Source organism: Elaeis guineensis, chromosome 4 (assembly GCF_000442705.2).
Source record: "Elaeis guineensis isolate ETL-2024a chromosome 4, EG11, whole genome shotgun sequence".
Taxonomy (NCBI): domain Eukaryota; kingdom Viridiplantae; phylum Streptophyta; class Magnoliopsida; order Arecales; family Arecaceae; genus Elaeis; species Elaeis guineensis.
The window spans coordinates 137,107,125-137,251,303 of NC_025996.2; the positions used below are offsets into that span (position 1 = coordinate 137,107,125).

At 37.1% G+C, this 144,179-nt stretch overlaps 4 protein-coding genes across 6 annotated transcripts; 2 read left to right on the forward strand and 2 right to left on the reverse strand.

The window, feature by feature from the left end:
- Window positions 1-40,491: 40,491 nt before the first annotated feature.
- Window positions 40,492-44,873, reverse strand: LOC105042596 (transcription factor EAT1-like). Its single transcript, XM_010919886.2, has 6 exons — window positions 44,711-44,873; window positions 44,354-44,483; window positions 42,805-42,815; window positions 41,692-42,704; window positions 40,724-41,143; window positions 40,492-40,593 (listed from the first exon to the last, which is right to left on the reverse strand). The coding sequence occupies exons 1-6, from the start codon at window positions 44,871-44,873 to the stop codon at window positions 40,492-40,494; spliced, it is 1,839 nt and encodes a 612-aa protein (XP_010918188.2).
- Window positions 44,874-58,591: 13,718 nt separating this feature from the next.
- LOC105042542 (WEB family protein At5g55860) lies at window positions 58,592-70,195 on the forward strand. 2 transcript variants are annotated; one of them, XM_073256868.1, is made up of 4 exons: window positions 58,602-58,847; window positions 61,984-62,134; window positions 66,940-67,135; window positions 68,283-70,195. In XM_073256868.1, the coding sequence occupies exons 3-4, from the start codon at window positions 66,965-66,967 to the stop codon at window positions 70,059-70,061; spliced, it is 1,950 nt and encodes a 649-aa protein (XP_073112969.1). In that variant the 5' UTR covers window positions 58,602-58,847; window positions 61,984-62,134; window positions 66,940-66,964; the 3' UTR covers window positions 70,062-70,195. The 2 variants fall into 2 exon arrangements, with proteins under 2 accessions (XP_010918107.1, XP_073112969.1); XM_010919805.4 differs by lacking the exon at window positions 61,984-62,134 and having other exon boundaries at window positions 58,592-58,847.
- An 885-nt stretch (window positions 70,196-71,080) lies between these two features.
- On the reverse strand, window positions 71,081-103,652 carry LOC105042541 (cyclin-dependent kinase E-1). The gene is made up of 16 exons (XM_010919803.4): window positions 103,295-103,652; window positions 101,944-102,054; window positions 90,725-90,828; window positions 90,507-90,549; window positions 90,321-90,419; window positions 87,124-87,193; window positions 86,899-86,993; window positions 86,716-86,749; window positions 86,552-86,636; window positions 86,380-86,457; window positions 81,367-81,414; window positions 74,523-74,555; window positions 74,230-74,338; window positions 72,601-72,816; window positions 72,453-72,522; window positions 71,081-71,468 (listed from the first exon to the last, which is right to left on the reverse strand). The coding sequence occupies exons 1-15, from the start codon at window positions 103,493-103,495 to the stop codon at window positions 72,454-72,456; spliced, it is 1,395 nt and encodes a 464-aa protein (XP_010918105.1). The 5' UTR covers window positions 103,496-103,652; the 3' UTR covers window positions 71,081-71,468; window position 72,453.
- A 3,420-nt stretch (window positions 103,653-107,072) lies between these two features.
- LOC105042540 (cell division cycle 20.2, cofactor of APC complex) lies at window positions 107,073-112,238 on the forward strand. Of its 2 annotated transcripts, none has more exons than XM_073256869.1 (7): window positions 107,073-107,548; window positions 108,298-108,579; window positions 108,687-108,956; window positions 109,484-110,074; window positions 110,182-110,442; window positions 110,556-110,588; window positions 112,182-112,238. In XM_073256869.1, the coding sequence occupies exons 1-5, from the start codon at window positions 107,408-107,410 to the stop codon at window positions 110,323-110,325; spliced, it is 1,428 nt and encodes a 475-aa protein (XP_073112970.1). In that variant the 5' UTR covers window positions 107,073-107,407; the 3' UTR covers window positions 110,326-110,442; window positions 110,556-110,588; window positions 112,182-112,238. The 2 variants fall into 2 exon arrangements, with proteins under 2 accessions (XP_073112970.1, XP_010918104.1); XM_010919802.4 differs by lacking the exon at window positions 112,182-112,238 and adding an exon at window positions 111,071-111,322.
- The last annotated feature ends 31,941 nt before the right edge of the window (window positions 112,239-144,179 follow it).

Here is a 144,179-nt window from a genome sequence, read left to right on the forward strand (position 1 = left end):
TACTTAATCTACAAGATCTGAGCACAATAACTTTCGGCTGCAATATATTCAGTCTCGACCGTAGACAATGCTATCGAATTTTACTTCTTGCTAAATCAAGAGATTAAGTTAACTCCAAAGAATTGGCAAGTTTCACTAGTACTTTTTCTATCTAATCTACATCCAGCAAAATTAACATCTGAATATCCTATCAAGTCAATTAATGAGTCCTTAGAATATCATAGTCCTAGAGTTTGTGTACCATTTAAGTATCTCAAGATTTTTTTAACTGCATTCAAGTGTGATTCTTTTGGATTTGATTGAAAGCGAGCACAAAGATAAATACTAAATATAATATCTAGTCTACTAGCAGTTAAATACAATAAAGAACCAATCATGCCTCTATAAAATTTTAAGTCTACATTTTTACCTCCTTCATCCTTGTCAAGCTTACATGATGGACTCATGGGTGTACCAATTACTTTGGAGTTCTCTATTTCAAATCTTTTGAGTAGTTCTCTTGTGTACTTGCTTTGGGTGATGGAGATTCCTTCCTTTGTTTGTTTGATTTGAAATCCGAGGAAGAATGTAAGTTCTCCCATCATGCTCATCTCGAACTCTCCCTGCATGAGCTTAGCAAAATCTTGACAAAGAGTTTCATTAGTAGACCCAAAAATAATGTCATCAACATATATTTATATAACTAATATATTATTTTGATATCTTTTAATGAAAAGGGTTGTGTCTATATTTTCTCTTGAAAAATCATTATTAAGCAGAAATTTGCTTAACCTTTCATACCAAGCCCTAGGTGCTTGTTTTAAATCATATAATGCTTTGTTTAATTTAAAAATATGATTAAGAAAAGCATAATTTTCAAAACTTGAAAGTTGTTCTACATAAACTTCTTCAGCAATATATCCATTTAGAAAAGCACTTTTGATATCTATTTAGAATAACTTAAAATTCATAAAGCAAGCATATGCAAGTAGAAGTCTAATTGCTTCTAATCTAGCAACAGGTGCAAATGTCTCATCAAAATCAATTTCTTCTTCTTGATTATAACCTTTTGTAACTAATCTCGCTTTATTTCTTATTACATTTCCATGTTCATCTAATTTATTCTTATATACCCATTTTATGCTAATTATTGAATAATTTTTAGGTCTTGAAACTAAAGTCCATACATTATTTCTTTCAAATTAATTAAGTTCTTCTTGCATTGTATTTATCTAATTATAATCTTTTTCAGCTTCATCTATAGTTTTAGGTTCAAGATGAGAGACAAAAGCAAAATGATTGAATGCATCTCTAAGTGAAGAGCGTGTTCTTATACTATGTGTAGGATCACCAATGATTAGTTCCTTGGGGTGATTGTGATCATACCTTCATTCTTTGGGTAGATCATTTGTACCTAGAGATTGTTCTTGTTGTTCTTCACCTTCCTCATCCTGTTTGTCTTCATGTTCTTCATCATCTTGAATGGTTGAGTCTTTTAGAGTGATATTCTTCATCCCTTCTATAAGAGGATCTGCATCATCAATACCTTCATTCTTTTTTGAAGAAAAATCATTAGTTTTATCAAAAATAACATGTATTAACTCCTCTACTATTAAAGTTTTTTTGTTGAAAACTCTAAAAGCTTTGCTAGAAGAGGTGTAACCAAGAAAAATCGCTTCATCGGATTTTGCATCAAATTTTTCTAATCTTTCTTTACCATTGTTCAAAACAAAATATCAACAACCAAAAACATGAAAATATGCAATGTTTGATTTTCTTTCTTTCCAAAGCTCATAAGGAGTTTTCTTTAAAATTGATCTAATTAAAGCATGATTTAATATGTAACATGCCGTATTAATTGCTTCCACTCAAAAATATCTTGGAAGGTTGCTTTCACATAGCATGGTACAGGCCATTTCTTCAAGAGTTCTATTTTTTCTTTCTACTATCCCATTTTGTTGGGGTGTCTTAGGTGCTGAAAAGTTATGGTCAATACCTTTTTCATCACAAAACTTTTCAAAATCTTGATTTTCAAATTCGGTTCCATGATCACTTCGAATATTTTGAATTGAAAAATCTTTTTTATTTGTGACTTTTCGATAAAATTTTGAGAAAACATGAAAAATTTCATCCTTATGTACTAAGAAGAAGACCCATGTAAAATGAGAGAAATCATCAATAATCATAAAACCATATCATTTTTCACCTAGACTAGTAGTTCTAGTGGGTCCAAATAAATTTATGTGCAATAGTTCTAATGGCCTAGAAGTTGAAACAATATTTGAATGAGACTTGTGTTTGTTTACCCATTTGGTATGCATCATAAATTTTATCCTTTTTAAAATTCAATTTGGATAAGCCAATAACCAATTTCTTTTTAATAAGTTTTGAGAGTGAATGCATGCTAATATATGCAAGCCTACGATGCCAAAGCCAACTAGTCTCATTAATCTTGGCATTCAAGGCTACTAGGTATTGTATGTTTATTTTGAAAAGATCATTCAAATCGACCATATAAATATTACCATGACTATATCCAACAAATTTAATGCCTTCATTAATAGGACTAGTTACAATGCAAACTGAAGATTCAAAAATGACTTTGTATCCTTTATCACAAAATTGACTGATGCTTAATAAATTATGTTTTAAACCATCTACTGATAAAATATTTTTAATATATTTAGAGAGAGTGATACCAATGTTACCTATACCGATGATCTTTCCTTTGTCATTGTCTTCAAAGGTGATCATCTCTCCATTTTTAGAATCAAGTGTGATAAATTGGGATTCATCACCAGTCATGTGTCTTGAGCACCCGCTATCAAGATACCATCTCCAGTTGGCTCCTTGGGATGCAAGACATGCCTATACTCAAGAATCAAGTTTTGATTTTAAGTACCCAAGTTTTCTTGGGTCCTTTTTGGTTAGTCATAATGGTTCCTTTTGGAACCCATATTTTCTTTACATTGAAATTTTTAAATTTGTTAGAAAAATATGAATAAGATTTGTGTCCTATTCTACCACATTTAAAGTAAGTTATATTTGAAAACTTGTTGTATGATAAGTTTACAAAGATATTTTTTAGAAATTTTTATTTCTTTAAAGGGTTATATCCAAGATCGGCTTTATCATAAATGACCTTTTGATTGTCAAGTATCATGTGAAGTTTATTTAAACTTAAAGTAAACTTTTCAACCATTGATTTAAACTTGACAATCTCATTTTTTAAGTTCAGATTTTCTTGAGACTGGATTGATTTTTCATTTAAAATACTCTCATTTTCTTTTAGTAAAGATTGATTCTTTGATTTTAATTCTTTGTTTTTTATCCCTAGCTTCTTTAGTTCATCAATTAGGTCATAAAATACTTCATGAAGTTCTTCAAAAGTAAAGTCAATAGGAGTTTCAGTATTTACCTCATTTTCATGTGCCATAAAGTACAACTTAGCTTGTTCATTTGAGTCTTCTTCTTCAGAACTTAACTCATCACTTCCGCTCTATGTAGCCATCATGGCCTTCTTCTTGTACTTCTTGAGACTCTTCTTCAGTTGTAGGTATTCAGACTTAAAGTATCCCGATTTCTTGCATTCATAACAAATAAGGGGTTGCTCTTTATCCTTCTCTTTGCTATGTTTCCCTTTTGTAGGTGGTCTCTTTCTCATTCTTTATTTTCTTTTCTTCAAAAACTTCTTAAATCTTCTAGTAATGAGGGCCATTTCTTCATCCTACTCTTCATTTTCTGTATCATCAGATTCTTCATCAGGTTGAACAGTGAATTTGAGGGTGATTATCCTCTTCTTTTTAACATCTTCTTCTTGGTATTGTTTCATGCTTAGCTCATGTGTCATCAGCAATCCTAGAAGCTCATCTAAGGGTAGGATATTCAAATCTTTAGCTTTTTGGATTGCGATCACTTTGGTCTCCCAAGTCCTTGGTAAAGATCTAAAAATCTTTTTCACGAGATCACTGTTAGAATAAGACTTACCAAAATTTTTTAGATCATTAATAATATCAGTAAAATGAGTAAACATTTTAGTTATTGATTCATCATGCTCTATTTTAAAAAGTTCATATTTATGCACAAGCATGTTAATTTTTAATTATTTTACTTGATTAGTTCCTTCATGAGTTACTTCTAATCTATCCCATATTTTCTTAGCTGATATGCATATTGAACTATGATTGAATTCATTAGCATTTAGAGCACAATACAAAATATTCATGGCTTTAGCATTTAGTTGAGTCATTTTTTTATCAACTTCATCCCATTCTTTTTAGGATTTGGTTGATTCCACACCATCAATTATTCTAGTAGGTGTGTGTGGTCCATTTACTATGATACTCTACATATCATAGTCAAGTGCTTGAATAAAGATTTTCATCCGAACTTTTCAATAGGTATAGTTTGACCCATTGAAAAGTGAAGGTCGGTTGGTGGACTGCCCCTCGACTAGTGAAGCACCAACTTAAGTTGCCATAGATCTTTAGCTCTTTGATGGTTAAATCAAAGTAGGACTAGAGCACCAAGCTCTGATACTACTTGTTGTCCAGCTATGCAACCCAAGAGGGAGGTGAATTAGATTTTTAAAAATTTAAAAATTAACTTACAACTATGAGGATTATTAAATAATGAGCAGGATAAATGTGGAGAGTGAAATTTATGCAAGGTATAAAAGTTGGATGCAAGAATGCAAGAAGATAAGAAAATTTAAAAGGAGAGCAAGTAAGCACAACATAAACAAAAAGATTTATAGTGGTTCGGTGCCAACCTTGCACCTACATCCACTCTTCAAGCTCTTACTTAGAAATTCAAATCTACTAAATCGTATTCAATCCGAATACAACATTGGAACCTCCGACTCTAGCTATTCCAAGCTAGAACACTTATTTCTCAGGTACAAGCCAATCCAATACAATCTGATTCAAGGTTCAGATCAATCTTTCCATATTTTGAAATCCTTCCAAAATAAAATATCAACTCAAAATAGAGTATAGCAGTTAATCACACAGAAATACAGATGTAGCTCTTTTAATGAGCAAATAAAGCTTTAAATACACTTTACACAATGAGAAGGAAGCTCTTTTAATTTTCTTCAAGGTGGTTGAAGATTTGAATGAGCTCTTGAGGGGTTGGTGAACTTGAAATAAAAGCTTCTTTAACTTCAAGAGGACTCTTGCTTAGAGTTAAAATGAATGCTTGAAGAATCTTTTCAAAAACCTTGTTGATTCTCCCCTTTAAGTGCTTTTTATAACTTCAAATAATGGTGGAGAGAAATCTGAACTGAAATAGAGCCGTTAGAGCACATTAAATGGGTATTAAATGCAGCCAAAATGAGCTGAAAACTAGCCGTTATAGAATTTTTCCATCACAGGGGTCGACTCATGCTCATGAGTCGACTCATAGGGTCGACTTTTGTGGCACAGAATAGAAAATGACTATTCTGTAATTTTGACCTACACAGCAGCAGAGATCGACTCATAGGGTCGACTCATGCTCAGGGGTCGACTCATGGGGTCAACTCACAGAGTGTGCCAGCCAAAAAATTCAGCGTGCCATTCAGTCCCTTTTGTCATGAGTTGACTCATGGGGTCGACTCAAATATATAAACATAATTTTTTTTCAAAATATATATTCAAAAATATTAAAATTACCTCTAATAGATTATAAATCTTATGTTCTTGCTCTTGAGACTTTCGAATCAGAATTTGGTAAAATTATGAATTTACTCTTGAAATATAATAAATCTTTTTTCAAGCCAAAATCATTAGTAACCTTCTCAAATGCTTTGTAATCATCAAAATCAATTCAAGGAGCAACAGTATGTATACCTTATGAGACACAAATCTGAAGCTTTTAAAAAGTTTAAAGAATTCAGATATGAAGTAGAAAAATAAATTAAAAAATTTCTTAAGATTTTTTTATCAGATCGAGAAGGAGAATATCTAAATAAAAAATTTTAAAATTATCTTAAAAAAAATGATATAGTCTCATAATGGACTCTTCTTAGTACACTTCAACTTAACAGGATATCAGAAAGGAAGAATAGGACTCTATTAGATATGATCGATCCGATGATGAGCTTCATCGATTTATCTTTATTTCTTTGGAGATATGCTTTACTTTCTACAATCTACTGATTAAATAGAGTTTTCTCTAAATTTGTTCCTGTAATACTGTATGAGATGTGGCATGGTAAGAAATCAAATCTTGATCATCTTAAGATTTGGAGATGTCTAGCTCATATAAAGAGATAATAGGCTGACAAGTTAGAAGTTCAATCTACGAGAGCTCATTTTATAGGATATCCTAAAGAGTTGTAAGGATATTATTTTTACTTCCTAAAATATCATAATGTGATGGTGAGTCATCATACCATATTTTTGAAAAAATAATTTATCCAAGATGGAGATAATAGGAGGTAAATTAAGCTTGAAGAAAAAGTCTCTAAAGGACAATGAGCTATAAATCCTACAGAATCCATTAATGCTGAGTCAGTAAATATAGTACCTCTTCTATCTTGTAGATCTAGTAAGAACTTCTGTCCTTTTGAAAAATACATAGGTATGATCATAGAGGACACAGAGAAAATATTCCTCATAGAAGATAGAAAATATGGAGATGATCCTAAAACCTATAACGATGCGATGTCAGACATCGACTCGAAGAAATGGATGAATGCTATGAAGTCAGAAATTGATTCAATACACTCCAACCAAGTATAAATCTTAATAAATCCGTCAGAGGGTATAGTACCTATTGGATGCACATGGATCCATAAAACAAAAATAGGTATAGATGAAAATGTAGAGACCTATAAGCTAAGCACGTGGTGAAGGTTATAGTCAACGTAAAAGCGTCGACTATCAGGATACTTTTTCATCTGTAGCCATGCTGAAATCCATCCGTACATTACTTACAATTATAACTTATTATGATTATAAGATATGACAAATGGATATGAAAACTATATTTTTGAATAGATATCTTAAGGAAGATATCTATATGGAGCAGCCTTTAGGTTTTACTTTCGGTGATGAAAATTACAGTCTGCGAGCTGTATACATCCATATATGGACTGAAGTAAGCATCTCAAAATTGGAACACTCACTTCAATGATGTAATTAAATCATTTGATTTTATCAAAAATGAGGAACCTTATGTTTACAAGAAGATCAGTAGGAGTGCTATTATATTTCCTGTACTGTATGTAGATGGCATCTTTCTTATTGAAAATGATATTTTCATGCTAACTTCAGTCAAAAGATGATTGTCCAAGAAATTTTTCATAAAAGATCTAGAAGAGGCATCCAATATTCTCGAAATAAAGATCTATAGAGATAGATTTAAAAAAATACTTGATCTTTCATAGAAAATATACATAAAAGAAGTACTAAAGAGATTCAGCATAAAAAACTAAAAAAGAAGGTTATTATCCCTTAGACATGATATTTATCTCTCCAAAAAATATGTCCCAACACATCTGAGGAGATATAGCGCATGAGCAAGATCTCTTATGCTTTGACTATAGGGAGCTTCATATATGTCATGTTATATACACGATCTGATATAGTCCTTACTGTGAGTGTTACGAGCAGATATCAATCGAATCTGGACGAACAATACTGGATAGCTGTGAAGAACATCCTTAAGTACTTGAAAAAAATTAAGAATTTATTCTTAATCTTTAGAGGATGATCTAAGTTGTGGGATGAAGGATACACTAACTCAGACTTTATATTTCATGCTGATGATAGAAGGTCTACATCAGGATTTATATTTTTATGCAATGATGGTTCGACAAGTTAGAAGAGTTCTAACCATTGATCATTGCAGACTCTACTATCGAAGTTTAGTATATTGCTGCTTCAGAAATTGCAAAGAAAGCCTTTTGATACAAGAAATTCATTGCAAAATTGGATGTTATGTCATCAGATGCCATCACATTAACTGTAACAACAATGGCACTATAGCCCTTGCTAACGAGCTAAAGTCTCATTAGAAGTCCAAATATATTGAGTGGCAATTTTACATCATATGCAACTATCTCAAGGAAAAATATGTCGAGATGTCGAGAATAGACTCCACAGACAATATGATGGATCCACTGACTAAGCCACTTAGCTAGCAGAAGACTAAAGCCCATCTCGAGAAGATAGGACTTAAGTTTATGGCGAATGGGCTTTAGTGCAAGTGGAAGATTGTTAGATGTATATCCTAGAAGTCAATCTGACTGACACATTACAATCTTTCTAAGACATAAATTTATACTTGACTTATTTATTTATTAATAAATTAGATATTTTATATCTATTCGTATGTTATGTGTCATTGAATCGTCCAAGAAATTAATAAGATGATGACATATATTCTTAAGAGTTGAGAATTTGAAGCATGTGTCATTGATGGTTAATTTCTAAATTACATCCAATCGATGGATCATCATGGAGATAGTGATTGATCCAATAAGATTGGTACATGGATCACTTCTTTTTGGATAGATGAGTCTTGAGTCTATAATGTAAAGACACTAGGATAAGAATGTAAGTGGTTGTTAGAGAACAACGGCACTGAGCGTGATCAATACGAAAAGTCACTTGAATATTTATTCACTCATCAGTAACTTTTTCGATGCTGTAGTTGTATAAGTGATTCTTTGACCTACGATACCTCAGCTATTCATAGTGAAATTGCTGTAGTTTGACTATATATACACTTAATCTTTTAGCTATTTGAATCCTTACGATGTATATTGACTATAGTAGATTTACTGTAGGAGTAGGGTGCATGTCTAGATGAAATCTATTAATCTTAGTAGTTAATAAGTAGACCTATATGATTTATGAACCTGAGTTCTTAAGACCGTGACCATGGTGATGTAATTAATAAAAAAAAATTTCATAAAATCTCATGATTTGAACTTAAGCTGATTAAATCTTACATACGATAGATGATGGGATTTGATGAATTTTTCATAACCTCTATCTTATCAAGACTCACGATAGAAGAATTGAATCACACATTAACTATACTTAGAGATTCATTCTCTTCCATTCTGCTAGATTGTCACTACATACTACTAGATATCACTGATGGATGTGAGATTAATAAGAATGGTATTGAAGGTTAATAATTCTCATTAAGTGAATTGAAAGTATTTCAATCTATTAAAAAGAGTTTCAATGATACTATTAATAGAGATCACAGTATATCTTACTACTAGACAGAATAAAACTTATGGGGTCACACATAAAAAGAGATTTGACTTTATCGAATAATTGATTCATATTTTTTGAATCACAGTTGGATCCAATTATCAATATGATTGATTATTGGATTAATTTGTAAAAGTTACAATAGAGGCCTTACGAAGAGTTAGTAAATTAGAGGAGTACTTAATTACAATTGTTGCTATATAATTTGATTTGATCAAATTAGATCGAATTAAATTAGATTTAATTTGATTGGACTTGAGTCAAATTGGATTTGACCTAATTAGATTCAAATTAGATTTAAATTGGATTAAAATTCTAGAGTCTGATTGGACTGGGACTTTTTTACCTCATCCATGCCTAAGAGAGAAAGGATGCGCAACCATGTGAAAGTGAGAGGAGAGAAAGTGGGATGCATTCAAGTGTTGGACGCGTACCCCCTGGGAGTATCTCTCCACTCTCTCTTATCCATCTATCCTTATCTAGTTTTTAAAGTTTGAATTTGATTCAAACTTGAAAACCAAACCTAGATTAAGCTGATTTGATAAGGTGATGTGAGGTATTAAAAAGGAAAGTTTTTCTCACGTGAGAGAGAGGTGGTTAAAGAGAATTCATGGATGCAAAAGAAGGGAGAAAATCCTTCTATGCCTCCCTTTTCTACGCCCCCTTTTTCTTGACACCACAAAGAGAAAGAAGAGTCTTCTTCCTCTTCTCTTTTCTTCCTCCTTTCTTGCATGAAGATGTTCATGCATCTTCTCTGCCCTCTTCATCCTTTTATTTTCTTCTTTGGATCTCTTACAAAGAAAAAGGATGAAAAAAAGAAGATAGATTCAACTGCAAAAGGAGAGAAGCCTGTAAAGAAAGCTAGCACCCCAATGGTTTCAAAATCTCCTAATCGAAATCAGTCCCATGTGAATATCTATAGAGGTTGGATGTGTGTGCAACTTCTATGGATCTCGAAGACATCCACATTTTCAGATCGTGGTGAAGAACTACTCGTGCTAAGGTACAAGATCAAATCTTTCATTTATATTTTTAGATCTAAATCTCATCTCTTATATGAAGATCCTATTAGATATTTTTGAAGATATTTTATGCATACCTAATACCTCTATAATTAAAATTATTTTAATATGAATTATTTTCACTATATTTTTTATTTAAAATCTGTATGCATGAAAAATGCTGTCTAACACCATCATCCAAAACACTATCATAAAGTTGATCTTAAAGAAACCAACTTAAGGGCTCTCAAATGAAATGAATCATCTTAGAAAGCACAGAAACTGCTATATGGGACATCCAATTTTTGCTAACTGTCAAAGACCACCAAGTGGCATGGATGAATTTCTTAGCCTATGCCTAAGCTGTTATAATAATGGTGATAGGACCCTGATCTACTCCCTTAAATATGCAACTATTCCTGAAAAACCAAATATGATAGATAATGCAATCGATGATGATCAACTTGCCAATACTAGCTCTATCTTGAGACCTCTCTTTAAGATGATTCGGTAGAGCATTAAGAAAGTGCAAATGATGCCAAGATTTGTCATAATCTACCAAGACCAAAATAAGCACTCATATAGTGCAAGATGACATGGCTAACTATCTCCTCACTCTCTAGATAGAAGTGACAATGGGAGGGGATGTGCATTTCTTGGTGGTGCAAAACTGACCAACTAAGGAGACCCTCTTATGCTACTTTCCAAAGTAGGAAGCTACTTTAGGATGAATGCCCACTTCCAAATCAAAGCAATATCTTTAAGGACTAGGGGAGTGGGCCATAACAATTTCTATACCTCCTTGGCTCTGACTTTTGACCAAATCAAGTTTTTCCACCCCAATTTATCCAGGCATACTGACATAGGAATAATATTGAGAGAATTATTCCAATCAAGGCTTCCCAAATACCTTAGATGTGAAGTTATAATTCCATTTCCTTTGTCCTTCTACTAAGAGGTTCATCGCCACCAAATCCTTGAGCATGCTAACATCAATGTTGTGGGTATCCAAGATAGAGGAAGAGTTGAGAGCCAGGGGTCATGGAGAATATCAAGGGATCTATCATCTCCAACCCTTCATCTAATGTAAGTAGCCACCTTGGGGATGAATGGATTCATTGCTCTCCAAATGGAGAAGTTACTTGGAGGAACCAAAATCTCACTGCTAGTCCATCCTCCATAGTTTCATCTTATCAAAGCACATCAACTATCACAAGGCTCCAATAGAAATTGAGTAACATATTTTGCAAGACAAACCTCCTTACGGGTAGCAACGCTGGAATGCCAAGATCATCACACTATATTGGTTGGTGGATAGTTTCCCATAAGACCAAGTAAACTTTCCTTGAATCATTGGTTGAACCCCAAAGGTAACTTCTCTTCAAGATTTCAAATTTAAATATGATTTAGGAATCACAAAGTTCATCATGATATAACTTGGGATGGCACATAGTACTATTTTAACAAAGGTTATTCTCCTCATCATATATAGAGATCTATATTTCCACCCTTCAAGTTTTTCTTGTGTAATTTGTATTAAGAAATTACAATTCTAAGTGCCCACCCTTTTCTTGATAATTGAAACACCTAAATAGTGTCATATTTTAGTAGCTTTCAATGGAGCCCTCTAATCTATGATTTTATTACTAGTTTGATCTTTGGACTAAATTTAACCATGAACTCTGTCGATTGACCCCTTGTCTAGCTATTCAAAAATAATCCAAAATAACTCTCTTAAAGATTGCTGCATTGCCCACCATGGCATGCCTAAGAAGCAAACAATCATATATGAATAGATGGTGTGATAGTGATAATACTGACTGGCTAGACTAATGTGGAGTTAATGCTCAACTGCATTCCACCTCCTGAAGTATACACAAATAATGAATATATATGGTGACAATGGGCAACCTACCAAATCTCAATCTTGGATTGGAAGAAATCCATAGAGGTGCCATTCACCTACAAGGTGAAGGAGGGCCTTGTGATATTTTCTTGAACCTAGCTAATCCACCTCCCATGAAAGCCGAATTACCTCTAAGAATAGAGAACAAAATCCCATCTCACCTGATCATATGCTTGCTCCATATCTGTTTTGATAACCATGAGGCTCTTGTAGGTAAGAGCCCTTATTAATGGATTGTACACAAATTTCTAAGCAAGAAGGATATTGTTAGAGATGCTTTTATCCTTAATGAAGGCTCCTTGCTCCAAGCTAATCAAGTGACCCATGTCAACTTCATTCTAGCAACCATGGTTTTAGTGACTAGCTTGTACAACGTGGTACATAGGCTAATTGGTCTGAAAAATGCCAACTCCATAGAGTTTGATCTTTTAGGGAGTAAAGCAATGAAAGTCTCTTCAAAACTTTAGGCTTTGAATTTGTGGAGAAGAACTATCCCACAACAAGGCACATCTCCTTTTGAATAATAAACTAGTACTAGTTGAAGATGAAGGATGAAAAACCATCTAGAACTGGAGCCTTATCACTCATCATTATCTTCAAAGCTTCCACTATTTCTTCATCCATCATAGATCTCATTAAGATTTCATTCTCTAAGATTGAGATCTATTAGTGAAGTAGGGGATGATGATTTTTGAACCCATGCCAACATGATCTATCCCTCTTGCTTTGAAAAACCAAAGGGGCTCACTTCTGATCACTTGTTGGTCCTCGATCAAATTTCTATTACTCATTGTCAATATACTAACTTGGTTCCTTTACCTCCTCATAATGGTCAATAGGGAAAAAAAACTTGAAGTTACCATCCCCCTCCCGAAGCCAGGTGACTTTGGATTTCTGCCTCCAAAAGACCTTCTGTTGCTAAAAAATGGAGTGATACTCAGCAAGGTTTATTCACAACAAATTGACTCCTATGTTGAGAGCTCCTTTTGCTCAACTTTCTATTAAAGTTGAGAAATGATAGCCTTCAGCTTCTCGATGCACAAAAGATGTACATAAACTTGATTTCAATATTTTAATCTCTGGTTGGCAAGTTCGAGCTTTTGAGTCATTTATATATTGCATTCCATCTAATCGGCATGTTCAATACACCTTGCACTACATCCCAAGATTGTAGATAAGCTAACCAAATTTTTTCTAATGGAATAAAGGATGACAATAATAGGAGCACAAGTATGAATCAAAATAGAATAATGATTAAATAATATGCAACACAAATGATATACCTGATAGTCTAGAAATTTCTATGGCCCATCATTCATAGAAAAAACTTTAGCAATCTACTCTAATATTCTCATGGTGGTATGGTGATCAATACACCAAGTGTATCGAATGCCAATAAATCTAAAACCATGCAACCCATTGGATGCAGTGAGTTCTTTAAATACTATGATAGCAATTTTCATAGTATAATCTTCACCCCATGCTTTTCAATCTACCAATCCATACAATTAAAATTACGTACTATTAGTGAAGAAATACCTACTTGAATAGCTGTTGTAGCTTCCTATCATAAAGTTCTTCTATAATGATATTCAGTGTCAGCTTATACCACTGCAAGTACCCAAGGATTTTGATTTGATTTAGAGATGATTGTCAGGATCTCTTATTCAAAGCTATTGAAACATCCACCTTAGCAAACTCCAATACTATATCATAATTATCATGTCAGATAGGCCTTAGATTCTATATATTGGAAATGTCAATCTCTTATCAATCAGTTGTGATGAGCATGCTCAAGACTCCGCCCATACAATTTGGTTTTCAAAGAGCACATGCATTTTGGTTTGGCTAGAAATGATCACATATTCCAAGGTAATGTTTATATCCCAAAATAATTCTTAGAAGAGTATCTAGCAAAGCCAAGAGTATATTAATGCAGCTTCTCCAGAGCTAGAGAAAACTATAGCTCATATATGGTAGGTTTTGTAATCCCACAAATGACTTATTTCACTTGAAATACCCCCTAGTTTTCTTAAGATCAACTTTAATGGCAACATTCAAAATAATGGAGATTCTGGTGAAGCAAGCTGCATCATTAGAAATGCAAGCAGTATGTTAATTGTAGTAGGTGATGTTAGATTATTTGACACTACTATTCCCATATGGTAGAATTGTATGTTGTATGATAAGATTTGTCATATACTACAAAAATTCTGAAAGCCTCTCATATCATACTTGAGAGAGACTCTTAGACGATTATTTGATGGTTATTTGGTAAGAGACTATTGCCCATCCTTTGATGTAGAATTTTTATAGAATGGCAATGACTCTATAGTTCTATAAAGTCACATAAATCTATAGAGAAACTAATAATGCTGCAAACTATATGATGACATATATAACCAATCACACTATAACTATTTTGTAAATGGTCGTGACAAATATTTCTTCTGAATTATTAATTATTTTATTTTTTAATTCCTATGAATGTTCTTGTTCTAGATCGATTTAATAGATCTAGTTTATTAAAAAAAAGAGCACATATATATGTGGATCATGAATTTGCACTAATCTTGACATATATAGGGCTAGTGAGGGCTTACCAAGCCTCTTAACATTCCATAGAAGAAGTCTTTTACAAAGGATTGATAAGAGTTGAATTCATATTTAGATACTTAGCCAAATTGAGAAATAGGCACCTACCCTATGGCTTTCCCCTAGCTTTGGAGATAACCACAGCTTACTCATGGATGTTGCACTTACGTGGCTGATTTGCAAGATCTCTTGATTGTTAGATATTAACCTTCTCTAAGAATGATAATGGCACTCTGAGATCACCTCCTTGGGTCTAAGAATGATGATGGCACTCTAAGAATGATCCTGATTTGTCTCTTTTCTAATTAGTTTGATTTTTCTTTTAGGACTTGATCTAGCGATCTATTGTATCATTTAGATGGTTCCCTTGGCTTTATCGAGTTCCTCTGATTGAGTGCTAAGGGCCCCAATGTCATCTTTAGGATCCAAATAAGTCAGGCCCTATCAATGGTTGAGATCACCCCTTTTGATGATAAAATGTTGTTCACTAGGCCGAGGAGACAAATGTTAGGCTTCAACTTACTACCAAGTAGGCCATCTTGGATCAACTTCAGTCTATATAAGCCAGTTTTAGGCTCCAAAATATTGATAGGCTCAGCTTTAAGTTGCTCTTTGAGAGGACATTTATTAGTACCAAATGATACAACAAAGAAAGATTTGAACATCCTTAGGTATAATTTATCACTTGTTTACTATTTTATGTATTTCCACTAAAATCATGGTACATATGATTATATTTTCATATGGTATTACAGTTAGACTAATCCCCTTTTCTAGTAAATATGAAATACTAAAATTAATCCCAACTAGACTATATGGAGGAAGAAGAATAAAAGGGTTTTCATCAAGAGGGCAAGAGACTTGCCATTGGCTATATGTTGGGAAATATGGAGAAAGCGAAATGACCGTTTATTTCTTAAAGGAAAGGAAATGGTCTACTCTATCTTATAAAAAATTCTCCAATCATTTCAAAATTGGGGCCATCTATATTCTTAGAGGACTCACAGTGACCACCATAACTTATAGGAAAGAATAAAAATATTGACAGCATCTGGTTTCTCCTAACTATGCTCTTGCTCTTGTTCCATTCTTATTTCTTGTATCTATCCTTTTTCATCTTCTTGATTTTTATTTTTGTACTTTACTTGTGAAAATAAAATGGGAGTAGCTTTCTACTAACTTTTATTTCCATCAAAATATAAAATTAACCCTAATAATTTTTTTTGCTAGAAAAAAGAGTGATCATCTTTTGGAGCGAAGTTGACATTTTTTTTGGTGAATGTGAATGAGTAAAAGGAACATATAGGAGAACAAACAAAAAAATAAAGGCTGATAACAAAATAAAGAGAATCAAGGAGGCCAAAAATGAGGCAAACTATGAGCATCAACCATAAGAAGCATCGCCAACTCATAGTAGATCAGATCCGCTTGAGAAATGAAGGTGTTACTAATGCCAGCCAACTAGTCTACTATAGGTTACCTTCCTTGAGAATGTGCTAGATTAAAAATTGGGAGAAGCATGATATAAGAATAGAGATTTTTCAGACCAATGGACAATCAAAGATAATGGAGGATCATATAGCAAGCCAGTGAATCATGCTTGGAGAATCTCCCTCAAGAATGATATTTCGCCTAACAAAATTGACCAGTGCCACCTTCAAGGCTTCTTAACCAACCTCAAGTCTCAGTAAATAGAATGGAGATAAAAGAAAAGGACCGCACACCAGCATACAAGAGTCTACCAAGATGATCATGAACAATAAACCCAACATATGAATTGCACTTTCCATCAACCCATCAAAATTAACCTTCAACCAACCATGGGGTGGGGGCATCCGAGACACCAACACAGGTAATTGAGAAAAAGAGCTATTGGAGTTATGGATGTCCTAGGGCATAGGTTGGAAACAAGCATCATTGAATTGATCGGCCATTTGGAGAGAAGCAGAGACAATTTCATTGACAACCAAAGATTGCAATTGATTGATACAGAAGTTTTGAGTATACTATAAATACTATCCACAATAAGCCATTGTGGTCTTATAAAGCTTATTCTAGAGTTATAGAGAACTTGAAGAAAGCTTTTTATCAAAGAATAAAGACTATTCCAGCCTATAGCTATGCAAAACTTGGCTTAAGGTATCCATCTCAATACAGCAATAACATAATATGTGATTGATATCTTCAATTGCATCACAATTATCACAAAATATCTGACCAAAAGGGAGCACGCCTCACCGATTAAGGATTAATTTATAGGAGAGTACTTTTCAAACAACTTTTCATCGAAAGATCTTCATTTGAGGAGCTATGAAGAGGTTCAGAAAGTACTGAAATTCGCATGATCATTGACAAAATAGATATCATGAGATAGCAACAATTAATAGATCTGGTTAACTTTTACCTTAGTGACACTAGATTTAGACCAAATGTATGAATCATTTTCTATCAGTTTAAGAAGTAGTAATGATAGGATGGTGTTCCCCAACTCAGTTAAAATATTTAGCCAAAGTGTCAAGCTTCCAGCTTCCAGGTTCATGTAAAAAGAAGAAACTCTATTATCATCAGCCAATATACTAGAATTAAACATAGTGAGAAGTAGCCACAAGGGGGTGTTCGATATCCAAGCATCATTGAGAATACTTATCTTTGAACCATCAATGGCCTGCCATTGAGAAGCATTCTGAACAACCCATGCAGAATCACAAAGGTGCTGCCAAATGCAAGAGGATGTCCTTAGAGGTTTATAATTATACCATTTACCTAGGAAGTTGTATTTATGAATAACCACTTGAGACCACAAGGATATAGAACTTAAGACAATATTTACAGCCAACATTCCCATAAATGTAGTGTGCATCACTCGAAGGTCTTGAATGCCCAAACCACCCATATGCTTTGATTGACAAATTTTATCCCAAGATAGAAGGTATATGCAATGTCAGCAATTTTATGACTCCAAAAAAATGCTTTGAAATATTTTTGAACTTTGTCTAGCAAACTCAAGGGAGTGACGCAGTGGGATAAGAGAGAGAGAAATCGAAGCAAGAACTGATTGAAGGAGAATGATGTGTCCAGCTTGAGATAAAAATTTTTACTTCCATCTTGCCATTCTAAAGGTGACCTTTTCAATGACAAAGTTATAATCAGAAGAATCAATCTCTTGCCACTTAGAGAGACACCCAAGTATTTAAACAAACCTCATAGTTGCCTGAATTTGCAAAAAATTTGTAATAAATCCATGAATATTTCTATCAATAGTTGATTGAAGATAATATGAGATTTTTGAATATTCACACACCATCCAAATTGCAAACAAAATATGCTCATGACATCATGCAATACTCTGGCATTCTATATAGTTGCTTTTACAATCAGAATCAAATCATCGACCAACATAATATGAGAAATATAAGGGCCCTCAACTATAGGTGTATAAGCTTGTAACCGACCCTTTTGGATAGTTTGATGAAACATCTAAGTTAGCTTCTTAGAGACCAAAACAAAAAGGAATGGGGAAAGCAAACAACCCTACTTAAGCCCCCCAAAAGAATAGAACCAAGATGAAGGAGCGTTATTGACCATAATTGCAAACTTTGGTTCAAGAATGCAGGCGACAATACAAGCAATAAAGGTTGAATGAAAATTGAAAATCTGAAGAACAGAGAGAAGATAATCCCAATTGACTTTGTCATATGCCCATTGCATATCTATCTTTGCCAACATGAGAGCCTTTCGTCTTATAGCTTGCTTTAGAGAATGGAGTATTTCCTATACAAGCAAGACATTATTGAAAATCTGTCTCCCAAACATGAAAGCACCTTGTTTCGAGAATACTAAATTAGGCATGAACTGCTTCATCCAACTAACCAACAATTTTGCCACAATCTTACAAATCACATTGTAAAGACTTATGGGTCTATATTCATGAAGCTGAAGAGGATTGGATTTCTTGGGTAGTAGTATAATGAATATCAACTTTTATTCTTTCAACATTGAATGAGAGTCTAGAACCTCCATAACTACCACCATACATCGTTGCTCATTATATTCCAAAATCACTTGAAGAAAAGAATCGAGAAGCCATGGGACTTGATGTTGGAATCGAGGCTTTCAAGCACATCCTTCAGCTGATCGAAGCAATCAACTACCTATCATTATCATCTGATAATTGAGAAAAAGTAGCCGGTGGAGAAAAGTTGTGATTGTCGAGGATAGAGTTCCATTTAAAAGAAAAGTAGTCATGGAAGCACTCCTTGATCTCCTTATCCTGGCTGATACTTTGAGCTTGAAGATTCTATCCGGATTCTATTTTATCTACACTGCAAAATGGTGCTCTTATGAAAAAAATTATATTCTTATCTTCGTCATGCAACCAATAGACCTGAGATTTCTATTTCTATAAAACTTCTTGTTGTCAAAGAACTCTTTCATGTTCAAAAAGCTTTCTTAAAAGCATATCATGCCAAACTTCAAATAAACCTCCAGATGAAACGACTTCAAACTAAAGAGCACTAATCTCCTCTTCTAAGGATTTAGCCTTCTTGAACAATTTTCCCATGGAGACTCTATTTTAGTTTAGAAGTGAGCGCTTGGTAGCCTTGAGCAATTGATTGATTCTAGTAGCTGGTGAAACTATTTGGTGACCTTACTAAGCATGACAAACTACCTTAGTTTCCTCAGCACAAGATAACCAAAATCTTTCGAAGCAACAAGGTGATGGTTTTCTATTGATATTCGATGAGACCTCAATAAAGAAAAGATAGTGATCAGAGCCGATCTTTGGAAGATATGAACTTTAGCCTCAAAAAATTGAGTTGACCAACCACTAGAGCTTAATACTCTATCCTTAAGCTCCCAAACTCTTGCCTTTCCTTCCTGATTATTAAACTATATATAAGAAATCCTTGTTTAGCCTAAATTCATCAAAGAATTATTGCTCACAAAGCTATGAAATTCTAAAACATCCTAACTGTGTCTGAAATTCTTACCACTTTTCTTTGCAAACAGACAGAGAATAATATTAAAATCCCCAAGGAGTAGAGTAGGCGAGCCCAGAGAAATCATCCTAGTAACAAGATCCTAGATAGTCTGCCATTGGATACCATTTTTGCTTGCATAGATCATGCCAAGGATCCAAGGATTGGCATTATCTAGAGTGACCACCCCGAAAGCAATCTTCACAGTAATGAAGTCAATACCACTTAAAATTTTCTTCCATATGATAAATAACCCATCAAAAAGGCCATCGATAGGGATAATGAGGATGTTTCATGCAAGACCAACCTCCCGTCTTAGTCGATCATAGGACTAGCCGGACAACCTCATTTCTAAAATATGAAAGATATTTTGATCTTTTTCTCTGATCAATTTTCTAAAGTTATCATAAAAGAAAGATTTGGCTGCCCCCCCCCATAGTTCTAAGTTATGATTCTTATGAGCAAGAGGATAGGCTAAGTAGAGCATGATACCATTGACGAAGCCGATGAACTCATCAGAGCTGCATCTATCTGGACATGATCAGAGGCCATTCTCACTACTAGTAGAGGGTTCGTCACTGGTTTGACCACCTTTTGGGTGATGTTGGACAAAGTCGGTGCTGGAGTGATCATCAACTTCAAATGCTCAAATGTTGAATAAAGAATGTCCTCAATTGCTCCAATAGGATTTGGCACACTTAGCGGAGGGGATATACAATCAGGTGGAGAGGGATCATAGTTACTTGAAAGTAATGATGACTGAGTATAGCCATGAACATCCTCCATAAGTAGTCCGACATCACTAATAAGTGGCCAATGCTTGACAATGAGTTGGGCTTAGAGGACCTAATCTCCAACCCCATTGGCGAACAATGATTATCAACCAACTTCGCTACACTCAATCACCCGGAGGACTTTTGGTTCTAGTTGAATTGGCGATGGGGTGTGACTAAGATTGTTGGAGCATTGTGGTGAGTGCTTACAACTATCCTTCTTGACCTCCATCACACTATTGGTCACTCCCTTTATTGGTTGGGTCATTTCTTCAATGTTATCTAGGACCACATGTCTCAAAGTTTCATATTGCAAAGTCACTAGCCAAAAACCCATAGTCATCCTAAAATGGAATGTGCCCAGGTATCTTTCTCTGAGTGGACTTCCAAGTAATCATCTTCCAGTCATCAAAAGAATTAATGAGAGGCAAATTTTTACTATGATTATTGCTGTTTTCAGTACCAGAGGTCTGGGCAATAGCAGTAATGGAGCCGTATCCATCTTCCTCCCACCCTCCATGATCGAAACCCAGTTCACCACCATCCAAGAATCAAACAAGCATCATCCTTCTCTATGGATGATGTCTGTGTCCTCTCTGATAATGTATGAGTAGCAATTCTCAGTATGATCAATTCTTCCATAGAGATGGCATAGAGTAGAGATATTATCATACTAGAACTGTTGCCAATACTGCCTTCCCTAAGCAATAGTATCTACATCTAGTCATAATGACTGAGATAAATCGAACTACACAGAAGCTTTTGCGTAGCCACCACGAACCACCTCCTCTATCCAAGTGTCAATAAGCAGAGGCGTCTCGATAGAGGAAGCGATCTTCAATACATTTTATGCTCCAAGAGCTCCACCGATAAGTTAGAAAAATTTATCCATATGGCCACATGATTGATCATATCCTTATTTGGTTGAAAACTTGGCACCATTTTTTAATAGCTAAGATTTGACTAGCGATAACTCAAGGATCATTGGCTAAGATCTAGTCCTGTTCAACCTCACCAGAGAACTAGAACATCAGGTGTCCACTAAAAGAAATAATTTAGAAATCCTTCACTGACTTTCCAATCATAAGATATACTGGTGCCAAGAAACTTTCCAATCAAACAACAACTCCACCATTCATAGGCACTATTGTATTCATCATCGAAGAAGATGACAACCTCTGAGAACTTCACTTGAAGTCCGACTGTCTCCTGATCTAAAACCTTTAAAGGCTCCCATCGATCCCATCTCCTATCTCATAATACTTGAGCCCACGAGGGTTTGCTATACAAAGCCCCACTTTCACTTGATGTCCTCACTCTCCATGCATAGTCTCCATAATCACCTCATCCACCATTGAAGGACTAGCGTGACTCGACAGTCGATGCTGGCCATCAGCACCACTCGCACTAAGGTAAGGACAAGGAGGCCCTTAAGTTCCCTCCCCATGCAAAATCTCCATTTTCTTTTTGGAGGATAAGGCATGTGTTTAGGTGAAGTTGATATTTTCAAGAAAGATTAGTCAACCTCAGGTATGATTTGTCTCCAATTCTCTTCATCCCTAATCAAATTTCTAGTTGGACTAAAAGGGCTACTATGTTTAGTAGTGGAATCTACATCTTTAGACAGGATTGGTTGACGTCTAATAAGATTGCCTATTTTAATACTTAAGTGATCGCTTTTATAAACATCACAAGAAAACAAGATGTGCATACACATTAGACAATAAATTAAAAAAGTTCAAATAAATGGGGTTAAGAGAGGTAGATACATGGATTAGATAAATCATTTTTTTTACAATTAAACTTTGACAAGAGTCCAATGAATTGGGGATGTGGATAAGAGATGGATAGAGATTTATTTTAAAGAAATAGAGCTCAATTGGGTTGGGATGTCTAGAAAATTATGATGGGAGTTAAAAGTGAAGGAATAAATAGAGGCGCACATGGATTATATATCTAACTTTTAATGAAAAGAAGATATTTTAGTAACAAAATTTAATAAACTTAATTAAAATTTAAGTAACAAAATTTAATACACATGGATTATTTCTCATAGATATATGTGAAGTGAGGAAGATATTTTAGGAACAAAATTTAATGGATTTAATCAAACATAGTACATTACTCTAATACAACATCAATGGAGATCTTAGAATTCTAAACTATATTTTTAAAATGTTAATTCTCTTCTGATAATAGTCATCTTCTCTGAAGAGCACCTTAGGATTTCCAACGGGACTAGACCCTAATAATAATAAAAAATTTAATTCAAAATATTCTTTCTAGATGATTTTGCTTGTCTACCTTTTGGACATGCAAAATACCTTCCACATAATGCTTAGGCAACCTCTATTTTCAAAATTATACAAAAACAAGAACCTAGTAATATTTTGAAGATGCTGGACCCTCTCTAATTTTTTGACAATAGTTATCTCTTCTTTAAGAGCACATTAGAAATGGGGCCTAAAGCTAACATGTATAAGAAAATATTTTAATGTCAAGATATCATTGTAGAAGATTTTGCCTAAACCTTATTTTCAAAGCCATAAAACCTATAAATCTATATTATATTAAAAAATAATAATTATGAATTTGGAGTCTATCGCTTCTAATCCCATCTATCAATTTTCTACTAAAAGTACCCTTCCACTTTCCTAACTACATAATTAATTCCTATTTAAATAATTTTGACTAGTGAGAAAAAAAAATCCAAAGTTTTGCTATAAAATAAAGAAAAATAGGATTCTAATCCTTGTTGTTTAGGGAAAAGAGCCTCTGGCATCCTTTGTTCCTCTTAATTCATACCTAGATTGATACTAATCTCTCTATAAGGGTGAGAATCCAAAGAAAAAAGAATACAAAATCATACTTTGTTCTCTTAACAATTTATATACTTCAATTTAAAATATTATATTATTTTTTTGAAAGTGCATTGCAAGTGTTTGTTTGTTACTCTGTTCAAATATCATAATATATTAGGAAAGAAAATACAATTAAAAGTGTCAAGTATATTAGGAACAAATAGAATATCATAATGTTAGGAAATATAAGGCCTCAAATATCTAGATACATTAGGAAGAGAGATGTAATTAAATATGGAAAACTTCACTCATTGGTCTTTGTTTTTATTATTACTTTATATTTGCAAAATTAGCATTTTATGTCAAGTATATTAGGAACAAAAAGAATGTCATAATGTTAGGAACTATAAGGCCTCAAATACCTAGATACATTAGGAAGAGAGATGTGATTAAATATGGAAAACTTCACAACTAGGTCTTTGTTTTTGTTATCACTTTATGTTCGCAAAATTAGCATTTTATGGCTAGTATCTACCCATAGATTCATTTTTTCACATAATTAAGCTTGTTCTATACATGATTTTTGAATACTTTCTACAAGCCATGACTCTATACCTAATGGCCATAAGAATCAAGAACTAAGTATAAAACCCTTGGTTACTAGGGTAAAAAAATGAAATCAATATTTAACTCTCCAATAACATGATAAGATGGAATATATAGTTAGATATTACAATATATTAAGAAACAAGATGCAATCAAATGTTAGAAGTCAATTTCTTATTAGTATCATTTTTTTGTTTTATATTTAGATTTACTTAGTTCTCACTAAATGGCCATAAAATTGATATTTTTTTATCTTTTTATGGTGATATCATAATTGAGATTAACTATAACTTGTCACTATCATTGGTCCAAAAAGCCTGTTGTATCTAAAAAAGAAAAGCCTTTATGTTGGTAAAAAGGTTTATATATGGTGGTTTTAATTTTATGTTGCAGTTCAGTTAGAAAGGTGTATGAGTTCTTTCTAGAAAATAGCATTCCCTCTAACAAATTATTGAAGATATCAAGTTTCTCCTTGTGGACAGGACTAGAACTATTTCTAACGAAAAGCTTAAATTCATCTCGCCAGTTGTGTAGTTGATACTAAGGTCATGTTTGAATGGAGAGAATTGGGGCCTAGATAGAATAGGAATGAGTCACTTCTATTTCAGCCATTTGATTAGGAAGTATCATTTTCATTCCAATTTTAGAAGAAATGAGAATGCCTCGATGCCCTAAAAGTCAATCCAGACTATCTTATGGCATTCAATTTTTATTTTGATTCTAATTTCGATTCCAATCATGAATCAAACATGTTAGAAAAAATATGATCATTCTGATTTTGATTCCAATCCATCCTGATTTCAATTTCAATTTTGAATCCAATCATGAACCAAATGCACCATGAATGTAATATATAGTTGGTGTTTTCTTTTCTAATACATTGAACTATCATATATTTATATATTTTTTGATGAAGCAAGTTGGGATTCAGTTTCTATCAAAAAGGAAAAGAAAGAAGTGAAAAATGATCTTCAAAAGTTTCTGTCAATTAAGTATCTCTGTGGATGTCGTACATCGAAAATTATCTTTGGATAACCTAAAGTCTTAGCTACCAACTTTTAAGGAGTATTTGATTCATGACTAGAATCGAAATCAGAATGGAATGAAAATAAAATTCAAATGGCCATATCTCCCAAAGTATTTGGTTCATGACCATAATTGGAATCAGAATCAAAATGGAGAATTGAATCATTAGGAGAGAGTCAGGATTAGAGTTCAAAGAGATTTGGCCATTCTCATTCTATCTCAAAATCAGAATCGCAATCGGAATGAGACTCTCTTCAATCGAACGATTGGAATGGAAGTCACCCATTTCTATTTCTGTTCTCATTCCAGGCCCCAAGTCCTCCCAAGCAAACACCTCTTAAAATCTATAAAAATTCTAGTGAGAAAAACATTAAGGCATCTTGTTTTCATAATAAGCAATCTACTTCCACAAGCATTATTTATCTAGAGTTCAAATTTATCTTTCAAATTTCAAAGAGGTTATAATCCTGGAACAGCTCACTTAGCTGGGGAAAAATGGAAGCTTTGAAGTGAAGTTTTTATGACTAAGATTATTTTACTTTTTCATCCATCAAGATTAATATTTTTTTTGGTATAAAGTGATATTATTGTTGCCTCACCAAAATGAGTAAGGTTAAGTTTTTTTTTTTTTTTGAGTAGCTGCATGCCCTATGGAGACAAGTAAAAGGAAAAGCCAGTCATGATATAAAAATACAATACACCAAAGCATAATTCACTCACTTTATAGAAATTATTTACATTTGAAAGGTTATTAAGAAAGGTGGTTGTTTAGGATAGAAGTAACAATCATGAAAATATAAGTCAATTTGTATCGCACCTCAAACCTATCGCCTGGGTTGCCCATGCAAAATGGCTACATACTTCCTAAAAAAAAACCCTAGAGAATAAGCAAAACTTGAAAATCCATTGCAACCTCAATATCTATGAACACTTATGATCTCAATTCATAATAAAATATTTTATATTAACAATCAAAAAATTCATACAATTTATAAATCAATCATCCGATCGATACAAATGATGCTTTATTTATTCAAATCTTTCATCTATGATCTCAGTCATACTCATACACGAGCATCCTGTAACTTTGAAAAAAGATAAAAAATAAGGGATGTGAGCTTTACAACCTAAAAAGAATCCACACACCCTAATACTATTATAATAATATGACTTGAAAATAGTAAACCATAAAATCTTATATCAAATATCTAGTACCACTCAACACCAATATATGCCAAAATATGCATCATTTTCTATTAAATATTTATCATATTTGAAAGTGATATATCACATATATCATTAAGTAAAATTTTTTACTTAATTATGGTATCATATGTGTTATCATCCATATCTCATTAATTGGATCAATCAATAGTTATCTTTAGATTTTGGACTAACCATGATCATGCTTAAACTTGTGACTAGCAAAGTCAATTATCACATTTCTGTTGATGAAAGGACTATCTACAATACCATATTCCTACCCATGGTGGGTTGTCCATAATGCTATATTCCTATCCATGGTAGGCTATCCACAATGCCATATTCCTACTTATGGTGAGGTAGCTATATTGTGATGTTCTTGCCTATGGCAGGCTATCCATAGTTTACTATAGCTAGTCCAAATACCTTTTTGTTAACCATCAATTTATTAAATCCTATTCATACCAAGTCAATAAAATATGATATCATTCCATTTAAGATTTCAAGCAGCCAATGTCATATATCAAAATATTTGAAAAATCATAAAAATTTGATACAAACGTATAATACATAACATATAAGTAGTCATACCGGCAATCACTTATACATAAAAATCAGCTATGAAAAATTAAAATCATGTAGTATATAAATAAATATATATACAACTACTCATACCAATGACTCTTACCTCTATCAGTGACCAACTCAAATGCAGCACTAATCATACATACGTAATATATCCAATTAAAAATCAATATAAACCAACATGTCCTTAATCAATCATTAGCAATAATAATGAACCAATCATTTCTAAGTTCCTAATTGACATCCAAATTATTTTTATCCTTAATTTATTGATCCTACCTAATACCAAAATAATTAATAAATAAAAATTAAGGATTTATCTTGATTTAAAGATCAAAGCACAAATCACTTGGCTCAACATATTCCAATCAAGTTGATGTATTTCCGTACAAAATCAGTGCTAACCATCAAAGGAGATGAGCATAAGAAGAAGGATGAAAGTAGCTAGGTAATGGTGCATAGTGGCCCTAATCAATCAAAATGATTTAATCAAATTCATCAAATTAAGAAACAAGTATCCAATCAATATAAGGGTAACAAATCAGAAATTATTGATGATAGGTCTATAGATAACCAATGAAAGCCAACTTGAAAAAGGACAAAACAGGCGGTCACCCATAATACAGATCCTGAACCCCTCAGTAGGGTCAACCTAGCAACTTTCAGACTCTCCATTGGATCCATAAATCATGTAGAGAGAGAAACAAATAGAGGAGAGAGAAAGGGAGAAAAGAAAGAAGGAAGAGAAAAAATTATGGAAACTGGGAAGGTGCTCGTGGTTGATCAAGATAGAGGTAACCCCAAAAGTTAGTGATACGTAGTAGTGGCGTGTGCCCGAGATCATATCTTTAGCAATGGTAGGAGGGTTGGCCAAACCTCAGATTTAGCAACCATGAAGAGAAGAAGAAGAAGAAAAATCAAAACAAGTGATATCTATTACGATAAAAATCTAATGATCCCTCAATGAGATCTCGATCAGTGATGATGGCACGATGGACCATAAGGTCAGGCAAGGTGATGGCATGGTAGCATGGCTCTGGTGAAGTGTCAAAAAATATAGAGGAGGTCAATTGAGAGAGAATCGGGCTTTATAGATGATGGAGGCTATGGTTTCCCAGCCTCCGACTCAAATAAGGGAAGGAAAGATATTTTCTTCCTTCCCATTATTTGTTGGGCTCATTTCTATAATGGGTTGAGCCAAACAAGCTAGATCTCACATTCTCCACCCCCTCCCTCCCTCAAAAAAAAAATTATCCTCAAAATTAACTTTCGAAAGACTTCAAACTTTAAAAATACTTAATTCCTCATGTCATTCTTAAGTGCTCAAATAATCTTCCTCTCAAGCTCCACAAGATCTTGACATAAAAAATTATTCAGCATCTCAAGATTTGATCTTTTCTATCCACAATATATATCTAATTTTCTCAATCTCTTTCAAAAGAACACTAACATCTGAACCTTGGATTGAAATACAATAATTCCTTGCCCATAAGATTAATTGCTTTTGATTAATTTTGCACAGAATTTATAACCGATCCAATCTACTCTTCACAAAAAATAAAGGCTTGAGCATCAGATGCTCTTCTTGCTCTACAACTATTTTCCTTCTCTGTACTTCCTTCATGATTTAACTATTAGACTTTTATCCTAGAAAAACTCAAGCTCCTTCAAGCAGATGGAGTAATAATGTTAGAGCTAGAAGGAGATCTATGCAAAAACATTCCAAGCATGTGCCCAACTAAATAATTATCAATCAATTTACCCTAAACTTAAGATATCCACAGTATTCCCTTGCACTATCTATAATAGGAGAATCTACTAGTGGAAATTGTATGGCTACATCTAGATTAGCCAAAGAATCAATGGCATTCAACTTTCCTTTGTTGATAAAAATGCCTTTACTACTGGGAAAGCTAAATCAAGTTTTCTATCATAGCACCTTCTGAATCAAAAAATTAATATTTCTAACCATTTTCAAAATGACCTAGCCCACCATGCTCCTATTGTGCACTCAGATCTAAAGTCACCCAAAAATTTTCTACATTTACTAAATGGGCTTTTTGACCAAAATACCACTTTGCATTGGAACTAAGAAAATCCAAAATTTCAAAATTTTAAGTAGAACTATATCAAACCTTTAAGTCTTCTTGTCCTCAATTTTTCTTAAGCATATTCATTATGATTAATCCTTAAGCCTATTGCTAGCTTGAAGTTATTGCATAAGCTCTGCCACTATCTTCTAAAATCCAATAAATCTAGAACTAATTTGAAGTCAATCCAGGATTTACTCAACAATCAATTAAACCATTTCCAAACTAACTTTTTCTTTTAAAAAAAATAAATCCAAACTCTAATAAATTAGAAGACCTCAAGTCAATACCTTTACTTAATTATTTCTCATAAAGTTTTCTTCACCATGATCCTTAGCATAGTAAATAAACTCACCTGAAATCTTGTCCTTTATATATTAAGCTCATACAAATCTTCCATAACTAATTTTTTTATTCAATTCAACAGCAATAGCAAGATAACCTAAATCCACTCATAAACCCAAACTTTGACTTGGATCTTAAAACTTCTAATGATTTCCAACAAACATAACTAAAATCAAGTAATCCAATCCAAAAATGGTAATTTAAATCATTAAAGATTTCATCAAGACACATATCTAATATCTAATTAATAAAATCTAATCTATCAATAGAACAAAATATATTTTTTTCTTCTATTTGTAAGTTTCATACCAAATCCACTTATAGCTTCAACCCCTAAAGAAAACTCTACTCTGATATTATGACTCTTTTTTTGGCCACACTCTAAATAACTTCTTGCTATAAACCCCAAATCTATAACCAAATAATCAATAACAAGCTAAAGCACTATCATGTTTGCACCCACATCAAATTGGGGATTTCAATCACTTCAATAACAATTGAGTAAGTACATATAGTACCATACAATCTACTAATATGACACTATACTCTATAGTCAGAGTCTCTTGCGCTCATTTTATGTCAACCTTATAATTAAGATCAAAGATAAAAATTATGCAACCCTTTGCACTTATTATATGCCAAACCTTATGCATAAACTTGTACCAAAATACCCACTAATCTTAAACATAAGCTTTGAATCTATATCTATTACTTCTATCATCTCTCTACTGATCATAACCTTAAGCTCTAATACCACTCTATCATACCTTGAACCTGTCACTTGGATCAGCCATGCAACATGGCCACATACTCTATAGGGCAAGCCAGGCCCTAAAGGATATGTATAGCCTGAAAATCTATTACAACCTCAATATCCATAAACACAAATGATCTCAATCCATAACAAAATATTTTATATTAACAAATAAAAAATTATATAATTTATAAATTAAAAAAAATTGTATAACTTACAAAACTCAATCATCCGATCAATCCCAATGATACTCTATTTATTCAATCCTTTCACCCATGATCCAAATCATAGCCAAGTATGCACATCTTATAACTCTAAAAAGAGAAAGGAAAGAAGGGATAAAAGATTTATAACCTAGTAAAAATCTCCACACACTTATATCAATATAATAATATGATTTGAAAATTACAAATAAACAATATTAGAGTAAAAACATAAATAATAAAATCTTATATCAAACATCTAGTATAGCTCAACACCAATATATGCAAAAACATGCATTATTTTCTATCAATATCCATCTTATTCAAAAGTGATATACCATATATATCATTAAGTAAAATCTTTTGACTTAGTTGTGGTTTCATATGTCTTATCATCCATATCTCATTAATCGAATCAATTAGCAGTTATCTTTAGGTTTTGGACTAATCATAGTTATGCTCCAACTCATAACGATGGTGCTATCATGGTATCATGTTCCTAACAATGATGGGCTATCCATATCTACAAGGTCATATTTCTATCTATAGCGGGCTATCTATATTGCCATGATCCCCCGATGGCAGGTTATCCACAGTTTAATATGGCTAGTCCAAATACCTTTTTATTAACTTTCAATTTCTTAAATCTTATTCATGTCAAGTAAATATAATATGACATCATATTTCTTTCAAGATTTCAAGTAGTCAGCATCATATTTCAAAATATCTGAATATCACAATATTTGATAGAAGCAGATAATATAGAAAATATTAGTCATACTGATAATCACATATACGTAAAAATCAATCAGAAGAAACCAAAATCATACAATGCATAAATAAACATATATACAAGTGACTGTATCCAAGCACTCTTATCTCTATCAATGACCAACTTAAATGCAATAATACAAATCTATACCTAACATGTCCAATTAAAAATCAATATACAATCGACTTGTTGTTGATCAGTCACTAGCAATAATAATCAACTGATCATTATTAAGTTCCTAAATCAGAATTTCAACATCCAAATTATTTTTATCCTTAATTTCTCCATCCTACCTGATACTAGACTGATTAAATAAAAAAAATAAAAATTTACCTAGATTTGAAAATCAAAGTACAAATCCCTTAGCTCAATGGATTCTTGTCTAATTGATGCACTTCCATACAAAATCAATGCTGACCATCAAAAGAGATTGTCATAAGAGGAAGGATGAAACTAGTTAAATATCGATGCCTACCTATCCTAACTAATCTAAAAGTGTAATCAAATTTATCAAATTCAGAAATAAGTGTCTAATCAATATAAGGATAACAAGTCAGAGGTTATTGATGATGGGTCCATAGATAGATAGTGAAAGCCAAAATGGAGGTCAATAAGATAGGTGGTCACCCACTATTTTGATCTGGAACCCCTCATTCAAATTAGGGTCTCTTGAACCCTCCATTATGGGGAGGGGGGAGAGAGAGAGAGAGAGAGAGGAATAGAATGAAAGAAAAGAAAGAAGAGAAAAAAACATGCATGGGAACAAGGAAGGAGCTTGTGGTTGATCAAGATGGAGGTAGCCCTAGTGGTCGATGATAATGGCAGCATTTGCCTGAGATCTATTCTCAAGCGACTGTGAAGTGAAGAAGAACAAGAAAAAGAAAAATAAGGATGTCCATTGTGGCAAAAATCCAATGATAAATCTTGATTGACGATGATGGACTGATGGAAGACAGGTCAAGGAAGGTGATCATGCGGTACCAAGGCTCCAGTGAAGTATCGAAAAGGAATGGCACAAAGAAGAGATCAGCAGTAGGGCATGAGAAATTTTTTTATTTTTACCTTCTCGGGCACATCGATCAACTGAGAGAATCGGGCTTTATAGGTGATGGAGGCCAAAGTTTCATAAAGTGGAGAAAGAGCTGGACTCATCAGACTCAATTAGGGAAAGAGAAGATATTTCTTTCCTCTCTATTATTTCTTTGGCCAATTTCTATGATGGATAGGGCCAAACCAACTGGGTCCCATAATTTGTATTGTTAGTATAATCGCATTATAGGAAAATAATTTGGAGGCACTATCCAAGCTTTTGATAGAATAGACAAAGTTCTGAGATTTTTAAGTGATTTTACTTGCATAATAAAGGAGAAGTTTTCTTTATGGTGTATCCTATGTTTGCATAAGTTGCGAAGAATCTAACTAGGATACAAACATAGAGACCATCCCTAAAAATCATAGCTCTTATTGTGTATATAATTTTGTTTGACACACTAAAAATATGATTACAGGTTGGTAAAATAACCTGCATTGATGTGAAAGATATGGGTCTCATCCCACCATCAGTCCAATATAAGACTAGACTTTCAACCATCCTAATTGTCAAGAAAAAAAATATCGCACTCCAACTCCAGCACCCGGATCAGCCACATGACAATCCCACACTCCTCAGGATAAGGCCCTAAAGAATATGTAAGTTTTTAAAATTTATTACAACCTCAAGATCTGATAAACACTATTGATCTCAATTAATAATAAATATTTTATATTAACAAATATTAAATCTTGTATAATTTACAAAATTCTCATTTGACTGATACTGAGGATGCTCTATCTACTCAATCTTTTTAACAGATGATTTCAACCATTGTCAAATATCCTATAACTCTGAAAAGAGAAATAAAGGAGAGGGTTGTGAGTTTTACAGTCCAGTAAGAATTTTCACAAGCCAACATCAAAATAATAATAATAAATGAGAAACTAATAATAATTATTACTCATATAAATTTCATGCTATAAGATATCATGATTGTAAAACATGCATAACAAATACATCTTTTTTGTGTAATAATTCACATCAAACACTTATATCAAATAATGTTATATCGGATCCAATAATATTTATGTTATATCGGATCTAATAATATTTAAGGTGCTTGGCTTTGGACTACTACAACCATATTTCAGGCCCGTAGCGGGCATCAATACAGTGGTTATTCTTGTAGACTATCACAATCATATGTTTAGCCTATGATAGTGTATCAATAGTAGTTAGCTAGGGGACTACAAGTGCTCCACTCTGACTACTACAACCATATTTTTAATTCATGGTGGGGCACTACTAAAGTGGCTAGTCTAAAGAACCATAAATACTCAATGCTAAACTACCACAACCATATTTTCAGTCTATGATGGGGCACCAACACAGTATCTAGTCCAAAGGACTATACCACAACCACATTTCTGACCCATGATGGGGCATAATATAATAGGTAGCCTAAAGCACCACAACCCATCATTCAGTCACACAACTCAAATTTATGATTGTTAAAGAATTATAATTCTATACCACTCTTACAAAATTCGATGTATACAAACACCAAGTTCATCCAAACCAAGATCAATAATGTACGATATATAAGTTCATACATAGCCATATATATATTTAACAAATAAGTATATATCGTACATCTATCAAAAATCACATTTAGCAAAATCACTGATGCATAAAATAGTTTTTTATATAAGTAGATGATCGATATCTGAGAATTCTTATCTTTATTGATGATAAATTCTAGAACAAACTTTATCAGTCCATGATTATCATGTCCAATTAATGATATAATCTCAACACATCCTTGATCAATCATTAGCATAATAAATAATAAATTGTTATTAGATTTTTATTTTCAATACTCTAATATCTGAAATATTCTAAATCTCAAATTTCTCAATCTTATCTAATACATGACTAATTAATAAATAAATATTTGAAGATTTATCTTGATTTAGGGATCAGAGTGTAAATCATTTGCTCAACATCTTTTTGATTAGGTGACCACACTTGTCCACAAAATCAAAATCGGATATAAAAGAGATGTATATATGTAAAGGAACAAGACTAATAGGGTGACAATACTCTAGATCTGAATCGGTTAGAATGGTGCAACATAATTCATTGGATCAAAAAATTGATAACCCATCTAGGTAAGGATATAGTAGATCAGGGGTTATCAAATGTAGGATTTAACATAGTCAACAATGATCGAGATGAAGACTAGCACGATCGGTGCTCACATCAATGCCAATTTAGAACCTTCCAATAAAATCAACCCATAAACCACAAAGGCATTAGAGATTCTCCATTGGCCAACTAAAATACATAGAGAGAGAAAATTAGAGTGAGAGAAAATTAGAGAAAAAAATATTGAGGAGAGAGAAAGAGAAGAGAGAAGAGCCCTCTTTTTCTTTCCCAAAACAGAGGATGTCCCCTTCTCCCTCTCTTCTTCCAAGATGACAGCAAGAAGGCAGGAGCCGGCAACCTATGGTGGTGTCAGGCATAACATGTAGTGGTGATGCAGGCGATGGCAGCAGTGATAGGCCGGTAAAGAGAGGATGAGAAGAAGAATAAGATCAAGTAAAAAATAGGGAATGATTACAATAAACTCACATAAATCATGTTCAAACCTCTAACCGATGGCTATAATTCGACATACAACCTTAAGGGACTTTGGGAGATAGTGAAGTTCGATCAAAATCGATGGCCAATGGTAGTAACCCAAGGAAAAGAATCAAAACGGGACAACCTTATTTTAAACACTATTTCAGTGACCCGCTAGCTCCAATCAAAGTGGAATGATGGCCATAAGACTAGAAAGAGAGGGGATCTAGGGCTTATATCATTTACCTACATCCAGCAAAAGCTAACATGGTGATCCAATGACCTTTCCCATGAAATTCGATGAAAAAACTAGAAAAAGTGCTAGAAAATCAATGGCAATTTCTTGAGGAATCAGTGATGAAATTCAAACAAAAGGAAGAGTCATTTTATATACGAGGTCCTAAGGCTTTTGCTTGGTCTTTGGGTTGCCCTAGGACTCTCGTTTCCATTGGAGTAGGGAAAGAAGGAGACTCCTAACCGGAGTCTTCTTCCCCTATAAGCATGGCACATGCGAGCTGGGTATTACAGAAAATATGATGACTGATTTCTCATGTCCATTTTACTTATGAACTTGCTGATTGAGAAATGGGCCCTGTTTGTTTGTCCTTAAATATTCTCATACAAAAATATATATTTCGCTTTACAAAAAATATGAGTGTGTTTGGTTACACTTTTTGATTTTTGATTTTTATTTTCTAAAAAGTATTTTTTATTTTTTTTATTTTTGCTACAGAGCAAAAGTAAAAAAGCAAAAAGTTTGTTTGGTAACTAGTTGCTTTAGCTGATTACCTAACTTTTAAAAAAAATTATCTAGCTTAAAAAAAAAAAAAGAGTGACTGATTAACTACATACATCTTTGCTGAATATTGCTTTGGCTATTACTATATTCTGCATTCCCACCGACTTTCTGAACCACCACTTAGACGTTGTCGACAGCTGAACCAAACTCCTCCTCCTGTGCCAGTTCCACTCCCAGCTGCCTTCCCTCCAATCCCCGCCAATGCATGAGCTGCATCCCAAGAGAGAACCCATGCTTGAATCCAAATCTGAGCTCCATCTCATCCACCTTGGATCTCTCTCTGGTCATCTCCCAGCGCTACCACTCCTCCATCACCAGTGTGAAATTAGGACTAGAGTTTCCCAACAAATGGGTGTTGAGCTCCCATGGGTTGTCCCGGAGCGAGAAGATAGTAAGATTCCGAACGATGATTGAATCCTTTAAGTCATTAAGAAAGCCGAGTTCCTTCCACATTCAAAAGATGGCGCAGAGGGAAAGGGATTAAAAGGGGGACATGGAGAAGAGGTGAGAGACGCGATCCACAATGGTGGGGGCGGCGGCAGAGGACTCCTGGAGGGCGATCTGAGCGATGGAGGGGGCAAGGCGGACGACTGTCTTGGAGGAGGAGGGGTTGTAGTGGAGGGAGAAGACATTGGATTTTTCACTTATTTTTTTAAAGCAAAAGTAAATTTAAAAAAATAAAAAAATTTTGCTTTCCATAAAAAGCAATTATTTTTGCTTTTTTTTATTTTTACTATTTACTTTTTGTGGTGTTACCAAATATTGCTTTTTGATTTTTGCTTTCTAAAAATCAAAAGGCAAAAAAAATATTTTTTTTTGTGGTTAACCAAATGCATCCTATGAGTTTTGAGTAATGATTTCTTTCTGTTGGGTGGATGTCTGGCCAGGACACCACCTCTTAAGATCCTTTCAGTACCACACGATGCAGCAGGAAGAAAGAAAAAATAAAACAAAAGAAAAAACAATCAAAATACGTGGATCAGCCACAAAAGGGCTCGCCTCCACGGGGCATGCAAACTTCACTATGAAAAAAAAAATTTCACAAGAGGAGACCTCACCCTCAACCCTTGTACATCCAATTCTCTCTCACCTGAAGTTTCCCTCACAAAAGCTCTCTCTCTCTTGGAGACCCCCCTGAACCCCTGAAGAGCCTAGCGACCGCTGTCTAGGAGCCTCCTGCTCCTTCTCTCACAGCGCTCTCGCCTCTCTCTCTTCTCGGTGCGAGAAAACCAACCCTCTACCTCTCTGTTTCGTCACAGGAGCCTTTTATAGACCTTAATCACAACTTAGATCATGATTAGGACTCCTTAATCAACCCAAATCACGTCCCAGACCGTCGGATCAAGACCGGGAGCCACCCATGCCGTCGGATCGCACTCCGATCCATGGAATAGTACCGTGGACCACGAGAAACACGTGGAAAACACCCATGCGGTCCACAGGCCCCGCCGTGGACCGCCCGGTCCACGGTGGACCGGGGCAAAGGGGCCACAGGCCTGGGTCGCGCATTCTGCGCGGGGGTTGCGCGTCCCACGCGCCGCCGCCTGCGGCCGCGCCGCTGCCGCCCGCCACCGGTCACCGACGATCCTCCACCGCCTCGATTCTCATGCCGACTTCAAAAGCTCGTATCTCCTCCATTCGAGCTCCGTTTCAGGTGATCTTGGTCTCGTTGGACTCCATTTTTCACCACAAACCTCGTTGTGGGCTCAATGTGGGCTGAATCTTGAGGTGTCAAATTCTAACAATCTCCACCTCGACTCGATATTCGGCCTCCTCCAAACTCCGAGAGCTTCTGAATCTCCTCGGCCCCATACCCTGGGGCAATCTCCTGCTGATCATGGATGGGCAAATATGGGAGTTGAGCCAGGCTGCTCGATCCCATCTCCATCGTATGCTGTGCTCCTTCTGACCTGAGACCTGCTCGAGGCATCATCCTGCGGTAATAGGAATCTCACCTTGCGACGTCGCCTCTCATCCTCCCGAGTCTCCTGTCTCGTGCCCGATCCACCTCCTGGAGCTCCACCTCGCTCTGGGCTCCACCTGGCTCCCGAAGCTCCACCTCGCACTGGGCTCTCTGCAAGGTAATAATATCCTCTGCTCCCCTTCTTCCCCTCTAGCACAATCCTATCACCGCGTAGCACCCTCAGGATTCCTCCACCAGCTACCGTCCTGTAGCCTCTCGAATCCAGTCTGCTAAGTGAGATAAGATTCTGCCTGAAATCGGGTATGTATCGGATCTCCCCCAATCTCCTCACTGCACCATCATGTGTCCTCCAACTGACCGTCCCAATGCCTCTGATTGCACAGCTCAATCCATCCGGCAGATATACAGTGCCCTCACTGTTCTCCAGGGAGTCAAACTGCTCCTCTCTGCAACACACATGATAGGGGCATGCAGAATCTAATATCCACTGCTGGGAAGAAGTAGATACCTCATCAGATATCTCCAGGACATCTCCATCTGAATCGCTACCGACCGTCGCTACAGCAGCCACCGTCCGATTTTTCAGTTGTGGGCAATCTCTGGCTAGATGCCCCAACTCCTCACACCGGTAACATCTGGTTTTGCTCAAGTCCCTCCTTGACTTAGACCGCCCTCGTTACGATCTCCTGTCGCTCCGTCTACCACCTCCTGCACCTCCAAAAGCCACCAAAGCTGAGCTACCACCACCTGAGCTCGAAGCTGGGTTCTCCCTCCTGAGAACCTCGTTCTGGAGTATCGCCGCGGTGACCTCGTCCATCTTAATAGTGCTCTTCCCCACTAGAAGAGCAGTCACCAAGAACTCGTACGAAGGGGGAAGCGACGCCAGCAAAACCAGCGCCCTGATCTTCTCCTCAACGTTCTCGCCAACGCTGAGAAGGTCGGTGAGGATCTTCTGGAAGTGGCTCAGATGCTCCTGCACGCTCTGTCTCTCAATCATCCACAGTTGGTAAAACTGCCTCCAGAGGAAAAGAGTGTTGGTGAGAGACTTCACCATGTACAACTCCTCGAGCTTCGACCACAGCACCGTCGGAGAAGTCTCGCTCAGCACATGGATCACCACCTCATCCGTCAGGTACATGCGGATGGTACTCACCACCTGCATCTGTAGCCGTTTTCAATCCCGCACCTCCATGGTGGTCGGCTTCTCATCACACAAGAGAGCATCGATCAACTCCTGTTGGATGAGCACGTCCTTCACCCTTGCCTGCCACAAGGAGAAATTGCTCTTACCATCGAACTTGTTGATCTCCATCTTGATTGTTCCTGTCTTCTCCATCTTCAGTCTTGCTCACCACCACTGCAATCTGCATCCTTGTACCGTCTTGCTCTGATACCACTTGTTGGGTGGATGTCTGGCCAGGACACCACCTCCCAAGATCCTTTTAGTACCATGCGATGCAGCAGGAAGAAAGAAGAAACAAAACGAAAGAAAAAATAATCAAAATACGTGGATCAGCCACAAAAGGGCTCGCCTCCACGGGGCATGCAAACTTCACTATGAAAAAGAAAATTTTACAAGAGGAGACCTCACCCTCAACCCTTGTACACCCAATTCTCTCTCACCTGAAGTTCTCCTCACAAAAGCTCTCTCTCTCTTGGAGACCCCTCTGAACCCCTGAAGAGCCTGACGACCGCTATCCAGGAGCCTCCTGCTCCTTCTCTCACAGCGCTCTCGCCTCTCTCTCTCTTCTCGGATTCATACGGCACGAGAAAACCAACCCTCTGCCTCTCTGTTTCGTCACAGAACCTTTTATAGACCTTAATCACAACTTAGATCATGATTAGGACTCCTTAATCAACCCAAATAATGTCCCAGACCATCGGATCAAGATCGGGAGGCACCCATGCCGTCGGATCGTGCTCCGGTCCATGAAATAGTGCCGTGGACCGCGAGAAACGCGTGGGAAACGCCCACGCGGTCCACAGGCCCCGCCGTGGACCGCCCGATCCACGGTGGACCGGGGCAAAGGGGCCGCGGGCCTGGGTCGCGGGTCCCGCGCGGGCCTGGGTCGAGCGTCCCGCGCGCCGCCGCCTGCGGCCGCGCCCCTGCCGCCCGCCACCGGTCACCGGCGGTCCTCCGCCGCCTCGATTCTCGTGCCGACTTCAAAAGCTCGTATCTCCGCCATCCGAGCTCCGTTTCAAGTGATCTTGGTCTCGTTGGACTCCGTTTTTCGCCGCGAACCTCGCTGTGGGCTCAATGTGAGTTGAATCTCGAGGTATCAAATCCTAACACTTTCTGATGTAAACCTTTTGGTTCAGCTTTAGATAACCGTTGCTCTATTTCTTCTTTCCACATAAAATTGGAAAGGGCTCTTGCCCAATTCTTTTCAAAAAAAAAAAAAAAAAAAGCCTTTCCGGATCTTCTAAACTCCAAACGAGGACTAGCATATGTGATCATTCTTTCGTAAGGAACATGCATGCTTTTTGACTTAATTGAACATATATTCACTTAATAATAATGTAGATACTACTTCCTAGAAATTAGAATAGAGTACACAAGCTGTATCAGAGAACAAAGACAACGCTATTCATTTATACGTATATTGTGACATTAGCTTTAACTCATCATGATAGAATAAAATAGAACAAATCACTGGTAATGAGGAAATATCTGGCCAGCGATGGGAAGGATCTTTTAGCAACCTAGTCATTACTGTGTCTACAGATTTACCTATTCATCCATCACCATTGGTTTTTCTTAAAATCCTCACACATAAGGAGAAAGCTTCATCTGACCCAACACTTCCGTTGTCAGATTAAAAACACAGGCTCAAACTTGAATTAAAAGTTCAAACCTATGTTAAGTATTTTTTTTAAGCTAAATTTAATTGTTGATCATTTTCTATTTCAACACGTTTGAATGCATGCGTACCCCATGTGGCAAAAGGCAAAATCATTTGATCCCAATCCCACAAAATATGTACTTCAACTCTGTTTTCTTTTTTGTCATGAACTAAATAATCCCAATACATAATTAATATTGGAAGTCTCAATTACTGAAGGTTATATTATTTGTGATGAAAATAGTTGGTACTATGGGATCTTAGAATAGAAAGAAAAACATGATTGGGTAGCCATTGACATGACTCTAGCTCATAACTACCTTATGGATGGACTTTTGTCCTCCACTGAGCTATCATGCCCATTCATTCTCAAAGGCAACAAAGAAGGAGATCCACAGAAGAACCTTGCTTCAAAGCCACATCTCACTTAATCCCTAAAAGCTAGCAGGGAATGTTAGGGCCGGTTGCTGTCTATCCACTACTTCAAGGACCTTCTTGGCTATTGCACCAGCATACGCTGAAGAGCCTTCACAAATCTACATAGCAAATGGAGAAAAAAATTTAGCTCACAAATGTGCATCGACTTCGCAAGGGCTTTGATATGGCTGAGCATGAAAATTATCATGATCTTGCTTCCTTAAGAAGGGAAAAGAAAATGTTTATGACCTTTGTATTGAATAAGAAGCTGTAGTGATCTCCTATGTTTCCACCAGAAGCATGGATTAGTTCAAGCTGAAGCTCATCAAAGACTTTTGCAATGTAGAGCAAGCAATTGGCCTTCTTCTTTTGAATTAGCTTAATGTACACCTCATCATCAATGATGCGAACATCGACAGTACTCTCCTTGGACCTTCTCTGAAGCCATGAACTCCTTAAGGCCCCATTGAATGGGTGATCATTATCGACTCTAAGAGGCCTCATCGAGGAACTCTCCATGTCGGCGGTGCCCTCATCTTCCATTGTCATCATCTTTATCCTCTCCCTCCCATGTCTCTTCTTCCCCACCAGTAGTTTCAGCTCCTCAATTGTCCGTAGGAGCTCCTTGATGTACTCGATCGCATCTCCCACAATGGATGCTCTGTCAGACTATAAACGGAGGCGCAAGTGATAATTCAACTACTTAAATAACATGCAAGACCATAAAGACAAGGAGTTTATATTATCAACATCAACATTATTGAATAGATATCAAAGAAGCATGATTGTCTAGTTTAAATATGAGTTTATTTTTGTCTGAATTAATACCTGTGGATGCTTGGTAGGAGTGTGGGGGGCAATTTAATTTGGAGTAATATTAGAAAAGGCATTAGAGGATATCTTACTGTGTTTTTATTTGCCTATTAGCTTGCCTTGCAAGGACAACACATCAAAACCATCATAGATTGTATTAAAATTTCTAGCTAAATTCAATAAAGTCAGTAGCAAGAGTGGGATGCATGCGCCTCTTTCACTTGCCAGACTTCCAAATAGAATATAAATCCTCACAAACAAAGAAAAGATTGATGGTGCACTGGATTTCTCCATAGGTTGAGATGAGTGCTAATAAGAGAACAAAATTAGAACTCGGTAGGAAACCAATAAATGCATGCACACACACCCATAGAGAAATAGAGAGAGAGAGAGACTGCTTGTACCTTGGTAGGGTTTGGAACAAGTGACCTGAGAGCCTTGTACTTCTCGTTCAACTGCTCCCTTCTTTGCCTCTCAGTAGCAAAATTGGGTTTCACCTCTCCTTTACCCAACCCTCCCATCTCCCTCCTATAATCCAACACTGTGCTATCAAACTGCCTACCATCCATCTCTTGAAAAACATGCCCTCCACCTATTCCTCCTCCAACTCCTACCATTGCCTCTCCCTCATCTACCCCACAGAATAGCCCATAATTTTGTGGCAGTGAATGAAACAAGTCTTTCAGCAAGTGAGGTTGAGGGGCTGGGTACCCCAAATGTAGAGATGAGTCATAAAGCATTGGCCCATTGTCGGGTACAGCAGCCCCGGGGAGCTCACTGTAAACATCCAATGGAATGTTTCTCGGCTTCAGGCTTGGGTTGCTGAAGGAAATGGAGGTGGTCGGTGGAAACATCGGAGCTATAGTTGGCAATTTTAAAAGGTTGAGGAGGTCAGGGGCAACCATGTGTGATGAAGGATCGGGGTATGGCGTGTCATCATAGCTTTGGAGATTTTGCTGCACTGCAGTATGCTGTTGCTGGCCTTCATAGTTTTGTTGGTGGTGGATGGTGGAGTCTTGGATGTCTTGCATGGTTGAGTCCCAAATATTGGTGCCTCCCATTGGTGGTGCGTCTTGGATCATATGGCTGTGGAGCTCTTGCTCGAGGTCGAAGCCAAGCTGGTGTTGAAGGTGGTCGAGACCCATAACCATGGCTGCCTCATCTGAGGGGAGGTTGTTGGGGTTGGAGAGGTCCTCAAGAGAGAAGGTGGAGATTCTAATGTTGTCTTCTAGGCCACTGTTGTTGTTGGTGGTGGTGTTGTTGCTGTTATCGTATGTGGGAGCTAGGGATGGGCTAGGAACCAAAGTTGCTGGCAAAGGATTTGGATCATAGGGTGGATCAAGGTAGCCATTCTCATCGAACATCTTTGCTAGCTTTATGGGAACAAGATCTCCTTTTGGGTTCAATAAGTCTTTATCTGCATCAGTTAAAAACAGACTGAAATAGTAGCCAAACGACGATCTTAGGATGCACAATAGAACAAACATAAAAACAAGGTTCTAAAGATGTTAACGTACATTTCACAAACCTGTATGACAAAACCAAGATGCTAAGAAAGGCAAATAAACACAGAAACATGACACAAGTATTGGATGGCTCCATGGGAAAGGAGAAGGAAGAATGGTTTAAAATAAGATGAAGGAGATGGTGATGTTGGCCTTTCCTTCTTATATTGCTTCCTGGATAGGCCCTGAAAGAAAGGGGACAGTGGGTGTTCAGAGCAAGCAATCTCACAATCTCATTTGCCGTATAAAAGTTGTTAATGGTTTATGGGATGAACAGGATTCCTGATAGTGGTTTTGTTTCGTTTGATCCCACAAAACTCTCTTATATCTTCTCTCTTCTTTTCTTTCATCATTGCTCTAAAAGAAAGGTGGACTGCTCAACCACCCAGATTTCATATATTAATCACCAAATTACCAAACAATTTACATTGCCCCTTAATGACCAAAATATCCTCAACCAAGTTTTAAACACTTGATATTTCTGACATATGTAAAGTTTTAAACCCTTGATATTTTTGAGATATATACATACGTACATATATGTATGTATGTATGTATGTAGGGAGAAAGATTTAAGATAACTACTAGTCAGCCAAGAAAAATTATCCACTTTAAAAATATGCTGCTTACCGTACCCAGAAAAAGAAGTGGTGCTAGATATATGTATAAATGTAGGTCAAAGGCAATTAGATGCTGCAAACCGTAACTTTCATCAAACAAAACAAGTACCACTTAAATATTAGTCCATGATCTACATGGCTGCAGTTAGCTCATGCAATGCAGCGTAAATTTGTTACCTACATATATATATATATATATATATATATATATATATATATATATATATATATATATATATATATATATATATATATATATATATATATATATATATATATATGTATGTATATTGTGCCAAGGTTTTAAACTTTGCTGAATAAGCATGATCAAAATAAGAATTAGGCAAAAATTAGTATGATTTAATGTTGGGAACCATGAATGGTTTCAGATAACATTCCAGCATTCTAAAAACAACAAAAAAATTATAATAAAAGGAAATAACATCATGTTACCATTGTCAATTTATTATTTTTGTATAGCAGTGGCTTCTACTTTATTGTTACTTTGTGCGGCAACTCTTTGAGGTTGGCTTTGTTTTATTTCAAATTTAGAGGGTACTATGATAATTTTGTCACAAATTATAATTATTGTTCCACATATATTACCAATGGAGTTTGCCACCCTGGTGGAGCCCACAAATATCGATCATGTGCATGCAAATGGATAACTCAAACTAACCTCATGAGGTAGTTTCTATGCCATGGTATAGGTATTGAGAATTACGATTAACAAATAAGGGGGGTAATTAGTAGCCACTTAGACTTGTTTTGTATAATTAGCAGGCTATCATGCAAAGCAGATGAGAGGGAAAAATTATTTAAGCTCTAGGTCGCCTTCAATAATGCCAATACTAAAACTTTATTAATACAAATTCCAATCTCATTCATTTGCCATTTAATCGTCGGTCAAAGCGAGGGAATATCACATGGTAATTACCAACCACACAGAAAAACACTCCAAACCCACACTCTTTTTACTCGGCATCTTTGCTGTTGTTCCTCCCATGGGAAGTTGGGAAACGCAGCCCATGCCTCTCTCCTTACTCTCCTCATAACCATTAATGTATATATCTAACATTGACAAAGAACTAAAATAATGTATAACCATCAACTACCTCCTAAGAAAAAGCAAACCAAGCTTCATAAGTAAAAGATAAGAATACTTAATTCAGAAGAGAGATTAAACTCAGAAATGCATTGATCTTAGAATAGTGAGAAAGCATGACGTATACGGATATGTACAATATTGTGTTGTTAGTTGCTAATTGGTTGCTATATCGATACGTGTAAAGTTATACCATCTTGCTGGCTCATGATTTCATAACCTTGCAATCTGGTCACAGAGAGATTCTGATTGTTGTGTTTCCTAAATGATGCCTTTTGGCTAGAGTACAGGTTGGCCTGTTTGGCTTGCTTCATGCTAGAAGGCCAAGCAACCAATGTTGTTGGGAGACCATGCATTTGTCCTCTTTCTGAGAATAATGCTATGTAACATCTTTCTACAAGCCCTATCAAGCCTTATTTTCAATTCAGACAACAAAAGCCCTCATGCTTAGAAGTTCCAGCCTCTTTGGTGCCTTATTTTCTGACAGCATTATTGAAAAGAATTGGGGTATGAGATAGAAATTTTGGGGTGAAAAAAGGCCGAGTCCAAAATTTTAAAAAATAATAATAATTTCAAGATTTAAGATGCCTTGTTCTACTCAATACCCTAATAGCAGTAGGGAAAAAATCTCTATTTTATAATTTTTCATAAAATTATCCCTGGCCAATAGATGAGTACATCATTGTTATGTTTAGCAGTTTAAAGGCTTTGTAGATTTTGTATTATCCTTTTACACACACACACACACACATATATATATTGTCATATAGTATTGTAAAAGGCCTTTTAATATAGTATTATGATGCTTCTTAATGAAGGTGTAATCATGACCTTTTAGATGAAAGATGTCCTAGGCTCTACAAATGTGCTCAAAGCCACAACCCACATTTCTTGTAAGTTGAGACATGTTGGAGAAGGACTGCTTTATTAATGTGCAATGGACTTTGCTTACGGGCAAACATAGTGAATGATTTGTAGGAGGCAAGGTAGTTGTGTCTCTTGCTTGTCCCTTTTGTCTTAATTTTTCCATTATTATGATAATGCCAAGTAGTTTCGTTGCTAACATGGCGATTTCATTAACCACATAATGATCTCCTTTGATTGACAGTTACTAGTAGTGATTTTCATACAATAAAATGGTTGAGTGATTGGAACTTGCAAAACAAACTAATTACTACCTAGTATCATGTGTTTGTTCTCTATAAGGCATTTGATGAAAGTGCATGCACATTAAAATGTACACTTATGAGGGCTAAAGGTCAAAGCAGTTATGCATACCTAGCTACCTTGCTAATAGGCCTCTTAGTTGCATTAATCAAGAGCAAATGCAGGAGTTTGTTTAAAGTTTTATACACATTAGCGACCCTTTCCCTAAGAGATTAAGCTTTTGGGTCAATTAGTTAATAAATATGGTACCAGAGCTAAGCTAATGTTATTATGTTTGTTGTTTTGACTTATTTCAATTCAGTCGTTATGATCCCTTTAGTGCAACGTCAAATCAGTTGAATAGATGTAGTGCAAGTGCATTCATGGATCAAAACAAGAGTGACTTGACTTTCAAGGTGTAGGTGGGGGGAACGACTGATGGATGAAACAAAGAAAAGGGAGAAGAATTACAAAAAAGATGCTATTTTTGTTGACTAGCAAACAAGCATGAGTCAGGCAATACGAAAGCAATAGTCGATGTTGGGTCATTACGAAGGATCCCCAGAAAATAATTTGATTCACATCCTATCTCCCTTTAGAAAAGAGATCCTCACCTGCCAAAGGTTCTTCTCTCTCTGCAAATGGTGATTCCATTGCATGTGAGTTCAGTAGGCAAAGAGCAAAGAATCTTTTTCCATGAAGGTCTTCTTATCTTATTCCTCATTAAAAATTAGACATTCATTAAGCATCAATAAAGAACCCATAAAAAATGTGTCACACCTCGAATCCATCACCTGCTTGAACGAAAATCTAGGAGTAAGCATGCAAGATCAACAAAAATTTTAACAGCCGAAGACAATGGATTAAGCATACATCTTTGAGATCACATCACAATAATCAGATCTATCATGTCGTTAAGATCAAGATCTATGAATAAATAAATAAATGATGATCTGATCATCATCTTAGGATGGGTAGAAATTTATCGCGGTCCGATGATCGTGGATATCAGATTCCTTGAATAGCTACACATGCGTCCGACCTCTACAGATATCCACAGGAAAGATCCAAGACGCTCCTCTTGTCTTTCTTCTTCAAGAAATCAACATGCACATGAGCTCTTGATCAGCCCTCAGATCTGGATCTACTCCTAATTCATATGTGCGAAAGAGAGAGAGAGCACCTTTTTCTCTTGGTGTGAGATGGGACACCCAACTAGTCTTGGGCATGGAGATGGAGGGGACGCCCAATCAGCCTTGGGCATGGAGATGGGTAGGATGCCCAACACTTGAGCATGAGAGAGAGAGAGGGCGTGGAGGCTATGGAGAGGGGGCACAGGGCTAGGGTTCTATTTCTTAAGGTTTTGAGATCTCATCTCAAGGGTTTATATAGAACCATAAGACTTCTATTTGGCTTAGAACTTTGACCAAGTCAAAACCCATACCAATAAGGACTTTGGACTCCCCCTTTCTCTCTCTATCTCTTTTAGCGAAAAAAATCAAATGGGACGAGTGCCCCATCTACTCTCCTTTTTCATGCAAAATCAGATGGGGTGTGCACCCCATCTGTTTCTTCCCTTCCTTATCTTGTTGCACAAGATAGGGTGCGCCAACATTTGGTGCCCCTTTGACCCAATCTAGATGGGCATGAGCCCTATTGTTCCACACCAAATCAAAATGAGGAGCCCAACTCTTAGTGCCTCTCTTTCATGCTTTTGACTTGGTCCAATCCTCATCCAATAGAAATTTTAAGTCTCAAAAGGATTTGGATTTAACCATATGCTAGTATGATATTCCTAAATCCAATAGGATTTCATAAATCCTAATTCAATTAAGACTGTGTGAACATAATTACACAATCCTGGATCAATTTTCTTTATGTGTGATCCCATAGGTTCAATTCTATCTGATAGTGAGATATATAGCGATCTTTATCAATAATATCATTGAAACTCCTTTCAATGGATTGGAATACTTCTAATTCAGCCAATTAAGAATTATTGATCATCCAAATAATTCTTGATTAGTCCTATAATCTACTATAACCTAGCAGTATGTAGTGACAATCCAGTAGAACTGAATGGATGAACCTCTAGATGCAGTTACTGTGTGATTCGAATATTCTATTATGAGTTTCAATGAGATGGAGATTATGAATAACTTGTCAAATCCCACATCTATTACATGTAAGATTCAATCGACTTGAGTTTATTTGTGAAATTTTATAAAAACTCCTTTCCATCATCCATACTGCCATGGCCATGGACTTTCAAACTTAGTATCATGATCCACAAAAGATTTTTTCTTATTTATCAAAATCGATAGATCCCATCTAGGCACACACTCTGTTCCTACAATAAACCTACTGCAACCAATATATTTTTAAAATTTTGTATGACTAGAAGATCGAGTTATAGTACAGTCAAACTACAGCAACCTTATTATGAATAGCTGAGACATCATAAGACAAAGAACCATTCACACTGCTACAGCATCAAGTATGTCACTGACAAGAAGATAGATATCTAAGTGACTACTCGTATTGGTCATGCTCGGTATTCTTGTTCTCTAACAACTACCTGTGCTCTCATTCCATTATCTCCACATTGTAGACTCGAGACTCATCTACCCTAATCATTGGATGATTTATAGACACATTACACAATATGAATGAAAAATAATCCAATTTTATTTCATTAATAGGTCAAAATTATAAATTATGTCCTTAGAAAGTTTTACATGTATCGACCTAATTGACTTCAGGTACACATCTAATAATGATTCGATCACATAACACAGCCGCATGACCCCTAGAACATTATCTTAGAGATCATGCAAGATTTACAAAATATATAAATCTTCAACAATATCAAAATTTATTAAAAATAATAAATGACTAAATATATCAACTAAATAAATTCATCATAATCAAATAAATTTATTTAATTATAATTATTCAAATATTCATCGATATCAGAAATTAAACTAACTAATGAACTAATAACTTTGGTACTCGTACTTCACATCCAACCTAACCAATGTTATGCATTTTGAGACTCTAAAAGGAAGAAAGAATCAGAAGGTGTGAGTTTTACAATCTAGAAAGAATTCCATCACACTTACAGTAATATAATAATACAATTCAAAATAATGAGTGAGTAATATCAAAGAGAAATCATAAGTCATAAAATCTCATGTCAAGCATCTAATATAACTCAAGTTATATAAACATGGATTACAAATCATGTATTATCACAAATCCATCATAAATATTACTAGTAGGTTCATATGACTTATCATTTATATTTTATTAATATATTTCAAATCAATAATTATTTTTAAATTTTGGGCTAACTACGGTCATGCTTTGACTTCTGACTGACAAGTCATAATAATGCTTCAATCCATTGTAGCAAACCATAATATCCATACTTCAACCCATGGAGACAAACCATCATACCGCACTTTGGTCCGCAGGGGCAAACCAAAATATCTGCATTTCAACTCATGATGACAAACCAATGTGTCTTGATTCAGCCCATGATAGACAATCCAGGATATCACGGTTCAGTCTATGATCGGCAATCCAAATTATGGTTGGTCCAAATCCTCTTGTACAATCAATACATGATTCAATAATTTGTATTATATTTTTTACTCAATTCCAAAACATCATATATCATATTCTTAATAATCAAAATAGTCAACATATGTTACACCTACAATAAAGAATCATATATCCAATATCAAGTAAAAAATCATCATGTATGATATAAAATATATATACAGATGATCATGTAAAGAGATCCTTACTTCTATCGATCTCAGATTCGATCACAATAATCCATTTGCTTAATCTACGAACTTGAGGTCAAGATATTCTGCTTGACACTTTTTTGTGATGACAGTTGTACATTTACATAATCAAGGTTGAACATAAAAATCATATACGATTAAGAACAGAAAAATCATGAAAAAATATCTGAATATTATAAGTCTAGTACATATTCTAGGATCAATCAGTTGACGTAGGTTTATCTAAATATTTAGACTCTCCACTAGTCTATAGAATTTCTAGAGAAAGAAATCATGAAGAGAGAGAAAGAGTTAAAGGAGAGAGAAAAGAGAAGAAATTATCTTTTTTCCCTTTTTCTTTCCCTTTTTCTTTTTCTTTTTCTCCTCTCTCTCTCTTTTTCACATTTTCTTCTTTTTTTTCATGATAGCAAGGGATGAGGGGATCTTAGGCCAATCATCTTCCATAGCCAAAGCTCTGACAGTAGCGACCACAATGACTCTAACAATGATGGCTTCGGTTCTTGATATCCAAATCATAGCCATGTCCGATGATGGCAATCAGTTTAGTGGGAGGAAAGAAAAGGAAGAAACAAAAAAGATTTGGCCTACCACAAAATCTAGTGACAGATGATTCAATCCAGCAGTCAAAGGCTTTCTAGGGTTTAGGAAAGAAGAGGTGAAGAGGAATAGGAGATCGATTATCTCAACTCTAGTGATGAATTAGCGGTGACTTGCCTGGTATGCTCAACAGAAAAATACAATAAATCCCAAGATTTTATTGATGATTTGACTCAAAAATTAGGACAATGCTTAGAGGAGAGGGAAGAAAATTTATAGATAGGAGTCCTAGGGTCCTCACATGGAGTTCAATTTGCTCTAGAACTCCCTTTCCGATGTAATCCGGGATGAGGAGTCTGATCTAGAGTCTTCCTCCCTACCACATGCATCACACATGAATAGCCCAAAAGGGCCCATCTAGTCCAAGTTATTCCAGGTTCCAAGCCAATCAAGTGGGCCGGCCCTAGTTCCTTATGGATTAGGTTATTACAAAATGAAATTGTGATTGAATCAAGATTTTTTTTTTATGACATACAATAACAAAAGTAACTCTATCAAAGAGAAGGGTGCTGTATCATATTGTGATACCCCAATCCAAAATATAGCATGGATCTTAAAGCAATTTTTTTAAAAAAAAGAGAGCCAGCATGTGCAACGCACGTACTGGAATTACCACGAAAAGCTGGGAACCTAGAATCACTGTGGGAGCTAAAGAAAATATATGAGAAATCCCAAAGAAGTCCTCCTTTGATTGAAACTCTTAATCAACTCGAAAGTCAAGTGTAAATTGAATCTAAAACCTCCCCTTAGAGGTCTATTTAAAGGCATCAACCCCTTGATTCCTTCTCATCGAAAAATCACCAAAATTCGTTGCTATTTTTCCTTCTCTTTCTCTTGGTTGCTAGCAGTTTAGTTTTGATTTGGCCATTAGAAATTGGACTAATTTCCATCAAAGATCAAGTAAAACTCTCCAAAGATCTTCCCCTCAATTTTCTGTGTGTCCTAAACTTGAATTTTTGCTGATTTTTATGCCAGAAATCTCTTGAAATCTTGATTTACCAACTTTCCCTACTTTTCATGTCTTAATAATGATTTTCTAATTCAATTTGCTGTCGTCAATCGTCAGACTTGGATCATTGATCACCGTCATGGCCTGCCCCTCTGACCACGAGCGTCGTCGGCTTGGAGGAGGACCTCCTAGCTTTGGGAATAAGGGGAAGAAGAGTTCTCCTATTCCACTAAGAAGAGAGGAAGAAAAAGAGGATGCACGTCCTCTATTTCGAAAGGAAAAAAAATAAAAAAAAAGAAAGAGAGAAGAAAGAGAATTTCTCTCTCTTCCCTCTCTAAGCTTGAATCCCTACTTTTTCTCTCTAAAAAATTTTACTTTCTCTCTCTACTTTCTCTCTATGAATTTTCTCTCTTTAGAAATATTTTCTTTCTATAAAATTATCTATTTAAGATTTATCGAGTAAAGGACTCTCTTTCAATAATTTTGATTTGATCTTAGCAAAAAGAGTCCTAATCTATGGTCATCGGGCAGCATACTAGTACCTATCTTGGTCAAATCCGGATATCACTAGATTCAATTATCTGTGATTTTTACTAAGTTATTTATATATTAACCATGATTTTGTTAAATCATCTTGATTAGATCAATCGAGTTGTCAGACAATACGGCATGATTAGTCATGTTCGATCTTGTTAATTTCTCTCTCCTTTGATATTCTCTCTCTGCATGATTTATGAACCTAGTAAATCGACCTATTAATTTTGAATTTAAGTTAATTCTAATAAGAAATTTTAAACCTCTCTATCAGTCAGACAACATGGCCATATCATCCAAGTCTTTGTTGAGCATCATGAGATCTGATCTTTGTTAATCTCTTGTTACTCTCTATTACATCATTATATTTTAAGTGATCCTAATTAGATGAAGCCATCCTAGTCGTTCCCTAGCTAGGTTTTTTCACTCTCTTGATCCTTTGGGTTCTTTAGGATTTCTTATCGAAGGGCTTCTAAAAAATTGACTAATTAATAAAATTTTAATGGTTTTGAATTGGCTTGTCGTTTGAAGTCGGATTTTGAGGCATGACAAAGTAAGTAACCTAACACTTTAAGTGTGCTTTCGAAGTGCTTTCGAATGATCTTTGAAAAATTATAAGTAGTTATTTAATTTGATTTATACTCTCTATTTTCAATTTAATAAATAGGTCGATCATGTGTTATTTTATTATTGAAAATAATTTATTTTGAACATGTGATCTACTTTAAGAAATGGATTTAGAAAACTTGATTAGGATCTGTCAACTATGTTCTCAGTATGGCTATGATGTGGCTCCATCAATGAAGATTATACGTTGGATCTGTCGACTTGTGATCTAAAAAACTAATTTCGACATCGAACCACCGGTTATTTGAATAGTGATATTTGTTATTTAACATTTTGTACAACGTGTTTCTATTATCAAATCCATGCCACTGGGTTATGTGGCCATTGATTGATATTAAGTTCGGTATCAGTATATAAAAATAATTATTTTTAAAAAAATATATATTATTTGAGATTTGCTTTTTTCAATCAATATTTATTGATTTATTTACTCAGCATGCTTAGACTCCATTTTGATGTGTTATATTGCTTACTAAGCTAGTGTAGCTCATATATATTTTTTTTTCAGATCATGAATCATGATTACTTAAGACTTAGGAAAGTGTGCTAGATCAATTAGAGCTATTTGTGTTATTCAGATTTCTAACTCAGTTTAGTTTAGCTTAATACAATTTAGTTTGGATATATATATATTATAATTTATTAGGATTGGCAAAATATGACCCGACCTATCAATCCGATCCGTATTCGACCTGTCATAAACAAGTTTGGCTTTAGATTAAATAAATTTGGATCATAAATAGATCGACCCATTTAATCTGTTTAATATTTAGATCAAATTTGAATTTTAGATATATGATCAGTTTAACCCATTTAATATTCAGATCGGGTTGAGTCAGATAACCCATTAAACTTATTTATGACTTATTTAACCTATTTAAAACCTGCTAAATATATTTTTGACCCATTTAATCCAATCTGTTTAATATGTTTAAGATTTGTTTAACTTATTTAAAATCTACTTAATCTATTTCTGACCTATTTAACCCAACCTGTTTAACATGTTTAACCCGTTTAACTTGTTTAATCTAATTTGATATGTTTAATGAATTGGTTAAATGGGTCGAATTAGGTAACCTATTTAATAAATAGATTAGGTTCAGTTTTGAATTTTTGAACTATTTAATAAATAAGTCAGATTTGGATTGACAATTTTTTGACCTGACCTACGTTAACTCGACCCGTAATCAACCCAATTGCCAACCCTATGATTTATGCTACATAAAAATATTTACTATGGAAATGATTTAATTAGTTTTTATTAAATTGATTTTTAAGGATTAAAGAATTGTTATTATTATTATTTTTAAATTTTTATGTTTTGATCTGTAGTCTTGCATGCTTGTAGGGCAGATCTGTAGTCTTGCATGCTTGTAGGGTCTGCCTTACAAGCATGCGGCGTCTATCGCATACTCGATTCAAGGCTTGACACATATTATCTTGATTTATATATGAAGTTGTAGAGCTATATTTTGTGTAACCTTTTTTAGTATTAAGTTTGGAACATATTTTTTCTTCAAATAACTTTAGAACATATTTATGTTGAACATTAACAAAGTTTCAAAACAATCAATATTTTCTAGAAAGAGTTTAATTCAATTCATTTATGCTAAACCTAGTCATCAATCTTGTACAACTAAACCTAAAATAAACCAACTGCAAGAAGAGTTTGTTTTTCTTTATTGAATAGTAAAGGTACCTAACAACTCTGTACACCAAATTGTTATTGCTATATAGATTATTTAGTGCATTTGATATTTCCTGCAACATGTGCAGCGTAATATTTTGTTATCATGATGTTTGAGCATCCATCAATGAAATACTACTTCCTCTTAATTGGTAGGAGTGATAAAAGATGACAATAAAATTCTCCATCCCAACTGATTAGTAGACGATCATTTGTTCTACACTTTTTTCTCATAATTAGTAATTTAATCATGGCTATGCTCTTGACACTTTGATTGGTAAGGTCAAAATTATACATCATAAAAAATCCTTCTAAAACATGCCTGATGGTATTTCAACACACAATAACATCATTGTTATTGGGTGTAGGTCAATCAAATTGATCCAAACTTGACGTTTATATCAAGCATAGGTTTTACATTAGAACCTGAGCTTCAAGTGGATCAATCAAACCCAAAAGGAACCTAACTTGATCTACAAGATCTTTTCAATTTGGATCCAACCTAAACTTAGACTTGATATGAAATCAAAACCAATTGGACTCTAAGTAATTGGCTGAACATCGGCCCAAATGATAGACTTGAAGCCAATTTGGGTTTGGTCTAGTTCAAATTGGTCTTAGACCTAATCCAATCCACTAGCACCATATCAATAGTACACTTCTACCTCATGAAATGTCATTGTTTGATCTGATCAGGGAGAAAGATATAATTCCCTCAACCTATTCACCTCGAATCTTTTAAGAAAATTTGGCTAAAATAGTCAAGGCCCTTTTTTTAGTTGATCCATAACAAACTGAGATATATAACCTCTATTCATACTACTAGATAGCAATTTGGTTTGAATTCCTCTTCTAGTTCAAACGGCACAGCTTTTCTGAAATAAATAAGATTAATAAAAATAAATACAAAAAAATAAAAATCTCACAAGAGGTAGATGTCAATTTCTATATTGATTTTGCCTGCAAATGATCCATCTAATTCTTCCTAGATTGAGAGGTATAATCAATCAAAATATTTTCTAAAAAGAAAGATTTGATTTGACTGACCTCTTTTGAGGTCCAAATGATGAAATTTGATATTAATTACATGCAGTATGATATCTTTTAGAGGAATGTGCTATATCATAGAGCTTGAAAAATTATCCAATTAAAAAAAATCATCTCAATTTGGCCTTTTATGGCCAAACTAGAGTCTAAAAATTTAATATATGATTTGGCTTTTCAATGTAGCAAATCACACTCTTAAACTTTATTCAATCCTTCTGATAGTAGCTAAAAGGGTCCATATTAAGTTTGATTATCCTCCTGTATCACCGTTCCACAAAAACTTTAAAGTTTTGTATATCTAACACATTATAAATCGCTTCTAGCTCTCTAAATTGTAGATATTAGGTGTTGTCATAGAAGGCTATGCAATTGAAGCATTTATAAAATTCTTCCAACTACTAATGCAAATGAGCATAGCCAAACCAAGGACTAAGCTGCTTGGGCTTAGCTCGATTTATAAACAACTTTCTCGAGCTTGGCTTGAAAGCAAGTTATGTGGAACACGGCTCAAGTAAGCTTTGAGACGACTTTAGTGTAGCAAAGCTAAGAATCTTTACTATATTTGGCCAAGACCATTGTTCAAGCTTGCCTCGTTTATGAGATAAGCTCTAAAACATGGTTTATAAGCTTGGATCGTTTCCTAGTTGAGCCAAGCTCAAATGAGCCAACAACGAATTGAGCCCAAGCTACTCTTGAGCAGCTCAATTTGGTTGTACCCCACTTTAGAGGCCTTAAATTATTCCAATCATTTGGTTTTCTTGGCAGAGTGGGTATTGGTTTGGGTTGTTTGACTTCATTGCATGGATGTTTATTCGAAAATCCTTAAGACATTTAGCTTTGTAATGGTGGTGATAGCTTTGTGTCCTCTTGCTAGTTTTGAATGTTTGAGGCAAAGTGGCCTTGGAAAACATGAAAAGGGCATAAATAGTCAAGAGAGAGAAAAATCATATGTAAAATGATCATGTGACCTAAAATGTTGTTCTAGCCCTTGTACATCATTACTATGTTTTTATAACTTGATGCTTCAAGTCTAAAATAGTTTTGCCCCTTATTTTATTATTATATGGAAATTTTTAGTTTTTATTGCTCTTAATTGTCACCTTGCATTTTGCACAAGCCTAACTTAACCTAGCATATTTTATTTTTTTTTAAAAAAAAAGATTACCTATGCATGTGAAATTAGCTTGAATCCAAATATGTCTAGCAACTACTAATTTGTACTGTCCTTCAAGCCCAAGACTATCTGAAGTAGTTATATTTTTTAATTTTTTTAATTAGAATGAAATAAACTACTCCCCATTTTCTATCTTGCAAAATCGAACCGGCGCCTTGCCTAAAGGGGTATGGGTGGCACAATCTAAACAAAAGTTTGGAAATTCAAAATAGATAAGATTTCTCATTATTGGGCTGGATTTTATAAACTTGGTTTGATTAAATTATAATTAGTTTATAGATTAATTCAAGATGTTTCTAGTCAGCCAACCTAATTATGAGCATATTTATATTTGAGTGTAATTATCAATAATGTTAGGATGATCGTTGATAAGATATTACGGTAATATACGATGGTCATTAATTGAGGCTTGGCCTAGTGGTCGCACCCTCTTGCTTAACAATCTGAGATTTTAGGTTCTAACTTTTGATATATAATTTTAAAAAAAAAATTGGAGCAAGATAATTATAGTACAAGTGGGTTGGGTGTTAGTGTAGTATCTTATTGGTATAAAACTAATCAACAACTATCTCTGTTGGCTGACGAAAGAGATCACAAGTGTTCTCAATTAATAGAAGTATTGTTTCTTAAGCATTTTTCTCCCAAATAATTTGATCATGACCAACTTGGGTTTGTTTACCTCACTATTAGTTTTGGATGTTTAAGGTAACACAGTCTGGGAAAATATAAAGAAGGCACAAGCAATGGGAGGATAGGGTGGTTGTTGAAACATGTCAAGTTCATGACCGTCCAACTAGACTCGAGCTTTGCTCATCTGTTCAAAATCTGGAGTAAAGAGAAAAACTATAAGAGAAGTTATCATGAAGTTCAAAATCTTTAGCCTCTGTGAAGCAATTAGGATGTTTTCATGACTTGATGCTTAAAATCTAAAATAGTTTTGCCCCATTTTTTTTCATTGTTCTCGTGGAAATTTCTAAGGTTTATAGTTCTTAACTCTCACCTAGAAGCTTGTTCAAACCAAAATTAATCAGTAAATATATTTTTTTTTTAAAATTATCATTTAGGCATGTCTACTTCCATGTAACCTAGGCAGAGTTAGCTTGAATTCAAATGGGACCAAAAAATTCTAACTTTTAGCGGTCATGGAGCTCAAGATTACCCAAAATAATAAAGTTTTATTTTTCTTTTCCTTTTAATAAACTCTACTTCTCGCTGTCCACCCTATACCCACCAACCAAGTCCAAAGAATGGGTCCAGGACATATTAAGCAGCTTATTATAGAACTGAAGCTTAGTATAAGTGTGAGTCAAAATGAAAGTTGATGCTTGCAATGTCAAACCTGCCCCTTGCCTAAGGTGGCAAAAAATGGTGCAACTACAAAATCAAACTCTTACCACTTGCCTGAAGTGGCAAGGAATGGTACAACATAAACCGAAGTTTGGCAATCTAAAATAGTTAATTTCAATTTGAGGTTTCTATTATTTGGTTGGATTTTATAAACTTAGTTTGGACAAATTATGATTAGTTGACAACTTGATTTAAGTTTTTCTTTTCTTTTCTTTTCTTTTCTTTTCTTTTTCTTTTTTTATAGCTTGATCCAACCTATGACCATATCTTTTTGAGTGCAGTTGTCAGCATGCTAGGTTCACCATTGATGAGGTGCTAGAACAATAAATGATAGTTATCAACTAAGGTTTGGCACCTCTCTACTTCACAATCAGAGAGTGTTTTGGATTTAATTCTTCAATAGTGCATCTTCGAAAATTTAGAGCTAGATAATAATAATGCATCTGGATTCCCTTTTTTTTCTGTAAAAAAAAAAAATATGTGATAACTTACAGCAGTAGGAATTACATCAATTACTGGGTGCATAATGGTATGGACATGGCTTTCAATGGCTAGTTTGTTTTAATGCACTCTAGCTACCACATACAGCCTGACATGGTGGTTCATATGCCTAGCATAAGTCTAAAACTGCTACCATGTAGTAAATGCCAATGTGGGCTCTGTGTCCTCAAATTCCTTTCTATTTGACTCCATTAGCAATTAGCACATTTGGCATCTTATGTGACAGGTGTACTATTTTATTGTTATAGTGTACTATCTTGTTGGTATAAAACATATCAACATCTATCCATCTTATTGACCAGAGATACCACAGGTGTCCTTGATTAATGGAATTGTTGTTCCTTAAACATTTTTCCTTCCTAAAAATTTAATCATGACCATCTACCTCCTCTTGACCTAGACTTGATCCATGCATGGGTCCAATTTAAATAAACTTACCCCTATGGCCAACTTTGGCTATGTCTGGTTCAAACCAGACTTGGATCCAACCTAACCCACCTGCATCCCTTTTCAATCACGTGCATCATCAAAAAATTATTTACGCTGACATTAATTAAACCAAAGCTAATTTAAGATTGTAGTATTTTTAATAAACAAGATTAATTTTGAATCTCCTCCCCGGTTTGGGTAAAAATACCGTCACCACTCCCCGAGCCGGACGGTTTACCTCTCCTCCACCTTTTCTTTTTCCCCATTCTCTCTCGCTCTCCCCACTTTGCCATCGCTTTCGGTCCTTCCCCCTGTCGCCGACGATCGCCGGCGCCGACTTCTCCTCTCGTTTTCTCCTCACCGCTGCTCGATCCCGTCTACGATCGTTCGATCCCGTCTCCGATCCCTCTAAGGCTGTCCTTTCCGCTTCTCGAGCTCTTCCTCTTGCCGGCGCCGGCGCTTTCTCGTCTCTCCGAGGTTTGATCTCTTCTTCCCTTCGATTTTTTTGTCTCTCAGGTCTAGTCTCACCCCTTGACCGGAACCCTAACCCTAATTTACTTCTTTCTTGGTCGTCGTCCTCTCAGAGCCCGCTTTATCTCGTATTCTGTGTTCTCTTTTCTGTATCTATATATATATATTTAATTGCTGGTTGTTTATGTTAACGGATATAGGTGATTGTTGATTTTTAAATCATGGCGAGTATGCTAGATATGCAAGCTACTGAGTTTGTTGGTTGTGACTGTTTAAATGATCTGTGGATGTTTAATTTGTCATGGAAGCGTCTCATGCATGCAATCTTTTGATTTTTTTGATGGATGATCATTCGAGGAAGTTAGAAAAATTATTCTTTTTTAGTTGGGTCATTTGTGCTGTGTATGTGGCATTCGTTAAATGTTCGGTCTAATTTAGATGCTAATTGCTTGTGCTAATTGTGTATCGAATGGAATATTCGCTATGCCTATTAGTTGTAGTTCTTTCATTGTTGGAGCTATTTGTGTTTTTTTAAATTGGCTTTGCTCGTTGCTTATATGCTTTTTGTATTATTTGTCTTATATTTGCTGTTGATATTGATAAAATCCTCCATTTTTTCTGTCAAATTTTTGTTTCGATTAACTGATTGTTAATCATTAACTGCTTAGGCTATTGTTGCCATGTATTCTATAACTATCTTATTCTTGTTATCAAGGTTTTAAATCCCGTGGGACACAGATGTCCCGGTTTCTCCTTGGAACAGGTTGCCCCATTGTCCCATCCTGTCTCGTTCCGATAATAATTCCGGTCATGCACCCTGATGAATATCCTCTATTGTTCTCCCCTTCTTCTTTCCGTTCTTTCTTTCGTTTTTTGTTTTTTTTTCCTTTCTTCCTTTTTTTTTCTTTCTTTCTTTTCCTCTACCTTCCTTTCTTTCCTTTCCTTTTTCTTGCTTTTTCTCCTCCTTTCTTTTCTTTTTTCTTATTTTCTTCTTTCCTTTCATTTTTCCTTTTCTTCATCTTTCCTTGCTTTCCTCTTTCTTCTTCTCTCCTTATGTGGATGGGTTTTGGAGTCCCGAGCCCATCTCGGTGCCGTTTTCTCATAGGAACGAGACAAGATGGCTAGAATGCCCCTGTCCCATAGGGATGTAAAACCTTGCTTCTTATATCTTTGTTTGTTCATGATGGTCTTTAATGTAACTCAGATGTTTTAGAGCTCTGTGACTATGGTACACATAGATATACTTATTAGTCAGTTTTTTTAAAAAAAACAATGATGGTTTCTATGCTCAATGATGTCATGACACCTAGGATAAACTATTCCTTTTGAAACTTTTTGCATTACTGTGGTATGGATCATTGGTTTATGTTTTCAGGAATTAACTGTTATATGCAGTTTTGCATGTGTCAATAAAGTAATGGACTTGGTAACATTGAAATATTATCATAATTGTGTACATAGAATCAGGTGCATGATGCACTAGTTCTTTCCGATGCATCGGACAGATGCTTTATCGATAGGAGCGTGTAACATATGGAATATGTGGTCTTAATTCTAATTTATTAGTTGAAGGCTATGCTAATAATATGTAATATTATAGTCCAAGAAAGTCTTGTTGAGTCAATGTTTAGCTGTTATCTGGGTGTTTGATTTTACCTTGAGGAGTTTACCAATGATAGTCTTGTAAAAACAATGATTTGTTCAACTATAAAGATTCTTTTTTGTACAAGGAGGTGGAATATGCTTTTGGGGCTTTGAAGAATCGTTACATGCAGAGCCATTATCTCACTTTTGTGACATAAATTTATTGGCAGAGATACGTCTAACATATGCTGAGGTTTCAAGAGAACAAGAAAAACTAAGATGCAATATGGAAGAAGAAAAAAAGAGAACTGGAGTCAACCAATAAGAAAAGCAACATATTAAAGATCACCTACATTTTATGAAACTCATCACTCTACATAGATCTATGCTTAAATATGCCAAAACAGACAGAAACTGATGCTCTATAATACCAAAAAGGATCCACTTTTAACAAATTTGACTCAGGTAAGAACAAATATGGAACCTAAAACTTCATGGTCACCTATTTTTTTATACATTCGCAACTTGAGACCTTTAACTTTCAGTATAAGAGTCAGTGTCGTAGAGATTGTTGGCCAACTAGGACTTGGCCTTGCAAGGTGCCATAGGGCATTAAATGCTCCTGTAGATGAGCAAGACCAGAAGTGGCTGTCATTGAATTTGTGCGGAAGACACAAACTTCATGCTTGAGCTCCTCATTCAGGCTGCTAACAAACCAACTAGCATAGAAGTCTTCGGTCAAACCTGTAGTGCCGTTGGCAGGTTATTCAAAGCGAGCTTGACACTCGACTGATTGGGATGGGCCTTGGTGTAGCATCATTTTCTCTCCCATAAAATCTTAGTACATGGTTGTAGTCTACACTATTGTTGCATCAGAAGCTCGAGGCATATATTTTGCCTTAAGGTGTTGGATATCATTGTGTATGTCAGCCAAATTATTGAGCAGATAATCATATCAAGCATCACTCTCTTGCGCTAGACTCTTGAGATCTTGTGAAGAAGTTGCCAGCATGAGGATTGAAGGCTTTGATACCGATTGATATGATCCTGTCATATCTAAAAGTAATAAAAATATGAAAAAGGACAAAAGGGAAGAACATGAATCACTTCGAGGGGACTGGGATGTTGCAAAGGCCGCTTTAAGGGTGCTTAGCCTACATTAAAACATGATTTCTCTTCATTGGTAGTTCATGCCATAGGGCTTACATATTCATAGGCTAATGTGCCTTGACTAATGATCTTGATTGGTAGGTCATGCATCTAAATTACTTGGGGGTGTATCTTAATTTTCCTTAATTTTTGCATTTTCTATGTTCATTAATTTTTTAATCATAATTAATGATATTTTTTTAGATGATTACTGAAATTTGTATGTGTGTGTGTGTGTGTATTTTATAAAGTTGCCTACACTTGTTCCGTCGTTTATATAGTTAACATATTTTTCTAATTCTTCTACAAATTTGATAATCTTACAAAAATAGAACATATATTAAAAAAATAAAATTTTACAAATATTTGATTTAGACTATAACATATCACAATTCGCAATTTCATGCAGAACAAAAAATTATGATAACTACCTTTGGATATGGAAGATGGAAGATGGAGCAACTCTCCTTCCCTCCCACACCCCCCCCCCTCTCTCTCTCTCTTGTATTTTGGCTGCAACGGTGGTGGGCTGATGCTTATAATGCATCAATAGAAGACATGTGAGACTTGATTCTATTTAAACTCAATTATGCATCCTCGACTTTGTTTTTTCTTTCCTCAACAGTAGGAATCTCACTAGAACAACCATTGAATCAATTGGCCTCAATCATCGCAAAGCCAGGCAACCAAGTGATGATGCTCATGACTCATCCAAATAGCCTAAAGAAAAGGTGGGACTAGGACCATAATGAATGGTCTCAGTCTCAATCACTGCCATGGCCCATCCAAATGGTCTCAAGAGTGGAAATAATAAAAAATAGAGTGGAATGACCTCAAATTGATAAGCCATGCGAGAACCACAATAACTAGAGAGAGGGAGGGAAGGGGAAATTAATAAAAAAAAGAGTGGAATGGCCTGAACTTGCTGAACCTGGTGTGAACCATAATAACTAAGGGGGGAGAGAGGGAGGAGAGGTTGCCTGAACATCTCAAACAAAAAAGAAAAAGACAAGGTGTAGCTGAACCAAAGCCTTCCTCCCTCTCTCTGGCAATTGAGGGGTTTAGTGCCTGAGCATCAGTGGGAAAAAAAGAAAAGGAGGAGGTGGGGCTGAACCCCGCCCTCCCTCCTCTGTCCCCATGATCGAGTGACTAAGCACCTTAGCCGTCATATTAAACAAAAAAAGAGAGAGAAAGAAGAGGTGTAGCTGAACTGAAGCCTTTCTCCCCTCTCAGAGATCAATTGGAGGCTTCCTCCCTCCTCGCAATTGAGTGAAGTCCTTCCCTGCGACCTTGTCCTTGAATCATGTCATGTCCCAGCTAGGATGGTCATATCGGTGCGTGTCCTGGCCGGGATGAAGGTGGGACAATCAGGACAGCGAATGGATGTGCATTTCGGGGTCTCGCACCCATCTCAGGTGCCATCATATCACTGGAAGTAGTCGGGATGGCCGGGATGGCCAACTGTTCTGCTAGGACTTCAACCCTTGGCTGTAATTACATCTGCAAAATGATGCAAGTTATTGGTCACTGCAAACTTGTCCAGATAACTTACCTCTTAGCCTTTTGATAACATGATGGAAGAATTTATAGGTGGTGACAACTCACTTTGAACTTCAGTTGCTTCTTGTGTCGTATTATTGGGTTATCTGAGTAATGCCATATATTCTGGTAGACATTGTCACAAATCACGAGTCAGGTTTATATGCTGATTTTACACTTCTATCTGTCCAAGTTTGTTTATCTGTATTCTCAAAGTGTAGATAGCTAAAAAAATTACTTTTGAAATGCAGGGAGATATGATACTGAAGTTGCTGATTGGGATTTCCATCGATACTTTTAACTTGTTTTTTAATTGTTATTTCTCAAGCTGATGACAATTTCATCTTGCCGATATGGCATATCTTGATGTACTTTCTTCTAGGAGTACTTTAATGCTCTGGAACAGTTGTTTCATGTCCATATCTTGATGCGAGGTGTCACTTGTTTGTCTTACATCATGAGTAATATCACAAACTATACGATATCTTGACACTGCAACATTTGATTGTTTTTAAAATAGAACACTGCATATCTTGATGTACTTTCTTCTAGGAGTACTTTAATGCTCTGGAACAGTTGTTTCATGTCCATATCTTGATGCGAGGTGTCACTTGTTTGTCTTACATCATGAGTAATATCACAAACTATACGATATCTTGACACTGCAACATTTGATTGTTTTTAAAATAGAACATTCCTATTGGACCATTGTCAAGTGAGTGCCTGTTTGGTATCATTGTTATTTTTGCATTTCTGATTCTCATCAAATCAGCCAAGTAGCACATGGGGATTGACATTGAAAATAGCATTTGCACAAAACTTCTGCTATTCCTTGCTCTTGTATTAACTCTTTTTGAAAGCAATAAATATTTGCTACCAAAGGCTCTAAAGATTTTACGAATAATTTGGAAAAAAAACTAAAAAGGTTTCATCATAAATGATTTTCAGTCTAATTCATTTTTCTTCTTATATTTTTAAAAATGAAACAGAAAACAATAACAATACCAAAAGGGCCCTTAGAAAATGCTATTGCTTTTTGGATGCTTGATGCTTATGGATGTTGTTTACTTTAGTCACATTTTTTCATCGTTCAAGTTACAGTTCATAATGACTCATCTGGTTCTTTAGAATTAACTGGTTCATTTAGTTAAACTTAGTGAAATCTGTTCTTTGCCAGATTTTTTTTCCCCATATTTACTAGTTTAGGATGTTCAATCTTCAAAAGCTAATAAGAAAGTAATGAAGTAAAAAGAGTGAAATATAAGTTTGCTAGAAGAAGGATCTAAAATACTTAATTTGTTGCTTCCTATGATGCAAGGACACATATAGGATACGGGTACAACGCATCAATGAATATATATGTATGTTATGTATTATATGTATCATATTATAGATCATACATCATATATACTGTATCTATTATTATATGTATTAATCATTTCCATATGCACATGCATTTATGTCTATATACCTATATTTATATATGTAAATATGTATGTATGTATTTTATACTTACGTGTATACAAACATACACAAATGCATTTAAGTGTATATGAAAAAGCATCCATAATATACATAATATCTGATATTATATAATATGTATTTTATATTACATATAATATATATTTTTATATTACATATAATATATATATTATATATTGTGTATGTATTACATATATTATGTACGTTGTATTTTATATGTTACATGTATTAAATATTATATGTTGTATGTTGCATATATATATATATATATATATATATATATATATATATATATATGTTTGTTTTTGTGTGTGTGTGTGTGTGTGTTATATCTATGTAATACTAATACAAGAAAAAATATAATAAGAAATGCAGTCATTTGTAAAAAGGTGGAGATACTACCAATTGAAGCCAAATTGAGAGGATGACTTGGTGAGGACATGTACAACATAGGTCGAAGGATGCACAAGTATGAAGGAGTAATTTGATACATGGAGAAGGAAAGAGGGGTAAAGGTAGATCAAAAATCATATGGGATGGAGTAGTAAAAAAAGGCTTGATATCGCTCCATCTTTCAAAAAGTGTAGTCCTAAATAGAGCAGAATGGAGGAAAAGGATTCATGTAGTCAACCCTAACTAGTGTAAGGCTGAGTTAAGTTGAGTATATATTATATTTGTATATTATTATATATTAAACTTATACATATAAACACATGCGTATGTGTTTATGTACCTATATGTTTGGATGTAAATATGTATGTGTGTATGTATTTTATACTTACATGCATACGAGCACACATGCAAATACATATGTATGTATAACAAAGCATTCACAAAGCATAGCAAGCTATCGAAATAATGTAATCCATATTTTGCATGGTCACATTAACTTTTACAAGCTCAGGTAGTGATTGTTCCATAGACAATAATCACACTTTACATTGTAATATTAATATCAATAGAATGCAAAATTGACCTTCCTCATTCTTGAAGGTATTAGGAAAGTATCCAAAGTATATCTCCTAAATACTTGGCTTTTTATAAAAAAAAAAAAAGGAAAATAGGATGCTTAGCACAAATATCGGACATGTGTCCGACAAGTATCATTATCCAATATGGATACAATATGAACAGTACATTTGATTTGAAGTATCCATGCTTCCTAGATTGCCTGTAGTTTCATTTCAGGTCTATGTTTCTATTTTAGCTTGTACTAGGAGAATGGAGAACTTGTGACTTATGTTGTGTGGTTATTAATGTCATGAGGTCAGGTTTGATTATTGCTCTTTGAGAGTTTTACATCCTATGGCTGAGATGTATGATATTCCAATGGTGATATCAAGATACCCATCTTTATTGAGTTTGACACGTTAAATAGAATATAAGTTTGGAAAGGCATTTTGGCATGGGATGCAAGAGAACTTGTTTCAAAGTACTTTGACATGAGATTTATGGTACGATGGTATTGGTCTATCCGGACATGAATGTTCCAACACAGTGGAAGATAGTGAATATAGTTTTTTTAAAACCAACATAACAGGACCATGCGAGCGGCACTTACCGTTTTGGCAGAAAACCGGCATAGGTGCACAATGTGTCACTGTTTGTCAATACCTAGTACCATTCCACTTTTTCAAATACTGGTATGCTCTCCATTACTCGTTTTTTAAAGCTTGGTAAGATTAGTTGCAATGTTTTGAATCGTGAGATATTGGATGGTTTTATAATTTAATTTTCTAAGAAGCAACCACTAAGTTGCATATTTACTTGGTATGGCAAATTTGAGCAGGTATATTCTCAATTTTTTTTTAAAAGAAAATTGTTGTTACCTTTATGCTTTCATTTTCAAACTGAACTTTATGGATCTAATACTATTGCTAACCATTGAAAATAGTCTGTTGCGTTAGAGGCATTATATAGTGTCATTAGTTGTTACTTTAACTTTTGTAACCTAAATGATAGTTGACTTAGTTTGGGCTACAATGTGAATACACCATTGTTTGCTTGAGATGCTAATTTGTCACAGGTACTGCTAGTTTATGGTTCTACATGGATTGAAAATCTTAGTCATTAACCTGTAATAATTATCCATGGAAAAAAATGTTGTGCACTGCTGCTGTATATAATATTTTGTCATAAAAATTTTTGTTTAATGACTACATATATCAGGAAGTGCTTTAGTTACTTATTTCTGTAGTGTACTCGTCTATTAGGTTTGGAGCATTCTAGCTTTGTTTTTTTTTTTTTAATTTTATTTTTTGGTGATGGATTTTAAATCACTTATCATTTCCTTGAGTTGCATCAGCTCAGAAATTCCATTTCCTCTGATTCAATTTTTTTGCAGGCTGGCATAGCATAAGAAGGGAAACATGGGAGTGAAAGCTCGTCAAAATGTTACTGATTCACCCAAAGCAGAGGTGGGAGAGATAGACACAAGGGCGCCTTTTGAATCTGTCAAAGCTGCTGTCAGCTTGTTTGGTGAGGGAGCATTTTCAGCTGATAGAGCAACTGTGAGAAAGCCAAAGCCTTCCTCAGCAGAGGTATCTCTACAATTTGCCTTTCTTGAGAAAGTGACATAGATCCAAGTGTATGCATATTGCAGCTGTCAAATTGTTATTATTGAGCAGTCCTGAAAGCCAGATAACTTCTGACTTTTAAATAATAGAATGTAGCTTTCTGATGAATCTTTAGAAAAGAAAAGAAAGATGTAGCAGTAGTTCTCGAGTGATAAGAGAGCACTTCTACAACTTGCAAAAACAAACCACTGTGGATTATATACCCAAGCTACAACAGGACATAATGAGGCCTTTTGACTTCAGTTGCATTGTGCTTTAGCTGTTTCTATCTTATGACTGGAGGAAGAGCTGCAAAGTATAACTTCCTTTACTGTGGCAATTGGGGTGCCATCATGAAAATAATGTGTCTATCAACTGTTTTGTTGAACTACCTTGGCTTTCCAAAAATCACATAGCACTCTACAAAAAAATTCCAGTAAGGTGTGTTTATTTCTACATAAGTTTTCAAGTGTTTGACTTCTCAGAACTTGATTCTGCTGTTTGCTTGGAGGAAGTTGGTGCAAAAGGACATGAAAGTCTTGTGGGTATTAAAGTTATTATTCACTTTTATTTATATCTTTTAGATATTAGCTGAAATGGCCCACTTGGGTAGGAAGTGTTAGCAGCATGGCCCTGAAGTAATATTAAATGCCTGGTTCACTGGACAAAACTCAAGTTCTTCCCAGGCTGAACTCAAGCTGGGCATTTTTGCTTAACTGAGAAACTGGACTTCACATCATGGAGTCACTTAATGCTGAAACAAACACCTGGAACTGCAAACTTCTGGATGAAATGCAGTTTGGACCTTCATCTACAGAGAAACAAACACATCCATGATAAATTATTAAAAATTTTCAGAATATAATATTTCTTAGAGCCAGCGGGGGAATTTTTGTTTCTATTTGCTTGAAATTTAAGCCCTGTATTTATATATCACTGAATGCTTTACGAGTTGTTTTGCATAGTTTAAGATCCTCAAGTTAGCTGAATGGTATGGGTTTTTTACTCCTGAATTTATTTCATTGATCCAAACACCTGCACATCCATTATACGTACTTAGATTACTCATTGCATAAAATCATCGTCCAAACTTTTATTTTATTTATCTATTTACTTATTTCTCTTGTAATAGAGAGCATTGGCAAAGGAGACGCAACTACACCTGGCCCAAAAGGAGCTAAACAAGTATAAGGAACAACTAAAAAATGCTGAGACAACTAGGGTCCAAGCACTAGCTGAGTTAGAGGGGGCTAAAAAAACTGTCGAGGAACTAACCCACAAACTCAATACCATAAATGAGTCCAAGGAGTTGGCACTAAAAGCAACGGAAGCTGCTAAGAGTCAAACGAAAGAACTTGAAGATGAGAGTTCTGGGGACAGTACTGGAAAGGACAGTGCCTGGAAACAGGAATTGGACAGTGCAAGGGAACAGTATGCAGTTGCCATCACAGAGCTTGATGCAGCAAAGCAGGAACTTAGAAGGATCAAGAAGGATTTTGAGTCATCCATGGAAGCCAAACTCAGAGCCCACCATCAGGAAGTGGAGGCCAAGCAGTTTTTTGATGTCAACACAGAGAAGGCTGCTCAACTCTCCAAGGAGATTGCAGATGCACAGGAGTCACTCATGCATGTTAAGCTTGCTACAGAGCAAGCCCAGCAGGAGGAATGGAAGATACATTCTGAGAAAGATGCTGCGCGACAGTCTTACAAACAAGCACTAAACGATGCTGAAAAGAAATTGTCTTCCCTAAAAAAGGAGTTTGATCCTGAACTTCATAAGAAGCTTGAGGTGAAGCTGGCAGAGACAACTGCTGAGATTGGAGCCATCCAGAAGGAAATGGAAGATGCCCGTGCTTCAGATTTAGAGTCTCTGATGACTGTAAGGACAGAGCTTGATGGTGCAAAGGAGGTGTTGCAAAAAATTGCTGAAGAAGAAAGTTCCCTTAAGACCTTGGTGGAATCCCTGAAGCTGGAGTTGGATGCAGTGAAGAAAGAGCATGATGAGCTCAAAGAGAAGGATGCAGAGACTGAGTCTGTTGTTGGGAACCTTCACATCAAGCTTCAGAAATGCAAAAGTGAGCTTGAGGCAGCTGTAGCTGCAGAATTGAAAGCAACCTCAGCATCTGATGACCTGATGTCAGCCCTTCAGCAGCTATCTGCTGAATCTGAGAGTGCAATACAGGAAGCAGAAGCAATGAGGAGAACTGCTGAAGAGCTAAGAAATGAAGCTGAAGCATCCCAAATAGCCTTAGCTGAAGCAGAGAAGAAGCTGCAGGTTGCCTTAAAGGATGCAGAAGAAGCAAAAGCGGCAGAGGCAAGAGCCCTTGACCAGATAAAGGAATTATCAGAGAAAGCGAATGCTGCTCGAGCCTCAACTTCAGAGTGCGGAGCTAAGATCACAATCTCAAAAGAGGAGTTCGAGTCTTTAAGCAGGAAGGTGGAGGAGTCTGAGAAGTTGACTGAGATGAAGGTTGCTGCTGCCATGGCCCAGGTGGAAGCTGTGAGGGCTAGTGAGAATGAGGCGATTAAGAGATTAGAGGCAGCTCGGAAGGAGATGGAGGACATTGAGCTAGCAACTGAAGACGCACTGAGGAGGGCAGGGATGGCTGAGGCAGCAAAGAAAGCAGTGGAAGGAGAGCTGCGGAGGTGGCGGGAGAGGGAACAGAAGAGGGCTGCTGAGGCTGCTTCTCGTATACTGGCTGAGACACAAATGTCTGCAGAAGCATCACCACCGAAACCTAAGGCTCCAAATGCGAACCTAGTGGAGACAGCTGAAGGGAATCAAAAGGCTAATAGAGGGGCGGTGTCGAGGAAGACGTTGCTACCCAACTTAAGCGGCATATTCCACAAGAAAAGGAACCAGGTTGATGGTGGCTCCCCGTCCTATCTCCCAGGCAAGAAACCTGTATGATGTCACTCTTTGCTGCTGTATCATTTACCAATGTGTAATTTTGACCTTGGAAGTAAGAACTTGTGCAGGGGCTTTCTTTGTAGATAGCTGTTTTACTTTGCCTTCTGAATTGAGATTTTGCGATGTTGTAGCTATTTTTGCTTCAGCCATGCGTCCAGCTGTTAGGAGCTGTAGTACTCTTGTTAATGGGTTACCATTAATGAAGCTGTTGCTCCTTGTTCTACCAAAAACAAAAAACTATATGATCTCTGAAAATTGATGCAGCTGGTTGGAAAAGTGTGTATGGTTTCATCAGCAGTGTAAATTTTCCATCCCAGTTTCTAAGCCAAGCTGCAGACCTGGAAGCAAGCAAATCTATGTATTGCTGGAGAATATTGGATGGTAGAATTAGATTTTACATGGCCGGTTGGTAAAAATTTGCCCACCCCCATGACCGTCCGCTGGTCCCAACTGTAACATCTGGCCCCGGAGCTACTTCATTAGCCGGAGCATTTGATGACGGTTTTACACTTCAATCGACTTGTATCGTGCAGGGATTAGTGCAGGTGCGACCCAACATTTGGATTGGGCACCGGGTGTCATTTGGGCGATTTCCAATTTTTATTTCTAATTTTTTTTCTGGAAGTGGGGGGGGCTCGAAATCGGACCTCGGCTCTCGAAATCCAGGGCCTGGACGGGTTTGAGCTGACTTTCTAGGGTTTGTGCGGCTGCCCTTGCTTTTTACTTTGACAATTATGTCTAATTTGGTAGGCTTGGTATTATCTGAAATGCATGATTGGAAGTGGAATTAGCTGCTGGGGAATTCTGCTAAATAACAATCGAAATTCCAAATGACAAGTTGAAGATAATACTAAACACTCACCCAAAGATGAAATTCTCTCTGACCTCTTACAAGCTTCAAAACTCTCAAAAAGCCCATAACCATGATTGCCATAAATCGGCTAGGCAGTACTGATGCATTGAGTTGAGATACCAAAATAAACCTTTCGCACTTGGAGATGTAATCGATCACTAAAAGAGGATACAAGGACTCACAAAATCCATTCTGATGCTAATAAGATTATCTTTTCTTCACATGACCTTGAATAGAACAATGCCCATAACTGCTTGAAATGGAATTAAAGTAGGCAGGATTTATCCGATAAAAATAATTACCTGCTAATATAAATCTAATGTAATAAATATAATATGGGCAAGTCCCAGATTATAGAGTTTGCAAAACAACATTGATGCAACACGCAAGTTTGAAGTATATATAGAAGGAAAGGGTCTTTGCTTCTGTTTTTGCTCATCTGAGACTCTTCGCAGAGTAGAGCATCTCAATGATTGATGGCTTCCCTATTGTTCCATCTGATATGACGTCCAAAGTGGAAACCTTGAGAAGATGTAGGAAAATGAAACATCTACCTGCATCATGAATGATGGAAATGTGAGACAAGTGATGCAAGGTGAAAAGCTTCAATATCAATATCCTAGCAAATCAAAACCCAACTTGTACTTGATCTACAAGAACACAGGAATAGTACAATGTGCTCCTGATGGTAAAGCTAGCTTAGAGCAGCTTTTGCATTCAAGATACATGCCAGGTGTGGTAATGATGGTTGGAGAAACCCTTTGCCTCCATGCTGATCTTTAAAATCTCTATCCAACCAAGAGAGTCTGTCCTCATCGAGAAGCACCTCATTATATAATGTACATAACAGCACATTAAATAACCATCTACCACTAAAGCTAAATTTTACTCCAACCATTCTGTCCATTAAAGTAAACCCCACAGATGCATGAAATAAATGCAATATAAGAAAACTATATGATATTCATACAAATAAGTAATATCATAGAAGAAAAAAAAAATATTCCTTGATAAGCAAGACATGAAAAAGGCTGAGCTTTGAAGTCAAGCACCTGCAGGCCAGTTGAAAAATACATTTTCTCCAGAGGAGAATAACTGCATTAAAAAAAGGGCATCCTAGACCACAAGGCACTGCAATTGGGGGGTCTGGTGGAGGGTCAAATATAAGCAGCCCTACCCACATATGCAAAGAGACTATTTCCATATTTCGAACTCATGACATCCAAGTCACAATAGAACAATCTTATTATTGCAGCAAGGCCTGCCTTTTATTTATAGCTGCATGTGAGAGCTGAAAGTGGCTGATAGAGAAACCTAAATAATTTTATAGAATTATCTACTGTAGTCTCTTTCCAGGAGGCTACATTAAACCTCAGATGGCGATCTCAAGTCACCACACAAAATTATAGAATCAAATTTGACTTTCAAGATTGGGATGAATAAAATACCTATATGACGTAGCAGATGCAAAAGCAATATGCTGCCTATATGACATAAAAATAAATTCTTTATAGATGAAGAGAGCAAAGATAACATACATCAAAAGCGCCTCCTCTGCTGAGGATACCCGGTATTCTGCAGTCCCATTCCTGGATCTTTTCTCCTTGACTGTTTAAGAAGGCACATTCTACAAATTAGAGCCACATACGAAACAAAAGAAAAAACTAATTGAGTTTCCAGGACTACCTGCTGCGGATGAGCTGGAGCAGCCACACCCCTTTGCATAGGAATATTACCAGGATTCAGACCACCCATGCCAGCTTGGGATGCAATATTAAAAGGTGCCATCCCCCCACCTGGCATCCTTTGCATTCCAACCACAGGCATTGATCGAGGAACTTGTCTAGGGGCCACCACAGCTGCAGCTGCGACACTCCCAGGAACAGCATTTCCGGATGATACCTGAACCCGGAAATTTTGACATAAAAGTTTATAGCTTGCAAGATGCTTGGTGAGAGACAAGGTGGATTAACTTAAGGAGATATTCCAATTATTTAACTGAAAAGTAAAAAAGAAAAAAAAAAAAAACCACCACTGACATTCAAAATGGCCTGCTGGTAGAAATATATGCATCAATACAGGAATAATTAGCAAGGGATTTAGATAATTATACAACCGTCTTGCAAAGTCAGTTGCTAGGACATAATATACATGCTTATTATTCATGCACTATTGCCAAGTACCTCATCAGGTTTTGCTATATCATGCTAATTTGATAATAGTAGTATGTTTAGTACCATTGTTTGCTATACCACCAAATACGGAGTGTACCATACCATACCAGTATATCATACCGCCCCATACCGTACCGCACTGCATACCGACACTACAATAAAATTTTATCGGTATGGGATCCGATACCAAGACGGTGAACCTTGTTCAATACCATCAAGAACAGTAAAGACTAGAAACAAAAAGTCATAGCGACTGAAAACTATCACCAGAATATGTCACTAAAGAGATATTTGCACAAAAAATTCAATTTCTAGAGAACAATCCTGAACAGAAGACTTGTCAAATTCAAAGGAAGCTGCACATGCTGCTGAATAAGCTATCATTAAAAGGATGGCAAGTTAGAATAAAACAACAGTGACAATAACAAATATCAACTCTCCACTTCCATTAGTTTTCAAGCAGATTTCTTTTCCTAGATTAATTAGCAAGAGCACATGGAACAGGTGAGCACTTTCCTGATTTCATCTGTGATTAGAGTTTGAATACATACCAATTCAATATCACAAGATACACTAGTTTTTGGACTTAAAACATATGAACCTCTTATAGTGGGTGGTCAAAGATACAATATCCACAAGTTCGAATCCTTCAGTGTAGATCCACCTGCTAGGCTAGTTTTGCTTTATTCATGAAGTATTCAAGAGTAGGTGCATAACTTCTTGAAAATGTATCATTTTTCCATCCATCTGTAGCATCTGCATCCTTAACAATGTAACATGAACATTCCATTGCAGCTTGGTATTGCTTGAGATGATATGGTACTTATGTTTCCATGATATCTATCAGCAACTACATTGTGAATTTGCAAGGATGTAGCACCGTATGTTCTTATATGAACCAATGGTATTGCATTGATTATCAAAAGAAGAAATTTTCAAGACACAATCTAACATTCAGTAAACATTTTAGTACTTTGAGTTCCATTTTGACTATTTTCTGCAAAGAAGCATAGTCTAGCATATTTATTGTAATATTTTTTTAACCTTAATAAGAATATCATATTTTTTGACTATTTAAACACATTGAAAACTTAAAATAACAATATCCAACATGATCTGAGTTCAAGTTCTCCTATAATACCGATTGAGAAGGTTGAACACTGGTTGTCCCTTCAAAATCTGTAGTAGTGTCAACAGGACGCGCAGGGTAATTCACAGCTTTCTCTCCTGGCTGGGATGGCACCAGTGCACTGAGCATTAATGCCACATATACATGGTTAAATTATAATGATATGGAAGCCATGCATCAATTATCCTGATATTCCATTAAACAGCAGATTTTCTCATGCATTTATGCACACTTACACTAGCTGCAATAGTTCCTTATTAGATGAAAGCTAGTTTATCTGTATATGAATAAAAAGAGTAACTTACTTCCGCCCTGGCAGAGGATCCATCCGAAAATACCTGGAAAAAAGGAAAAAGGAGTAGGCCAAATTCAGAGATAGGCATGAATTAAGTGCTTTCACTTATTCAGCACAAAGCAAATATATCAGACAAGAAATTCCAAACATCTCTCACATAAAACATAAACAAACAAATCATGGTTTACAAGGATCAGAGTATCTTTATATAACTCATATAACCAAATGATAGAAGCTCCAACTAATCAAGAAAACAAAATTAAAATTATTTCTATCAATCTTCCAGTTGCCCCAAGTTTGCAGAACTCTGATTAAGGTGAGTTCCAGTGTGCAATCTGTTGGCATATCACCACAGCTCTTCCATATGACTCTCCATATGGTTTATAAGAACTGGAGGATCAGCCTATTGGATCTACATCTTTTAGCAAAATATACAAGTTGATGGCATTCTGTTTCCAGTCTCAATGTGGGTAAAATAATTGATCAATGTAAGAATATCGATATAGACACTATTAACATCTTTTAAGACAAAAGAATGCATAAAGCAAAATCAAGATGATTTTGCTTCAGAAGCACACCATTACTTCAAGACCTACACATGGTAATAAGCATCTGCTTCTGCTTGTAGTTTGACTCTACTTGGTGAACAATTTGAAGACACTAATTCAGAGAAAAGAGACTTGGATACAAACAAAAAGAAACAGCAGGTACCACATAGCCAGACAATTTGTTCAATATGCCCTATTGAATGTTAACATGTCATAAACGATTCCATCTGATCAGGTTTGTGTGTTGTCCTTGGTGCCTAAAGACTGCTTATAAAACTCCTCAAAAAGCGTAGGCATGATCTTCAGCATTGACAGCCACCAACATTCGCTAATGGGCTAGTCAAAGATGAAAATAAGCACATACTAAAATTAATTAATGAAATTTTCCGTGGATCAGTCAACTCAAATGTGGAAATCAAATTCATTCAATAAGACCTTGAAGGGGCCATGCTTGCATGTTCATCAAAAAAGATATCATCAAGTACTTAGCATGAAGATTCCAGCAGCACGTAAATCAACAAGAGTGAAATTAAAAAACTCCAAGCACGCTAGGAAGTTACAGCAGATCACTCAATGAATTGCTAAGGTATTTAAGAATTTGTGGTGTTTCCTAAACCACTTTATATGATAGAGCATCAATTATTTAAGTCTTTTTGCTCCTTCAATCAGTCGATGCACATATCTGCAAATTCTTCGCATCTTGAATCCAACTGCCATGAAAGTACTTCTATTACATTATCACGATCAATATTGCAAATTAGCCTCCAACACAAGAAAATTGATGCCATCCCAATGTAGAAGCAGGAACAGGATAGGGTTTGCTGCAACCAGGATTCCCAGGTTCTTAAAATACAATAGCCTCTCATCTTCGTTCAAAGAAAGATATGATATGGTGAGGTAAATTCCAAGATATAGGTCTTAAAAAATACTCACTCCAACTCATTGATGGTAATCAGTAAGAGACTGCTTAAAACTTCTATCAGCCAATGTACAAGTTTTCTCCTTTCATAATGTTTCAACAACGCCCTGAAAACAATAAACTTGACCTTTTTATCCTCACCAAGTAGTCTTTGCAATGCTACCTACACTAAATTAAGGATTGTGTTGGAATATCCCTCAGCTAAGGTCTTCATCATAATCTAAAATGAACAATTACCTATAAATCAATCAAAACAAAGATTTTTTTCACATTATAAAGACACTTTTACCATCATTGACTCGAAGCTAAATTACACTCATGTAGGAAAATTTTAGAGGATAAGGACTTAAAAGTCAACAGAACAAAACACAGTATGTGGAATGAAAATTTAGTAATAATGAAAAAAAATATATAATACCAATTAAGATTGATGGACAAGAGACACCACAAAGTGACCTATTTCATTATTTAGGATCTATTATAACATGCTGGGGAGATAAATGAAGATACATGCAATAGAATTGCAGCTGGTTAGGTGAAGTGTGAGATGCGTCTAGAATATCATGCGACGGGCACATACTTGAAAGACTTTAAGGGAAAATTTCATTGAATAACAGCAAGGCCTGCAATGTCGTATGACTTAGAGTACTGGACAATAAAGAAAACATATGAAAACAACTTGAGTGTGGCAGAAAATGAAAAAAGAATGTTAAGATTCATGCGGTAAAACTTGAAAAAATAAATTACAAAATGAACATATTATAGGAGTTGTGGGAGTAACAACAATAAAGACAAACTGATGAAAAATCAATTGAGATGGTATGGACATGTACAAATTAAAAGAAAAAACAGAGGCTCTAGTAAGCAAAGCGACCTTAGTTCATTTGAAGGTTACAAGAAAAGAAGAGGATGTTAGGGATATCTGGCCAGGACACCACCACCACAGAACCTTTTGGATACCACTCGCATTGTACTCGATCACGTATAGATATCGCAAGAAAAGAGAAAGAAATATAAGACAAGAAAAAATAAAAAAATATGTGGATCAGCCCAAAACTTACCTCCACAGAGCATGCAATGCTTCACTATGAAAAAGAACAAGTACAAAATGAGACCCTCACACTCTCAATCCTTATACACAATCTCTCTCAATTAAAAGCTACCCTTACAAAGCTCTCACTAAAACCTAAGGAGACCCTACCTGACAGCCTGTCCGAAATCCCTGCTTCTGCTCTCTGTCGGTGCCTCTTCAAAGATCTGCGTCTCAGGATAAGCCGCTGTCTGCTCCACCTGAGACCTCTCAACTGTACCAACTCTGTCGAACCACCACTGGATCCTTCTCCTCGATTGTCCATAGGCCTTCTTATAGGCCCCGGAACCCAAACAGTATTGGAAACAGACTCTTGATCATGTCAAATAGCGTCCCAGAGCCGCAGATCAAAATCGAAAACCATATGAGCCATCGGATCACACATCCGCACCGTCCGGTCCACAAACACTCCCATGAACCACAAGAAACCCATGGAAAACGACGTTGGTCCATCATGGACCACACGAAACCTAGGGAAAATGGGCGCTCGATCCACACGCCCTCCCATGGACTGCGATCCATCATGGACCGCGATACGCTGTCGCTGGTTGGGCCGGCCCACGCGCACCCGCATGCGTCTGCGCTAGGCCGCGCACCCGTGGCCAGCCCGCACGTGCCCGCTCTGCCGTCGAGCCTGGCCCACTCTGCTGCCGGCCCAGTGGGCCCTACGACAACCCATGGACCGTACCAGCCTCCGTGCTGGCCTTCTATTGTACATATCTCTTCCGTCTAGACTCCGTTTGGGCTCGTTGGACTCCGTTCATCGTCCTGGACATCATTCTAGGCTTATTGTGAATTAAATCTCGAGATATTTTTCTTAATAATCTTCACCTCGACTCGATATTCGGCCTCCACAATAACTCTGAAAGATCATCTCTCACCCCCATATCCTGGGGCAAATGCCTGCTGCTCATAGATGAACAAACATGTGAGTCAAGCCAAGCCGCTCAATCCCATCTCCGTCATGGGCTATGTCCACTCTAACCTAAGACTTGCTCAGGGTAGCCTTCTGCGGCAATAGAAACTTCACCTTACGACGTCGCCTATCATCCTCCCAAGTCTCTCGTCTCGTGCCCGATCCACCTGCTCCTGAAGCTCTACCTCGCACTGAGCTCCCTTCCAAAAGATAGTGTCCTCCATACTGCTTTCCCTTCATCGCGATCCTATTGCCGCGCAAAACCTTCAAGATTCCTCCATCAACTCTCTACCTATAGCTGCTTGAATCCAATCTGCTGAGAGAAATTAGATTTCTCTTGAAGCTGGATATGTATCGAACCTCACCCAACTTCCTTACTACTCCATCATGTGTCTTCACGCTGATCATCCCAATGTCCTTGATCACACAGCTTGATCCATCCGACAAATAAACAGTGCCCTCACTATTCTCCAGAGACTCAAACAGCTCCTTTCTGCAACAGATATGATGGGAACAAGCAGAGTCTAAAATCAACTGCTAGGAAGGAGTAAATACCTCATCTAAGACCATAAGCGTATCAACGATCTCAATGTCACTACTAACCGCCGCCATAGTGGCCATCGTCAGATCCTTGAGTTGAGGGCAATCTCTGACACGATGCCCCAACTCGTCACACCGATAGCATCTGATCTTGCTGTAGTCCCTCGTCCTAGACCTGGACCTGAACCGCCCACGTCACGATCCCCTGTCGCTTCGTCTTCCGCCACCACATCATCCAGTCACCGTTAGAGCTGAGTCACCGTCTGAACTCGAAGCCCGGTTCTCCCGCCTGAGAACCTTATTCTGGAGAAGTACAGAAATCATCTCTTCCATATTGATAGTGCTCTTTTCCACTAGAAGAGTAGTCACGAAAGACTCAAAAGAGGAAGTGATAATAGCAAGACCAACATCCTGGTCTTCTCCTCAACTTTCTCACCAACACTGAGGAGATCGACAAGGATCTTCTGAAAATTGCTTAGATGCTCCTGCACGCTCTGTCCCTCGGTCATCCACAGTTGGAAGAATTGCCTCTAAAAGAAGTATTAGTGAGGGACTTCGCCATGTACAACTCCTCGAACTTCGACCACAGCACCGTTGGACAAGTCTAGTCAAGTACATGGATCATCACATCATCCGTCAAATATAAGCGAATCGTGCTCACCACCTGCATTTGGAGTCGCTTTCAAACCATCACCTCCATGACAGTTGGCATCTCCTCGTACAAGAGAGCGTCGATCAATCTCTGCTGGATGAGCACGTCCTTCACCGTTGACTGCCAGAGAAAAAAATTACTCTTCCCATCAAACCAGCTAATCTCCACCTTGATTAAGCTTGTCTTCTCCACCTTCTTCAATGTCGATCAACACCGTCACAATCTAAAAAATCTCATACGCTGGTACCGCCTGAGCTCTGATACCAATTGTTAGAGATGTCTGGTCAGAACACCACCACCACAGGATCTTTTCGATACCACTTGCGTTGCACTCGATCACGTGTAGATACCGCAAGAGAAGAAAAAGAAATACAAGACAAGAAAAAATAAACAAGTACGTAGATCAACCCAAGGCTTACCTCCACGGGGCATGCAAAGCTTTACCATAAAAATGAACAAGTACAAGAGGAGATCCTCACACTCTCAACCCTTATACACAATCTCTCTCAACTAGAAGCTACCCTTACAAATCTCTCACTAGAACCCAAGGAGACCCTATCTGACAGTCCGTCCGAAGCCCCTGCTTCTGCTCTCTATCGACATCTCAAGGATCTGCATCTCAGGGTCTGCCGCTGTGTGCTCCATCTGAGATCTCTCGACTACACCAACTCTCTGCCGAACCACCACTGGATCCTTCTCCTCAATTGTCCACAAGCCTTCTTATAGGCCCCAGAACCCAAATAGTATCGAAAACAGACTCTTGATCGTGTCAAACCGCGTTCCAAAGCCGTAGATCAAAATCGAGAACCATACGAGCTGTTGGATCGCGCATCCATACTGCTCGATCCACAAACACTCCCATGAACCGCGAGAAATCCCTTGGGAAACGACACAGATCCACTATGGACCGCGCGAAACCCAAGGGAAACGGGCACTCGGTCCATGCACCCTCCCATGGACTGCGGTCCACTGTGGACCGCGATATGTTGTCACTGGCTGAGCCCGTGGGCTGTACCAGCCTCCGTGCTGATTTTCTATCGCACGTATCTCTTCTGTCTGGACTCTGTTTGGGATGTTCTTGGGCTCGTTGGACTCCGTTCATCGTCCTGGATCTCATTCTAGGCTTATTGTGGACTGAATCTTAAGGCATTTTCCTCAACAGAGGAAAATATAACATAACACAAATAGAGATTGTGAGAAAGGATATAAGGATGCTTGGAATAACATTAAAGGTCTTCCTGTGGAGGAATACTTGACGAACGAGGATCCATAAAGCCAACTTCAAATAGTTAGGAAAAGACTAGATGGTTATGGTTATTGTAGCCTAAAGCTAAAACATCTATGACAGCCAAGATGAAAACCATAACAACATACAAACTGCACAATCAGAATTAGTCTTAGCCTTAGAAATAAAAGATTAAAATAAACCTTATGCCCTTTAAATAAAATGATTCTCCAATAAATAGAATTCAATCCAATGGTGCTAAAATATTAAAGTTGACTAAGTAACTAGGGATTTACAACATAAGGTTTCAGTTTCATGGCAATATATATCAATTGCTATTTATCATGAACATTATAGAACTTCCAAGTTGGTTGATCATGAGAACTCAGCTTCTAGTAGTTTACTAGGATATTTGCTGAAGGTTTCAGAATAAGCACTTAAAAAGTACACATTTTAAAAAATCAATATAGAAGGCATCGCATCTAACAATCATGACGGCTTCCTTTCTAGAGCTGATATAACTTTTAGTAACTTAACCAAATCTGATATAACATTAGGGCTTCATGCTAGGATCTTGACATCTTCACCACTTCAAGTTCAAATAAAAGCAAGAAAAATAAATCATCATACATTTTCCCGAGTTGCAGAAAATAAACATCATAAGTATGTCCAGATTTCAGATTCATGCTCCTAATAATTTTCAAACATGTTTATGTTGCTATGAATACAGCAGGCCGACAAAATTAAATAACATAGAATCATAGTAAACATAATCCCAGATATGCGGATTTTGTTTAATCAAAAATCGATTCCTATTCTATCCTCCTCCATGGATAGCTTCTTCATGCATTGAGTCAACCATGGCAGATGAAAAAACAAGGGAACTTCAATTAGGTAACAGTTGACTACTCCATAAAAGGAGAAAAGAAATTCAATATAAGAAATATAAGAGTTTGGTCATTACTCATGCTCCAAAGCTGCTGCTGCAGTTATTCGCTTTTGAGGATCATACCTGTCACAGAATGAACCCGAAAGTTGATAACGTGTAAAATTGTAGTTGGTCTATCAGTATCAATTATAAGTTAGGAAACAGGAAGCAATCAGCAATCTAACATTAACTATGAAAGTTGAAGACTTAGCATTATTGTGTGCCAGCAAAAATACATGATATTATCTGAAGTTCTATGATTGTTGAAGTGGTAACTGAACAAAGCACGGAAATAAAGATAGAATGTAAATCTAAAGATTCATTCTCCTAACAACCAAAAGAGAGAGAGGGAGAGAGAAGAAGAAGACAGAATTTATATTAAGTGGAACTTTTAGACCCAATGCATGTGGCATAAACAAGTTTATTATAAAAAATACATTATTGCACACTAAGATATATAGAAAATTTAACTTTTTGACCCAAAGCATAATATTGTTCAAGAAATAAGTGAATAGATCAGCAATTAACTATGATGAACCGTGCGAAAATCAAGGACTTAGGTATCGGTCCATATCACTCATCCATATCATACAGCATTTTTTGTATACAGTTGCACACATAAACTGAAACATGCCATGGCACATGGTTTCTGGTGTGATAGAGAGGGAGTGTATCAACACTGGCCCATATCAGAATGTACCAGCTTGTGTCTGTCACACTGTGTCATAGGGACAACATGCGATGATAATAAAAGATGAGAGATAAGACTACGAAAAGAAAAAATCAGATGTACCATACTTGGTTATTTTTCATTTTTAACCCTCTCAATTTCTTACCTCTTCTTTGTTTATTTACTATAATAATGCTGATTCATGTTAAAATATATGTTGGATATCTACACAATGCATAGGCAATCAGCATTCATCTTCAATATGACCTAGGGTGTTAGACTCGTTTTCCCCAACATTCCACCAGAGAACTGTTACCCAAATAAAGTAAATAAGTAAACTAAAATCCTGACGTATTCTAGCATGTCAATATATATCTTTCAAGCTAAAAGTAACTCTGTTCATGATTATGCATGCTTAGCATTGATGCCATGCAACATGCCTAGCATGACTCTGCATAACATCTGAGACAAAATATATCATACATTATTCCTTGGGAGACACAACTTATTGAACTCAGAGAAAGAGAAGATTCACATGTGAAACATTTTCCAGTTATCGAATGCATTTTATTACAACACTTACTTGAGATCATCAAAAAATAAAAAAAAATGAATGCAAAATAAGAATTAAATGACTTTAAGTTTCCCCTTGAAGGCTAGATCATCTATATTTACACCCAACAATAAGGGAGTAAAGAAAGAAGCCTAGCTACAAAACTATGATAGCATAAAGTATACAAAAGAAAAAAAAAGAGAGAAAGAGAGAGAGAGAGAGAGAGAGAGAGAAAGAGAGAGAGAAACCCCATAAAAAAAAGGAACAAAACCATGTGTAAGAAATGCTTAGCAAGAAATGCAACTCCAAAATTTGCAAAAGTATGTATCAAGGTTGGTTGTGCCAATACCGGGCCCAAAATGGTCGGCCGGTGGCATGATTCAGAATGCCCCCATGCCCTTCCGTGCAAGGCTCGAACAAACACAACAAAGAGGGCAAAGGAGAGGGAGAATGGGAGAGAGGAAAAGAGAGGGGGGAGTAGGTAAGGGGAGCGAGAGAGAGGAAAAGAAAGATACCAGGGAGGCTGCCAGAAGCACTCATAGCCCTACGGCAGCCTCTACCAGCCACTCCGGCCTCTCCCTCTCCTTCCCTCCCCCTCTCTCTCTATCCCTCTCTGTCCTTCTCCCTCTTCTCCTCCACCCGGTTTCTCGTTTCGAATGCCAAAACCTTCCCAATATGCTGCCAGTATGGTTGGGTGCACCCCGAACCGGCGGTTTGGAATGGTTCCAGGATCCTTGGTACTCATCAATTTATAAGAGATAGGACTCCAACTCTTTTATACAACTACATTCCAGCACCTTAGTTTCCAACTACATTTTCTTGCGCGTGTTTCCCAGTGCAGCATTATTGTGGAAACGCTTGGAATTGGGTTGTGCATAGTTCAACTCCAATAACTGAAGCCACCAGGACATCCGTTTTACCTCTATATTTTAGCTAGGGCTAGGGATTCCATCATGGGCCTCACCCCAGGGTTTTACCTCTTACCTTTCTCTTAAGTTTGGAAGCCTTTCTTTTCCAACCTACTCCATCCCACATGACTCCACCTCTTTTGCATTTTCCTTTATATTCCTCTTACAGAGTTTCTAAGACTATTACTTTCATACCCCCAATTTTCATTTGTTCCCTCAACTAACCTCCCACATGCATTGCACATATCGAGTTAGGAGGACAAATGAGTTACAGGAAATCCCATCTAACAGCCTAGACCCCACAATTTAGCTTAAAAATGAAAAACAAGTAAAGAGAACCATGCGCCATTGAGGTCAATAAAATGTAGAGAGGTGTTTTAAGTGCATTGAGAAATATTTGCATGAACAATGAAGTATTAAAATCAGAAATTTGTAGCTTAAGATAAGATAAAAATAGACTGCCAGCTTCTTTCTTTTCTGCACAACCCCAATATGAAAGACAACTGATACAGAATGACCAAAGAGATCCACATTTTTTATCAATATTTATTATGGAATAAAGAGAACAATCTTCTTATCAATATCTTGAATGAATGGAAAACATGTGAAATTTTCTTTTTTTATTTTCTACAACTCGTGCATGAAATTCTAGGGAAGTAATTCATTAATTATTTTGCATTGGTAAATTACTTAAAACAGGGATGATGTAGATGCAGACGTTCAAACAACAAAAAAAGAATCTAAAGAGATAACAAAAAAGAGCTGTTGGAAACAGTACTTAAACCATTAATTTTAATTGCAAAATTTTGGTTATCACATATGTTATAGCAAGGGTGACATACCAAAACAAGCACCAGTTCCGACATATTTTTCTAAAGTGAACAATTACAATCAAGCTCTTAAATACCATGAGATGGGGTTGTTCTAGTTTTTCTATGGAACAGGATGCCCCACATCCTGACATTCAGGATGATAATCTGGTCTCCTCCCAGTACACTTCCTGACTCACCTGTCCCACACTCAAGATGGTGCCATGTCCCGACACTCAAAGAGGTGCAAAACCATGTTATTGCATTGGTATTTAAAACCTAGCTTTCAATTATACAAGATAGGAATCGAAAAGTCCTACTAACCACAACACAAATACTCTAAACTCTAAGACATCTATATTTCTTAACTCTGATCACAAGATCATGGAACACTAGAAAGTGGGAACAATCTTATGGGGATAGATGGTATTAAATCTTGATATACGACTGTAAATATATATAATCTTGCATCAATGACATTTTTATGATATTATGAATTAACTCGTGTTTTCTCAGCAACTGCTACTCAAGAATATACTGGTCTCTAATTTATATTTTTGTAAGAAACATATAAACAGTTAATTTGGAATACAGAATCTGCAAATAAACCTGCATACATACATACTCAGATATAACCAGTTGTCATTAGATACTATACATGAAATTTTCAGATACAACACATCACACCAATATGTGATGTTGACATCCTTAATAGTGTCCATGCAACATATATGAAGATGAAAGAGATATCAACAAATTAACTTGATATAAATATGCCTGCTAATATAAACACAATATTGTTAACTAGGCCTCAAGACTTTATTAAATCCCCTATGCAACATAAATCTCAGCAGTAGCAAAAACCATAATGAACCAAAGTCTAAGACAGGTGTATATCAAATCTCAGCAACTTGATAGTATAATTGAACAATGTGAACAAAAGGGCCGACCCAATTTGAGTAACGATACAGTGAAAATTATAGAAAGTGATAAGAGTAAATGGAATTCACATTTCAGACCTATGAACTTCTATAATTCCATCGGTTCTTGGTTATCTCGGCAGCAGCTCCTTCACTGTCCTGTTACCATATACAAGGACAACATGTCGGGGGATAAAAGCCTTTTTGGTGTTTTTGAGAGGAGGTGTGATGATGGGAAAATAAGGAGACTAGAGAAGCTGGAATTACTGTCTTTATAAAACATCAATAAGTCTACTATTATAAATGCAAAAAATCTCCCTAAATCTCTCCAGCATGCGAAAATTATACCCCATAAACATCTTTGTTCTATCTGATTCATACATTTACTCTTTCAGTCAACTCTCATGTACATTGAATTCAAGATAATAGAATTACACATGTTCCAATTAAATTTCTACTAGGTTTTCATCACCCAATTTTTTTCACATAACCGCAGCCATTTACTCCTCTGATTTGACTAGTTCTTATGACAATCCAAAGTTGTCCTTTCAAATAGTATTTTTCATTTAACTGCAAAAAATAAACAGGAAATATAAGACCTGATACAAAACAGGTCAATATAGACCCCTAGTAGGACCTACCAACATGTGCAGAGAATTAGAATTGAAAGAACCTAGCATCCACCTCTGAAAGTCATGAAAGTCGTTATCGTCAAAAAATTGAAAAGAAATCTTTAGCAATATAGGCTTTATGTTGTGCATGAGATGCATATATCAAAGAGATGGAAGGTTGAAATTTTTTTATGCATACATTCCGTTGGGGCATTTGCAAGGCCTCCACGTCTACTATCCAACAGCATGTTTTTTTTCAGTTTTTCACCAACAATTGGTGCATTAAGTTTGGACAATAGTAGGCATTAAAAAGGAGCAAAAAATACATCGAGAGAGGAAAACAAACTTGGGATATTAAATTACCGGCTCATATATCATAGGAACTTACAGCAGTTGATATAATCTCACAAGTGAGGCCAACTGGCTCATATAATATATAAATCTATCTAAAGATTGAATTTGCAAACGGAAAATGACGAGTAACATATGTAGAGAATACAACATGATATGGATTTCTGAAGCATCTCACTACTACCAAAACAACAGTAAGCCTCTATAGATTAGATCACTTTACATACTCAAGCATCCTTGAAAGGAGATCGTATGCCGCACTCTTTTGTTGTAAATGGACATAGCTATGGAGAGCCGGGTTGTCACTGTACATGGCAAAATTGAAGTTAAAGAAATGCCAATCAGTAACTTTACATAAATATTACATTGATTTTCTTTTAAGTTGATGATAGGACGTACTACTTATGTGCCTGTATATGTTGTTGATCATTTTGCCAGTATGGAAGACATGCTAAAGTGGGCCACTTCTCAGGTGTAGGGTGCCCTGTGAAGAATGATTTCTAGTAACATATTTCTGCAAGAAGCATGGTAAGAATATTCAAAAACTGATAATGCATTCTTACCTAAGACCTTGAATATCTTGTCCAATTGATCAAGCTGGGGAACAACATTTAAATTTTAGAAACAACAGCAGGCAAAATTAGACAACAATCCTATCTGATGTCTGAGATGTCATATCAGTGGACAAAAAAATAAAACAAGAAAACAGCTAAACGACTGTCACTTGCAACAAAAATTACTCATACCTGAAATGGGTTAGGAGTACCTTTGACTTCCACCCCTTGAAACAACGGTTTCAGAGTCAGTAGCTCAGCAAAAATGCATCCAACAGCCCACATATCTATATGCTATTAAGGTGGCACTTTTTACTAATAAGCATTGAGGTCATAGTTGAAGAGAAGTGCTGAAAGGTACTAAAGATTTAATCAATTAGCAATGTTAAATCAGGTTTGTCTGAAGTGTCAGGATACCAACAGCACTTGTATAGTGTTTTGCTCCAAGTAGAAGCTCAGGAGCACGATACCAGATCGTTACCACAACCTGTCAATTATCAAATTTCATATATATAAGTTCGGGAGAGTGAACACCAACCATTACAAACTTGTGAAAAACCAGCAAATATAGAACTAAATTCTATCATGCAAAAAGGAGGAAGTTTGTGAATGACAACAAAAATATCAACTAAAACCTCTTTTAAACAAAATGCTTAGATATTCATGCACAAAAAGCGATCAAGTGCTATCTAGTTACATTCAAGAGAATAAGTTTTGCTACAAATCAAGGTTTTACATCCTAGTAGGACGAGGGGCATCCTAACCGTCCTGCCCCATTCCTATGAGAAAACGAGACTGGAACAGGATCAAGACCCTGAAACCCATCCACACGAGAAGAGAAGAAAGAGGTAAGAGAAAAATGAAGGAAAGAAGGAGAAAAGAAAAATGTGAAAGGAAAGATGAAAAAAATGAAAAAAAGAAAGAAAAGGAAAGGAAGGAAAGAAAGAAAGGAAAGAGAAAAAAAAGAAGAAGAAAGGAAGGGACAAAAAAAAAGAAAGAAAAAGAAAAGAAAGGAAGGTAGAAGAAAAAGAAAGAAAAAGAAGGAAAGAAAGAAAAAAGGGGGAGAAAAGGAAAAGAAGGAAAGGAGGAGGGGAGAGAGACAAATAATATCTACCAGGATGCTAACTGAACCGTTGCCAAGACAAGACGGGACAACAGAGCATTCCATACCATGAAGAAACCAGGACAACCGTTCCACAGGATTTAAAATCTTACTACAAACCTCAAAATCTAGATATTTGGCCTCGAATAAAAATATTGTAGACCCACATTTACTCATTCAATATATCTAAAGGAATCAACAAGGAAAAAATATTTAAGATGTTAGGACCCAACCCAGGTTGTAAAGAGTTGTTGGTCAAAGATCATATGCTCACCATATTGATTAATTCTACTCTGTTTGAATACCTAAAGAAGGTAATATTATAAATTGGTGAGTGACTTTGGGATGCATTCCATGATTATTGCTCTCAATACTCCAAGATGCAACATATGCAACTCATGTTTGAGTTTCACAAGAAGAATCTCAGCAAGCATGGGACCTTTGAGTATCTCAGCAAACTCATGAATTTCCGATCAATAAACTATAACATCCATGGATTTCATCTCAGCCAAGATATCACTTTGCATCTGTATCAGGCACTCACTGATGCAAGATAAAATATCTGCCTTTTTTATTATAACAGCCATTGAAAAAGGAGAGATTATGATACCAGCAGATCTGATATCACTAAATCAGCTGCAATTTGCAAATCCTCTTTCCTCATATTATGGTTTCCTAATCACAGCCAATGACAAGAGACCAATGCCCAACGAAGATCTAGCCAACAATGGGAGGGGAAAGCACGGATAGAACCAACAGGTGGAAAAGGCAGTGGTTCTGTATTATCTATGCCATGATCAAACTCTGATGGACACTATTGGCTGTTGTGTCGGAGAGCAGCGGATAGGCCATTGCCAGCAAGGAGAGCTTGGAGGAGGGGGGAACAGGAAAGGTTAGTGGTAGCAACAGAGAAAACCAACAAATTTGGTGATGATGACAGTGTTGGCAATTGAGACCATGGACAACAGGTTTGCCATGATTGGGCAGGAGAAGTCAAGTGGAGGAGAAATGGTAAACCATAGAATTTTGTAATTGAAAATATTGCAATTAATCCTATTTTAACAAAAGGACTGATATTTTCTTATCATAAGTTTGTGATCTATCTGATTTTCAGCACTTCTGCTTTGTGATTCACCGCCCTCAAACTATGGTCCTTTGTAGTTTAGTTTCACCCTTCTGACGAAGACATAGCCTAATATGGAAGGCATGTAATTAATTTAAAAGTGAGACTTCCCATTACTTAAAAAATGATATAACTAGCACATTGCCTCAACTAGTTTGGTTTGTGGTTATCTTCTTCTACAAATAGAGCAATCTATGACCAAGTTTATGAATAAATTAATTTAATTAGAAGAGACATCTTTTGAGCTCTCTCAATTCTCAGGGTCAATCTTCTTTGACTCTCTCATGTAGATATTGTTCCCCTTTTTCCTTTATCAAAAGGTAATCTATCTTTCCATTATTTTATCTCATGGTTGCTCTTTAGTCTCTTTTCTCACCCCTTATCTCTTCAGTCCCCATCAATAAGCAGGTTCCCTTCCTCCATAACCCACAGGTTTTGTCCATTTTGCACTTTCTTTCCATCTTTCTGGGCCCTCCCCTCCTTTCTTTACTTCTTTACTTCAATAGTGTGTCTTGTTTTTCAAATTATTCTACTTGTTTAATGATTTCTCTATCCTTCTCTTTATCAGCTAACCCTAACTTTCCTTTGCTTTCTTCTATCCTCACTCTTAAGTCTTCCTTCTTTCTACTGTTCTTTTACTTAGACTTCTTCCTCTTCTCCCCTATTCTATTTCCTCCCACAACCTTTTCCTTCAGCTGAAGCAACAGAAAAAAGTAGTTGGTAATGGTGGTGAAAACACTTATCAAAAATTCTGACAGCTAATAAATCTCATACACCCAAACTCTAGACCTTTTCCATGTTATGTAATGCCATAAAACCCAGCATTGCTAGTCCCTAAGTTTCTTCCACAACTGATCAGCGCTTTTACTTGGTCACATATATATATTTTCATTATATTTTGAGACTGATTTACCTTGAATTTTGACTTGCTACCTAAATTAAGTTGGACTTCTTACTAATCAGCATATACATGCAGAAGTCACATCAGAAATTATAGTTAAAATCTTAAAATACATGATCCAGATCTTACAACCAGAATCAAAACAGCTCTAAACGAACCGAATCCCATCATTAGATAAGGACCACAAACTTTAGATCCATATGATGGACCATAAATTTTTTGAATCTTAGGATCTAATTTAACTATATTATTTACATGTTAAATACAGGTGGCAATCCGGTCAAGTCAGGTCGGATACAGGTCAGATTAGATGCGAGTCAAGTCAAAATTCTGTCAACCCGACCCAACCCATTTGTTGAACCAATCAAAAATCCAAACAGATCAAAATTTCAGTCAACCCATGCATACAGAAATGTGGCAAGTGAAAAAAGAAAAGGAAATGTCCCATCTACTAGTAACACCTTTGATTTGAATGATAGAGGTTTTACCCCATTTTCATATAAAGGTTTCAATGGAGCTTGATATATTCTAGCAAGTCCAAAATCAGCAATTTTCACAACTCCATGTTCCTCGCCCTCACCCATAACCTGATTCACATCAAAGTTCAACATGGAGAAAGATAAAGGCATTTTTATCTTAACACACAAGATCATTAACTTCATCAACAATTGTACCAGAATGTTGGATGGCTTGAGATCTCGATGTATAATCCAATTACTGCAACCAAAAAATTTCAAGGCAAATTAAGTAAGCTTACCAGGATTAATGCCAATAATGTGTCTAACTGCAATGATAGCCCTAAAGCACATTAAGTTGAAAGAGAAATGCAGGATAAAATGGAAGCATGAAAACTAATTATCATTGATTACTATTATCTCATATATGAACCAACCTGTGAAGATAATTGAGCCCATTGAGCAGTTGCCAAAGAAGTGACTTCACTGTGTACTGATTGATTGGATGGTTAAGCTTCTCTCTATGATGTCTGATGATTTCCTATAGTGCAGAAGAAATAAAAGTGTAATGACACTATAAATAACAAAAATGAATAGTGTAAACTGAAATACAGACATGGTAGACAGTAATATAAAAATTTATTTTGCCTCTCAACTGACATTTAAGGCTGGAGCATACTTGTTGGATACCCTTGCATTGACAAATTACACCCTATAGAAAAACCATTTTATGAGTAGCCTAAACAAGAAGCTTGAACCAATATGCTTATTAGTAGTTTAAATAGTCTATTTAGGGCATCAAGTAGGGTGGCAAAGTATGACCCGACCTACCGACCCGACCCATGTTCAACCCACCATAATAGGGGTGTGCAAGCAAACCGATCAACTGCAAAACCGAGCCGAAGTGCAACTTTTGGTTTAGTTTAGATCAATTTTTTCAGATTCAGTTTGGTTTCCGTTTAAAATTTTAGAAACCAAAAAAATCAGTTCGGTTTCGGTTTCAATTTTGAAAACCTGATTTAAATCGAACCACCCGTGGGTAATATGTCATATATATATATATATGAGATATGAATGAACCGCCACCGGTTCACTTATATTTTGCCCAAGCCTCAATACTTCATTGCTTCTCTATTTAGCCCATTTAGCCCATCTCATAAAGCATGGTTAGAAAACATTAAAATGGATAGTGGCCCATTTAGCCTATCCTATAAGTTGCTTATTTGACATAAGCCAAATAGCCCGCAACCTGATAAACAGAACCGATTTTTTTGGTTCGATTTGAATCGATTTCTCAATGTGGTCAATTCAGTTTCGATTTCGATTTTAGAAAACCGATTCAAATCGGTTTGGTTTGAAAATTGATCTCAAAACAACTCAAATCGAACCATGCATACCCCTGCACCATAAGCAAGTTCGGATTTGGACTAAACAAGTTCAGATCATAAACAGATTGACCCATTTAATCTGTTTAATATTTGGATCAGGTTCAAATTTCAGGAGTCTGACACATTTAACCCATTTAACCTATTTAATATCTAGATTGGGTCGAGTCATACCATTTAAATGGGATCTTTAAATGGGCTGAGTCATGTGATGGCCAAATCCAAGGCATAATTAAAATTTAAAACTGCATGCTCTCATGTGCCCCTTTTTTTCCCGATTCCCAAATCCCACGATCCTGATAGCAAAAAAAAAAAGTCCCCCGGCCCCACCCACCTCAAAAGTCAAATCACCCCATCACGATTATAAGTATGTTTTCCATTTTTTCTTCCTCTCCTCTCACTCTTGCGCCTCCAGCCCCTATCATTCGATCATCCTCTCCTCCCCCAACCCCTAAATGCGACCCCCACCAAATTCATCCTTCCTCCTCCAGCACCACCCTGTTGTCCTCCCAACCATCCCCCACCGCCTCCTCCCCTCCAGCAACTGCCTCCTCGATCGGATCCGCAACCTCAACCTGGACCGCACTCACCTTGACGGTCTCTTCCCACCAGCGGAGAAGAAGGTGAAGCACGAGAAGGTGGCAGAGAGAAGAAGGATCACAGTGGTGGCAGCAAGGAAGGTGTTAAGGGTGTTGCAGATGGGGCAGCAAGGCCGAGGGCAATCTCGGTGAGCTACATCCCTTACTTAGAGTTCGTCTGGCTGCGACGCCACCGGTGGCAAGTAGGTGGTGGGGTTCGCCTGCTCACTTGATGAGGCCGGGGCCATCATCATCTTGGGGAACACCATCTTCCTCTGTCTCAAAGTGGTATTCTTATGTTTTCCTCTAAAATCCCAATAAACAAATAGCACTTGATTCTTCTTTTATATAGATAGATAGATATATAAACGTGATGACAACCTTTAAGAAAATGGAAGAATTCTCAAAACTCCCCAAATTTGGACCTTTGGGACTGAATGCTTCTTTACAAAGAAAGTTTTAAAAGTTATTTTTTCTCAAGGGTTGTCATCTTGACGTTGATCTTGATGAATGTTGTAGTTCCAATTTAACATTTTGCTGAACAGATTAAATAGATCAAAAAGCTAAACAGCTTAACCTAACCTATTTACCAAATAGGTTAAACCAGTCGGGTTGGGTTGGATAACATATAAAACAGTGCAAGTTTAGGTTTCAAATCCTGACCTGTTTAATAAATAGGTCAAGTTCACATTTGACTTTTCCTTGACCTGAGCCATATAGACCTGACCCATTTATAACCCGACCTGACATAATTGCCACCCCTAGCATCAAGTCTACTCTAAAATCTTGTTTCAACTCATTCACCAATTTCTGGCTTTATGCCTTCTCATTTTCAAATTAATTAATACCACCATGGAATATGAAGCAACCAGCTCCATGAAATTTGTAACATATGCTTTTCTTGTCATGTCTCTAAAGCACAAGCAGGGAAGAAGAATTTGCTTAAACCATTGAGAAGATTCTTAACTCAACTAAGCCTTAATCCAGACTACTTGGGGTCAGCTACAAGAATCCTTTTCCTCCATCCCACTCGGTTTAGGGGCCAACTCTCTGAAAGAGTTGAAAGGACTCTCCATATACTTTTAGATATACACAGTTTGCAGGAACAGCTTCTTCAAGAACAAAGACCAATTTCCTTGCACACACTACTGGTTTAGATCACCAAGATTTGTCTAACTTCATTAATATGTAAATTGAGGCCTTTATTTTGTTTGCAAAGCAAAAATCATGGATTTGAAATTTCAGTTCACAATTCCATTTGATAAGTATGAATGAAGAAAATGTAAAAAGCCAATGGAACTGAAATTGCATGCCTATTAGAGCAAAAATGACATGCAAACAAGCATTAGAAATTTGCTTCCATGCCAATGCCAGCAGATAGAAAATAATAGTAAAATCAAGCACTCATACAAAATAATCTAACTCTCAAACTTCTATAGGAATGAGTAGATATGCATTTGCTCATGCTTTATATATTAATGAATTATTTTTTTCTGAAACAACAAAAAAGATTCAAGGTTAAGAATAGTAAAAATAGTAGTGAAATAGAAACCAAACTGAAATTTGAGAGCTTCGATAAATGCAAACCAAACAAAGAATGTCAGATTTCATGAGGTGAATCAAGTTCTACCTGGCCTGGAGTTATACATTTGCTCTGCATTAGCCTACAAATAATCTTTTAGAAGCAATTTATAAATAAGCATATAGCATGGGTCGGAACCAAAGTGAGCTGGAAGGGACTGTTACTATCTTAGAAATACAAAGTCCTATCATAATGTATAATTATCAGTAAGAGACCACAAGAACTTATTTCCAAATCACAGCAATTTCTCTATTCCACATCACATTCAAATTATTTATTATTATACGAATCCTACACTTAAGAAGACAAATCTTATCAAATCAGAAACCATAACACCATAGGGATGGAATACATACATCTCTTCTTCTTTTTTTTGGTACAAAAATGCGTACATCTTTAGAGCAAAACTTTTTAGGCACAATAATCACATTTAAAGTTTGCTTTCCCAGGCTCAAGATTTGATGTTCATAGTTTTTTTCTTGAAAAATACTCTAGCACATCCAATGCACATGACAGCTATTTGAATCAACGTTCACCGAACAGATACCCAAGGGGATACCAGCTGGCGACTGGTTTGGCATGGTACGGGTCTACACCATGCCATTCCAGGGCGCACCATCACAAGGAGAGCCAAAGAGGAGGGAAGAGGGAGAAGGAGAAAGAGGAAAAGATGGAGAGAGGAGAGAGAGGGAGAGGAAGGGAGGGAGGGAGAGGAAGAGCCAAAAAAAGGCCAAGAGGGGGTCGCCCCTATTTTGTTTCAAAACAAGGGACGAGCCGTAATTTTTTTCGAAATTCCAAACAATTTGCCAGCTTTAGTTTGGAATTTTAAGAAGAAAATTAGTGAAGTCAGCAAATAGTTTACCGACCTCAATTTGGAATTTTGGAAGAAAAAAAAGGGACCGGTCACCTTTTTTGAGATGAAATAGGGGTAACCCCCTACCGATAAGATGCGGCTTTCAAGTCCTCTATCCAACTCTCTCTCGACCTCTCTCCCTTCCCTCTCCTTCTCCCTCCCGCTTTCTCTCTTTTCCTCTCTCCTCTCTCCTCTCTCTCCCTCCATTTCAAATCAATGGACCGAATCATATCAATCCCCGGCCAATTCGGCACAAGTCCACCATCCATGGTTTAAATAGCCGTGATTTCCTGATTGCAGAAATACTAATCGAGGTGTGCATTTGTGATTATGTATTTTCATCCATGTGACCACTAAAAATTTGGATATAAAGTAATTTAATTTAATTATAAATTAAAATTTCACAATTAATTATTAAATTTTGAAAGAAACAATGACGGCAAGCAAAAGAATCATGGGTTGCCAAACAGATAAAATGAACAATTTTTTAGATTAGGGTTTGTATATAGTGGAGAGCAATTACACATGCCAAGTAAGAAGATTTGCAAAGAACCCTCGTAATAAAAGGGCCAATATTAGGAAAAGGGTGAGGAGATTAATAGTAGGGAGACCGTGTTCAATAAAGATATTTTATTGATCATTATAGCAATTGAAAAGTTGGAAACAAGCAGATCTCATATTTTACCATTCCCCTCCATTTTTCTTCTCACAAAAACCCCAAGCATTCTGTCCAATTATCCCCTCTTCTTAGTTACACATTTTCCATCGTAGCTATTGTGCCTAACTTCCGCAGAATAGCAACTTGCATTTGGGCAACAAGTAGTCTTCATTTGTTTTAGTGAACTTTTATTGTTGTTTTGATCTTTAATGCAATGTAATGACTCAAGGATATTATGAGCCAATGTCTAGACCTGAAGGGAACTAACCCAAAAAGAAAAAAAAAGGAGAGCAAGTCATGGAGCCATTCTATGCCAAGGTATGTTACGTCAACTTAGGTTCACACGTCAGGCGTTGGTACGTCCACAATGGTGGAGCCACATTAATGCCAAAGGGCAATGTCCACTGCCCCATCTGATGATACCTCTTCTCTATGGCTTCTCTCTATAAATATATTCACCACAACTTTTGGCCTTGTGAGGTCCCACAATGTCAAAATCAATTCACAATTCACTTTCTTTGACAGGCATATTTATCAGGTTCCTCATTAAAATCTTTCTAAGATTTTTTTTCACTAACCAAGAAATATAGACATCAATTAGAATCCACTCTTAGCAAAACTCCTAATTAAAATCATTCTCTGATTTTCTATTTTACCATGCTAAATTCCATGGGAATTTGAAGAGTGGAATCTTTTTTTTTATCAACTAAACTCTTCACCAGCCTCTCTTTCTCCCCCTCTGACCATCTCAGTTCTCTAACCAGTGGTAGGAGCATCTCTCTTTATCTGCAACTTGTTTCTCTCCAAGAATCTCTAATTTCACCTCTCCAAGAATCTCTTATTCACCTCCCCTATGCATTGACTACTTTGTTTTGTTTATAGTCCACCTCAAGTCTTTCCAAGCTCTTCAAATGGTAATCATCAACTTTGACAGCAGACGCAAGTAGCTCTCTAATTCTATTGTTTTTTCAAGAAGATATGTATGAACAAGCAAGATAGTCTCACAATAGTAGTATATATTCACTTGTTTAGAGAGACATTTTTTGGGGGCACCTAATAGCTGAAAATTGCATCATCCATAAATAATTCTCCATCAGACCATATATTGCAAAGTTCTCCTAAGGAATTTTTAATTCTTTTCTTTAAAAACATTAAAAAAAAAGGTAATAGTATTTTTTTTTATGCAAATAAATAATTACGAAATGAAATACTAAAACATCAATATATATATATATATATATATAAAGAGAGAGTGAGAGAAAAAAAGAGCAACTTGGGCACTCCTTTAGATGATTCCTAGCTCTGCCCAAATGTGCCTAAGTTAGATCCTTCTAATATTTAAGAATTTCCTTCCACAAAACCATCTGCTCTAGTGTTATACTAACATTTAGGGCTTCACAGAAAAGGGACCAAACCATGAAACTGAATAAACTGGTCACTTGGTTCCATTTAAACCATTTTTTCTATACTCAGTTTGGTTTCGGTTGAAAAAAATCTAAAATTGGAGTAAATTGGTTTGGTTTCAGTTTGGATTTTTGATAAACCAACCCAAACCAAAAAAACTGACATATATATAGTCCCTTCAACGGTTTCAGCCCTAATCTTCATCATTTTTCATGTTCTCCTCCCCACTTGAACAACTGCCCATCTCACCATCTCTTCTTCTCCCACCACCATAGCCATAGAGCCCCTCATCCCAGCAGGCTGCCACAACTCTTCTTCTCTCACTGGACCTCTTCTTGTCGCATCTTCTTCTCGTCACCACCAGGAGCACCGAGGCACCTAATCCAAAGATGATGAGCCAATCTAAAGATGATGAACCATTAGTGTCATTGTCCAGTGGCTGAAGCAACCTTGATGGGCAGGGAAGACATCTCTCTTGCACCTTGTGGGTTGTCTCATCTCTTTCAAGCCCCACTATCCCCTCAAAGCTCGCTAGGAACCTCCTTATCAAGTCCTCACCACTTTCTTTCCTCTTTATTTTTTTAATCTTTTCTCCTCTCTAATTGATCGCTTCACTTCCTATCCTAATACCTTTCCTTTGATTCTTGGAAAGGGAAATATGGAGAAGAGAGGTTTTGGAGTCAGATGTCTAGAAAGAATTGAAGCATCCAAAACCTTTCTCTAGACTGACTCCAGGCCCCATTTCCTCCCTCTAACTTTCCTCTAGGATTTGTAGATTTTGTTAGTGGGATTTTTTGGATAAAATATCCATGAAAAATATCACAAACTGGCAATGCCCTGATCTTCTCAACTCGATACAATGAACTTAAAATTGGATCTCCTCAATCCAATAAACCAAACCGAAACTAAACCGAACTTCTCAGATCAGTTTAATTTTCTATTTTAGGAAGCCAATCTAAATCAGTTTGGTTTCAATTTTACCCTCAAATCGGCCCAACCTAACTTGTACACACCCTTACTAATGTTCGTGTTCAATGACCAACATCAATACTCCAGACTAAAAGGAAAGTTCGGTGTAACATAGCTAGCAAGAAAACACCTCACTTTAGATATAGACTAGGATCGAACCGAGTGTTTTGGACGAAAAAGAAAGTCTGATTTGGTGATCCCTAACCAATGCATTAAGTAAACATGTATATATATGATATGCATGCATGCATATATGCAAATACATATACATATATACATATACATATACATATAGTATTACTGCCAAAATCCAACCCAACCTAGTGGCTCTGAGGCTAAGCTCAAATGTAGATCAAATCTATTGGTTCAGACTGGGCTCGACTTGGTGGCTGCTCAAATAAAGAGTTCTGTTAGAAGCTTGAAGTTTGACTTGAAAATAAGAAGAGATAACACCTAAAGTCACTAGATTTTGTTCGATGGGGAATCCTTTGATGCTTAAGTTAGACAAGGATTTTGGGAGAATTGTGGAGAGTTGAAAGAATAATGAGAGAATATCAACGTAAGTATGAGCATACCTAAAGATCCCCCAAATGCCTTTTATATAGGATGAGGTTGATATCGGTGATCAAGGAAGGCAAGTGTGTGCCTTAACCACTCGACAAGCAATAACCACCAACAAATATCATGAGACTTAACTAATCAAACCATGCAATAGCTGCTCCACATGCGGGACTAGTTATAACCATTTTATGACATGCCTTATTAGTGCCAAGGATTGTAATAATCTCTTTAATAGACTTTAATCATCTTAAATGTACTTTAATCCAAAGACATATGGTCAGTTGCTGCTGGTCATCTACGCAGATCAGCAGCTCGATCAACAGCTCAAGTCGTAGCTCAGTCGAGATCGAGGTTAGCTCCTAGATCTACAGCCAAGATCGGTAGTAATCACAAATCATCGAATCTATACCACATCACTGAGGATTCTAATTAATGCACAAGAGGCTTCCAAATTTCATAAATCATAGAAAGGAAGGAAGCCAAACCCTTTATATAGAAGGATAGATGGTTCTGATTAAGATGCCCATATGACAACACGACCTGATCTACTGCCATGTCAGCTTGGCACTTGCTTCTAGATGGTTATCTGGATCACTCTTTCAAACTGCCTTGAGAAGTCTAATCGATGAATGGAGAATCCCGCCAAATCTGATGTCACCTTAAAAGAATCAAAGAGCATTTAATGCAGTATTCTAGAAACTTCTAGGCTTAACCCAAAGCAACTAGATGCACCCCTTTGATAGCCTGACTTGATCAATTTGGCTACTTCTATCACCATTCGAGCTAAACAAGATAGCTTAGATTCGAAAGTGGAGGCAATTGATGTAGTATAGATTTGACAGTTCATGGTTTGTAACTACTATCGACCTCGGCAATAAATCGAGGAGCTGACCTCATCTCGATTTACCTACCAACCTGAGCTGTTGACCCAGTTGCCGACCTGCACGGACAACCAATAGCAACAAGATATATGTCTCCATATTAAAGCACATTTAAGATGGTTAAAGCCTATTAAAAAACTGTCACAATCCAACACACTAATGAGGCACGTTGCAGAACAATTACAACTCGTCCCGCACATAGAATAGTTACTGCATAATCTGAGTAGTTAAGTCCCACAACGTGCGGATGGTTATTGCTCACCAAGCAGTTAAGACGCAATTCTACCTTTCTTGATAACCAACATTAATCTTGTCTAATATAAAAAGTACTTGAGAGACCTCCAAGTATACTCATTCTTATGCTGATATTCTCTCACTATTCTCTCAAGTCTCCACTATTCCCCCAACATCCTTACCTGATTTAGGCATTCGAGAGTCTCATGCCAAATAGAATCCGATGACCTTTGGTGTTATCTCTTCATTCGAGCAACCACCAAGTCGAGCTTAGTTTGATCTAGTAGATCCAACTTATATCCTCGCTAACGAATATAACCCTAATCTCAACGAGCTACTGGGTCAAGTCAGATTTTGGTGGCAACAGTCAAGCTTTGTAAATTTTAAATAGTTATTAAACCCAAAAAAAAAAAGAACATCATAGAATATTAATTAGGCTAATGTGACACCTCCAAGATATTTTATTTTGAGTTGTAAAAGTACAATATATCTACTGTAATATGTCTAAGTATTATTTTATTTGTTATCAATAATCTTTTTGGGTACAAACATCAAATCCTTTGTTGTAGGGACGTGATATCATTGCCTATAAAGTGTTCTAAGTTCTAACTGACCACTAAATTCAAAATTATTTTTCTTAATAAAAGCTTACTTTAGAAAAGTACCATAGGAAAGGAACTCCTCCTTTGTCCTGTTGAAATCTTATAGGCAATCTTGGCTGTTAAAATGAAAAATCTTTTCTTTTTTCCAAAAGCATTTAATGCCAAGATTCTTACATCTAAGAAAATCCTTCTTTCTTTTTGAAAAAATTAATACATCATATTCTAATGTCTTATCATATCTTGTAAAGATTAGTTTATTTCTATAAACAAATAATCATACAAGCTATGAGCCACCTATGTTATGATATGATAATACCTATATTTTTATATCCAATTATCAGATAAAAATAATTTAATAGAAAGTTCATAATTGAAACCAAGACTATATTCATCATGATAAAATAATTCATTTGCCTATTAATAAATTTGAAGACTAGGCTTAAGAACAAAAAAAAATATTATGCCAGGAATAGAGAATGTAGAACACTTGAATAATTTTAGATTTTGCTATGATGAAACATTAAACTTATTTACTGATTATAATTTTTACATATCCCAAATCTCTTTTTTTCCCTCTTGCCAAATCAAACACTTGGAGACATATATATGTGTGTGTGTGTGTTACTCTCATGTCTGTACGATATAATGATTCCAATATCTACTAGTTTAGTTATAAATTGATCTTTTCCTGTGACCTCTTATAGACTCAAAATAACCACAACTACTAAATTCTGAATTTTTAAGCACGATGATAGGGAAATAAGTAAATGGTGGAAAGGGGGAAAATTCAGTAACATCTACATTTGTCATGTCATGAAACTTATTGTGCCGTTAATATTATGCTTCAATCCAAATAAGAAGGCAAGGAATTGACAGCTTATTCTATTTCGTGAACAAGAGCTAATCTTAAATCCATGCAAAGAATCCATCAAGAATTGGAGAGAAGTTGACTAAACATCAATCCTGTTTCAACACTGAACACTTTGAAGAAATCTAATAATGTCTTACTAATTTGCAATGGATAAGCATCAAATGAACCATAATACTATCATGGTTCTTTTCAACTAGTACCACTACTGCTGCTGCTACAATATTCTTTTCTGGTATGTGATCCTATTTACTTTACTAATTTGCCATGGATAGCCTCATAACATTTATTTAAGAGATTATCTTTAATGAACAACTACATGGGAAAGTAAATGCAAAATTTCGATATTAAAGGGTCAAGATTCAAAAGTTTCCTATTTATGACAAAGATCCATGTCTATACAAAGCCCATAAGTATTTAGATTCTAAAAGGCAAATGGAGGAGTAAATGAATTCATATTATAACACTAAACTAACATATTGAAATTGTTGTTACGTTGGGAGAAAAGGAAAGATATACTTTTTGATACTAAAGAAAAAATATTTCTGTTAATCATATGGAGGTTCTGATCTTCACCCGCTAAAAAGGAAGAAAGGATGAATAAGGAAAGCAAGTTAATACTCCCTCTATCTAGCAAAATGTCCATCCTTCTGTATAAGTTGATGCAGAATACCTCTTTTGAATGAACAGATAGTCCATGTATGCTCATTTTCTTCAACAGAATAACATGCACATGCTCCTGGTCATATTTCACTATGTTACTTAGACCTTTTGATTTAACCTAAAGTATCTGCACCTAACATTTAAAACGGACATTGATTTGACACTTGGACATGGCTCTGTAGAAGAAATGTTTACATATTGAGACGGTCCAATACTTGGACACATACACACACCAAACACATGAACCAAAGTCCATGAAATGTTGGTATTTCCCAATAAAATTGCCTGACTTGTATGAACAATCATAATAAATCTTACAATTACATTAATCCTAGATTACAAAACCAATGCATACACAACATGTTCAAAAGGTTGTGAATTATAAAGTAGCTTCCCAGAGGGTCTCTGCTATACTTACATACAAGTCATGCTCAGCATAGTCAAATGCGAGATATAGTGACATATCAGCATGGTTGATGTGTACATTTACAAGTTTGACGACATTCTCATGAGAAATTTCCCGTAATAGCTGCATCAACAGCAAGCTGCCATGAGAAAATGATATATACCCAAAAGAACCACAGCATATATTATCATGTTTAAATATTTTCAACAGGGATACAGTCAACAACATGTGAGCAAACCATTGGATAAACACAGATAAAATACAAAAACCACAGAGAAAATGATGAATAAGAGGAACAAAAAAACAAAACTTCAGCTGATGGAAAAAGGTGTCAAAACTTATGTGGCCTCATTCTTTTGAATAATGACAACCCTCCCCATACCTAAATCACATATTACTACATTGTCCACTTTATAACCTGCATCCTGCATCTGTCGAGCTTTATAATCACATTTTCCTCCTTAAAAGTAGCTCAAGTAGCATTGTTGGATGAAATACATATCAAGATTAGGTCACAGGTCTGGATAAAGCTTTTCTTTTAGGGGAGAGGGTGGAGAAAGAGTGACAGAGAGAAGGAAATCATCTAGTTGCTCCTTCCCTTTCTCTCAAAAGAAAGCTGTATAACTTTAAAAACTCACTATTGAACACTAAACCCCATATTCATTTAAAAAAAAAAAAAAAAATCCAACAGCAAAAATTCAATCTTCCAAAGCCATCATATCACTTGGTCGTATACAATTGCAGAACCTCAAGTAAAAGTGACCGCTCTATTGGAGGTCGAATGATCCAAAAATACCATTTGGATTTGGTTCGATGGGACCTTTGCACCGTACTCCACATAGAAAAATACCATAAAATCCTCCTGTTATATCAAATAACAACCTACCATTCCATTAGTTCACTCGCTGCATTGTACCATGACATCCTCCACTTTTACTCAGGGAATTCAGATCGCACGAAATATGGTGTGATTCACATCCAAAGAGAATCCCATCTCCCCTAATGATTTATATCATACACAATTTAAACAGAAAAGGTAAGTAATTATGTTCAAATCAAATCTATGTACCACAAGTTACAAGATCTTAGCAACAATGCCCACAAGGTAAGGCAGATTCCACGATAATTGGCAAGAATCGATGATTTCCTCTTATCTCGGACCATTCCACCCAAAAAGAAAGGAAAAAGATTAAAAAAAATGTCCTTGGTGCCCGTTAACCGTCCTTATTCAAGAATCCATCAGCATCAGGGGTTAAAAGATCATCAAACCGAAAAAACAAGAAGAATCGAACAAAAAGATAGGTTTGCTGATAAACTGAGATGATTTCGAGCAACGGTCTAAGGAGAAGGGTGGAGAAGGTACCATGATTTCGCGAATGGCCGTGGGGGAGACGCCATCGCCCTCCTTGGATTGCTTAAACTTCTTGATCGCGATGCAGCCCTTGCGGTGCTTGGTCCGGGCCAAGAACACGAGCCCGTACGTCCCCTCCCCAATCTTCCCCACCAGATCGTAGAACTGGAGCCACGCCGGCCGGCCGCCAACGGCGCCCCGCCCGTCGCCCATCTCCGGCGATCTCCCGGCCTCCCTCGCCTCTTTCCTCTCTCGGCTGCGCCCTTCCCCCTCTTTCCCTTCGTTTCCCCTTCGGTGGTGGCGCCGTGGGTTCTCAAGAAACAACCACCGGCGTCTTTGCCCCTCTTTTCCCTCACTTTCGAGGTTGTGATTTTTTTTTTTTTCTTTTTATCCTCTCGTTTTAGCCCCGCAGAATCGCAGATATAACAACAGGAGCCAGCGACACCGCCCACATCAGTCCGCCGAGCCTGCCAATGGGTGAAAGTGGCAGGGTGTTATCCATATCGATACATTTTCATATCTGAATTATTTTAAATATAAATAAAAATTTAAAAATTTAATAAATATTTATATTTATATTTATTAAAATAATAAATATGGATCTAAATAGATGGTTATTTAATTCATATTTAAATCTTTATATAATTTTATATAATATTTATTAATTATTTAAAAAATATACAATCATATAAACATATTATAAACTTGATTTATCATTTATATAGTAATATCTTTGATTCTGTAGTCACAAAATTTAATTATCTAAATTATATCCATAATTATATTTATAATTTTAATATCTAAATTATATCCATATCCATTTAAAATAAATATGAATATAAATTTTTACATCCGAATAATATTTATATCCGTATTTGTATTCATCAAACAAAATAAATATAGATATGGATATACTGGGATCCGATTTTAGTCCTAATATGTATGGATTAAAATGCCTTGCACATGCCTATCATGTCAATAAAAAAGTGATAGCCATTTAAGTTCCTATTTGGCTAAGTTTTTAAAGCATCATAAAGTATTTTTTGATCTCCAAAAGTATTTTTGAAAATATCTGATTGGGAAAAGCTATATTTTAAAAAAAATTTCAAAAATATTTTTTAACTAATGTTAAAAAATTATTTTGATTTAAATAAAAATTTTTGATGATCAAAATATATACTAATAAATTTTATAATTATATTTTATATTATATCATATTATATTATTATTTTACTATAATGCTTCAAAGCTATCGTAGTTATTTTATTGTTGGCTATTTTCTAGCCATCCGTTTTAAGATAGATGGTACTAATCTATTTATAAGCAATCAATTTTAACTGCCATATGCATGGTTGGAGTGGTGAATAACTCAAATTTCATGTGCAATGCCAAAACTCAAAAAAAGATAAAATAAAATAAAAAAGTTGATCCCTTCCCTCCCACATCCTCTTCTTCTTTCTCCTTCCTCCTTCTGCTAGAGCACTACCAGAGATCAACATGTAGTGGTGGTGAGGCAAGCAGCAAGCTCAAGCGATGGAGGAGGAGAAAGAAGAGGGGTAGCCATGAGCAATGGAGGAGAAAAGAGGAGGCAGCTAGCCCTAGGGATGGGGAGATGAGTGGCAGTGGTGGGGAGTCTAGCGATGGAGGAAGAGAAAGAAGAGGAGGTAGCCACAAGTAGTGGAGGAGGAGGAGGAAGGGGGCGGCCGGGCCGAGTGGAAGAAGAGGAAAAAAGGTGGGCAAGAGAGTAGTGAAGAGACAATCGATAGTGGTCAGGAGACAAGCGATGGTGGAGAGGCGAGCGGTGGGCCTAAATACTATTATTAGATTAGGTTATAAATCCAAAACTTTGAGATTAATATGAAGCAGAATTCTGCACGTGCTTTGCACATGAGGGAAAAATTGAGATGCAAAGACCAGCTTTCAGGAACATGGTGTGCTTTGTATCTTCCCTTGTGAGAAGTGGAGTTCTGTCTGTACTATTGAATTTTTTTGAATTAGCAGGATTCATATGCAAACTATAGTCTTTCGACCAGCAGCAAAAACACCTTAAAGGAAAGATTGGGTATAAATAAATTTAAAAATAAAATAATATGGATCGAAGATCAGTAATAAAAAATGTGTTGGCCAAAGTTCGAATGTGTATATTCTTATAAATTTTGGCATGATTTTTTAGTTTGGCGGCCAAATCAATGATGGACCATTTAAATTATTGAACATGATCTATACCTCTGTATCAAGTTGGTAGAGATATAAAAGGTATCAATTGTACTAATATGATAAAATATATAATAAAAATATAAATTAAAATTTCATATTATGATTCATAATTTATATATTTTAAAAGATGTTAAATTTAAATCATCAATGAGTTTTTCAAATGCCAAAATATTACAACCGTTTCTTTTGTAGGTAAATATCATAAGAAAGTTGGTCAATTTTTGTATTGACTGATTCATTCATACTCTTATGTTTTTAAGATGGATAAATTATTTTTCATGGATAGTATTTGCTCATGAAATAGAGGATACATCTTTTTCACTTAAGGATGGTTAAATCATTTTTTCATCATACAGTAAAATAAATATTTAATTTTATTTTTAAAATATTTCATCATGATTTTCAATGCTTTTATTATTCAATGTCCAATAACTCAGTTAGCCACTTTCTGTGAATTTAAAAGGCATAAAGGATATAAAGAAAAATATGGATAAATTTTTGTAACTTATCTAGAAAGGTAGTAATATAAAAAAAAATATAGGTAATAAATTTTAAAATCATTTTTCTATGTGAAAAAAATATAGATAAATTAATTATCTATCTAAATACTTTATGAAAAATATTTATAAAAAAATATAATTTTTTAAATAATTTTTTTATTCACAAAAAAATAGATTCTCAATTAGTTTCATGAAAGGGCTGAATTATTTAGCTTCACAATGTAGGTCCAAAATCTTATTTGGTTAATAGCATGTTTTGTATGGCTCCTCACATCTTGTCAACTACTATAAGGGGATACTTGGTTTGCGGTTGGAATCGAAATCAGAATGATTTGGAATCGAAATCAGAATGATCAAATTTTCTGAAGCGCTTATTTCGTGATCGAAATTGAAAAAGAAATTTGAATTCATAAAAGATAGTAGGGATTGAGTTCTATATAAATTGGACCATTCTCATTCCATTCCGAAATTAGAACGAGACTCTTTCCAACCAAACGGTTGTAACGAGAGTCATTCATTTTCATTTCGATTTTTGATCTCACTCTCCTCAACCAAGCACCTCCTAAAATTTTTTATGATCTAAACTCAAAGGCAATTTATATAGATCGTGGCCATCTGCCTATTTCCTCAAATCTCTCCCGTCATCACAACCATTAATCCTCTCAACGCTTTTGGTGGCCGTCTTAGCCCAAGTTAAGCACATATCTTAGATGCATCCAGCACCTAGGCTACCCGGTAATTCAAATATGGCGCTACCTATTAGGATGGCCCAGGTTCCCGTAATAAACTGGAGGATGAGCAGTTTCCGCATCACAGCCGTCCACCTCTCCTCGAAATTCTCACCTATCATCACAGCCGTTCATCCGTCGGACCCTTTTGCACGTGCCCGTTATGGAAACGGAGGATGCGGCCATTGACTCATTGCAATGCAACGTATTTGAGATTTACCGCTCCAACGGCTACATTCCTGCCACGGCGTTTGGAGAGAGAGAGAGAGAACTAGCCGTTGCGGCTTTGCAAGAGCCAGGAACCCCAACGCCATCCGTCCCTCTATAAAAGGGGAACATCGCAACCCAAACCTCTCAGTCGAAGCAAAGAAAAAAGAAAAGGAGAAAAAAAAAAAAAAAACTCTCAGGGGAAGGAGAAAAGGGCTCTTTTCTCGAACTTCGCCCTGCGACGATCTCAATCCAGTTCTCCTCGAAGAAAAGCTCCCGTTTTGCGTTCTTCCTCTTCATTCTTAGTTCTATAGTTTCTTTGTTTGCTAATTGTTCGGGTCTCTAACGTTTTCTTTGGTGCAGGGTTTCTCTTTATCTTAGTTTTAATTTGTGTTATTATTTGTTTATTTTTGTGTTCTAGTCCTTGTTTTCTTGTACCTTTTTTCTTTTTTTTTTTTTTTTTGCTGTTAACCATGGATGCAGGAAGTTTCTCTTCTTCGATCTCTTCCGAGAAGACCCGGCCTGCATCCCGCCATCCTCTTCAAGAAGTAGGTTCAAGGCCTTACATGCCTTCGCTCCGCTCCTCATCGAAAGATCTTTCTTCCCGGCAGAGTGTAAGAATCATCGCTCTTTTAAAGAATCTTTGTGATCCGTAAATCACTGCTTGACAGTATCGTCATCTCGGCCCCATATCAAGCCACAAATCAAGGATCCATATGAGGAACTTTAAATTCCTTAAATCATGGATCCTTGATATATATGGCTTGAAATTGGGCTGAGAGGAAGACACTGTCAACACCCAGTAATTAGTTCTTTTTTGTATATATGGATTTTTTTCTCTTTATTCTACGATCTATGCGTATGTTCTCTGTCAATCAGGTGTTTGCTAAAAGTTCTCTTTTATTTCGAAAGAATTCTTTTGTTTGGCCCTTTTTCTGTTCCTCCGACGTTTCCTTTCTTTCTTTTTGTGGAAAATTACTAGTTCGTCTTCGATTTCAAGGAAAATGTTTGTTTCGGGGCTGTGTTAATGTTTTCGTGCTTTGGATTTGATTTACTGGCTTCTTGATATTACGAGTCCTTTTGAAAGAATTCGTTTTGTCCCTTTTTCGTTTTCTTTCCTGATCTCCATTTTATCTAGACTTTCTTTGCATTCTGCAAACAAATCTTTTCTCCTGGTCACCATCCCTCTCTTAGATGTTTGCCTTCTTTCAATCTTTTTGAAACTTCCGTTTCTTTATGGAATTCTAAATACTATCTTCTTGGTTTCACCTAAATTTTCTTTAGTGCCTTTTCGGTATGTGAAGATCTCTTTCTTTTAGGTGTTCCAATATGTGAAAAGTACTGGTTTCTTGGTCAATTGCAGGGAGGAGATAGATTCATTCCGGACCGGTCTGCTATGGATTTTGACATGGCCTACTACCTGCTAACAGAGCCAAGGAAAGAGAAGGAGAACACTGCAGCTGCATCCCCATCCAAAGAGACATACAGAAGGCTTCTTGCTGAGAATCTTCTCAATAATAGAACTCGAATCCTTGCCTTCAAGAGTAAGCCTCCGGCACCTGCCGAAGGTGTCCTCCAAGAAGCCTATTCCAATGCTTCCTCCCATCAGGCCAAGTTGGCAAAGCCACGGAGATACATTCCCCAGGTGAGTTTTCTTCTTCTTCAGCAGTGTCTTGTCTATTTTCCGGTCTTCTTGGCCAAATGTTGTTGTTTCTGTTCTTAATTTTCTCGTGTTTTCTTGATCTTTGGCAGTCTGCTGAGAGAACTCTAGATGCACCGGACCTTGTTGATGACTACTATCTGAATCTGCTGGATTGGGGAAGCAGCAATGTTCTGTCGATCGCCCTCGGGAACACGGTGTATCTTTGGGATGCTTCGGATGGTTCTACATCTGAGCTTGTGACCGTGGATGAAGATGTTGGTCCTGTCACCAGTGTAAGTTGGGCTCCTGATGGACGGCATATTGCTGTTGGTTTGAACTCCTCTGACATCCAATTGTGGGACTCGAGTTCCAACCGCCTGGTTAGTGTCATTTCTCTGTCCCCTATTTTTTTGTCTGCCTATTCTTTGGGTTTCTGAGAAATTTGAATTTGTGGGATTTGGGTTGATTGATGAACCTAGTCAAAGATTTAATTTTTAATCGGCCTACATTCGTATGACTTCTGAAAACGTTCTTTTCTGTTCTTTGTTTGCCAGGGTTGATGAATGCAATCTAAAAATTTTTATTCGGTTGCCCAAGAACGACTAAAATTATTAACTGGAACTTTTATTCAGTTACTGAAAGAACTTCTCACGATTCTTTTTCTTTTGCAAATTGTAATCAGAAGCACTAGTGGCTCTAGATAATGTACTATTCTGCAGTTTTTGATTCCTTGCTGTATCCAAAGTTATGGTTCTTGTGTTCCTGGGTCCATGAAAAAGATGAAGTTTTTAATCTGTTGCTGATAGAACTAATTTCCTTGTTTTTCAATTATGATTCTGAATTATTCATCATTTTGGATAATGTTGCTAATTGGTGTCTTCTGAATTTTTTTCTAATAAATTTGCAGCTGAGAACTTTGAGAGGAGTCCATGGATCTCGAGTCGGATCTCTTGCTTGGAACAACAACATACTCACAACAGGGGGGATGGATGGAAAGATCGTCAATAATGATGTGAGAGTAAGGTCTCACATGGTGCAGACCTACCGCGGACACCAGCAAGAGGTCTGTGGGTTGAAGTGGTCAGGCTCAGGACAGCAACTGGCAAGCGGAGGCAATGACAACCTGCTTCACATTTGGGACATATCGATGGCATCTTCAAATCCATCTCCAGGCCAGAATCAGTGGCTCCACAGGTTCGAGGACCACATGGCTGCGGTTAAGGCCCTTGCTTGGTGTCCCTTCCAGAGTAACTTGCTCGCATCCGGTGGTGGCGGCGGCGATCGGTGCATCAAGTTTTGGAACACCCATACAGGCGCTTGCTTGAATTCAGTGGACACTGGCTCCCAAGTGTGCTCCCTGTTGTGGAATAAGAACGAGCGTGAATTGCTTAGCTCTCATGGCTTTACTCAGAACCAACTGACTCTCTGGAAGTACCCTTCGATGGTGAAGATTGCGGAGCTTACAGGCCATACCTCTCGGGTTCTCTTCATGGCTCAGGTACGTTTTATTGTCTTCAGACTTAACATGACCATAGATTTCCAGTGACTTTATTTATATGTTCTAAATGTGATTGTTTGATGGTCTGTTTCTATTGGAATTTGCAGAGTCCAGATGGGTGCACGGTGGCATCTGCAGCTGGGGATGAAACGCTGAGATTTTGGAATGTATTTGGAACTCCTGAAGCACCAAAGCCTGCTGCCAAGACAGCTAGTACAGGACCCTTCACCAGTTTTAATCACATTAGGTGAGGAATGAGGTGGAGAGAGGTGTGGTGGTGTGTGGGAAGTGATGTGTCGTCATCTGATCCTTGAAAGCATGGTATGATGGGAAGAATTGGCATGGAAGACCTGGTAGCCTGACGCAAGGTAGTTGAAAGTTTTGAACTGATTTGGGTGATTTCGCAATTTAATGTCATCAGATTTTTGCCACCGTCTATATGTATTAATCTTAGGTTTTCTCCTCATGTACTTTGTTGCAGATCATATTACTGGCAGACCAATTGCTCTAAAAGGTGGATAATTTCAAAACCCTCATACTTTACTCATACAACTGAAAAAACCAATCTCATAAAGACTTAAAATCTATAAGGAATTGGTGACATAAATTTTATATAATTCTTGTGCTGAATGTGGTTTAGATTTTCAACTTAGATTGAGATATTGTCAGTGTAGATAGAACACACGGCATAATCCCTCGACAGAAAGTAAAAAGAAAAAAGGAACATCCTATATTTTGTTCTCAGGTTTTGGCCGCTAAATCATCTAATAATAGTAATTTAAGAAAGGATATAGATTTGATCATCTTTTTTAAATGATCTGAAGGTCTGAAGCTGAACCCTTGGGAGCAGTCCCTCCTCTTCATCCCATAAAAATTTGTAAAAGAAAAGAAAAGAAAATTTTAGAGCTACTTGCTATAAATAATTTGCACTGTATTTTTTTTTCTCTTTTTCGGTTTGACTGTCGTTTGACATTTCTGTGTGCTCAATTTGGTCAGAAAGATTAGGCACAATTAAAATCTCCTATGGGAAGGCATCACACATTGGTTGGGATCTTCTAGTGTCTTGTGGTAAGAAGGTGATTTTTGGGTTCAGCAAGAGTTGGTGGTGTGGAAACATTGTAAAAGGATCTATATAAGGGATCCCAACAAAAACCAAAATGGTTCATTGCTTGTATTATAAACTCTTATATAATGGAATTTCTCTCCCATGCTCCCCGTGGATGTAGGCATATCGCCGAACCACGTAAATTGCTTGTGTCTCTTTATGCATTCTATGGTATGGTCTTTTTAGGCTTACTACCCTGCGACATTACATTATCACCATGCATTGGTATGTCCTAGCAAACACAGCTTGATTGTTTTATATATGCTTCATGCCCTGCGACATTATCACTATGCATTGGTATGTCCTAGCAAACACAGCTTGATTGTTTTATATATATGCTTCATGCTGTGGCTTAAGCAGCAGCTTAATAGTTCAGATCCCTGTATGCTGTTTCAGTTGCAGTGATAGGAGTGGTTAAAGAAGCCTAAATTCATATTCATACTATTATGAGCAGTATTACTAAATGGGGCCTATAAGGTGAGATTTGTGAACTACCTAATTTATTGGACTTGGGGAGAGAGTGTTGAAGTTTTTAGTTCCTTCAACTATACCCACAGCCCTTGGCAAATTAGATGATATGTGGCCACCAAAGTATTCACATGGAAATAGGGAAAAAAGTGTAGGATAATAAACGAGGAGATATGTTAGAATAGAAGAGAAGGGTAAAAAAGGTGAAGCAAATGAGTCGAAGAAAAGGGAAAAAGTCATAATATGATCTAATAAATGCCCTATTACAAAACTGATAATGAAATCAGTTCAGACTTTGAGTTAAATTATCTGCAATTTGGTCAAATTGGACTTCCTGTGCCATCAAGCTAGGTTTGACACACAAGACCACCGTTTGGAAGCTCTTCTGAGGATTCCAAAACTTTTATTTGTATTCTTGAAGTTAACTTGAAGAGATCCTTATAAAGTATTCTTCTTTTGCTGGGAATTATGGGAGACATGGCAATTCTGAGGTTTGTCAGTAACTTCCATTCCCTGCTCCTGGTTTGTCAGCAGCTTCCCAGCGCCACTCTCTATTCCTCTGTGAACACACCAATCCCCGTGGCATTTGGGGATTACTACAATGCATGAGGGTCATGCAGGTGATAGACAAGTTTGTACCCACCCCAAAAATCACCATATGGTGGGTTAACAAAGTCATAAATTTTCCCCATTTTGTTAATTTTGATTCCAAAGAGGTGGTGATGACAATTTTTTTTTTTTGGTAGGATGACAATTTTCCTCCATCCAATGGTTTAAGCTTTTTGGACTGTGAGTCTGTGACACAGCTCCATATAAAAAAGAGTCAAGCGTCTCAGACTACAGTATACCGCTTTGCACGTTAAGCTCACCAAGCAATGAGAGGTGGAAAAATGAGTTCTCAAGCAGCATTAGCTATTGAGTTTTGGGAGTGGAAGCTACATAAAACAAAGCCTTACAGGAGGCCATTGAGTGGTGCTAAAACATATGCTAGTTTAGCCACGTCCAAAACCCAAGGACTACAAAATATAGTGGAAAAAAAAAATATAGTTCTACGTGGCCTAGTCTTTTCAACAAGTGGACATAGCATTTTCTCTGATGCTCAGAAAGGACATCAAAAATAACTCACGAATGATAAAGCTGTCACGACCCAGCCCATAGGACTCTTGGGCTTAGCAAAATTTAGAGAGCCCAAAACAGAGTCCGACGGGAGGAATCGGAGTCTTCTTCCTCTCCGATTCTGGTGAAATTGGACCCATGGAGTCCGATTTAGGGTAGGATAGCTTCCCTATAAAAACTCCCTCTCCTTTTCTCTAAGGTTGGTCACGACGAACACCGGATTTCTCCTTTTATTTTCTCGAATTTTTCCATTGAAGCCGCGGATATCATCATCGTGTTCATCTCAAATACTCGTCGGAGACCTCACCGGAGTCGGAGGTAAACCCTTCTTCTCCTTCCTCTCTTCCTTCCCCTCCTTTCCATGGCTTCGTGCATCCTCGCCGGCCTTGGAGATCGCCGGAAAATCCATGAAAAACGGAACCCCTGTTTTGCTCTGTTTCGATCGGGCTCTTTCTTCTCTTTTCCGGCCACCGGCGCCACCATTTGCGACGTCTCACCCCTAGGATAGGATCCTCACCTCTCTACCTGTCGTCCTCGGTAAGCCTTGGCCGCCGGCGATCGGCCAATGGCCGAAAATCATGAAGAAAAGGGCGGGTCCCCTATTTTTCGAAAAAAAAAGGGAGAAAGCTCGCTGGCCGAACCTCGCCGCCGGCCGGCATTGCTCTGTCACCGTCGCGTGATGCCGTCCACCTCGTCGGAGCCCGTGCCGTTGAGGGGGACCTCATGGTCTTCCCCTGTTTCGACCCAAGGGAGGCCGCGGGAAGAAAAGAAAAGAAGAAGGAAGAAGAAAAAGAAAAAGAAAAAAAGAAAAAGAAAAGGAAAAGGAAAAGAAAAAAGAAAAAAAAAAGGAAAAGAAAAAAAAAAGAAAATAATAATAATAATAATAATAAAATACATGTGAGAGAAAGTTTCTTTCATCTCTCTCTTAAGTCTTTCTCTCTCTAGAATTGAACTTCTTCTCTCTACATTTTCTCTCTCTTTATGAATTTTGTCTCTCTAGAGTCTTTCTCTCTCTCTCTGATTTCATCACGGACCCTAGGATAAAATTGAGATGAAAATAAGATGATCCGAAATTGCTCCGAAATTCGTGCAGTAAATCTGATCTCAGTCGATCCTATTCGAAATTTATAACATTTGATTCATATTAAGTTACCCTGATAGGATCTCTGATGATCTCGACCATGATTGCCTCATCGAAAGGATACGAAGATTCTCTCTCCACTTTCTCTCTCTACTTTTTCTCTCTAGAATTTTCTCTCTCTTCATGGATTTTCTCTTTATAGAAGTCTTATGGATCAGTGGAGGATCCTGATACATAGACAAGTCCTAATTTTGGTTAATCCTAAGAGAGGTCCTCGATCTGTGTTATTAGGATCGATTATCGATAATTTTCTCTATATATGATTTTTATATTTGATCAGGGTTATGAAGAGATGATTGTCTGCATATGATATCGAGTGGAATATTTTGTTAAAGACAATCATAAATCAAAGAAGAACATTGATCTTTGATGCTTGGATCAGTCACCGGTAAAGGTAAGAATCCCTGTACATGATCATCATTATATATATTATTTTACCGTTGGTTTTATCTCATTGAATTTGCATCGTTGGATTTGAGATCGATGAATTTGTTATATCTGAGACATTGTTATTTATTTATGTGATTTTGAGCATGAGTATGTTATATCAATACATATGTATCAGCGATTGATGGCATGATTATATGGGTATGACATATTTATTACACTGCAAAATTTGAATTGATTAATGAAGTCAAATATTATAATTTCATAAAAATGAAAAGAAAGAAGAATATGGTTTGGACTGGCTTTGTCATGTGGAATAGCCTGTCAAGAGCTTATGCCTGGGACAGCCCCACAGGCTTATATGTGGAAGAATCTGATCCGAGAAAGATCATGGCCACTTTGATCCGAGAAAGATCATGAATATTTCGATCCGAGAAAAATCACAGAAATCGATCCGAATAAAAGATCGTCGCATGATCCTGGTAGTCTAAAGCCAAAGCCAAAGCCAAAGCCAAAAAGAAAAGGATTAAAGACGATGTGATAATAGAAGAAAATAGAAAGATGAGATATGAAACAATCATTGAATAAAATTGTTTCACTTATTTAACATATGATGATGCATCTCTTTTGATAAAATAGATAATCTATAAATATTTGCAGTATTCTGGACAGTGAACATCGACTTTTATGTGTTATTGCTTATCTTTATTTTCAGATTATATTATTATATTGGTATGATATGGGAATTCTTACTGGGCTGTTAAGCTCACACTCCTTTATCTTTCTTTTCTTCTCAGAGTTACAAGATGTGTATGATTGGCTATGGTATAGATTTGTGAGTGAACGGATGCATAGATAGAGTACCGTTGATACCTGATCAGAGAATTGAAGAAATTTAAATTGTAATTATGCAAGATTTTATGAATTATTGTTGAAATAAATTATTATGGTTGATAAGGTTGTAATGATTTAAATTGGCCTTGCATATTCTTTAGGGCTTGCTTTAAAGAGTGTGCGGCCGTCACGTATCTGATCCGGATATTGGGTTCGGGGCGTGACAAAGTGGTATCAGAGCTTAGGATATGATCATTAGGGATTATGATATACGTGATAGGATATGATGGAATAATATCAGAGCTTAGGTTATGATCATTGAAGATTACGATATAAATGATTAGGATGTGATAGAATAATATCAAAGCTTAGGTTTAAGATCACTAGAGATTATGAAGAGATATTAAAACTTTATGTAAGATCAGTAGGATGTGACAGAGTGGCATCTGAGCTTAGAGCTTAGGTTACGTTTATTTGGAGACAATAATACAAGTGATTAGGATATGACAGAACAGTACTAGAGCCCAAGTTTAAGGTCACTAGGGATTGTCATATAAGTGATATCAAAACTTTGAAATTATAATCAATAAAGATTATGATCATTAAAGGTATGATAGAATTATATTAGAGTTTAGGTTATGATCACTAGAAAATATGATTTAAGTGGTATTTGAGTTTAAGGTTATAGTTATTCAGAATTGTAATGTTAGTGATATTTAAACTTAGGTTATGATCATGAGGAACATGATAGATATTGTTGGGTATTGTTGGGCATAAAATACCCCCCTCCAGCCGAAGTTCGTGTCCAGAGTGACCCTCCGAAGGTTCTACCAACGTCCGACCTTCGGCGACATCTTTTCGAACCTCTTCGATGGCCGAGCCTCCGCAACGTTCTCAAGTTCTGCCGACGGATAAACCCCCACCAGCGTCGACTGGATTCTTCACGACAGACAGACTCCACCCAAGTTTCTACCTGTTAGACTTCATCCGGACTCCTACGGGAGTCGGACTTCGTCCCCGACTTCAACTGCAGGTAGACTTCATCCGGACTCCTACGGGAGCTGGACTTTGTCCCCGACTCTGGCTGTAGAAAGACTTCATCCGGACTCCTACGGGAGTCGGACTTCGTCCCCGACTCCGGCTGCAGGAAGACTTCGTCCGGACTCCTACGGGAGCCGGACTTCGTCCCCGACTCCGACTGCAGGAAGACTTCATCTGGACTCCTATGGGAGCCAAACTTTGTCTCCGACTTTAACTGCAGGTAGACTTCATCCGGACTCCTACAGGAGTCGGACTTCGTCCTCGACTTCAACTGCAGGAAGACTTCATCCGGACTCCTACGGGAGCCGGACTTCATCTCCGACTCCAACTGCAGGTAGACTTCGTTCGGACTCCTACGGAAGCCGGACTTCGTCCCCGACTCCAACTGCAGGTAGACTTCATCCGGACTCCTACGGGAGTCGGACTTCGTCCCCTACTCCGGCTGCAGGTAGACTTCGTCCGGACTCCCACGGGAGCCGGACTTCCGTTCTGAACTCCTGTTGCAGGTAGACCTCACCCCGAACTCCTACAAGGGCCGGACTCCGAGCTTCTACTGCAAGCGACCCACTCCGAGTTTCCGCTACAAATGATCTACTTCAAATTTCTACCACGAGCGGTCCGTGTCGGATTCCCACCGTAAGCCTTCACCCGAACTTCCATTATGGATGAATTCCTTTCGGATTTCTGTTGCAGACAGGCCTTGGTCGGGATTCCTCGACAAATGATCCCCATCCGGGCTTCTACGGAGATCGGACTCCGACCGAACTTCTATAAGCGGGCAAATGCCGGGCTCACAGAATCCAGCAGCTGGCCCTCTCTAGCGGATGAACCTCTCCAGCGCCATCCGACATCCACCGCCGGTCGACCCTCTGTCGAAGTCTGCGCGAAATCGGACTGCGTCTGCGGAAAGCCTCTGACCGAGCTCCTACGGCAAGTGGTCCTCGCCTGCAGCCTTGACGCCCAAGGCACCCAACAGGATTTGTAACATCCGAGCTCCTCTCAGATGGATAGCTACCTCTCTCCACCAGGCACCTCAACCGAACTTCGGCCGACAGGCCTGGACCCCCTGGTGGGCCACAATAATGGCCACGACTCTGCTCCACTTCCTGTGATGGATTCCGAGCGATTTCATCACTCCCTGGCAGGCCACAGTAACGGCCACGACTCTGCTCCACTTCCTGCGACGGATTCCGCGTGGCTCCATCACTCCCTAGCAGGCCACAGTAATGGCCACAACTCTGCTCCACTTCCTGCGATGGATACCGCGCGGCTTCTCCACCCTTTGGCAAGTCGCGACAACGGACGTCGCTTCAGACTCCACATGGCAGGTCACGGTGATGGCCATGATTCTACTCCACTACTCTTCATAATAAACTCCTCCTGGCTCCGAACGACCCACTGCCAGACGGTTACAAACGTCGCTATCAGTCTATTGCCCCCTCCGTCTATAAAAAGGAGATCCCAGATACGTTATTATCTAAGCTCTAATTTCTATCCCAAAAACTCTGCTAAAATTTTCGTTCGAGCACTCCATTCTTGTTGAGGCAGAGAACTGACTTGAGCATCGGAGGGTCTTGCCAGAGCAACCCCAACTCTGGTTTAGACTTCCTTTGCAAGTCCTGACGGCGACCGCGACTCCCTCGACTCCAGCTTCTCCGACGCAGGCGGATTTTTGCACCAACAGGATTGGCGCTAGAGGAAGGGACTGTGTCTTCGCAGTACTCTTGTTCTTAAAGGAGCGCTCAACGAGACCGCCTCCGATCATCTTTTTCGATGTCCTCTCCTCCTTCCCCCACTAGGTCTTCGCCCGATGCCTCCCCGCAAAGCATCCACACGGCGATCCACAGCCTCCGTGGTCAGATCTCAGGCTCCGACCTCACCTCCAGTTTTCCAGCCTCCTCCTCCTCCTCCTCCGGCAACGACGGTTGGCGCGGAGCAATTCGACTTACTGGTTCAGCAGATCAGAGGTCTCACTGAAGCTGTGCAGGCCATACAACAGCAGCAGCAGCCGCAGGCATCAGTGCGACTGGAGAGAGCGTCGCCAGAACTCCAAAATCCGGTGGTAGGACGGGCCACTTGGGCCAGCCGCCCCATCTTTCCCGAAAAGATGAATTCGAGGGTGGAGAGCCCTCAGTCAGATCACGATTCCACCCTTGAAAGATCTCTATCTCCATTCTGCCAGAAGACCCTCGAGACCTGTAGTCGAGAGGATTTCTTGGATCGGAGGCTCCAGGAGATGAACCGGTGGATCGAAGAACTCCGTCACGCTCCCCCCACTTATGGTGAGGACATTTGTACTGACCCTCTCTTTTCTCAAATGATCATGCAGGAACCGATCCCGCCGAACTTCAAGCTCCCTCAGTTTGAAAGCTACGACGGGACTTCGGATCCAGTTGACCACCTGGAGGCCTTCCGGACAATGATGCTGCTTCATGGCGCGTTCGATGCCATTCTGTGCCGAGCTTTCCCATCCACCTTGAAGGGAGCGACGAGAAACTGGTACTCGGTGCTGAAGTCGGGTACCATCTTTTCCTTTGATTAGATGAGCCACCAGTTTGTGGCTCATTTTGTTAGCAACCGGCGTCCCTGGAAGGGTTTGGAGTCCCTCATCAACATCAAGCAGAGGGAGGGGGAGTCCATTCGGGCTTACATCAACCGTTTCAATGTCGCCGCATTGGAGGTCCGGAATTTGGACCAATCGATCGCGATGGCCGCTCTGAAAGGCGGCCTTCAGAAGAACGACCTTCTATTCTCCCTGGAAAAGAAGTACCCCAGAAATTTTACTGATTTGTTGGCTCGGGCTGAGGGGTATGCCCGAGCAGAAGAAGCCTTCAAGATGAAGGACGAGGAGACCGCGAGAGAGTGACAGACGGGAGACTCGAGTAAGCCCGCAGTCGAGAAAGGGGTGAGAGAAGCTCGACTGCATTCTCGAACTCCCCCCGGGCACAAGCGCGCCCAGACTCCTCCCCGAGCGCGCAGACAGAGAAGCCCGGAGCGCCGAGTCCATCGGGGGTGTCCCCCAGGGAGATTCCGCAGCTATGCCCCCCTCAATGCATAAAAAATCCAGGTGCTGATGGAAGTCAGAGAGCAGCTCTCAAAGCCAGAAAGGATGCGCACGCACCCCGGAAAGCGCAATCCTAATAAGTTCTGCCTCTACCATCGTGACCACGGCCACGACATGGAGGAATGCGTTCAGCTCCGAGATGAGATCGAGGAGCTCATCAGACAAGATCGGCTCGACAGGTTCATTCGACGCCGGCCTGAGGGTAGAGAGGATCGACCAAGGGCCCTGTCGCAGTCTGAACCATCGAGGAGGGAAGAGCAGCCCGGAGATCGGCCTCCAATTGGGATCATCAACTCCATCTCTGGAGGACCTTGACAGAAAGCAGACCTTCTACAGCCCTGGGATTTGAAAAACTTGTAAATGTATTGCGAATGATTCTGCTTTAAATCAAGATTCCTTTCAGACTTGCATATCTTTCCCTTTTTGGCATAGACTTGTAACGACAGGGGATGACCCCTTCGGACAATGAAAACAAACCCTAATGTGGGCAAAGTTGAAAGTCCGATTATTTTTAGATCGGATGGAGGAGAGGCCACACAGCGCCCATATGCGCCCCCACAGCCATGTTAGGGACGGGAGGAGAACCTCGTCCTAACATGAGCAAGGTCGAAGGCCCAGTTATTTTTAGACCGGATGGGGGGAGAGGCCACACAGCGTCCATATGCACCCCCACAGCCATGTTAGGGACAGGAGGAGAACCTCGCCCTAACATGAGCAAGGTCGAAGGTCCGATTATTTTTAGACCGGATGGGGGGAGAGGCCATACAGTACCCATATGCACCTCCACAGCCATGTTAGGGACAGGAGGAGAACCTCGCCCTAACATGAGCAAGGTCGAAGGCCCGGTTACTTATAGACCGGATGGGGGGAGAGGCCATACAGCATCCATATGTGCCTCCACAGCCATGTTAGGGACAGGAGGAGAACCTCGCCCTAACATGAGCAAGGTCGAAGGCCTGGTTATTTGTAGACCGGATGGAGGGAGAGGCCACACAGCGCCCATATGTGCCCCCACAGCCCTGTTAGGAACAGAAGGAGAACCTCATCCTAACCTGAGCTGAAACCGATCACATCAAAAATAGGGGAAGAACCTCATCCTAACCTGAGCTGAAATCGATCACATCAGAAATAGGAAAAGAACCTCATCCTGACACCAATTAAGGTCCGACCATTCGAGACCCGACAAGAAAGAAGAAAACCTTCTCGGCGGCCCTTCTACGCTACCGCGACTCCGTAAAAAGCTAGGGAGAATCCTTGCTTAAAAGAAGGAGGGAAATGTGAAGGAACAGCAGCGGGCTACCCCAACGAAAAACGGAGGCCAAACTACACTAAAAGCACAAAGGACCTCATCTCCATGAAGGAGGAAGAGAAAGTAAGATCTACGGTCACGAACAAAAAGGCAAATCAACACGACGATGGCTAGGAACCTCTAAGCAGTGTCGACGCCGAACCAATCAAAAACACAAGAAACTCGGTAATGACGACCTAATACAAAGATGAACAAGGAACCTTCGAACAACATCGACATTGTATGGGACAAAAATGAAAGAAGTCCGGCACACGATAATTCAACACGACGTACGGGTAAGGTAACAAAGATCTTTTCATTTCATTAGCAAAGTATGCATTACAGAGCCTGGAAGGTCCAAAAAAAAAACAACAACAACAACGACAACAAACAGACAAGCGACAAAAGAAGACACTTAGAAGGACGAAAGACAAAAAGAGCCCTAAGGGGGCCCGGCTTCCTCCGACTTCGAACTTTCGGCTTCGACCCTCATCAGGGAGTGCCTTAAGCTCTCGACTTCTTCTTTCAATTTCTTCTCTCTCATTAGCATCTCCATATATCTCCGATGAAGCCGCTGGCTTTCGTTCTCTGCCTCTCGACGCCTTTTTCTCAGGACCTCAGATTCTACCTCCGCATCCTTGACTGCCCGCTGCTCGTATACCAGCTGGATCTTCAATTACTGCAGTTCGGCCTTCCCCTCTCCAAGGGCGACAGATAGCTCTTCTACGGTTCTTCTCAGGGATTGGAGTTCGTCAGGATCCCGTACAGGAGCAAACTGAGCTCCTTCAGCTAGCTGCCTTTGAAGGCGGGCAACTTCGTCGGTTGCCATCCTGAGTTTCCCCCTATAGTCATCCACCTGCTTGCACCAGCCGGCCCGGTACACGTTATAGCTCACCTCGACATCCTGGAGCTGTTGCTGAAGGTCGAAGAACTTCTTCGACCATTCTCGATTGCAGTCGACCCGAGTCGAAAGCCAGGACGAGCTTCCTTCCAACTGGCTAATCCTCTCCTGTGCAGCCGACAGCTCCACTCTGAGAGAGCTGATCTTGGCAGCTTGGGCCCAAGATCGGTCGCTGGCGCGCTTCTTATGTTCCTCGAGCTCCTTCTCGAAGTTCGCTTTCCTCCGGCTGTACTCCATGATCCCCTTCACGTGGAGGTTCCGAAAGTAGGTGGCCTCCGCGGTGGCCTCAGAGTGACTCTCCCTCAACCTGCGAAGTTCGCCATCCATCTCCTTCGACCTTTTTGTTAAATGATGAACTTCCTTCTTCAGACGTTGGATCATGGACTTCAGCGAAATTTCCTGTGGCAAGGGAAGCGCTTCGGCAGGATACTGCCATCGGGAGACAAAAGCGTCAAGGTGCGTCTCATTGTAGAGAGAAAAAAAAAGAGAGGGGGGAAGAAGAGTGGAGAAGCCCTCCATAAGGAGAAACCTAATTTTATTGATTGAACGTTTCTTAAAGACAGAAGGGAAAAGAAAACTCGCAATAAAAGAAAAATATAAAGTCAGAGGTCTCAGACCTTTGAAATAGGAGTTGGGGAGCTCGGTGTTCTTGGAAGGAGCGCTGCGGTGGCAGTGGCAGTGGGAGAGGGCTCGGCATCGTCTTCAGATGCCTCGTCCAAGAAGCTGAGGTCGAGCTCGAAAAATTTCTTGACCACCTTCTCTTGACAGAGCTCGAATCCTTTGATGAATGCTTCTGGGCCGAACTTGACGTTCAGGTCCCTCATCTTCGTAGAGGCCTTGAACACCTCCACTGCTAGGGCCCTAGCCTTCGAGATCAGAACCGGAATATGCTCCATCAAATTTGCGACCTCGGTCTCCGCCTTCCTCACCATCTCCTCCGAGGTCTGCTTTTCTTTCTCAAGGACCTCTTGGAGGTTGGCTAGCTCGACAGCCTTTTCTTTGAGGCGGGCGGCTTCGGCCCGGCGACCCTCCTCCGCTTGGATGGCATCCCTCCTCGCCCGATTCGTCACCTCGATATTGGCAAGGAGCTGGTGCCCGATCTACAAGGACGGATAGGAGGTCAGAACGAAAGTTGAGAAGCTAATTGAATGAAGGTGCGAGGGGAAGAAGGAAAGTGAATCTGTTTACCTCGAGGAAGGACTCTAAGGAGTCTCAAACCTGCTGTTCGGGATTGGCACGAACGATCCTCTGAACGACTTCAGGCAGGATGCAGCCGTCGACCAGTCGCTTGATCAGGTCCCTGTCATTAAAGGGATTCTCCCCCGACTCTTCCTCGAAATCGTGGGACTCTTCGATGGCGGCTCGGCGGCTACTCACCCTACGGGCCACCGACTTCCTTCTCCTCCCCCTCTCAACCCCTGGCACCTCCTCGAAGCGGGCCCGCGAAGCGGGAACCTCAGCGGGGGAACTCTTTGAAGAGGCCCGGGGGGCCGGAGGTTCGGCGTCTGAAGGAACGTCAACCGCGAGGGCCACCTGGGTAGGCGTGGCCGAGTTCGTCTCCTCTGTTCTGGCCTTCTTTGCCGATCCGAAGGCCGCGGCGCCTTTTCTTTTGTGAGCCTTGAGGCCCTTGGCGAGTATCCGTGCTGCTTCGGCGTCCATTCTTAAAAAAAAAAAAAGAAAAAAAAAGAAGAGAGAGAGAAAGAGATCAGTAATGGGGTGAAAAAGGAAGAAGTGACACGCAAAAAAAAAGAAAAGAAAAGAGAGAAGCAGAGCAGGAGAAAAGAAGAGGAAAGAAAAGATGGGATACTCACAGGATCCAGGGAGCTCAAGCCGATGTTGAACAAAAACTGCTCCTTCAGAAGGTTGGGAAGGGAAGAAGTTGAATAACTAAGAAGCTTCCAGACGGCCTGAAGGTCGTCCTCCCCTAGGCTAGGAGCCCGGCGGACAGAGTCCCTCAGGGAGCCCCAAGGGGGCAATCCCAACCTCAAGGTCGGGCATTGGACGAAGAGGTACTTCCCCTTCCAGTTATGGATTGAAGAGGGAGTACCTTTCAGCAACCCCTTCTTGCCGAACTGGAGGGAGAAATACCACCAGTCCTTTGCCGAGGGGTGGCGCTTGAAGGTGTAAAAATACTTAAACAAAGAAAGAGATGACTGAACTTCGACTACGTGGCAAAGGAAGAGGAACCCTATCAGAAATCTAAAGGAATTCGGCGCGACTGAAGCTAAAAAAATATCTAAAAAATGAAAAAGAGCGACGACGAAGGGCGGAAGCGAAAAATAGAGTCCAGCACGGAAGACCTCCTGATACAGGCAGAAACGATCAGGTGGGGGGTGCTAGCCCGGTCGGCGGGACCAGGAAGCTCCAGATCATACTCCGAAGGAACTCCATACTGAACCCTTATCAGTAAAAGTTCATCCGGAGTCAGAGAACAAGGAATGGCGCCCGACGCAAAAATCGGGCGAGGCCCAGCCCTAGATGAGGGTTTGTCTACAGTATGAGGGTTTTGGGGGGCTGAGGCAGACGAACTCCTGGAACCACTAGAGGCGGAGGTGCCAGAAGATATTTCAAAGAAGGACCCTAAAAATCCCAGAGAAATCAGGCGAAATAAGAGGCGAAAGGTTCGTGGGAGACCAAACCAGGGGAATGCGGCGGAAGGAAAATAAAAGAGAAAGGGCACCTAGATGGCAAGAAGAGAAATGAAAGTTTCGGGACTAACCTAAGTCGCTCCGAAGGATGCAGAGGTGCGAGGACAGGGATGACTCAAAGAACGCTTAGGGCCAAGGTGGACGCCAAAGAGGGTCAGAGCTCTCGGAGAGAAGACAGACACCGACAGAACTCTCAGGCGGAATGAGACTCCTGAAGGCAGAAAGGCGGGTTTAAATAGACCCTGGGATCCGGCGCTATAATGATCGTGGATCTCCCCAGGCTGACCCACGCTCGCCACGTGTCTCACTCGCCACCGCAGGTGGCTAAAAGCAGCTGACAGCTGACAGAGCCATTACTGTGCCATACCTGGGCCAACGCTCCAGTGGAAATTCCGAAAGGTCCCTTCGGATCGCCTCGATTTGAAAAGACTCCAGCACGCGCGCATTAAATACCAGAATATCTGAGGACGATCGTGCACGGGATTCAAGGGGACAACTTCGGCTGTGAAAATTTTTTTGTACTTCCTTCATTCGAAACTCGAACTCGAAAGTAGGAGGACTGGTGTTGGGTATTGTTGGGCATAAAATAGCCCCCCCAGCTGAAGTTCGTGTCAGGAGTGACCCTTCGGGGGTTCTACCGACGTCCGACCTTCGGCGACATCTTTTCGAACCTCTCCGATGGCCGAGCCTCTGCAACATTCTCAAGTTCTGTCGACGGATAAACCCCCACCAGCATCGATCGGATTCTTCACGACGGACAGACTCCACCCAAGTTTCTACCTGTTGACTTCATTCGGACTCCTACGGGAGTCGGACTTCATCCCCGACTTCAACTGCAGGTAGACTTCATCCGGACTCCTACGGGAGCTGGACTTCGTCCCCGACTCCGGCTGCAGAAAGACTTCATCCAGACTCCTACGGGAGCCGGACTTCGTCCCCGACTCCGGCTGCAGGAAGACTTCGTCCGGACTCCTACGGGAGCCGGACTTTGTCCCCGACTCCGACTGCAGGAAGACTTCATCCGGACTCCTACGGGAGCCAGACTTCGTCCCCGACTTCAACTGCAGGTAGACTTTATCCGGACTCCTACGGGAGCCGGACTTCATCCCCGACTTCAACTGCAGGAATACTTCATCCGGACTCCTACGGGAGCCGGACTTCATCCCGGACTCCTATGGGAGCCAGACTTCTTCTCCGACTCCAACTGCAGGTAGACTTCATCTGGACTCCTATGGGAGCCGGACTTCGTCCCCTACTCCGGCGGCAGGTAGACTTCGTCCGGGCTCCCACGGGAGTCGGACTTCCGTCCTGAACTCCTGTTGCAGGTAGACCTCACTCCGAACTCCTACAAGGGCCGGACTCCGAGCTTCTACTGCAAGCGACCCACTCCAAGTTTTCGTTACAAACGATCTACTTCAAATTTCTATCACGAGCGGTCCGTATCAGATTTCCACAGTAAGCCTTCACCCAAACTTTCATTATGGACGAATTCCTTTCGGATTTCTGTGCAAACAGGCCTTGGCCGGGATTCCTCGATAAATGATCCCCATCCGGGCTTCTACGATGATCGGACTCTGACCGAACTTCTATAAGCGGGCAAATACCGGGCTCACGGAATCCAACAGCTGGCCCCCTCCGACGGATGAACCTCTCCAACGCCATCCGACATCCATCGCCGGTCGACCCTCTGCCGAAGTCTGCACGAAACCGGACTGCATCTGTGGAAAGCCTCTGACCGAGCTCCTACGGCAAGTGGTCCTCGCCTGCAGCCTTGACGCCCAAGGCACCCAACAGGATTTGCAACATTTGAGCTCCTCTCAGATGGATAGCTACCTCTCTCCGCCAGGCACCTCAACCGAACTTCGGCCGACAGGCCTGGACCCCCTGGCAGGCCACAATAATGGCCACGACTCTGCTCCACTTCCTGCGATGGATTCCGTGCGGCTTCATCACTCCCTGGCAGGCCACAGTAACGGTCATGACTCTGCTCCACTTTCTGCGACGAATTCCACGCGGCTCCATCACTCCCTGGCAGGCCACAGTAATGGCCACAACTCTGCTCCACTTCCTGCGACGGATACCGCGCGGCTCCTCCACCCTTTGGCAAGTCGCGACAACGGACGCCGCTTCAGACTCCACGTGGTAGGTCACAATGATGGCCATGATTCCACTCCACTACTCTTCATAACAAACTCCTCCTGGCTCCGAACGGCCCACTACCAGACGGTTACAAACGTTGCTATCAGTCTATTGCCCCCTCCACCTATAAAAAAGAGGATCCCAGATATGTTATTCTCTAAGCTCTAATTTATATCCTAAAAACTCTGCTAAAATTTTCGTTCGAGCACTCCATTCTTGTTGAGGCAGAGAACTGACTTGAGCGTCGGAGGATCTTGCCGGAGCAATCCCAACTCCGGTTTAGACTTCCTTTGCAGGTTCCGATGGCGACCGCGACTCCCTCGACTCCAGTTTCTCCGACGCAGACGGATTTTTACACCAACAGATATAAAACAGAAGATTCAATATTTAGATTTTGAATCAATAGATATTAAGATGAAATTACGCATAAGTAGCATATGATATCTATAATAGAATTGACAAGTTATATCTTGGATTTCAATTAGTAGGGTGGCCTGAATATAAGAGGACCCTGGAAGGAAGCGGAAGGTATTGATATGTTATGTTGAGTATACTCGATGATTTTGGAATGCTAAACTTATATGGAAGGAAATCATGACAACTTTTCTGATTTTGATGTTAATTATCTGAGCATTACAAATTTTAAATTTATCAGAAGGAAGTTATGATATGGTCTAAGAAGAAACTTCATCATATGAGAGAGAAATATTTGAGCATTGAACCTATAGGAGGTCATATATGAAACTCAATCTTAAATAAAAAATATTTGAATTTTTATTATGAGAATATGAGATACACATTTTGGTGAAATCTTTGGTTATTCAAAATATCATATTCTGAATAGGATTCTTTGATCTTTCAAGTTGCATTGAATTTCAAGTCAAAAGTTTATTTTTCTAAGTGGATCAAAAGTATTTTGATATTGTTGTTAATTTAAAGAAGAAAATTTATTTTATCAGAGTATGATATACAGATTATGATGAAATCTTTAATAATTCGTATTACTATCTGTGGATTATTTTTTTTTAATTTTTCTTGCGATTGTTGAAGATGGTGAAGTGTATTAATTATTCAAGTCAAAGTTTAGATTTTTTTTTTAAATTAGACTAAGACATCTTGTTAGTGTTAAATTTTGAATGACTTATACAAGGGATAAGATTTTGTATGAATTTATTGATTAATATTAAGGGTTGTGATGAAGGGAGCTCTATAAGAAATAATCAAGTTGATTCTACTTAAAGATGTTGGCTTGAGTTCTTCTAGTTTGTCAAGTTAGAATTAATTCTTTTAAAAAGGAAGATTGATTTAGAAATTATCTAATGATTGTAAGGTAAATCTAAGGTTAACTCCAATTGATTCTAGACATATTGGATTCTTGAAGAGTGATGAAACTTATGCAATGATTTCAAATATAGGAAGTGGATCAAGATTTAATTTTTATATGCTATACCTAAAGGTAGTAAAGATAAAGAAACTTAAAATTTTGTCCAAAGTCTTATATGAAATTTGAAGGTTGGATCTATCCTGGATTGATCTAACATATAAGGATATTTTTTTTTATCTTTGATAGACTTATATAATTTGATAAATTAAGATCAGAGTACGCAGCAAAAGTGTGGTGGATTAAATTGATTAGAAATATTAATCTTTTAAATCAAAAGATCTTATGATGAAATACATTAGTTGCAAATAAGGAAGGATTTTATTGATAATGAAAGGATGCTATAAATTTTGATCTAATCTGATCATAGCCAGATAATTTTTGTCAGTAGGTTGTTTCATTATAGATAATGTCTAAAAATTTTAGATATCTCAAGTTTATTAATAGCTTGATAGTTCTGATATTAGTTCAAACTTAGAATGTCCTGACATAGATCTCATACTTTTTTAAATTTAATATTGTTACTTGGACTGATATAGAAGATTAAGGTTTTCTTAAGATGAGAGTCTACATATAAAATTTGTTGGAAGGTCAAGAGAAGAAAGAAATTGAGATTGTGAAGAGTGCCCGATGTTTGACCTTTATTTATTTTCTATCAAGGATAGTCTGGGATAATTATGAATTTCGAGTGAAATGTATTAGACAAATAACGGTGGTATATTAATACTAGTCCAAAATATTACAGTTCTTCAAAAAGTTGAGAAATCAATAAGAGGAGATGAATTTAAAATTTTAAATAATTTTTGTTATAACAAAATCATGAGAAATAAATAATATATATATATGACATTATCGTAAGCTTGTGAATGACATGAAGAATGTATACTTTGAAATAGATATATCGAACGACATAACTTAATTTCGTGGATGAAATTATTTTAAGGAGGGAAGATTGTCACGGCCCAGCCCATAGGGCTCTTGGGCTTAGCAAAATTTGGAGAGCCCAAAACAGAGCCCGATGGGAGGAGGAGGAAGACTCCTAACCAGAGTCTTCTTCCTCTCCGATTTTGATGAAATCGGACCCATGGAGTCCGATTTAGGGTAGGACAGCTTTCCTATAAAAACCTCCTCTCCTTTCCTCTAAGGTTGGCCACGACGAGCACCGGATTTCTCCTTTTATTTTCTCAAATTTTTTCATTGAAGCCGCGGATATCATCATCGTGTTCATCTCAAATACTCGTCGGAGACCTCACCGGAGTCGGAGGTAAACCCGTCTTCTCCTTCCTCTCTTCCTTCCCCTCCTTTCCGTGCTTCGTGCACCCTCGCCGGCCTTCGGGATCATCGAAAAATCCATGAAAAACGGAACCCCTATTTTGCTCTGTTTCGATCGGGCTCTTTCCTCTCTTTTCCGACCACCGGCGCCACCGTTTGCGACGTCTCACCCCTAGGATAGGATCCTCACCTCTCTACCTGTCGTCCTCGGTAAGCCTTGGCCACCGGCTAACGGCCAATGGCCGAAAATCATGAAGAAAGGGGCGGGTCCCCTGTTTTTCGAAAAAAAAAAGGGAGAAAGCTCGCTGGCCGAACCTCGCCGCCGGCCGGCCTTGCTCTGTCACCGTCGCGTGATGCCGTCCACCTCGTCGGAGCCTGTGCTGTCGAGGGGGACCTCACGGTCTTCCCCTGTTTCGGCCCAAGGGAGGCCACGGGAAGAAAAGAAAAGAAGAAGGAAGAAGAAAAAGAAAAAGAAAAAGAAAAAAAGAAAAAGAAAAGGAAAAAGAAAAAGAAAAAGAAAAAGAAAAGAAAAAAAAAAGAAATAATAATAATAATAATAATAATAATAATAAAATACATGTGAGAGAAAGTTTCTCTCATCTCTCTCTTAAGTCTTTCTCTCTCTAGAATTGAACTTCTTCTCTCTACATTTTCTCTCTTTAGATTCTCTCTCTAGACCTTTCTCTCTCGTTATGAATTTTATCTCTCTAGAATCTTTCTCTCTCTCTCTGATTTCATCATGGATCCTAGGATAAAATTGAGATGAAAATAAGATGATCCGAGATTGCTCCGAAATTCGTGCAGTAGATCTGATCTCAATCCGATCATATTCGAAATTTATAACATTTGATTCATATTAAGTCATCCTGATAGGACCTCTGATGATCTCGACCATAATTGCCTCATCGAAAGGATACGAAAATTCTCTCTTCACTTTTCTTCTCTACTTTCTCTCTCTAGAATTTTCTCTCTCTTCATGGATTTTTTCTCTCTAGAAGTCTTATGGATCAGTGGAGGATCCTGATACATAGACAAGTCCTAATTTTGGTTAATCTTAAGAGAGGTCCTCGATCTGTGTTATTAGGATCGATTATCGATAATTTTGTCTATATATAATTTTTATATTTGATCAGGGTTATGAAGAGATGATTGTCTGTATATGATATCGAATGGAATATTTTGTTAAAGACATTCATAAATCAAAGAAGAACATTGATTTTTGATGCTTGGATCAGTCACCGATAAAGGTAAGAATCCCTGTACATGATCGTCATTATATATGTTATTTTACCGTTGGTTTTATCTCATTGAATTTGCATCGTTGGATTTGAGATCGATGAATTTGTTATATCTGAGACACTGTTATTTATTTATGTGATTTTGAGCATGAGTATGTTATATCAATACATATGTATCAGCGATTGATGGTATGATTATATAGGTATGACATATTTATTACACTGCAAAATTTGAATTGATTAATGAAGTCAAATATTATAATTTCATAAAAATGAAAAGAAAGAGGAATATGGTTTGGACTGGCCTTGTCATGTGGAATAGCCTGCCAAGAGCTTATGCCTGGGACAGCCCCCACAGGCTTATATATGGAAGAATCTGATCCGAGAAAGATCATGAAGAATCTGATCCGAGAAAGATCATGGCCACTTTGATCCGAGAAAAATCATGAATATTTCGATCCAAGAAAGATCATAGAAATCGATCCGAATAAAAGATCGTTGCATGATCCTGGTAGTCCAAAGCCAAAGCCAAAGCCAAAAAGAAAAGGATTAAAGACGATGTGATAATAGAAGAAAATAGAAAGATGAGACATGAAACAATCGTTGAATAAAATTGTTTCACTTATTTAACATATGATGATGCATCTCTTTTGATAAAACAGATAATCTATAAATGTTTGTAGTATTCTGGACAGTGAACATCGATTTTTATGTGTTATTGCTTATCTTTATTTTCAGATTATATTATTATATTGGTGTGATATGGGAATTCTTACTGGGCTGTTAAGCTCACATCCCTTTATCTTTCTTTTTTTCTCAGAGTTACAAGATGTTCATGGTTAGCTATGGTATGGATTTGTGAGTGAGCGGATGCATAGATAGAGTACTGTTGATACCTGATCAGAGAATTGAAGAAATTTAAATTATAATTATGCAAGGTTTTATGAATTATTATTAAAATAAATTATTATGATCGATAAGGTTGTAATGATTTAAATTGGCCTTGCATATTTTTTAGGACTTGCTCTAAAGAGTATGCGGCCATCACGTATCCGATCCGGATATTGGATTCGGGGTGTGACAAAAGCAATACAATTTGGGGCAAGTTACCCATCACTCTATGCCGGGCAAATAAACTACTCATCTCTATATCCGATTTGTTCCTCATTTGTGTCACTGTAATTTCTTCATCAAAAATTACCTGTGCTGCAACAAAATGCATCACGGTTTACAACCCCTAGCTGGTGTAGGAGGCCTCCACGGGTCTTTCAAGCAAACCATTAACGTAAAGGTCAGAGCTTGCATCTGGATCTTTCGATACAAATCAATTCGGAAGGCATCGGTTCAATTTTGATGAGGGATGATTTTTTTCTGGTATGCCGCTCTGCGAGCAGAGCGAGAGAACGAAGTGGGCTTTTGTGATATCAGAATTTTCACCTATTTGTATCTATTTAGTGATCAGTCCGCTAGTTTTTTTGATCCCACTCGGCATTTTTTTTCATTTGCTTCGAATAGTTTAACCTATCCAGAAAAATTGTCGGTCCACAAATGTGGTTCTGATCCCACTCGCTAAACTAAAGGAAAGGAGAAGAGCCTATTCTATTCCGAAAGATCGGATTCTATATCAAAAAGCTATTCGAATTTCATGGCTAACACGAGGAATGGAAGAACAGTTTATTCGTATTAAACAGAACCCTTTTATCAAAGAGCATTTACCCTTGCACCTGATCGTTATTGCCTTGGTTTTTTGTCTGTTAAATTAGGATGCATCTGATTAGCCATCAAAAAAATATATATTTTTTTAATTTTTAAAAAATAAAAATTAAAAAATAATATTTGGTAACATCATGAAAAGCAAAAAAAAAAAATCAAAATAATTACTTTATATATAAAGCAAAATTTTTTTGCTTTCTCAAATTTGCTTTCTTACTTTTTTTTGTTTTGGCACATCTAAAACGTCAAATGAAAAAGTAAAAAGTCCGAATCCTTCTTCCTCATCGAGTTTTTCACCTTCTCACCCCCTTCTTCTTCTCTTTCTGAACCCTTCTCTTTTATCGAGCTCTTCACTTGTTGTCTTCAAATATTATTTTTTGCTTTATAGTAACGTAGTTACCAAACATACTTTTTATTTTTACTCAATAATAAAAATAAAATAAAAAATAAAAAATATTTTTTAAAAATTAAAAATTAAAAATTAAAAAATATAATCAAATACATCTTTAATTAATTGTTTTTTCCTTACTCCTTGAACAAGAGTTTACTGGCCACACCTCCCAAGCTCAATTGCCGAATTCCAACATTTGGAACTATCTAGTTTATTAAGTAAACATGAATCAATGTGATCACCTTGTACCCCTGCGGGCGCGCCCCCCTCCCCACCCCAACCCAAAAAAAAAAAAGAGTCAATGTGATCACAGGCAAATTTAAAATAAGGGTTCCCTTCTTTTGGGTAACGCAATGGTCTCTAAATTCTGAAATTTGACCATTAAAAAATAAAGTTTTTCTTCTTTTGAGAAACGTAATAGTCTCAAAATTTTATTTTCTCCATACTTCAAATCTACAGAGACCTCATGGCCAGAGAAATTATATCCTCTACCACGTGCACCGACATGACTGTACATTATGCCAATCATCTCCTCTCCTTCCCAGTGGGCTAATCATGAAGAAGATTGCATAATAAATAAAGCCGATAGGAAGAAGACCACGTGGTGCACGCGGTGTAGGATATAATTTCTCTTATAACTTACATCCGTGGGGCTTGTCCTAAAAAGAATCCTAGGTCTTCCTCCAATTGAAGACCAAGAATATTTTGTATCTAATCAAAGCTGCTTTAGCCTAATGAGCTGGATCCACTTTCCAATCGAACTAAATCTAGATTCCACTTGATCTATTATTAAGAAAGACAATTTTGTTTTTGTCGATATATGGATAATTTATGTACCTGGACAAAGGTGTGAGCATTTACCTGAAAGCCAAAGCATGGCAGAAGAACAGGGAACAGAGAAAGAAATCTGATTTTTAAAAACTGTAGAGCATAGACATCTTAGTTTGCATATGCCTAAACGTGCCAAAGAGAATCTGGGAGAAGACACACTAAGGAGTTTCCAATATATCTGACTGTAGATTAGGTTTGGATTCATTGAATCCATTTCATGCAAGATACTCATGCTCCTTGCCCATGTCTAGTACTCTGGCCAACATAATTTAAAATTGAACTAGATCAACATTGTCATAAAGAATTATGATTCCATGACTTCATGGTTGGTGCCCATAGATTTGCAATTCAGCGTGCACGGAATCATACTCCACGAGCTTTCAAGTGCTGAGGTGTCAAATGATGATGGGTGGGTTCTTGATCATGTTTGTGGATGTGCCAATAATGGACTCACTCAGAAAAAATAATGTGGACTGGATGGCCAATTTGCAAATATCCGATAAATTAGGGGTGAAAGTGGCATAGATATTATCTATCCGAATCCGTTTTTATATCTGAATCAATCCGAATATGGACAGAAATTTAAAAATCTGACTAATAATATCCATATCTATCAAAGAAAAATTGGATATGGATATGATAGACAATTATCCGATCTATATTCAAATCTACGTGTAATCCTATCTAATTTTATATATCATTTATTAATTTTTTAAAAAAATATATAATCATATAAATATATTTCATTTTATTTATCATTTATTTAGTAATACTTTTGATTATGTAATCACAAAGTTTAATTATCTAAATTATATTCCTAATTATATTCATACTTTCGGTATCTAAATTGCATCCGTATCTGTTTAAAACAAATATGGATATAAATTTTTAAATCTAAATAATAAACGTATCTATATTTATATTTGTCAGATAAAACAAAAATAGATATGGATATGTTGGTATCTAATATATATTCGATCTGATTTCAGCCCTACGACATAGTTCACAGGCTCTATTAAGAATAAAAATAATTTAACGCTATTTACTCCATCTCTAATATTGGATAAATAAGTAATTTTAGAAATTTGAAGGACTATTATGAGTTTTAGAATCTAAAAAGAAAAACTCCATGTATCCTACTAGTTTTAATTTTTTTTTTAAAAAAATCATGCTTTCAAATGGATTTAAACCATTTATTATTTATAATATTTAAAGATCCATATAGATATCAGTCTTATATCGGCTATGTATTAGATAGATCTAAAATATTAATATTTAGTTAAAAAATTTAAATAATATTTTTTAGTTAGTTTTCTATTTAATGAGATCTTAGATTACTTATATCCAAAAAAGTAATGTGGACTGGACGGCCAATTTACAAATATCCGACATACTAGGAATAAAAGTGGTATAGACATTGTCTATCTGGATTCGTTTTTATATCTGAATCAATTCGAATATGGATAGAAATTTAAAAATCTGACTAATAATATCTATATCTATAAAAAGAAATGGATATAGATATAGATAGACAATTATCCGATCTATATTCAAATCTACGTGTAATCTTATGTATTTTTATATATCATTTATTAATTTTTTAAAAAAATATATAATCATATAAATATATTATTCACTTGATTTATCATTTATTTAGTAATACTTTTGATTCTGTAATTATAAAGTTTAATTATCTAAGTTATATTCCTAATTATATCTATACTTTCGGTATCTAATTGGATCCATATCTATTTCTAAGAAATATGGATATAAATTTTTAAATCTAAATAATATCTATATCCGTATTTGTATTCGTCAGATAAAATAAATATGGATATGGATATGTTGGTATCTAATCCATATCAGATCTGATTTCAGCCCTATGACATACTTCACAGGCTCCATTAAGAATAAAAAAATAATTTAACGCTATTTACTCCATCTCTAATATTGGATAAATAAGTAATTTTAGAAATTTGAAGGACTACTAAGAGTTTTAGAATCTAAAAAGGAAAAACTCCATGTATCCTACTAGTTTTATTTTTTTTTTTTTTAAATCATGCTTTCAAATGGATTCAAACCATTTATTATTTATAATATTTAAGAATCCATATAGATATTAGTCCTATATCGGCTATGTATTAGGTAGATCTAAAATATTTAGATCCAGTTAAAAAATTTAAATAATATCTTTTAGCTAGTTTTCTATTTAATGAGATTTTAGATTACTTATAGAGCTTGTTTTTTTGTAGATAAATATCATAAAAAAATTGGTTAACTTTTTTATTGACCAACTTACTTATGTTCTTACAGTTTTCAAAAAGGATAAGTTACTTTTCTATGGATCATATTTATCCATAAAATAAAAAAAAAATCTTACCCACCTAAAGGGTGGCTAAATCATTTTTTCATCAACAAAAAAAGTAATCCATTTTATTCATTCCTAATATATCCTTAACTATATAATAATATAATATAATATATAATATATTATAATAATATAATATATTATATAATATTATTATATATAATAATATAATATTATATATTATATTAATATGAATATTAATATAATATAATATGTTATAATAAAATAAAATAATAGATAATAATAACATATATATTATATTACATATTTATATAATACTATAATAATATAATAATAGAGTATAACACATTATAATATACTATAATATATTATATATTAATATTTATAATATATTATAATATATTATCATATATAATAATATTATATAATATAATATATATTATATTATAATAATATATAATAATAAAATAATATAATATATTAATATTTTATACTATAATATTATACATAATAATATAAGGATATAATATGCTATTATAATATATGATAATATTATAATGATATAATAAATAATAATAAAATATAAGAGTTATATAATATATTATAATAATATAATATATTCTTATATATTATATATATCAATATATTATAATGTAATAATATAACAATATATTATATTATATATTTATAAAATACTATAATAATATAATATTTTTTATATATAATAGTATATATTAATATAATATAATATATTATATTATTATATATAATAATATTGTATAATATATTATATTATACTAATATAAGATATTAATATAATATATTATATTATAATATATTAATATATTAATATAATATTTATATAATAAAAGATATTATAAAAAATATAGATAAATCATAGCCACTTATCCAAGAAAATAGTAATACAAAAGAACATGGATAACAGATTTTCAAGTATTTTTTAATACATAAAAAAATATGGATAAATTATTTTTTTATCTAAATGGTGTCTGAAAAATACTTATCTAGAAAAATACAGTCTCTTAGGTAAATCTTTTATCTGCAAAAAAACAGATCCATAATAGGTTATCCTAATAAGTAAAATACAATCATTATATATATATATATATATTCTATAATGGATTTATTTATAGTAGGTTATGATGTTTTGATATCAGTGTATTTATTCTTTTCCTTCTTTGTCCCTTTTATATCTTTGTCATCATGTAAAAAGAAAGAATTTAGCTAAAAATTTATTGCATTTTATACCATTTGAGAATAAGCATGGAATATTTGGTGTTACAAATCTAATTTTCAATAAAATATAATTCTTGAACCACTATCATGGCTACAAGGAAACTGGTCATCATTGTCAATGAAAATATCAAGTAGAAAATAGAAAAAGATGGAAATCATAATAGTGGAAGGAATAGTTTCATAGATTTTGATACAGCATTTAATCAATGTTACTCTCTGAACCCGTCATGTGGATCAACCACATAGTATAGCCAGATGTTCTTTATGACAGTGTTCTTAGAGAATTTGTAAGGCATATTGGATAAATTTCATAATATAAATTATTATTTTCATGATAGAATAAATTAATTGAATAAGAATAATTCTAGCTACAAATATGTAGTTATCAAAAAAAAAACTTTTATTTTTTCCTCCATCTCACACTAGCAAATCTAAGTTTGGCTGAGTACTATGCTCCTAAGGCTTTAAAAATTCATCAGTCAATTGATATGAGCTAACCAGCTTACTAAGAAGTCCTCTATGCAAACACACCAATACATATAATGCAATGATACACATAGAATATTTAACATAACTAGTAAGATTGTTGAGCATACTATCATGACATGTATATATCATTAAATGAGCAATAATCAAAATATGGATGCTAACTAATAAACTAAATATGCATCAAAATATGTTAATAATAGTAATTATCTCAACTATGTTTTCAATTATCTTATCATCAATTATTCCAAGTGATACTTGGTGACAATCTAGAGATATCCAATCATCTTTTCAACAATACTAGTCACATTGCATTCTTGCTACTGATTTATGAATTGTACTATATTCCTATCTATGGATGGCTACTCATATACTATATTTCTATCCATGGCTAGTTATTCATACATCATGTTTTTTTTTCCATAGCTAGCTATTTGCATACCATATCCCTGCCTATGACTGGTGATTCATAACTAATGTGGTTAGTTCGATACTTCTTTCTAATTAATCTCTATCTCATGCTAGATTTTAATCCATTTAATCAAATTATGCTATCACTAGATGATCATATCATAATTTATACAACACAAAAATGCACTCAAAATAATTTATATAAAGCATACTTATAATTGTAGGAGAAAAATTCTTACCGAGGCTGACAACCAACCCAAAATTACATTTATAACTCTAACAATCCATATGTATCCCTAATAATTTTTGATAAATTGATGTCAAGAATTATCATAGTTGGGATACCTAGCTATCCAAACAAATTGGTCATAAACCTTATGCTTTACTCCACTCTTCAAATTTATTCATCTAAATTAATAACAAGAGGGAATCAGAGATTTCTACAGTAGTCCAAGAGATCTTGTGTAGAATCTATATTATATGGCTTCCTACTTGAATGACTACACTATTACAAAACTGAGATCATTAGGTAGCAGAGAAAATAAAATATGAGAGAAGGATAAAGGATGATGCCAATCAGATGGCAGTGTCAACATCCCTAATCCAATCAAACTTGAGTGAAAATCATTTAAATCAGAGATAATAGTTTGATCTAAGGATAGCATGTTCAAGACTGTTGATAGGTCCATTAAGGCTAAAAGATGACCAATTCAATACAAGGCTATCATAGATAATCAAGTGGTAGTGGCATCACAAGGATGAGATCAAGAAGGAATAAAAAAGTGTATCAAACCATCAAGAATTTTTAGAAAGGCCATAAGGACAAATCAATGGCTTGGCAATTGGATAAAGCTAACACAATAGAGGGGGTTTATGGCATGAGAAACATTTAAGGCTTTAGTCTTAGTAATCTGATAATTAGATGCGGTGCTCAATCTCTTGAAGGTAAGTCAAGAATCGAGACTTAACAAAAGGAAAGACCAAGAAGCAATGAAGGAAAAGTCACCAAAGAATAGCTAGGTAGAATTTGGTAATAGTGTGGGGTTACTAATTAGATGGTGGGCTCGAATCATTATGGGAGAATTCGATTGACTACTTGACTGAATATTGAGGCTAGTAGAGATACTGGATGTTTCAAGCAATGGCAGGGTGGAGGAGAAAGGCTAGAGAGATCCAATAGCTTGAAGAAGACAAAAAGAAAAGGAAGAAAGGAGGTCCACTTACCATTGAAACATGAGAGGATAGGCAGTTTGATCATTGATCATCAAATCTGGCTTAATAGGGAGGAGATGCAATGCCTAGAAGAGACAACAATAGTGGCCAATGATTGAACATTAGAGTGAGATAAAGGAGAAGAAGTGATGGACATGGAACAAGAGAAGGGAGATAAAAATGGGAAGCAGCTTATAATTTTTGGTGATCATATACACATGATCAGAATCCATACTCACCCACTCCTTGAAACAAACATTCCACACTTGCATTATGATTTTCGATTGGGATTGTGCTCAATCTCCCCTCGCAATCCTTTCATAAAATATTGCCATCCTAGCCGATGATATTCTTGGTCTCTCGACCATGCCGATCTATAGGATCATGGCTTGGTCTAGCTCAGTCAAAAATGCCAGATTATCATATCAAGAATCTTCAAAGATTATCAAAAATCAGCATCATGTATCATATTGCTGCAACTTGGTTTGTACATGCTTTCAACACAAAAGACTTGTCAAAAAGTAGAGAGAAAAGAAAAGTGCATATAGGACGTTAGTGGACTATGAAGGCATGGATGGTGTCAAGGTATCTTCAATACTAAAGATAGTGCTCGACAAGGACTACTCACTTATCAAGGATGAGGTGATAGAAAATAAATTTTTTCTACGATGCTCCAAAGCATAAAATCATCTTTTATCGAAGTCAAAACTCTGACCGTTTGATTCAACATAAATAGTCAGGATTTGTCTACTAGCAACTGCCTATAGTTAGTCATATGTATAATTAGTGTGATATATTTTTTCGAAATCTAAGATTATTTTTATCTGACATAAATGATAGTAATTGTAATTTTGTCAAAGTTGAGGAACTCTTTCCAAAAAACTTTCTCTCTCCATCAGTCTGATCCGTGTTCTTAGCATGAAGCCATGCAAGGTAGTGGATGGAGGTATGGTGGATGGATGTGAAGTATTAGGTGGAGCTCTTGCTTAAGTGGACCGAGAGTTTGAAGGAGGAAGAGTGTAGCGGGTCAATCGCAGATGGGGAAGAAGTCAAGGAGGAGAGTAGGAGGAGGGGGCTAGACAAGAGGTCGAGAGTGTGGAAGGAGAGGTGGGGGATGTGGAGATCATTCTAATAGTGCCGCACTATAGTATCAGGATGTCAACAGATCCTCCATACTCTATCTCTCTCCATCGCACGATGGTGTCGAGGCTTTTAAAGTTCATACCTTATGGCAATTATGCTGAGAGACTCTACCGAGATCATAATTGTAAAGCCTGACTGACTCAGCCAGCCCAATTCAAAATTGAGATCTGCCTATTAGGTGGTGCCCACCCCTATTCTAAACTGAAATAGAAGAATTTATCTCCTTTTCTACCGCCTCCCACCCAAAGACTCTCCCATCTCTCTTTCTCTCCCGCATGCTCTTTCTCTTTCTTTCCCGCATGCACTCTCTCTCTCTCTCGCATGCTTTCTATCTCTCTCTTGTTTTCTTATCTTCCTCTTCCTCTTCCTCTTCTTCTTTTTCTTTCTTTCTTCTTCTTCCTCCTCTTTTCTTATTTTTTATTTTTGGGTGTGGTTTGCTGTCCTAGTTCTCTCTCTCACCGATGTGAGTAAACCCTAAACCTATATTGACATTTAATTAATTTAAATCTAAGATTTAATTATTAGATGGTTTAGGATAACAGGGGAAAAATGTTAAGGGAGGGTTGTTCTTGATTTTAAAATGGATTGAATCTGCCTAAGTCTAAAATTTTTAATTCTTCGTTAAGTATTTCAATTTGAAAATTTAATTACGGTTGTCAACTTATTACTCAACCAATACAGTACTATGGATCTACTCCATGGAGTTAAATACGGTACCATAGACCTACTCTGTAGAGGTTAAATATGGTATACTAGACCCTATCATAGAGGTTATATATGGTTGTAGTTGTATAAACTAATGAGTTAATAGAATATTTTTGGAAGATACAATCTCATGATATTATTGAAAACTTTAGTGTAATCATCTGATTTGTATGAGGATTTTGAAATACTTTTTAGTTTACATGGTTATATCTATGTTGCAGAGCTATAAGTTTAACTCTAACTATCAATATCATATTGTCACACTAGTTATTGTATTAAACACTCATTTGACTACAACAACTTGATTTCATTAATTATATCTTAATTATTTATTGGATTGTTAGCTTATTGTTTTAATTTTTATATTTTTATAAAGTCTGAAGCATGATGAGAATGCGTAGAGGTTGGATTGTGAGATTAGAGTAAGGATTTAGTTAGCCATCTTAGACCAACTTTGCAAAATTTTATAGAACCTTCTCTATACTACTTTTTGAGTATTTAAATTATGTGACTGAAGTTATCTATGTATGGTAGCTATGAACGTTTTATTTTAGAATTTAACTTAATGGATCTTAAATTGTGATTATTATTTTGTTAGTTTAGTATGCTATTGACATTTTATTGCCTTGCATGCTCGTGGGATCCTATCTATGGGTGTACAACAGATCGTTACGCTCCTAGTTATGTACCTGTCCTATTAGAAGCGTGATAATGACAGATGGAGGGGATAGTGCCAATGATTCTAAGGATGATGGAGGAGAAGATGGCGGCATCACCATTCTTCCTGATGAGCTACTTGTCGTGCTCTTCGAGAATGGCACCTCACACCACCCTAATGTCAATCTACTCTCCACCACCCTCCTATGGAATCCTACCTCCCTCAACTCTTTGCCATATGTTGTCATCAAGATTCATCGTCTCGATACTAGATCATATACTAATACCATTCTATTATAGTATTGATATGCGGTTCGACACGATATATAAGTATCGGTATGGTATGATAAATACTAGTTGCCACCTCCCTCCACTCCCTCACCTCTCTCTCCAGCATCGCCACCATCTCCACTCCCTTCTCTCTCCCTCTTCGGTGTCGCCGCCACCTCAGCTCCCTTCTCCCCTCCCTTTCCACCATCGCCGCCCACCACTTGTAAAAAATATTAACATATGTTTTATCTTTAAAACATAAAAATAGGCTAGTAATAATATGTTATTATTTAAATAAAAATAAAAAAGGTGAGAAGCTATAACTTGTAGCTAATATGTTAGGAACAAAATAGTTTAACCCTAATCTATTAGATGGTTCCGATGTCTCATAACTTTTTACAATAGATTATAAAATAGTATTGTAGCAAAATCCATATATACAAAATATCTCTGTCTTCTCGATGTTGCGTCTGTGGCACCCTAAATGCATCCAAGCTTTGGATGCTTGTAAAACCATAGTTTTAGAGGATGGTGATTCAAGATTTCTAAGCAACAGAATTTAGATGATTAATTGACTCAAAAGGGTTATATATCCAATTAAGAATGTTTCCTCCAACACTTTCTAACACTAAATGTAACAAAAATGTGTTGGTAAATTATTATGACCTTATAACAATTTAAGATGATAGCACTTCAAAAATTGTTTTGATTTTGAGCAAAGATCACAAAAAAACAACAAACATAGTCATCATCAGAGCCATATTGCCAACATTAGAGCGTGCAAATTTTGGACCCAGCAATGCTAAGTTTCCACTCATCATGACCATGATCTCTAGTTAAGATGCAAAGCAGACCAGCAAGTATCAAGATTTTCAGGAAAGATACTAAATTTAATGGACCGGTGTGGACCAGACCGATCATAAATCAAATATCTAGGTCTAGTGCTTTGAACTTAGATTCCACATGGACCTAACTCAAAAGGAAACCTAATTTAATTAACCAAGTGGGGGTAGACAATGTATAAAATCTAATCCAAGACTTATGTTTTGGTCAGATTTGACATTAGAAATTCTAAGTTGCACTTAAGAATTAGGTGGCTTATATATAATCTCTAGTTAAAGATTTACATAATGTACATATATATATATATATATATATTAAATGAAAGGTAAGGGGGGTAATGCCTCAATGCTCATATCTTTCCTCAGCCGAGGAGATGTTTCAGGTCCAAGTCTTGGAAGGTACTTACACCATGGGCATAAGCATTAGATGATAGCTTAAGAATTGAGAAAATAATATAGGATAGATGCTAGACCATTGATAGAAGTGTGATCCTACTCACGGGGTGGAAGGCGTTTCAAGGCATAATTTGTCTTGCTTTCCAACATAACTAGATTTCTAGTCGGGCTCTTTATTATTTTGGGATGTTACGTGGAGAGCATATAATTAATTTCTTTTATTAGAATAAAGAATACAATCCAGCTAGATGGTGATGTCATGGACCCAAGCTTTGTCAAAGTGCCAAAAGAGTGTCTCAGATATGGTAATCAATAGATGCACCCATTAAAGAGCATGATGTAAAATCCAAGTGGCGGTGCAAATAATTTGAGCCAAGTCAAAGTGCTGGGCTGCTAAAATTCAACTTGTTATATATGCTTATGAAAAAATTATTTAAGCCAATATATGCTTGATATTTTTTTTAAAATTTAACTTATTTATTATTAAGCACATTTATTATCGACCTGATCACCGTAGATTTTGCCAATTCCATGGTGCTCACGCTTGGTTTGTTTATAAGTCGAATTTAATTTGGCTTGTTTTCTGATTAAATAAGCTTGAGATCCGCATAAAATACAGGGAGCTCGAAGGAGAGAACACGATAACTCTCTTTTTCTTCTTTAAGATCAGGAGAAGCTAATGCCTACCCCTTAAACTAAATCCATCTAATCGCATTTAGGATGGAGACCAGATTCCCCGGTAAACCACTTGCAAACTCGGATTCTTTGTTTTGTTTTTCAAATGATAATAAGTGATATCATTAGAGCAAGTGCCGTACAGGTGAAGTTTTATTGTATTGATTCATTTGTAGCTCATCAAATGTTATATACTTTGGAGCTCAAGGAAGAGATGCATGCTTTTTTTTTTTTTTTTTTTTCCTTCTATTTTTGGTAAAAAGAGGTACATGTTTATTAGAGAGAGATGTGTATATTTATCTTTAAAATTTTCTTGTACATCACCTAACTTGTGGACAAGGAAAAGCTAGAGTTGTGCAAGGCAAGGGACGGGGGGGCCGGACGGTCCCATATCAATAGTCCAAACTTTTAAGAAAGTTGCACCCAGCAAACAGTGAAGATTCCCTGTACGGCGTTGGGCTTACGTTAGATTCGCACGTAAATCTCGAAGCAGTGGGGCCCCTTGTTCGAAAACAAACAAAAGTGGACGGTTGTAGATTCCTATTCGCCCTACAATTCCGTGGGTTCCTCACTTTTTGCACGGCATTATTCAACCATCCTCCTATTCATCATTTTCTCTCTTATTCCTTTCTTTGAAACTACAGTCCAGTGAACCCAGACCTTTTTGGTACAACATTCAGTTGGCCAGGTCCATCTGAATTGGTGAACCAATCCCACTGTAATGCATAAGAATGCATGCATTATACTGTTTTTCTAATTTGTCC

Bases quoted from the DNA above. Each gene is read 5' to 3' on its own strand.
- LOC105042596 (XM_010919886.2), bottom strand. From the start codon at position 44,873: ATGCATGGTCTCCCAACAACATTGGTTGCTTGGCCTTCTAGCATGAAG. The intron at 44,484-44,710 runs GTATAACTTTAC...TGTCAATGTTAG, and splicing joins AATCATGAGCCAGCAAGATG to ATATATACATTAATGGTTAT. The intron at 41,144-41,691 runs GTACAAGCAGTC...CTCCGTTTATAG, and splicing joins TTGTTCCAAACCCTACCAAG to TCTGACAGAGCATCCATTGT.
- LOC105042542 (XM_010919805.4), top strand. From the start codon at position 66,965: ATGGGAGTGAAAGCTCGTCAAAATGTTACTGATTCACCCAAAGCAGAG. The intron at 67,136-68,282 runs GTATCTCTACAA...CTCTTGTAATAG, and splicing joins CAAAGCCTTCCTCAGCAGAG to AGAGCATTGGCAAAGGAGAC.
- LOC105042541 (XM_010919803.4), bottom strand. From the start codon at position 103,495: ATGGGCGACGGGCGGGGCGCCGTTGGCGGCCGGCCGGCGTGGCTCCAG. The intron at 90,829-101,943 runs GTAAGTATAGCA...TCTGCACTATAG, and splicing joins ATGCTGAGCATGACTTGTAT to GAAATCATCAGACATCATAG. The intron at 72,817-74,229 runs GTATTATAGGAG...TTCCGGGTTCAG, and splicing joins GTGTTCAACCTTCTCAATCG to GTATCATCCGGAAATGCTGT.
- LOC105042540 (XM_073256869.1), top strand. From the start codon at position 107,408: ATGGATGCAGGAAGTTTCTCTTCTTCGATCTCTTCCGAGAAGACCCGG. The intron at 108,957-109,483 runs GTTAGTGTCATT...ATAAATTTGCAG, and splicing joins ACTCGAGTTCCAACCGCCTG to CTGAGAACTTTGAGAGGAGT. The intron at 110,075-110,181 runs GTACGTTTTATT...TGGAATTTGCAG, and splicing joins GGGTTCTCTTCATGGCTCAG to AGTCCAGATGGGTGCACGGT.